This window comes from Xyrauchen texanus, chromosome 6 (genome assembly GCF_025860055.1).
Source record: "Xyrauchen texanus isolate HMW12.3.18 chromosome 6, RBS_HiC_50CHRs, whole genome shotgun sequence".
Taxonomy (NCBI): Eukaryota; Metazoa; Chordata; class Actinopteri; order Cypriniformes; family Catostomidae; genus Xyrauchen; species Xyrauchen texanus.
This window is the reverse complement of record NC_068281.1, coordinates 29,224,579-29,368,757: the sequence shown is the minus strand read 5'-3', so window position 1 is coordinate 29,368,757 and position 144,179 is coordinate 29,224,579. Positions and strand designations below refer to the sequence as shown.

Below are 144,179 nucleotides of genomic sequence, written 5' to 3'. Positions count from 1 at the left end.
GGCTGTTGTCTTCAGTAAGCGTATCTGCAGTTTTGAAGCGTAATGGGGTTGTAAAAATCAGACACCTCTTGGACGATGATGGGTGGAAGCTGGTTGGAATTCTTAAAGAAGTGACAGGATTGAAATCTGTATGTCTTGTCTCAAAACTGACAGAGGAGATTTGGAATGTATTACCAAGTGGGCATAGAGAGTACATTGAAAGAGGTCGCTCAATGGACTTAAGAGATATAGAAGAAGAATTTCCAAAAATCAGAGTGTCTCCAGCCATACTTGAGGAAACAGTGGAGGTAAATATGTACTCAATTTTGTCTTTTGATACACCACAGCTGGACTGTTTTAAATCTACGTCAATGAAAGCAATCTACTATTCTTCAGTAAAAGTCACACATCAAGTTTTTCTCAAGAGAATAAAAGCTTCAATGTGGCCAAGTTTGTTAGGACCAGACTTCCTCGTGAGGGACAGGTGGAGAGCCCTGTATAAGCCTCCTATAGAGAAGCGTACTGCGGATCTACAGTGGAGGCTTATTCACGGGGCGATAGCTACTGAAAGATATGTGGCACACTTCAATCCAGGAGTGGGTGGGGAATGTAGATTTTGTGGAAACCAAGAAGATTTAGAGCATTTATTTTTAAAATGTGGAAGATTACAAGAGCTTTTTAATTTTCTTAAAGACTTGTTTAAAGATTTTGATGAAGAATTTTCAGATCAAATATTTATTGGAGGTGTTAAGTACAGGTATTCTATGAGAAGGATGACATGTTTATTAAATTATTTGTTGGGAACAGCAAAATTAGCAATCTGGAAAACAAGAAAAAATAAAGGAACACAACTTGGGACTACTGATGTGGAAATTATGTTTAGAAAACTAGTGGGTGGAAGAATCAAGATTGAATTTGCGTACTACAAACTGGTGAAAAATGAAGAGGTTTTTTGTGATATTTGGTGTTTTAAAGATAACTTATGTGTGGTTTTTGAGGGTCAGTTGGTTTTGAATATTTAATGTTTTATGTTTTTTGTATTTTTTTTATTTATTGGATTTATTATTATTGTGAATGTGTATGAGTTCTAAATGATAACTTAATAAACGTTGTTTAATCCTCTCTCTATCACACACACACACACACACACAAAGACACATAGACATGCACAATCAATCTATCCTTGTTTATTCAATTACTTGTTAGAAACAGCACAAGCCATGATACTATTTCTGAAGTGAACTTTTTGAATTACTAATGAAGGCTTGGACACATCATTTGTTTTGAAGCAGCAATGGCAGGTTCTGATCCGTTGCATAAGTAGTACTTGTTCATTGAACAGTTGTATATAAGCAATATCACACTCGCAATCAAGCTATATGGCCCTACATCAGCACTGCTGTAATTACCTGCGGCCGAATCACAGCAGTGCTGATGTAGGGCCATATCGCACTCTTGCACGTGTGATATTACTTAAAATATATACACACACACACACACACACACATATATATATATATATATATATATATATATATATATATATATATATATATATATATATTGCATAAGAAGCTCGGCCAAGCTTACTGGCATCTCATTGGTTCAGTGGAGGACTGTCAATCATGCCTTCAGCACCTGCCCGTGCAGTAACTGTTAGCATGAAGGCTGCATGAGTAAACTTACTGTAAGCACTCCTGAATATCAGTTCCTTTTCAGCAACCCGGTAAGTGTTTTATTTTATTATTGAGGATGCACAATGTAGTGTAAACGTCAGTTAAATGACCACATAACCTGCTGAAGCGTTAAGTTCTGTAAAGTTTTATCATTAATTTGTCTCGCGGAGGGAATTCCCCTCTTCAGCTCCACATACTTAGCGTCCTGTTGATTGAGTGACATTTAGTATAGCAAAAGTGAGTTTAAACTCTCATACATTATTTTAAACAATCAGATATTCACACTGGGAGCAGACTTGTCTGTGCATATGCACCGAACAGCAGTTCAGAGTATTCGGCCTTCTTGGAGACCCTGAATGGAGTCCTGAATAGGGCCCCAGTAGGGGACTCCATAGTGATGCTGGGTGACTTCAACGCACACGTGGGAAATGACAGGGACACCTGGAAAGGCGTGATTGGGAGGAACGGCCTCCCTGATCTGAACTCAAGTGGATGTTTGTTATTGGATTTCTGTGCTAGTCATGGATTATCTATAACAAACACAATGTTCGAACATAAGGATGCTCATAAGTGTACGTGGTACCAGAGCACCCTAGGCCGAAGGTCGATGATCGATTTTGTAATCGTGTCGTCGGATCTGAGGCCATATGTTTTGGACACTCGGGTAAAGAGAGGGGCAGAGCTGTCAACCGATCATCATCTGGTGGTGAGTTGGGTCAGGGGGTGGGGAAAGACTCTAGACAGACCTGGGAAGCCCAAGCGAGTAGTGCGGGTGAACTGGGAACGTTTGGAGGAGGTCCCTGTCCGCGAGATCTTCAACTCACACCTCCGGCGGAGCTTTTCAGGCATCCCTGCGGAGGTTGGGGACATTGAACCGGAGTGGGCAATGTTCAAAGCTTCCATTGCCGAAGCTGCAGTGGAGAGCTGCGGCCTCAAGGTTTTAGGTGCCGCAAGGGGTGGTAACCCTCGAACACCATGGTGGCACTGGTGGTCAGGGAAGCCGTCCGACTGAAGAAAGAGGCCTTCCGGGATTTGTTGTCCCGGAGGTCTCCGGAGGCAGTTGCAAGGTACCGACAGGCCCGAAGGGCTGCGGCCTCGGCCGTGAGGGAGGCAAAGCAGTGGGTGTGGGAAAAGTTCGGAGAAGTCATGGAGAAGGACTTTCGGTCCGCACCAAAGTGCTTCTGGAAAACCGTCCACCACCTTAGGAGGGGGAAACGGGGAACCATTCAAGCTGTATACAGCAAAGATGGGACGCTGTTGACCTCAACCGAGGAGGTTATTGGGCGGTGGAAGGAACACTTTGAAGAACTCCTAAATCCCAACACGCCCTCTATGGTAGAGGCAGAGCCGGAGGATGATGGGGGATCAGATTCTATTTCCCTGGGGAGGTCACTGAGGTAGTCAAACAACTCCGCGAGTGGCAAAGCCCCGGGATTGATGAGATCCGACCAGAAATGCTGAAAGCTCTGGATGTGGAGGGGTGTCATGGATGACACGCCTCTTCAATATTAGCGTGGAAATCTGGGACAGTGTCTAAGGATTGGCAGAACGGGGTGGTGGTTCCCTCTTCAAAAGGGGGATCAGAGAGTGTGTGCCAACTACAGGGGTATCACACTTCTCAGCCTCCCTGGTAAAGTTTACTCCAAGGTGCTGGAGAGGAGGGTTCGGCCGATTGTCGAACCTCAGATTGAAGAGGAACAATGCGGTTTTCGTCCTGGCCGTGGAACGACGGACCAGATCTTTACTCACGCAAGGATCCTGGAGGGGGCCTGGGAGTATGCCCATCCGGTATACATGTGTTTTGTGGATCTGGAGAAGGCGTATGACCGGGTCCCCCGGGAGAGACTGTGGGAGGTGCTGCGGGAGTACGGGGTGGGGGGGTCCCTTCTTAGGGCGATCCAATCCCTGTACGTCCAAAGCGAGGGCTGTGTCCGGGTCCTCGGCACAAAGTCGAGTTCATTCCATGTGGGGGTTGGTCTCCGCCAAGGCTGCGCTTTGTCACCAATCCTGTTTGTGATATTCATGGACAGGATATCGAGGCATAGTCGGGGTGGGGATGGTGTGCAGTTCGGTGGGCTGGGGATCTCATCGCTGCTTTTTGCAGATGATGTTGTCTTCATGTCATCATCGGTCCGTGACCTTCAGGTCTCACTGGATCGCTTGGCAGTCGAGTGTGAAGCAGCTGGGATGAGGATTAGCACCTCTAAATCTGAGGCCATGGTTCTCAGCAGGAAACCGATGGAGTGTGTACTCCAGGTAGGGAATGAGGTTTTGCCCCAAGTGAAGGAGTTCAAGTACCTCGGGGTCTTGTTCACGAGTGAGGGGACAATGGAGCGGGAGGTTGGCCGGAGAGTCGGGGCAGCAGGGGCGTATTGCACTCGCTCTATCGCACCGTTGTCACGTAAAAGAGAGCTGAGCCGAAGGCAAAGCTCTCGATCTACCGGTCAATTTTTGTTCCTACCCTCACCTATGGTCATGAAGGTTGGGTCATGACCGAAAGAACTAGGTCAGCGAGTACAAGCGGCCAAATGTGCTTCCTCAGAAGGGTGGCGGGCTTCTCCCTTAGAGATAGGGTGAGGAGCTCAGTCATCCGTGAGGAGCTCGGAGTAGAGCTGCTGCTCCTTTGCGTTGAAAGGAGTCAGTTGAGGTGGTTTGGGCATCTGGTAAGGATGCCCCTGGCCAGCCTCCCTAGGGAGATGTTTCAGGCACGTCCAGCTGGGAGGAGGCCTCGGGAAGACCCAGGACTAGGTGGAGAGATTACATCTCCACACTGGCCTGGGAACGCCTCGGGGTCGCCCAGTCAGAGCTGGTTAATGTGGCTCGGGATAGGGAAGTTTGGGGCCCCCTGCTGGAGCAGCTGCCCCCGCGACCCGAATTCGGATAAGCGGTTGAAGATGGATGGATGGATGGATGGGAGCAGACGCCACAAGAGATTTACATTTTATCTCACTGGTGATCAGATTAGTGGAGATTAGAGAAAAAAATCCTCTTAGAAAGAACTGACAGAGAACCTGGCTGTGTTTGAGCAGCCATCAAAGAAGATGCAGATTTACTGTATTATATTCGTAAGACTGTGTGTGCCTACAAGCTTGCTCTGTTCAATTTTGATCTGAGCTATATTACTGAGTTGATATTGAGTTGTCTGAAGGAATTGTGCTCACTAACATCTAGGTTACGTATGTAACCTCCGTTCCCCGATGGAGGGAACGAGACGTTGTGTTAGAGAAGCGACACTAGGGGTCTCTCTTAAGCGCCGATATCCACCTCTGATCTATGAAAAAAGGCCAATGAGAAGTTGGCAGCCGGTATTTGCATGTCCCGCCCCCGGACATACGGGTATTTAAGTGGCACAAATACGGGAGTTCATTCAGGAAATGGTCTGGCCACAACAGTGGCTCGGCTCAGTGACGTGGCGGGGAAGACACAACGTCTCGTTCCCTCCATCGGGGAACGGAGGTTACATACGTAACCTAGACGTTCCCCTTCTGTCGCTCTCTCCACTTATAAAAGTGCCATGCGCTGAGCCGTGTACGTGAACTGCTGATACAGTGAGCAGGTATTCTTACGTGCAGGACGACCAACTGTATCAGACTGCACGTACCCTTCCCCAATGCCCCATTCAAGCCATCAGAATCCTTTTCGATACCCTGGAGGGGGGAACAAGGTGAACGGGCCAGCCTGGCTGGGCCTCTTTTCTCTCTATGTTTCTCGCATAGAGCAACTACGGCCGGGGCCCTTACACGCTTTGAGGGAAGGGGTTCTTAGCCCTTCTTTCAGGGGGAGAAGACCCTGCGGAGGCCACACCTACCCCACATGGGAGGCAAAGAGTGGCAGATACCTCACATGGCCTGTTAGGACCTATGTGGAAAAGCTGGTGCGGTGGTAGATCCAACCTCGTAGAGGGAGATAGCGTACAGCACGTGACCGAGGCAGCTGTAACTGCTTAAGGGAGACACGGGAGTCTGCTCGTGAGGGGACAGTACCGCGGAATTACACACAGGGGGAGTCCGAACAGGAGGCCTTACCTGTGGAGCACCTATTCCAGTACAGGGTAGATTGGGTACCGGTAGTGGCTTGGGTTGGCGAGTTCCTCCGCTGAACTGCAGACCCACAAGGGCTAGGGAGGAGTCAACCAGCAACCCGAGGATGGGATCTCCAGGGAACGGAAGCCAGGGAGGGGCTGTCGTGAGGAGCGTGAGGTCCGATAACCAAGTCCGGGTGGACCAGTAGGGGGCCACCAGAATGACCTGCTCTTTGTCCTCCCTGACCTTGCATAGCACCTGTGCAAGAAGGCTCACTGGGGAAATGCGTACTTGCGCAGCCCCGCGGGCCAGCTGTGTGCCAAAGCATCTGCCCTGAGGAGAGCCTCTGACCGGGCATACCAGAGCGGGCAGTGGGAGGTTTCTTGGGAGGCAAACAGCTCTACCTGGGCCTTGCCGAACCAGTCCCAAATCAGCTGGACCGACTGGGGCTGGAGCCTCCACTCTCCGCCGGGCAAGCTTTGTCTTGACAGCATGTCCGCTATCACATTGAGGTTGCCGGGGATGTGAGTGGCGCACAGTGACTTGAGTCGCTGCTGACTCCAAAGGAGGAGACGACGGGCGAGCTGTGACATGTGGAGGGAGCGTACTCTGCCTTGGCGATTTATGTAGGCTACGACCGTGGTGCTGTCTGTCCTGACTAGGACGTGTTTGCCCCAAATTAATGGGAGAAACTTCCTCAGGGCAAGGAAAACAGCCAGCAGCTCTAGGCAGTTGATGTGCCAATGCAGCGGGCCTCGGTTCCACCGGCCTGTGCCTGCGTGCCCGTTGCACATGGCGCCCCAACCCAATTTGGAGGCATCGGTTGTAACCAGAACGCGTCGGGACACCTGCTGCAAGGGTACTCCTGCCCGTAGAAAGCAGAGGTCTGTCCAGGGTTTGAAGGTTTGGCGGCAGGCAGTAGTAACTTTCACGTTGTGCGTGCCGCGGCACCATGCTCGTCTCGGGACTCGAGTCTGGAGCCAGTGCTGAAGTGGTCTCATATGCATCAACCCCAGCAGCGTGGCCGCTGCGGAGGATGCCATATGCCCCAGGAGCTGTTGGAATCGTTTTAGAGGGACCACGGCACCTGGCTTGAAGGAAGCAAGGCATTTCAGCACTGACTGAGCATGCTCATTGGAAAGACGTGCTATCATTGAGACTGAGTCTAACTCCAAACCGAGAAAAGAGATGCTCTGGACCGGGGTGAGCTTGCTCTTTTCCCAGTTGACCTGAAGCCCCAAACGGCTGAGGTGCCTGAGCACCTGGTCTCTGTGCGCGCATAGTAACTATCGCGAGGGGGCCAGGATGAGTCAGTCATCGAGGTAATTGAGTATGCGTATGCCGGCTTCTCGGAGCGGGGCAAGAGCTGCCTCTGCGACTTTCGTGAAGACACGAGGGGACAGAGACAGGCCGAAGGGGAGGACTTTTTACTGATACGTCTGGCCGTCGAACGCGAACCGTAGGAAGGGGCGATGTCGAGGGTGAATCGAGACGTGGAAGTACGTGTCCTTCAGGGCTACCGCTGCGAACCAATCTAGATGCCGGACGCCAGATAGAATTTGTTTCTGGGTGAGCATTTTGAACGGGAGTTTGGACAAGGTCCGATTGAAAACTCGCAGGTCCAAGATCTGTCGTAAGCCGCCGCCTTTCTTGGGTACAACGAAGTAAGGGCTGTAGAAACCCTTCTTCGTTTCGGTTGGAAGGACAGGCTCTATCGCGTCCTTGGCTAAAAGGGAGGCGATTTCTTCGTGCAGGGACTGGGCATGTTCGTCGTGCACTGCGGAAGAATGAACGCCCACGAAGGAGGGCGGAGGCCTGGCAAACTGAATTGCGTAACCGAGTCGAATGGTCCGGTGCAGCCAGCGTGATGGGCTGGGCAGTGAAAGCCACGCCTCTAAGCTCCGTGCTAGGGGCACCAAGGGGGACGAGTATTTCTGACGTACCCGGCGGGGCTTTGCAGCGGTGCGGAACAGGTAACGCGGCGTCGGGAGGCAACGTAGCATCCCGAGGCTCTGGTGCTGAGAATAAACTCAAAGCACTTACCTTGCGCCGCGCACCCGGCAGGGGGTGGGTTCGTGACTGAGGAGGAGGTCTGCTGGCATCCTCTGGACTTGTCTGAACCGGCCGGCCGGGGAACAGTCGTGGGGCTGAGGGCGGGGACACCACGTCCGGGAAGCCGGGACTGTTGAGGCCTGAAAGCAGAGTGCCGTGAGAACCATGTGACCCAGAGACAAAGGAAATAGCTCTTTTATTGAGAATTTGGGTACCATAAAGATTGTCCTCCCGGCCCTCCACCGGGGGACGGAGCAGTCTTACCATGGGCAGTGGTGGCTCAGTGGTTGAGGCTCAGGGTTACTGACCAGAAGGTCAGGGGTTCAAGCCCCAGCACCACCAAGATGCCACTGTTGGGCCCTTGAGCAAGATCCTTAACTCCAGATTGCTCCGGGGGGATTGTCCCTGTAATAAGTGCACTGTAAGTCGCTTTGGATAAAAGCGTCTGCCAAATGCATAAATGTAAATGTAAATGTTACCACCTCTGGAGCTAACGTCTTGGACTCTGGGTGCGTTGTCTCAGGAGCGCCTGGGAGCCTTCCGGGTCCTCGAGGTCCTCTGGCCGCGGGAGGACACCCTCGGTGAGCAGACGGGGCACGGGCTTTGGTGGCAGGCTTGCGGCGAGGCATGATGTGAGAAATGGCCTCCGTCTGCTTCTTCACCGTGGAGAACTGCTGGGCAAAGTCCCAGTCTTGTCAGCTTCACACATCTCGACCATGTTCAGCCATTGCTGAACATGGACCACCAGCTTGGCCTGCCCGAGCGCCTGCGCTGTGACCTTCGTCGTTCTCAGGGCGAGGTCGGTCGCTGAGCACAGTTCCTGTGCATGTTTCGCAGTGCCTTGGCTTGGTGGACCTGCAGGGGAGCCATGGCATGCAGGGTGGAAGCGGCGCGTCTGGTGGTGTTGTAGGCCTTCGCGGTCAGCGAGGATGTTGCTCTACAGGTCCGGGAAGGGAGTACAGGGCGGCCCCGCCAGGTGGTAGGGCTTCAGGGGCATAGATGGAGCGCAACTGCCCTATCCACCTGGGGAATCGCTGTGTACCCGTGGCGCGCTCCGCCGTCGAGGGTGGCGAGGGCGGATGAGCAGGTGGCGGTGTGACGAGTGGAGAAGGGTGCTCTCCACGAAGACGTCAGCTCATCATGCACCTCCGGAAAAAAGGGACCGTGGGGGGGGCGAGGCTGTGAGCGGCGCCCAGACCCCAGGAACCAGTCATCCAGCCGTGATGGCTGTGGGGAGGATGGAGGGTTCCAATCCAAGCCCACGCTGTTGGCTGCCCGGGAAAGCATGTCGGCCATCTGTGCATCGGCCTCAGCCTGAGCATGCAGGCCCAAAGCGGCAGCCCAGGGGAGTCCTCAGCATCATGCCGCGGCGAGCTCATCTGCTTCGATCGCAGGAGGGTAGGTGGACTGGCTGTAAGGCGAGTCGCCGTTGCCTCAAGCACGGATGGGAGTCAACGAGCGTGCTGGGGTGCGGGTGGTCCGAGGGGGAGTTGCACACGCTGCCATCCCCAAATCGCTTCCATCGCCAACCGCATCGTCCTCAATCCCGTGGGAAGAAGGAGCAATGCGGGGGGCAACTGGAGTGGCTTGCTTACAGTTGTAAGCAAGCCGCGACCACAACGTTGTCATGGTCATGTTCTCGCAGTGAGAACATGAACCATCCACAAACGCAGCCTCGGAGTGATCGCTACCCAGACACACGAGACAATGTCTGTGGCCGTCTGAAGCGGAGAGCACTCTACCGCATCCCGAAACAACACAGGGACGGAAAGGCATCTTTATAAAGACGCGTCCTTAAAAGGACGTTCAACGCCGCTGTGTTTTGCTCTTTAAGAGGAAATTACTCTTTTAAATAAAATCACTCTTTTATGAAAAAAACTTGTGAGAGTTTTTTAATCTGCACTGTCGAAGCGCCCAGGGGCAGGAATGCACAGCCGTGCAAACAGGAGAAAGCCGCTGTTGTGCGGCGTAGAATCCAACAGCATGCAGCAGAGGAATGTCAGGAACTCGGTGTTGTGTAACACGCAGCAACTGCAGACACGACCATCGGCTCCGAAGAAATTTTCTGAATGAACTCCCGTACTTGCGGCGCTTAAATACCCGAATGTCCGTGGGCGGGACATGCAAATACCAGCTGCCAACTTCTCATTGGCCTTTTTTCATAGATCAGAAGTGGATATCGGCGCTCAAGAGAGACCCCTAGTGTCGCTTCTCTGACACAACGTGGAGAGAGCGACAGAAGGGGAACATGACAATTCTGTCATCATTTACCTCATTTTGTTCTAAACCCATAGGAGAAAAACAAACAGAACACATATGGAACACAAAAGGTGTAGCCTCAGTGTCACGAACACCGACGAGGGCGTCTCCCTCCCTGGCCTGCGGCGATCGCACTCGCCCGAGTACTAACTGCCTTGATTGTTCCCAGCTGCCTCTCATTACCCGTCTACTTAAACCGTGCCTGTGAATTCCTTCCTCGAAAAGTCTTGTTAGCCCCGGCCACATTACTGAGCGTTCTACCCCTTAGTCTTGTTTATCTCGTGTACCAACCTAGCCTATTCTCCCGACCTCGATAGTTTGCCGCCTGCCTAGTTTATTCCGCCTGTTTACTGTTTGACGATCGTTCGCTGCCTGCCCTGACCCACTGCCTGTTCAAGTTACGAGCCTGCCTGTCCTCCTCTCTCTCTGTCTGACTGTTTGCTGACCCTGCCTGTACGACCTGAGTTGACACTTTCCCAATAAACCGCATATGGATCCTAACAGCCTGAGTCTTCGTCACACTCAGTCACATTCACTTGCATTGTGTAGAAAAAAGATGCCTTTTGTGTTCAAAAAAGACAGTCATATGGGTTTGGAACAATATGAAGGTGAGTTTTAATTTTTGGGTGAACCATGCCTTTATGTAATTTTAATGAAGCAACAACTGTAATCCACATGGCAATCTGTCATACCTTTTTATATCATTGTTTTACTGTAAACACACAGTTAGGAAAGTGCATGAACATATTGCTAACTTTGCATGAGTTTTTCTGTTGGGATTCAGACGTTGATCTTACTCAAGGGTGTTGTTCATTTGAAAGCCTTCAAATGGTTTTGAGTTTGTTTATATGGCCAAATTAATTTCTTAGATTATTCTTTAACATCATAATTTTCTGCATGTTATCACTTGGTCTTAATATCCAGTCATACCAGAATGGTTGGTGGGCTCTTGTGGCAGAGACAGTGGTTTGGTGTGCCACCACTTGGCCTTGCTATTATTAGCCCGTGCCTGAATCAAGTGGAATTCTGGGGTTACCTAACTCATCTCCTGGTCTGTAGGGCTACCGGCTACATTAGTTTCACTAAAATAATACAAATACAAATACACATTTTGAATTTGAAGTTATATGCTGACAGCTTAAGTTGGATTTGGTCAAAACTTTTGGAACCTTTGCGGTACACTGAAAAAAAAAAGCTTTGTGCTTCATGTTAATATCTACATTAACTGGTTTGATTTAAGACAAAACTATGATTTAACATGCCTGAATTAACTTGACTATATTAGGTTACACTAACAAAACAAATTTTAAGAGTTATGTCAAGTAATGTAGAAATACCTCTCATGACCCTTCAAAGGAATATTCCTGCATTTGACAGCATTTGTTGCATAATGTTACTGGTCAAGCATTCTTTTGTCGTACGAATTCACGATCCAGAGATCACCAAGCTTGAACTTTGGTCACGATGGATGAAAAGTGCCATCTGTCGTTCCTGTCGTTTATGATTAGTGTAGGGTGGGGTATGGGGCTAGGGTATCTTCTACCTGCCAGGAACAAACATGGCTCTATGTATAATGTGCATCTTTGGTAGGTAGCTTAGAACAACATTTCTTTGCATGAGCTTGCATTTCCGCTCTTCTGCATTCGGATGAGTTTGAATGGGAGTGAATGTATCGCAAAGTGTAGTGTGACTGCCCCTTAACACTCCCTGTCATTCATTGATCAACAAACAGATAGTCCAGCCAAAAACTCATTCCATTTATCCAGAAGTTTACATGTCAGGCTGGTCTGGATACTCAAACAAACTTTGAAATCCTCACAAATTCACAGTGTTTACCCTTTTCAGGGAAATCAGTCTACCAATGTCTTATTTCTAATTGTCTCTGCATATTAAGTTGGGATAGGAGTGAAGGGTGAGGGTCGAAATCCCTTGTCTCTTCAGATATATCAATACATATATATATCCTTTTATATCAATATCTATCTATATTCTGTTGCTTAACTTCTTTAATAAAATGATGAATTAACTATATGCATGATCACATAATCAATTTTATTTTTCTTATGCATAACTGAAATATACGCTGAATCATGTGTGTTAAGAGTTAATTTTTGATTTCATGCACATTCCTTGAAGCCTCTCTCTCTGTTCTGCACGGAGGCTGACTTCAAGGTCGTCTTGGGAATAAGCTTGAGATGAGACACCAGGGAGAATGTTAAACATATGTTCCAGATGTATTCTGTGGTTGATTTTTACCTGTCCATGACTAATTATATGATTTAAAATCCTATGTGATAGCACTTGAATAAGTAGAAGTGTAAATTTTCTCTTATTATTTCTTTCCTCTCCTTTGCCTGAGGGGTGAATATTTCTTATCTCACTGTTTTGGTTAAAATGACCTGATAAATGTGTGCTCTGGTTCCCTTGTGCACAGAGAAACACTGTCATTCGTCAGTGTTTCGTGTGTGCGTATTGACCTTCTACCCAGGTTTTGAACCCAGGGAGACACAGCAGGCAGACTCGAAGACGCCTGAGACCATCTGCGAGGTCACTTCAGATGTAAATCTCGGGCCAGGACGACAATTGCGCTGATTAATGTTGATGTGCTATAGCTATCTATATGTTGTGACTTTATGCTCTGTTAGCCAATCAGGAGTGAAATAATAGAATGTACTCCTTGCAAATGGTATAATTGATGTAAGATTTTGTGTAATGTATGAGTTAGCTTTCGATCTCCTCGTGAGACTTTGCCACTGGCTGTACCAATTTCACTGCAAACTATTCTTCAGTAAATTTTGGATTCTTTAATTGAACTTCTTGACTCCTGGTTTTCTTTCTCCATATCTGGTCTGGGTCATAACTGCTATACCCCTAACAGTTTGGTGGAGGATTTAGCGGGCAATCACTCCGTGGTGACATCTCTGGCAAATCAGCAAACAAGGTAGGAAGCTTTTTATTAATTGTTAGGGCTGTCTGACTGGAAGAGATTTTGAAGGGGAGCGGGAGAGCTTCACTCCGACGAGGCGTGTGAAGAGTAATTTAATTATACTATTGAGAGTATAAGAAGACACTGAGAGAGCTGTTTAAGGGGCAACAGCAAACAGCGCAAGTGAAACGTGCTCTGTGAGGGGGCCCAGGTGGGCATGGGTGTAGCACCACCCCGGCAGAGTGCGTCCCTGGACGAGAGGTCCAGTGGCACCGTAAACCTGCTCAGTCTCTTCCAACTCAGATAGGGGTACCCCGAGCTTAGTGAATCAGGCAGTTAGGGATTCAGATATTAGTTATAAAATAAAATAAAATACAATAGGGATTGTTTTACCAGGGATGCATCAGGAGCGGTCCCAAGTAAGTAAATAAATTGTGACCCTAATTGGTATGGATCAGTATATGTGACCAGGATGTTTGTGAAGAATACTTTGTGGTGAAATTGGTAGAAATCCAGTATTGTTGCTGCTATAGTTAATTTATCCACGTAAAATATTTGCTGCTAAAATCTTTTCGGTAGTGATTTTCAACTGTGACCAAGAAAAATGTCTGATAAAGGGAATTTTCTGAGTAGTTCTGACCAAAACGAGCAGGGCACACGCTGTAAACAGCTCTGCTCTGACGAGCTCAAATCAAAGAAATGTGCACAACTCATTAAGAAAATGGTCAGTCAGGGGTTTGATTCTGATTGGAACGTCATGCAGCAGATTGACTGGCTGCAGAACGAAAAAGACACTGATAGGGCCAAATATCTATCCGTGTTTGCCTATTCATGGATTTGTAAACTGGGTGGTATACCCTTAAACCATGAAAAGGCAATTCCAAATATGATGGACGGATGGTCTAGGTTGATTGCCCAGCGTGATAGAGTGGCAAAAATTATTGGGCAGGAAGTCGGCTGTGATTTGTGTAGTTTGAGTAAGGGTTTTGAGGCTGTTTGTGAAAAAGCAGAAAGTGCTGTGAAAGATGAGACAGTTCTCCGTCCTCCCTTGGCCCCCACCTTCCCTTCTCAGACTGCTCAGGCAGCGGCTGCTTTCAGCGCTGTTGATCATACTGATAATCAGAACGATGGGCCATATGCTGAGGCGCGCAGATTGTTGAATGTGGCTGTTTCACCTTATAACATTTCAGAGATTCCTGCCGTGCAAGCAAAGCAGATTAAGCAAAAACCGGGGGCCAGAAATCTTAACTTGTCCCCCAGAGAAATGTCTAAACCCATTGAGACGGCATTCGCCGCCCCAATCCGACATCAGGATAGGGGAGGATTGAATGCTGAGATGGGGGCTGGCTGTGAGGATGGTCAATGGGTCAGACTCACGGCTGCTGAGAAAAACAGTTTGCTTGCAGGGTTGGAACCGTTTAAGTTGTATAACCCAAACAAAATTCTATGGGACAGGCTAGAGGCCGTTGCTAGGCAACAGAATCTGGGGATGGCAGATATACAGTCTTTGGCTGAGGGTTTGGTTCCCCCCAGCAAATTAAGGGCGGTTCAGATTGCTCCTTTCCACCCCAGAGTCCCCACAGATTGGCCTGAGTTATGTGAAGCTTACTCAGATTACAAGATACGCGTGAAAGATATTTTGGGTCGGGGGTCTTTTCCCTGGACCAGTGTAACACAGATTAAACAGAGGGCTGGCGAAAACCCCTTAGAATACATTGAGCTCTTTCGCATAGCCTATGAAACGTACTGTTCTGCAAACAACAACATAAAAGATCTTGATTCTGCCATAGAGATAGAATCCCCTACAGGCGGATTGAATAAACAATACCGAGACATGTTGTTGAACAGTGCCATTGACATTAGATATTGGGAGGATTTGCTTCGTTGGTGCTCTGTAAGCTGGAGCCGTTTGCAAACACGTGAGGATGATGTTAATGTGGGTAAAGTATCTGCTGTGTCAGTTGAAGTGGAAATGAGCCCCCGCCATAACATAACCTGCTATAATTGTGACGAGAAAGGTCATACCTCTAGAGATTGTACCAAGCCTGTTGACAGATGCAGGAATTGTAACAGAGAGGGCCACATTGCTAGACACTGTTGAAGTGGTAAACAAAAAAAAAATCACAGAAAATGAGAGTGTGAAATTTTAGAAGATTTTCTGGGCCGAAAATGTGTGTGCTCAGCTTGCCTGACAGAAAAACAAATGCAGTTCTATTTTGATAGCAGGGAACACTGAGACACTTTATCAGTGATCAAGGCCAAAGAGCGTTCAGCCTCAGTCACCATTCACTTTCATTGAAAAAAAAAAAAACACAATGAAACTGAATGTGGTCTGCTGTGAGCAGATGTGGGCCCCTGTGTGAGAGAATGCATTAAAGCAACAGATTGGGCTAAATAAATGCAGGCTTGAAACACAGCAAAAGTATAGGAGCATTTATGAAGATGAATGTGGTCTGAGGTGTTCAGTCTCTAGCAAGCTTCTTAACATTTCACTTTGTATTCCAGCTAGCCGATGATGAGTGTGAAGGATGCCTTATTTTGATTGACACAGGCGCGACTGTATCAATTACAGATCTCGATCTTGAGATCACTTCTAACACTGTGTAAAAAGCCACTGTATTGCATACTTTGCAGATGATAAGTGCAGATTTAACAATTTGGCTCATTGTTTCTTTAATTATGAATATTGACTGGAGGCATTTTGAGTTTATTTCTCTTTATTATTCTCTGTGGGTGCTTGGCTGCAATGAAACAATTCAGCTTATCTCAGAGTGGCCCCCACCATGAGCGAAAATGTGCAGTGGCAGGATCTGTTAGTCTAACTGAGACTCGCTCTGAGTGGAAGTTTATAATTTCCAAATTCCCTGATGTATGGGCCAAAGATAAATATGATTGTGGTTTAGCACAGATTCAGCCACTGAGCATCCCGGGCCCTTTGCATGAGGCTAAAAGACAATATCCTTTGAAAAATGAGGCTCGGGAGGGTGCTGAAACTGTTGTTGATGAGTTATGCAAACGGGGAATTGTGATCCCCTGTGCTTCCCCCACTAACTCTCCTATGTGGCCTGTCAAAAAGCCAGATGGGAGCTGGCGTTTGACCATTGATTACACTTCTCTGAATGCAGTGTCTGAGAAAATGCACCCTCTGGTGGCCAACCCCGCAACTATCCTACACGAGATAGGATATGAACATTGTCTTTTTACTGCTTTAGACATTTCTAATGGTTTTTGGACTTGTCCCCTAGCCAAGGAGGATCAAGGCAGATTTGCTTTCACCAGCAGGGGTCGCCAATGGACATGGAGTCGTTTGCCACAAGGTTTCTGCAACTCACCCACACTGTTTCACCAGGTACAGCCACAGGTTTCATCCTTCATCGATCCGGTAAGAAAACAAATTGAGTGTGACGGATCTGTTGTCCTACAATATGTGGATGACATTTTAATTGCTAGTCCAACCAAGTTCAAACATTTGACTGCTGTACAGACTGTTTTGAATGCCCTCCAAAACGGGGGATTCAAGGTTAACTTGAAGAAGGCACAGCTAGCACTGCCTGAAGTGACTTATTTGGGGCAAATTGTGGGTGTGCACGGCAGACGCATCACTCCTGAACGAGTTAAAGCTCTCATTGAACTTCCAAAACCAAACACGGTTACTGGTCTAAGGCAAGTAATGGGTCTTTTGAATTATTGCCGCCAGTATGTTTCTGAATACACTGAACTTTCTAAACCACTCACAGAGGCGCTGAAAGGAGGAAAACCTGGATCGGAGCTGATCGACTGGACTGAGGAGATGGAGGAGGCGTTTGTGAGTATCAAAGAAACTCTTGCTTCCTCCCCAGCATTACGTCATGCCGATGCCAGCAGGCCGTTCCATCTATGGACATGGGTGGGAACTCGATCCTATTCAGCGGCCCTGGGTCAAAGGGTTCCAGGAAGAAACTCCTATGGGATGGTAGGATATTATTCGGCTCCTATTCCTGTTTCAATGGCAGGACAGCATCCGTGCCTGTTGATATGCGACTGTGCAGAGTGGGCTGTAAAGATTACAGAGGACATTGTGACTCATCAGAAGGTGATACTGCACACTAGACACCAGATTCTGAAACTGTTAACAAACACTCGTTTAGGCTCTATCTCTAATCAAAGACGAGCTAAATGGGAGGCCACTCTCTTGAGTAAAAATGTGGATATAAATATTGACATTGAATCTGCTATCAACCCTGCCTCATTACTTCCAGAAGAAGGAACTGCACACAACTGTGCCCGACTGATCGAGACAGACAGCCAAAGCCCTCTTCAATCTGAACCACTTTCTGATGCCATGACGTTGTTCGTGGATGGTTCCAGCTTTCATGAACAGGGAAAACACTTCACTGGCTGGGCTGTTGTAAATGAACATGGTGAAACTGTTGACTGTGGTTCTCTTTCAGGAGGAGGAGCTCAAGTGGCCGAGCTGGTCGCATTGACGCGAGCATTGCAGTATGGCCAGGGGAAACGAGTCAATGTTTACACTGACAGCTGTTATGCATATGGTGCTGTTCATGACTTCGGCCCTGTGTGGAGACGCAGAGGATTTCTAACCACTGCCGGTCTGCCGATCTCTCATCAACAGCAGGTAAAAGAACTTATGAATGCCTGTGATCTTCCTGCAACAGGAGCAGTTATCAAAGTCACTGGACATGCAACGGACAATTCTCCTGAGGCCACAGGAAACCGAGCTGCTGACACAGCTGCCAGAGAGGCTGCAACACGGACTGAGACTTGCGTGAGTGTTATGGCTCTTGCCCCTCAGGAGAGTGAGACCCCCAGAGACATTTTTAAACTCTATGATAAAGACGACTCGGAAGAGATAGAACAATGGACGAAATTAGGAGCTCAGAAGAATGCAGAAGGACTGTGGAAATTTAATAAGCGTTTTGTTTGTCCTGTTTCTGCTAGAACTGAACTAATGTCTTTGTATCATGGTTTGGCACATGCAGGTCCTGAAAAACTACATGCAATGATTTCCAAAACCTGGTGGTGGCCACGACTGAGGGCTTCTTGCAATGATTTTTGTAAGAGATGTCTAGTATGCCTTAAGGTTAATTCTTCTTCTAAGCTGAAAATTCCCTTAGGACATGCCCTTCGACCTCAAGGGCCGTGGACACACCTCCAAATTGATTTCATAGGTCCACTGCCCCCTAGTGGAGGTTTTACATACATTCTAATGATTGTTGATCTGTTTTCCAGATGGGTTGAGGCATTTCCACTGAGAAACTGCACCGCAGATGCAACCGCCAAGATTATGTTGAATGAAGTTTTCCCAAGATGGGGTTTGCCCTTACAAATTGATTCAGATCAGGGTACACATTTTACTGGTAAGGTGATGAAAAATGTCATGAAGTTGATGGGGGTGAGGCAACACTTTCACATTCCATTTAGGCCCCAATCTAGCGGATCTATTGAATGCACTAATCGTACGCTTAAAACTTCATTGAGAAAGAGATTGTTGGAGTGGGGGAAAGGGTGGCATGCGGCTGTCCCAGCGATTTTGTTAAGCATGAGAGCCAGCCCTAACAAGACTACACAGCTCAGCCCTTTTGAGGTAATGACAGGTCGCTACATGCGGCTGCCCTGGGATGCCCCCTTGCAACATGAGGGACCATCCAGGCCTTTGAAAGACGCTTTACAAAATTATCTGAAAGCTTTGGATGACAGTCTGCGAGACACACGGGTTAGTGTTAGCACACGACAAGCAGATCGAGATAATTTTGAGCAAAAAGACATGCCTGCTTTGCCTGAAATAGGTGACAATGTAATGCTATGGCGGGAGATAGTTTCTCCCTTAGGTCCGAAATTTGATGGGCCTTATCAGGTGGTATTGACCACTAACACCTCTGTTCTACTGGACAGGGGTGTTTTGGGTACAGTATGGAGACATTGGTCACAGGTGAATCCACTTGAAAAGTGTAACAACTTACTACCACGGGATCATTAAATGTCTGTCGTGTATGTTAAAATTCTAGAATTCTAGAACAAATGTTTTATCATTACAGATGGCTGAATCCGACTGACATACTGAAGCTGCTAATTCTTCAAGAAGAAGTGCGTAGTGAGAGACGACTGAAAGTGAAACGAGCTTTCATCCGATTGGTACTTCCGCTCTCGTTGGTATTTTTAATTCTGATCGCTTTATCATTTTTGATGTGGATTCAAATTTCAATTTGGACAGGGAGATTCCATGCATTTTCAACTCATTGGGATTGCGAGGAGATCGATAACCGTCCATAATGGGTACAATACCCATGTCTAAATTAAACTGAGGGTCTAAATTTAATTCCGACTATGTACCAAAAGGTAAATGATCGTTGTTATCGTTTGGACGGAAATGAGACAGTGACCTATTGGCTTGGTCACTCCCCAAATTATCCCGATACTACCCTCATTATGCAGAAAGGTCGGTGGATGAGGAGTGGAGGCGTTGACCTGTTTGAAGGAGATTTCAGTTCAATGAGCTGGATCCCTGACCACATAGCTCGTGAAAACATGAGTGCATGCTCTATACGAATGGATATGGTTAATCGATACTTGTTAAAATCTAGAAAAGGTGAGAGTAGAGCAGAACGAAGGAGGTGTCAGGTAGCAGATGTGAATGACTCCCACATGATTTTAGGTGGAAAAGCAGTGAAACTTCCGTTCTGCCCGAGTGCTCCTGATCCTCGCCACATCATGTCATACTATCTTCCCAAAGCTAAGAATGAACTTGGTTACAACAAAGTAGTTAAAGATGTAGCCCTAAGCTATATATATAGCAATATTGTGATTAGAGAAGAACCTGGGTCTGATGAGTATCAAACCGCAATAAATGATATGGATTTGATGAGATGGGGAGTGTTAGTCCCAACTAAATGCCATATGATCCGATGGGACACTAATAGGGCTTACGGTGCAGTCTGTGATAGGTTAGGACAGATAGATAAAACTGACAAGGACAAGTTCGATCTGAATGGCAGTAAAAATGGTTTGCCTGCTATTAATGCTTTGTCCCTCTCTTGGCCCAGGTACACTAGATTCGATGACCCTTGGAAGGAGACTGCACATGTTGAGCGTTGTTTAGGTAAAGAAATTCAAAAGTGGTTTATTAAGATGTTTCCTCCTGGAGATGTTGATAAATGTAGAGAAATTTCTGAGAAGCTCACCGGTGTGAAGATGATGGAGATACCCTGGGAGGTGTGTAATGCTTCTTTTGTTAAGTCAGGTTACACTTGGGCTAGTTTTTCTGATGTGTTACACCAGTATGAGTTTGCTAGGAACCTTGCTAACAAAACTGTTTTCAACATGGATCACTTGCATGATTACCTTGAAGATAAATGTTATAGTCCTACATCGATGGCTTATAATGTGACAGCCTGGATGCATTTGCAAGTGTTTAAACTGAATATTGAAACGATGTACACTCGAGCAAAGACTAGTCTGGTACCTTTAAAGTATGAGGAGCTGTTGTGGGACAATTATAAATCATTTCAGGTGAGGATGTGGCCTCAGTTGTCCGATGTAGCTATTGGAGATGAGTGGTTTGACAGGGCAAAACAATTTAGACAATTTCTGAGTCCAATTCCTTCAGTACAGGAAATCAGAGATCTAGAGTCTAAGACTCCATCAAAGGACTGTGCTAAACACAGGTTGACACACCCGGTCCTGCATGGCGTCCAGTTGATAAGAGTAAGAAAGCTAACGAAGCAGAGCTGTCTCTTTGTGTTGCAGAGTTGAAGCAGAAGACTGAATATTTTCCTCGGTTGAAGGCGCAAACAGCTCAGCAGAAATTTATCACTGCATTTCTGGAACAGATAAAAACTAATGATCCATTTGCAGGTTATGAGTATTTGAATTCTGTATGGCTTAAATCTAAGGGCACTCCATGGTATACTGATTCGGGACCTCCGTCTGCTATAGCAGTAGCATTGGTTTTGGCTTTTTCGGTAGGAGCAATATTTACTGACATGACGGAAACAGTGGAGGAATATGTGGAGGAAGCCTGGGAGGAGTTTGTGGCTGCGTCAGAGGATTTGGTCATGGGAGCTGTTAAATATGTGTTATATGTTTCGTGGGTGTCCTCTGCCTGTGTGTGTGGATGTGTGTTCGTTTCTGTTTTTCTTATGTATGCAGGTCTGCTTGCAGTAACTTGAACCCTTCCGAGGAGGAAAACCGACTGAGAAAACTGACGACACGCTTGGAAGAGAAACTTAAGAAGGATAACATCAATGCCCTGTTGTGAGTGGAAGGGGGGAGACCTTTGCGTGGGGACTGGGAATTTTTAGTATCCAGCATGTCCGCAATGAGGCGAAGAGACAAGTGTGACCCATCAGGGAAGCATGCGTTACCACTCCACCTTCCTTAGTGACCTCACTTGGTAGACCAGACGTGGCGGTATTGGACCCCACATTGGTCTAAAACGGGGGACTGAAGGGTGAGGGTCGAAATCCCTTGTCTCTTCAGATATATCAATACATATATATATCCTTTTATATCAATATCTATCTATATTCTGTTGCTTAACTTCTTTAATAAAATGATGAATTAACTATATGCATGATCACATAATCAATTTTATTTTTCTTATGCATAACTGAAATATACGCTGAATCATACGTGTGTTAAGAGTTAATTTTTGATTTCATGCACATTCCTTGAAGCCTCTCTCTCTGTTCTGCACGGAGGCTGACTTGAAGGTCGTCTTGGGAATAAGCTTGAGATGAGACACCAGGGAGAATGTTAAACATATGTTCCAGATGTATTCTGTGGTTGATTTTTACCTGTCCATGACTAATTATATGATTTAAAATCCTATGTGATAACACTTGAATAAGTAGAAGTGTAAATTTTCTCTTATTATTTCTTTCCTCTCCTTTGCCTTTGGGGTGAATATTTCTTATCTCACTGTTTTGGTTAAAATGACCTGATAAATGTGTGCTCTGGTTCCCTTAGTGCGAGAGAAACACTGTCGTTCGGTCAGTGTTTCGTGTATGCGTATTGACCTTCTACCCAGGTTTTGAACCCAGGGAGACACAGCAGGCAGACTTCGAAGACGCCCGAGACCATCTGCGAGGTCACTTCAGATGTAAATCTCGGGCCAGGACGACAATTGCGCTGATTAATGTTGATGTGCTATAGCTATCTATATGTTGTGACTTTATGCTCTGTTAGCCAATCAGGAGTGAAATAATAGAATGTACTCCTTGCAAATGGTATAATTGATGTAAGATTTTGTTTAATGTATGAGTTAGCTTTCGATCTCCTCGTGAGACTTTGCCGCTGGCTGTACCAATTTCACTGCAAACTATTCTTCAGTAAATTTTGGATTCTTTAATTGAACTTCTTGACTCCTGGTTTTCTTTCTCCATATCTGGTCTGGGTCATAACTGTTATACCCCTAACAGGAGAAATTAGTTTAACATCTAAAAAATTATATACATCACCTTTTTACTTTGTAATTCCAGACATTGTAATACTACTTTTGCTTGCCTATGTGTTACACTGATTTAACAGTCTCATGAAGTCACAGCTGGAATTTTGTAATAGATCTTTGACTGGAAATTGGGTGAATGAAGGATGATGCCACTTCAAGGGACAAGTTTTTTCCTCAGGCCTTACTTGGACGTCTATGAAAGCCGGCAGTGTCTACAAGAGGTCACTCACACAGACACTGGCAATGAAATCCTGTCAGGAAGATTATTTCTGGTGCATCGCAGTTTTACCCTTGCTGAAATTCATGGGACTTCCATGATCTTTAGAAAGCAAGCATGGTGATGATGAATGGGCATTAATTCATTAGCTACTGTAAATATCAGTGTCACTCTATAGAGTTTGACCTACATATCGGCCAACACATTTTTGAGAAGTCCTAAATAAAGACATTAAAGGTTCTCATGATTAAAATCTCATGGTAAATCTCATGATTTACTCACCCTCCTGTCATTCCAGATGTGTATGACATTATTTCTTCTGCAGAACACAAATTAAGATTTTTAGAAGTATATTTCAGCTCTGTAGGTCCTCACGGGTGCCAACATTTTTAAGCTCGAAAATCCAAGTAAAGAGAGCATAAAAGTAATCCATGTGATTCCAGTGGTTACATCCATGTATTCAGAGGTGTGGGCTCCTTGACCAGTAGGGGGCAATATGCATGAAGAATGTGAATCACCAAAAACAGAAGTGAAAGTGAAGGAAAAGTATATAAATATTGATCTGCTTCTCACCCACACCGATCAGATCACTTCAGAAGATATGGATTTAACCACCAGAGTGGCCTGGAGTACTTTTGCCTTTATGTGGGCAGAATTTTGCCACCTATTCACTTGCACTGTATGAACCTACAGAACTTAAATATTCTTCTAAAAATCTTTATTTGGGTTCAGGAGATGAAAGAAAGTCATACACATCTTGGATGGCATCAGGGTGAGTAAATGATGAGAGAATTTTCATTTTTGGGTGAACTATCCCATTAAGGACTTAAAAATATCAGGGGTAAATATTTAGCTGATTATTTCCTCATCAGTGTGGCAGGTAGAAGCTAGTTCCCCGTCTGTCGCTCTCTTCGACATTGTGTCGGAGAAGCGACACTAGGGGTCTCTCTTGAGCACCGAATATACCTCTGATCTATGAAAAAATGCCAATGAGAAGTTGGCAGATAGTATTTGCATACCCCGCCCCCAGACATACGGTATAAAGGCGAGGAAATGCTAGAGTTCATTCAGAAATTTTCTTCGGAGCCGATGGTTGTGCCATCGAGCTTGCTATGAGTCACACCTGTTCCTGTATTCCTCACCTCCACCTGCCGCCAAACCTTAAAACCCTGGACAGACCTCTGCTTTCTGCGGACAGGAGTACAATTGCAGCATGTGTCCCGACGCGTCCTGGTCACAACCGACGCCTCCAGACTGGGTTGGGGCGCCATGTGCAACGGGAACGCAACTGCGGGCCATTGGAGAGGGGCCCCACTGCACTGGCATATCGATTGCCTAGAGTTGTTCTTTGCCCTGCGGAAGTTCCTCCCGTTAGATCGGGACAAACATGTCCTAGTCAGACAGCACTACTGTGGTAGCGTACATAAATTGCCAAGGTAACGTACGCTCCCGCCATATGTCGCGACTCGCCTGTCGTCTCCTCCTTTGAAGCCAGCAGTGACTCAGGTCGCTGTGTGCCACTCACATCCCCGGCAAACTCAATGTGATAGCGGACGCGCTGTCAAGACAATGCTTGCCCAGCGGAGAGTGGACTTTTTTAGGGCATTGGGGAAGGGTACGTGCAGTCTGACACAGCTGGTCGTCTTGGCATGTAAGTCACCTGCCCGCTCCTGTGTCAGCAGAACACGTACACGGCTCAGCGCATGGCGTGATTTAAATTGGACCCCTAGTGTCGCTTCTCCGACACAATGTCGAAGAGAGCGACAGACGGGGAACATCTAGGATACGGATGTAACCTCCGTTCTCTGATGGTGGGAACGAGACGTTGTGTATTCCCGGCTACGTCGCTGAGCCGAGCCGCTGTAGTGGCCGGACCATTTCCGGCTCCTCAGAAAAATCCTGAATGTACTCTAGTATTTCCTCGCCTTTATACCCATATATCCGGGGGCGGGGTATGCAAATACTAGCTGCCAACTTCTCATTGGCCTTTTTTCATAGATCAGAGGTATATTCGGTGCTCAAGAGAGACCCCTAGTGTCGCTTCTCCGACACAACGTCTCGTTCCCTCCATCAGGGAACGGAGGTTACATCGTAACCTAGACATTTAAATTGCAATGTTTTTAGTGTCATATTAAGGTAAATGTTTCTTTTTTATTCTCTAGAGGCAAGATGGAGGAAGCAGAACTGTTAAAGGAGCGCCTTGAAGCCATTATGGTAATAATCTATCTATTACACAACTCACCGAACATGAAAAGGAACAGGCTATTTGCACTAAGTGTAAATAGCAACAAAAAGCATCTTCTTTGCAGTATGTGCAAATAGTGGCTGATATAATTTGCACTCTAAATTAAATACTAACATACTGTATAGGGACATCACTGCAGCGTGTTTATTGTGTTTATTTAAAGTCACACACTACACCTACCCCTAAACCTAACTCTAACCTTCCCTTTAAAAAATGAACCATGATTTTACTAGAGTACCATAGTATTACCATGGTATTTTATAATAAAATCATAGTAACCACAAAATTAAACAGTTACTATATTAATACCATATTACTGTAGTAACACCATGGATAATTGCATTTTAAATATGGCTTCTGCCAAAAACTATAGTTACTACAATATTGCTATTGTAATTTATATTAATTTTACCCGCATGCATCTAATCTTTCTCTCAACTCACAGACCATCCCAGTAACCTAATCTGGCAGCTTTGTAACTGCATAGCATTGTAGTAACAAAGTCAGAGAAGGCTTCTAAATAAAGCAAATCACTTGTCCTTGAGAGGCTGATCCATGATTGCTGACTGTTTCATTAATCACAAATATGAAATACTGATGATATAATTCAAGTCTTCTTTGTAGGACCACGATCAGTCATATGAGAGTAAAATATGTTCAAAGGCCTATTTATTTATATTTCTTGATAACCTCCATTGCGACTGTTGGCAATTAAGTGTAGCTAGTCTGTTGGGAGTGGTAGGTTTTGTTTGTGTGTGTGTGTGTGTATGTGTGTGTGTGTGTGTGTGTGTGTGTGTGTGTGTGTGTGTGTGTGTGTGTGTGTGTGTGTCTAGGAAATTCTGGAGGAAATAGTGGATGCATTACACACAACAAAAGATTTAGAGAGTCAGTATTGAAATTTTCTTTTTTATGTTCTTTGTATCTGTGTTCTCTAGAATAGAGAAAAAAATCTAAGCGTTGTGGAGAGAAGAAATGAATATATAAGGGCTTGATTCTAAAGAGGCTCAAAGCCATTGAAAAGTCTCCAGAGGAAATTATAAAGGTACAGTGCTTTTGTTATTCCTAACAAAGAATGTAATAAGAAACTGTAATTATTTTATAAATGTGAATAAGTAAATATTATATATATAGTATACACTCACTGGCCACTTTATGAGGTACACCTGTACCTCTACTTATTCATGCGATTTTCTAATCAGCCAATCATGTGGCAGCAGTGTAATGTATAAAATTATGCAGATATTGGGCAGGAGCTTTAGTTAATGTTCACTGAATGTTCAGTGAATTCTAACATCAACAACCTCAGACCAATCTCACCAACTCAGAGGACTCCAAACTCAACGTCCTGAACACCATGCCATCAGACGAGACACTCATCATGAGAATGCAGAGGAGGACAACGAAAGCAACGAGTGCTCTGTTCGGGCAGAACTGGTGATCATTGGAGCCGGTGAGGATGACACCAGGAGAAGCTTCCACCCTCATCTGAACTCCGATGCCAACAATGCCAAAGGCCAGGGGGCAAGCGAGATGGCATGGAGAACCAGTCAGCTAAAGGTACACGAAAGATCAGAAAGGTCAAAGGGAAGCACAAGCACTGCTGTGTACTAATGTTATGCACGTCATTTGTTTCACTAACACTCTTCTATCAGCTCTTCAGTGATGCAGCGTCTCACCAGACTGGCTTCCATCACTCTGCATGCTGGACATTGCTGTCTTATGCACAGCTTTCAGATTCTCTGTGTCTTAAACTACTTACCGTCCTTCCATATTTTCATCTCATTCTGATTGATACTGTGTCATAGAAACACATCAGTGTTAGCAGTTCTTTCTAGAAAAAAGCAAGCTGGTCTGACTATATAAGCCCAAAGGAAGCCTAAGGGGGTTGAGGACGTTGATTTCATATTTTAATTGATTTACCTTATCTAAATCAATCTTCCTCACTCGCACACAAGAAAGGAAAAAATGGCGGAGAATGACTAAAACACTGGAGGAAATGGGAAACAAACCATAGACATAATAAATACATTGGCCGCTGGAGCGTACGTCAACGGGCCGCCATATTGCGGAGGGCAACATTCCCATTTCTCTCATAACGGGTGTTGAGGAAAAATGCCTGCCTCATGTGCTGCTTGGGGCTGTACAAATTGCCACACTATTGAAAACAGGTCTCGGGGAATTACTTTTCACAAGTAAGACTGAACATTTGTTTTTGGTTGTATTTGGTCATTATATAATTAGTAATAGTAGGCCTAACGTTAGTTGGCCACCGGAGTTAGTCAGACTAAAATAGCTTGCTTGCGAGCTGTGAAAGTTGAGACATGAGTTGACATGATTTATAGTAGCCTATCGTTTTATCTTATATTTTATATAAAGTAAATTTCCTGAAAATCTAAATATTTTCTTAAAACCGACTTTTATGACAAGTACTGGTTACACCATGTACGAACCACTGAAATCGGTTGATAAATGTAAACGTTATTTTTGTTTTTATCCAGAAAAACCGCAAGTCACCCGTTTACTTGCATTTGATTACAGCGCAGTCTTGCCCTCCGCAAAATGGCGGACGCGTTGACGTATCGCAGCAACGTTCCAAAGCGGCCAATTATGTCTACGAAACAAACTACTGCGAGGCGATAAATAAGGAAATCACAGTGCTTTACAGCTTTACCTCCCTCTAGTGGTGCAATGGTAGAAATTCACAGCTCTTGCAAGAAAATGCATGCAAACGTTCTCCTTTATATTATCACATGCCAAAACATGATTATTATTATTATGCATATATTTTCACATTTTTAATGTTTTGTTTCCATATAGTTCTTTTGCCACTTATTTTGCAGTAATTGGCATGACAGCATGCCATCAGCTGTGACAAAATGAACCATAATACTTGCTATCATGTATTGTGCTTTTCTTTACTTTTGTGTCATGCACCTCTTTCTAATATGACACTATTTGTGTGAGTGTTTCTTGGCAGTAAAGTGGATGAGAGATGACCATTTGTAATAAACCTGACTGAATGAGTCTTGATTTCTTTCCTGTATGCTCTATTGAAACAGGAAATATCAAAGGATTCGTCCTCATTTTATATCCTAAAATGCTTTATACATCACAGCCTATGATTTGTTACTTAATTGATTTCAAGTGTTATTAAGGGGAGGAACAATTTCTAGAGTGAATTTGATTGGACAAACCCACCATATTGCAGGATGAGTCATCAATATTTTTCTCATGTTTTCACAGAAGAGAGAATCTGCATATATTTGGTAAATGCGAATTTTGTAAGTATTTAGGGGAAGACTAAATGGCTGGATGGATGGATGGAAAGACAGATAGACGGATGAATGGATAGATAGACGGTTGGATAGATGGATGGAAAGACAGATAGACGGATAGATGGATAGACGGTTGGATGGATGGATGGATGGATGGATAGACAGATGAATGGATGGAAAGACAGATAGACGGATGAATGGATAGATAGACGGTTGGATGGATGGATGGAAAGACAGATAGACGGATGAATGGATAGACGGTTGGATGGATGGATGGATAGACAGATGAATGGATGGAAAGACAGATAGACGGATGAATGGATAGATAGACGGTTGGATGGATGGATGGAAAGACAGATAGACGGATGGATGGATAGATAGATAGACAGTTGGATGGATGGATGGATGGATAGACAGATGAATGGATGGAAAGACAGATAGACAGATGGATGGATAGTGTTCAGTGCATTTTTACGACATCACCACCCCCAACAAGTGTTGCATAAACAGATAATGACTGAATGACAACTTCTGAGACCACCTTAACTTAAAGTTATTAAGACACAACATGTTACTGCTAGAATGAATGTTGTAGTTCAACAGTGTAATTTATCTAGAGAATAGGGCACAGAGTTTTACACATGACCACCCTATTTCAATTCTGTCATCTCTATCGCAGAATACGCAATTCAGCCCAGTCAATCTCCCTCAATCTCAGCCTTAGAAACGCACACACCAACACACTAGGAGAGAGAGAACTCCTGATAGTGGGTAGATAATTTGCCACGTATATCTTCCAACATTAAGAGGCTTTTAAGAAGGCACAGTGGTGTGCTTGAAGCACTCTTATATCATCAGTGTTGAGGATTATATAAATGGGGATAGATTGTTTCTGAGGACATATTACTTTACCTTATGATTACCCTTTTTCTTATCCTGCTCAGGCATAAACAGATTATCAGTGAGGCGGTAGAGCAGTACAGAGATGTATTGGGCGAAAGGGTACTGGCCATTAGCACGCCTGTTGTATTGCTCATTAACTTCTGTTTGGTTCAGAGAATAGATGTGAGCTGCTAAATCGATTTCTTTTCTCTCATGCTTCCTACAGCATTACAGATACAGATGGAGAAATTGGGTCAAACTGCATAGTGCCCAATGCACACAACATTCTGGGACAAACTCGCACTATTGTCCAAGCGGGCTGTTAGATGGAGAACTTAAATCAGCATACTGGCAGTCTTCTGAAAGTAAAATGAGAACGCACAAACACACTTGCACATGTAAACGTAAGCGTAGAATGAAAGATACATATTAGCTGTTTTACGGTGGCTCAATTCAGTATCAATTACTATTTTAATAAATAAGATATTCAATAAAAAGGCTTTGTCATGTAAACTTAGTGCACACCAGATGCCTGTGAAATATACAGTAGTCGCTTTATATATTATTTGGAAACTCTTGACACACTTACTTAAAAATGTATGAATGTAATTTCATTAGATAACAAAATATCAAACCAAGTAGCATTTGATACAATGAAAGTTAGCACATGCACTTTTTTCAAGCACATTTCACAAAAAGAGATTTAAGTTTTAAATGATTAAAATATCAAATATAACATTAGAAATACTGTTCAAATTAACACTTTCTGGTTGTCAAACTTTCATACATCCACTAAAAACCAATTCATATAAAAAAATAATTTGCTCATATAAAAGTAATTGCAGAAATGGCTAAGAAAATAGAAGATCTTGCATCAGTTGTGTGCACATCATTCACTTGGCTTGATCTCATCTAACATGCAGTTCACTCATAATTATGTATTCAAATACTTTTGAGGTCCTATAACATTTCATGGTGCTGTCAATTTCAATAGTGCTTGAAATAAATGACACACACACACACACACACACCTTCTGTTTATGTTATAAGACTCATGTTTGAAATTACATTAAAAGCAGAGATTAATGAAGACAAAAAAGGAAGATATTACTGTGTCACAATCACAAATAGACAAAGACACCACCTGAAGCTTGCTGTGGTCCTCTAACAAGTCTAACAGTCTAACCACATGACACTTGTGTGTATATGGCTTTGACAGCTGTTTTAGACACCGCTATTATCTATACTAATAGAGAATGTATCTGTCTTTCTTGTAGTGTTATTTCCATGTCCTTTTTTATATCAGATTTCCATCTCAATGAGAGCCCTTATTCGCCATATATGTATGCTTTTTCTCTGCATATTTAGGGAATGATTGTTTCCTTTATTAAAACAATTGACAAAATGTCAGAATTGTTTTTTTGTTTTTGGTCAATCTGCGGGTTTGGGAAAGAGATGGAAGAGCGATATGGACAGTACATATCAAAATACTAAATCAAAATTAAATCAAACCTATTAATTTTTTCTGTGCACCAGTCTCAAAAAACAGACCTCTCTCAAAACAGACCTCTAGCGTGGGATTTTATGTGTATATGTATTTTTAGGTATTTCCATATTTCCTATGTGCTTGTGTGAGTGAGAGAATAAGCGTGACATGTCTGTCAGTGGAGTTACTGTGCAGCCATTGGTGGATTCCCACGCATTCAATCAGAGATTTGGCTTCTGTCACACATTCACACACACTAACACACACATGCACTCAGAAAAAGAAAGGAGACCTCCATCGCTGAGCCAGCTAAACTCAAAGATTCCTCGTGAAAGTAAGTATTTCCATTCAAAACTTCCCTGTTGATGCTCTTGTTTTGTGACACATCTGGCAGTTTCCGTATTAGTCCTTGTGCACCTCTAGTAAGAGCAGTTTAACATTTATAGACATCTTTAATAGTTTAAAATGGGCTAGATGTCCATTTGTACATGTATTATTGTTGGGAAGGTCTTGAGAAGAAAAGATAAGAGGAAGAGAGAGTGACTTGACTTGTTTTCATTAATGTTCAATGTTCAGTTTCTTGGTGTGTGTTCAAGTGTGTGGGATGGGAGCTAGAAGAGGAAATAGAACTGCAGCGCTTGAGCTAGTAGCACAGGCAAAAGAAAGACAGAATACCCTCCAAACAAACTGTCATTATTTTAATCATGTTTTGCTGCAAGCTTTATAGTGCATATTTGGGTTTTATATATATATATATTACAAAAAAAAATACATATGAATGTGTTTCGTGCAGTTACAAAACATACAGATATTGCATCACTGTAATGGAACAGATGTGGCAGGTGAGTGTTACCGAATGACCTCAGAGGTCCCTAGTTTCTGGGTTATTCCTGTAAAAACATATCAGTTAAAAGGTCACAGCGTGATTCATATAGAATTATTTTGACTTAGAAGGGAGGATGTGTTATGTCCACAGAAACCAGTATTTTAAAAGTAATAATACTATTATTATATTTAATTATACTGACATCTGCAACATCCCTACAATCTCCCCCTTCAATGCCAGTGGTTTGTCTGTGCCAGCACTAAGGATTCAGAGTTGAAAATAAAAACCCTCACAGGATTTCTAAGCGGATTTCCTCAGTGAGATTGTCCTTATATTTTGCCTGAATAGAGCACCAATAAATATTAAGGGTCACTTAATGATACCCAACAAACTATGGGGTTTTGCTTCCTTTCAGTACTAAATAAATAAATAAAAAGTTCCATCAACCCCCTTGTCAAATGGTCCATATCATAAAAGGCATGTGAGAATAACGTCCCACAGTGAGATTGACCTTGCTCGGAATATGGGCTGCATGTTTAAAATTGCGTGGGCAAAGGCAAATGTTCAATAGTTGGTTCAGAAAGTGTGGGCGCCCAGAGGGAATGAGAGGCTCTGCATCTCAGTACAACCAGTACTGGCGGGGCTGAAACACGAGTCGCTGTCGTTTCTGTCGATATCTGTTCTTTCTGCTCTATTTCTCCTTCGACAATTGCAGACGGATCGATTGGTCTGCGCAGGGATTTGTCGCGATTTTCCTCCTTCGCGTTCAACCATATGAATTACTCGCGACGTGTCGCCTATTGGTTACTCGCGTTATCTGTACAAATTATTCAGGCATGTGCGTTTTGCGGTAGATTGGAGATGATATCCGTTTGGCTGCTGTTTTTGAGGTTGCTGGTAGGTATACCGAAGCTTTATGCATCTGTTGCATCCTTTTCTGCTTTGGCGAGCATCTGCATGTGCAAGCACGAAGACGGAATGATGCAGATTCACTGTGCGGCATTTGTGAAGAAGTCGTGTTTGGCAAATTGTCCAGTGTACAGTATTTACAAGCGTTATGCTGCATTGTCTCCATTCGACATTTGCATCCTGAACACTGCAATGATCACTCAGACAAGATTAAATCATGAACTAGCATCAGACACATTTTTTCCACATTAAATTAATGTAGGAATTTTTCGAGTTCAAAAGTTATGCTCAGTCGACATAATCTGTGACATTATGTTGATTACTACAACAACAACATACAAAAATGGTTCATCCCTCATTTATTTATTGTAGGCTAAAACAAAAAATATTAATTTTTTAAAAAGTATAGCCACAAGTTGTAGCCTAAACATTATGTTAACATGATTTTAGTGTGATAAAACAGCTTACTATTTTTATCTGTGTTAAGTTATATCCAATATTAGGCTGACAACTTTGTTGTCATTACTACGTAATGCCAGTAAACATAATCGGGTAAATGCCATAATGCTGGCAAATCTGTAATTACACAAACAAATAGCTCCACTTTCTTCCATTGTACAATAAGTACCTAAATGTAACCACAATTCTTGATTTTGAATTCAAATAAAAAAGTTTTAGCTGCTTTGTTCAGTTTAGAATCCAGAGTGAAAAGATCAGCAATTTTGCAATTCAAGGAAGATGCCATGACCATTGAAAGTATTAAATATTTCCAGTTTCCAGAGGGAAGTTTGACTTAATCCAGTGGTCCCTTTCATTGGATAATGGCTCATGACATCGATTTAGTCTCTGCAGAATTCCACCTCTGGCAAAGTGGATGTGCTGTTCAGACATCAGAAACATATATTCCAAAACAAACAGGGTGGATTTAGGGTGACTGGTGGAAACGGCACCAGCAAGCATGCATTTCAGGACATCACTCAATATGAACAATAGATTTGTTTGTATCTCTTACTTAACAAACTCACTGGGCTTGTAGCCCTAATAAACCTACTACACGGCACTTTGATGTAGATTTCTCTGCAAAGTAAATCAAATAAATCTTTACACACATACTTACTACACAGCTCTTAGTGTACCAAAAGCAAGACATTCTCTTCAGGCAGAGCATGTTGCCAGGCAACCACTACTTTTCAAAAAACATAAAATACAAAGCATCTGAAATCATATCTTGCCAATAAATTATGACTGCTATGACAGTGTCATAGAACATGTAATTGGGTCATCTTAAACAAAAGCTATAAAATAAATCAATAAGGCTGTGAGGATCTGTGCTAAGTTGTGATGTAAAGCTACTTAAGCTAAGATTTGCAGATTTGCTCATGCAGTTTTCTAAAAGTACTTTCAAAAGCAAACTGAATGACTGAAGAACCAACTGCATAATTTTATCCTCCTCTAAATTTTCCTTTGCATGCACTTTAATATCTAGGCTGATTAAATTCCTGTCTCCTTATTTATCACTTAGTAGTTCGTCATTCCCTTCTCTCTGTGCTCTTTCAGTGCAGAGGCTTTCTCCCACCTCTGAAACATAATAAACTCAGAGGAGTTTATACTATATGTGGGTAAGCATTATGTCTGTTAGGGGTAAAAAGTATTGCCTAAATTGCCATTACACTCATTCACATATAAGCTCCTCTAAAGTTTATTATATTTTAGAGTAGGAGCAAGATAGTCTTTGCACTGAAAAAGGAATTCTGTGTTCTCTTGAAGTCACATATTTTGTAGCATCCTATAATGTAGATTTTCATCCCACTTTGAGAGATGCTCCACATCTCATGGTGATTTGTTACCAAAGACATCCACCCACGTTCTATGTCTCACAGCCTGAATACTAGAATAGCTTGATAAAACGAAAGTGTTTGTGATGTTTTCAGTGTTTCTCAAATTGGTGCTCCTTTAATTCTAAACAAGTCTTTTTCAATCTAACTTTCGTAGAGAGCTACAGCTGGTGTGAGAAGGTCAAATGGCTGTGAACTAAATGAAGGCAAAAGCACCTCAGTAAATCAGCAACAAAAAGAGCAGGAATACCACTCTGAGGCAGTCACCATGGAGACCAGCCTGCTTTCAGAAATGGCTGATCTAACAGAATGTAAAATGGATCCTGGGTATACAGAGGACCAGAAATGCCAGTTCAGGGAGGAGGAGAAAGAATCTTTTGCCACATATTTCTCAGAGTGCCTAGATACCACAGAGAGCAACCCACAGGAAGACAAGGATGGGCAAGATAGCAAAGACGCAATCAATGAATGTGAGAGCTCAGGTGAATCTAATGGCAGCACAGACTCTCAAGAGAGCATTTTTGTCAAGGTCAAAGAACAAGAGGATTTAAATCCCAGAGAATATTTTACCTCTGAGCTTCTAGAAGACTCTCACATGAAAGAGCAACTACAAGAGGAAGAGGAAATCAACATTTCTAATGATGCCAAGGTGGAAGAACACATTGAGCCCCAGGTGGCTGAACAAGAAAAATCTGAGCTAGTGCAGCAAATCCTGGAGTTAGACATTTCTGAATTCCCAACTGAATCAAAGGATATGGATAAAGATGACTTAAGTGATTGTCTACATGTGGAGATGGCCATTATTTCATCAGACAGCGATGCTGATGACCAATGGAGGTCCATAGTATCATCAACTGTTGAAGAAAATGCTGATCACTTGTGTATGGATGCACCAGAGGACAACTCTGAAGACCAAGCAAAGCATGAAGAGCATACAGTGATTGAGAGCAATGCTGAAGATGAAGATGGAACCCTGGTGATGAACATCAGTGAAAGTGATATTCTAGAACAACCAGAATGTCCCACAGAGTGTGAGCTGCAGGATATTGCTTCAGATTCCTCTGTCCATTACTGTAACAAGATTCCAGAGGATGAGGATGAGGAAGAGATTGTACAAAGCTCAAAGCACAACCTGCAGCGCCTGTCCTGCTCAACGTCTGAGCTCAACAAGAAAGTGCCCCAAGACTTCTGTGTAGTTCAGGACATAAAGAGCGAGAATGTCAGTACAGAGCACTTGGATTTCAGTGTGACTCGCAAGCAATGGCAGAAGATGGAAGAGCAAACTAAGGGTCAGGTGCACCGGCCCGTGGTGAGACTGGGGTCTTGCCAGGTTGGTCACAGCTTCATGTATACACCTGTGCGCAACATTGATCGTCCCAGGAAAGACCCTGACATAGACAGTCTTGGTCTAGGAGATTACCAGTACACAGAGTTCAGTCCCTGTTCAGAGGATTCTGGTCTAGAAGACACAAGCTACAGGTCCCCTTATGATGAGCCAGAGACTCCCGTGGAGAGGGAGATACGTGAAGCTCTGGAGCGAGAGGAGAATTTCAGGCGTGAGAGGGCAATGGCAAATTCCTTTCCTAGTGAGGCTACGCAAGTAAAGCCCAAGCCTGGTACTCTTCAACACAGCAGATCGGAGCCTGGTGAGCGAGGAAGGATGTTTGACACACCAGAAGACAGATGCAGGTCTCAAAGATCTACTATTGCAAGAAATCCAGCTTTCTCCATCACTGCTTCATCTGGAAGAGGTCCCACATACCACGAAATGACAGCCAATAACGTCATTATACTCGAGCCGGATTCGTACCCCACCAGCCCACGGAATCGAGGGAAAGGAGGCCTGCTCTCTCCAGGGACGAGCAATTGCCAAGAATGGCCATCAGACATGAACAATGTCATTATCCTAGAGACTTCCAATCTCATCATCCGAAGTGCATCGGAATTCTGCCTGAGCACAGCATGCCAAGACACCCAAGAGAGCACGTTTCCCAACAATCCCTTTTTCAAACTGCGCTCCCATAGCACCCAGTCTCTGGTGGACCTGGAGATCAAGATGGTGAGGCAAAGAGAAGAGGAGCTCAGGAGGCAGAGAGCACAACTATATGTAAAGGAGAGATATGACACGGTGCTAGTGTCCCCCAGCCAACTGCAGAATTTCCCTTATGAGAGACCAGGTATCATTTTTTCAAAGTCATTCAATGTTGTTTATTAAATTTTTCCAAAACTGTCATGACATAATGATGTTTTTAAAGGTATAGACCTACTCCTATAAGTAGATGACGTTACTTTTATTTGGATCCAGGAGAAATACCAACGAAATCAAAGTCATCCCCCTCGTCTCCTTCGAAGACACGCAAAATTAATCGCTTCACTTTGTCCTGTGATCACAAGGTACTCTAAATTTAGGGATGTATGCTATGTTCAAAAAGTTTTTAAACTGCATATGTTTCTGTTTGTTTGTGCTTTCATTCTGTACATCATATATAAATGTCTGGAATTCCATTTCAATGCATTGTTCTCTTTTTCATTTACATGTCTTTGACATCTCATTGTTCTGTTCTCATTTCACCTTGAAACTGGAAACTGCATGCAGTTTTACAGGTGAAACTTTCTCCTTTAGTTCCCTGTGGCACCTTACCCTCGAATCAGACGGAAAAGTGCCCTGGCCCAGAGGTGGGAGGCAGGTATATTTGCCAATCATCAGCAGCAAGACTGAATTATTTGACTAAGTAAAGAAGCACAAATCAAGTCTATTAGAGTGTAAGCATGTACAACTAGTTTTAGAGAGTAATACATTCAGTACTATGACAAACATGGAACTTATAAGATAAGTAATAAATATATAATTGCGGCACAGTAAACTGACATTTTTAACATTTTTGATGTGAATAGTATTTTCATTCTGAATTTTATCCTGGATAAACTTTTATATAATTGCAGAAGAAGTACAGTTTATAATATATAAATATTGCACTATGTATAAAATGTCAAACACTGAGAACTTTATTATTCTAATTTCAAAATACATGCATGATTTAAAAAGAGTAACACTAATTTTGAGTCTTAGATTAAAAATACATTTTGTTACAAAGACATTTTGTCACTTTAAGCATAAAACCATGATACAGTGGAGAAAATAGATTGACATAAATACTTATCTTTGATTTAATGAGCTCAAAAGTGCAATTTTAGACCATCGCTTGGACTGTCTAGAGAATGGTGTCTGATGATCAATAGTTACAGTATTTTAATATTTTTTGGGATGTAGCTCAGAGAGGTGTTTACAAGATAAGTGACTGAATTCTGCACCATAATTAGATTGTGATTATTTTAACCATTTTCAGCTTTGATTGCTTGCTAATACTGCAAACATTTGTATTTGTGTGTAAATATTTGTGTGAAATAAATATTTAAAACCGTGTACTCCATAATATTCATGTTGCATCTCAATAGATATGTTTCTTCCTTGCAGTTTTCAGTGTAAATATGTTTAAAGTAAACCTAGAAATAAAATGGAAATTAACTTTGATGATGGTCTCTCATGTGATATAAATAATTCTAGGCATTTCTCCCACTTTATGTCCTGAAAAATTTCTGCACGATTCATATGCTGGTTATATGTCACCTATGGAGCTGAGAAGAGAGATACAGAATGCTGAGTTTCCAAGCACAAAAAGAGCAAGGACAGCCACTCTAAACTTTGTATCCTGTGGAAGCAGGAAGAAAAGAACTTGATAGGCACAGTACATTAGTTTAACTCAGATAAATATAGCTTTATATATCTTTTGGGGATTATAAATTTGACAAAATTAGATATTCGGTAGAATGTAAGCCTCAATCACCATTCACTTTCATGGGATCTGTTTTTCATAAAATGTCATACAATTAAAGTAAATTGGTGTCCTTTAGTCATATGCCTTTTGAACAACATTCAAGTAAATTATAGCAGAATTTTCAATTGAACTATCAATTTAATCATTTCATTGAGTCCATTGTGATGCACGCTGCTTTCTTTTATAATTAATATGAGTGTTTGCTTTCATCCCCACCTTTATGGATGAACTTTAGGGCAAAATTAGTTTGAGTAAAGTTTGGCCTTACCCAGTTTTCCTTCCCAGAAAAGTTTGAAAGAACTGGAAACTCATCTTCATTGTCACTCCCTGCTGAGACACAAAAAAAATACTAAAAACAGACTGATACATCATTATGGAAAACATATTTTTGCATCATTTCAGTCTCAGCTGGAAATATTTTTCAAACAATTTCTGTCTGAACCACATGCAGAATGATTGAATAGACACTGTGTACTTCCAAAAGAATCAGTTGTGTACTTGTCATCTATGGAACAATAACTTTGAAATTTTAAATGAGTGGAAGTCCATTTAGAAGTTTAATACAAGACTTCACTTTAGTAATGAGGTTAATTATTTTCACAGCATTTTCCTGAGGCCTTCTATGTCTGAAAATGAGTTATACAAACCTTTTCTAATAAGACCTTGCTTATGAAGTCGTAAAACTAGCTTTATAGCAATGGTCCAAACCACAAACCCAGAAAGCACCCCTGTGGTCCATGAGAAAGGGAGCAAAAGAGACTGTTGCTGTATTCCAACAAACATGGAAGCCACTGGAATAATAAAAAAAAAATTATAAAGTAATTTGGCATTTGTTGATGTTTTCCCAGTTATATTGTTTTACTAAAAGGAAGAGATTTATATGAGACACACTTTCAAATCACTACAATTCCAAAGAGCAAAATTCACCAGCAATAAATTCAGCAGCATTTCCTACACCCCAGTGCAACCAATTGAATATCCACCTCCTGAAACAATGAAATGATTATGCAGGGAGCAATTCTTTAGCTGACATTTTGCTACAGGCAACAGAGCTAATAAATGTTAAAAATGATTTATATCTTAATATAAAATTTAGTACTCCCAAGCAGTAAAATCAAGCTAATTTGTTTGAAACTAAAAATGTGTTAAAGAATACCTTGCGGAGTCCGGGGCTGGTCTGAAAGCAGCGATTATAGGCTGACAGAAAGTGAGAATCATAACAGTGCAGCCTAGGTATGGATGAGCACCTGCTTTCTACAGAGAATCAATAGACACTTTATAGAGACTATAACCTATTACAGCATACCACACAACATAAAAAAAACTCTGATTCTGACATGGTTCTGAAATGAAATAGTGTCTCCTACTGGCAAGGAGTGAAACTGTGGCATTGAATAAATAGAATAGATACAATTTTGTCACTTTGATTAAGATTTAAGCATTTTTATTGCAAATCAATGTGTTACCGACAGAGAGCACAGACTCTACTTACTGTGCTCCATTTTTGTCTGTAAATGAAGGGAAAGATGAAGCCAACAGCTGTGAGCAACAATGTAATTGACATCAATCCGCGATGCACCTACAACCAGAAAGGAATTTATGCGATTGTGGAGAATTAATAACAAGTGAAATTTGCAGAAATTTATGAATACTTGTAAAAAACATGCAGAACATGCAGTAACCATAAGAAAAATGCATGGTATCAGAGATTTTATGGCAATAGAAGCATTGGTGTATAGTATAAAAATATGTTTGAGTTAAATCCTCATACCTGAAACCATATCTTTTGTCCAAACAGTGTTTGTTCCGGCCAATCAGGTTTAAAATAACTGGCCATTAATGTTCCAGTGCTTCCTGCTAGCATCCAGGCAATCAGCATAAGCACTCCTACATTTACAGAGGCAGTTTTTGATGAGGGTCATTATATTTGGAAATCTGAAGTCCTTTGCATGTTACACCCCTAATTGCACACATACATCACCAAGATGTCTATTTTATGCATGTGTTTATATCTGGAAGATGTATTTTTTTAGTTTGTTTGCTCATCTGCAATAACGTCTAAAAGACGTTTCTTCTCAGATGTCAATAAGACATTCAGAAGATGTCTTTGATATTTGTATGATTTAGAATGTTTGTAAATCTGATCTTTTTATGATGTTTAGCAGATATGAATTAGAATGTGATGCATTCCAGATGAAACACTCTTAAACAGGTATCTCAGAGACGTATGTGTGCTGTCTGGGACCTCTACTAATGGTGATAGTTTATTCATAATGTATGTCTTAAAATATCAATTAATCTAATCTAATTGCCAATTTAACAAATTATGCTTTCATCCAAAGTGAATTACAGTACACTTGTAACATATGCATTATCCCTCTTGAGTAACCAGGGGTTACGTTTATTGCTAAATGGCAAAATGGTGATATTTTGTAAACCCCTTGCAATGATGGTACCTACAATATTTCAGTAACCCATCTTGATCTTTACATATCAGTGCTAATTACAGTGGCATTTTTAGTAAGGTTTATTACAATAAAACACCTACCATGGCATTTCATGAGCTGTGGGGAACGTGAGCCTGTCAGTTTTTCTGGAGGGCCGGTAATGACCTGAGAGTGGGTTGATATCAGTGGCTGCCTATTATGTCTATGGATCATACCTACAGCACAACACAACAATAAAACTGATGCGATAACAAGAATAAATCATAATGTAACCATAATTTTTATGATTATACCATAAAGATAGGATATGAAAAACTCTAGCCCTAGTATTCCACTCAAGTGCATGACAATTGCTGTAAACCTGTACTATCTTGCGGAACATCACCAGTTGTTACTGGTCAAAGTTTTTTAGGAAATGAACTTGTCCTTGTTTCCTTGTAAAATTTTACCTCCTGTGCACCCATTGACCCTTCACTGCTATCGTAGCATAAGTAACAGGAAACGAATACAGATTGTAAAAGCCATCACAGACACTAAATTAATCAGTAAGGTCAGAATTCCGGATCTGTGGAGTAACACGGGCTGCAAGACAATCTGCTGCACAGAGGTCATAGAACAAAGCTACGTGTGGCACTGAACCACATGAGTCCAATAATCATTTGTCAATCAAAAACAGTTTCCAAGAATAAGAGAAACAGTCCTTGTGGAAAACACAGAAGGACATGATATGCTTACAACCGGAAAGACAATTGCTAATTCATCACGCTGTAAATTTTGCAGTTAAAAAAATAGCTGGAACTCATTTTAACTCATATTTTTTTTAATGTTAAAATACTGTTCTTTCTCAAAGTGTCAGCATAATATGCAGAGAATGTGCTACAAGTAAGCCATTCAAAGGTTGAATCCTCTCAAAAGTGTCAACACTGATCTGTCTATTTGAGCATTCTGACCAACCAGACTACTTTTGATCAACCAATAGTGTGTGTTTTGGGGCTGTACGATCTGTGTGTTCAACCAATGGCAGACTGGGTAGAGTTCTGAAACCATTTTGAAAATAGTCTATATTTTCACAATTTCATATGGTGGCGCAACTGCTGCAGAAATCACACACTTCAACTATAATCTATGCTTGAATCTATATGATCAATACTGTCAGATGTCATTGAAGCAGTTGAAAAGCTTACCATATTCAGAAGATCCATGTGCGATGAACAAATAATAACTGTGATTGAGGCTGAACCGGACCGGGTCCTGAGGGGTGTGAATGGCCCTAGAGAACCTGCACTGAATCACCCCATCTGAAACTCTCCAGCCTACATCAGTCAGCACAGACTGAGGGGAAGTTAAAAAAAAACAAACGCCACACTTTTTGGATGTTTTTATGTTTTTAAATTGATGTTGTTACATTTTGACATTTATGATGTTAGTTGGTTTTGTGACCAAATACTGAAAAGTGACACAAAATCAGCATTACATCCCTAAAGCGGTCTCTTACCTTGGATGCCACTTGTGGATACTTTCTCCCTGTTGTGTATGCTGCATCCACACTAACAAGACCACCGTCATTTATGCACAAGTATGTATCGTCATCTCCCTAGTACACATCATTACAAGTTCATTAGGTTGACATGAATTTGACACATATAATGTCAATTTATTATAATGCACAGTGAACAAATGTAAGCCTTAAATGTGCTGTAGGTTTGCTCCAATACCAAAATGTTGGCTTTGGTACCATACCAGCCCTGGTACCTCGATATTGATATTAAGTCTATACATATGCAACAAATAAAAAAAACTGCATAAAGTCTTATAAATATAATTTTTAGTTTTAATTGTTCTGGATTCCATGTTAAATGTTTAAATGTTATAATTAAATAGATTTTAATAAAATACATACTGTACAGCTTTGATCAAATGAAAATATAATAATTTTTAAATAATCACAATCACCTGAGGCAAAAGGCTACCATGGCTGAATCACAACATGCTGATATTTAGTACAATTGCTTATGTGATATTGCTTACAGATAATGATATTGATAATATAACCATTTAATATTAGATTATTTTTTCTATGAGTATTATTGCTACAAATTTGAATATTACACTTTTATGCAGTAGTAATATTTTCCTGTCGTAATATCTTCAATTTCACACATCAAGCCCTCATTTAAGCAGGACTTTAATTTTGAAAGACCTTTGAAGTTCTGTTTCTGAAGTATTTGTTATATCAAATTGAAATCTTCATTGAAAAAGGTCATTTGAGAGTTCACAGCAGTTTATGCACTAAACACACTACTCTGCTACTCTGCTGATGGATACTATTGGACACTGCATGAAAATCAAGCAGTAGTAGTGTGTGTTGCATGTGCGTGTGTCTGTGTGAAGGAGACAACAGAGCAGAGCGGAGCCTCTCATTCATTCTGTGGCATGCAGCGCATGTGATTGTATATTATTTAATTAAATGACATCCTTCTTCTGTTTAATTATCACACCTGGCCATATCGAGACTTGTTTTTATTATTTCAAATAGTATTTGATTTCACCTCAAAAATCTCACATTACATGACATTTTGATAATGGCAGCATACTTTAGTATGGTACCGAAATTAACAAGAGGATATCATACCAATTAAAATGTTGATATTTCGTTAGTACCGGTGTACCGCACAACCCTAAGGTGCTGTAAGCTGTATTAGCCATTATGGAAACTTTTGCTAGTTGTAGCCACTGAATAAGTCCACCCCCATCCCTGCAACCCCACACTCTCTCTCCAAAAACCCCAAAAAACCAAACACCTCTCAGCCAACCCGAGTGCAGCCAACCAGAATATGTAAAAGTAAAAAAGGCAGAGAGCATTTTCTGATTAGCTCAAAAGGTGTGGGCTCTGCATCCTGTCATAGAGACACAAGGTAGTATGAGTTAGGATTATTTCACCTACATGTTTTCAACTAACTATATCTTTTAAGTACAAGGGACATGCATTTTATTCGTAATATACCTTACAGCACTTTAAATGTGAAATAGCTTTATCATCAGCAAAGTCAAACTTTTGTCATGCTTACCATCCATTTATCCTTGGACAGAGCAAAGGATATGTATCCCTGTGCTGGGCCGCTGAGCTCAAACTGAACTGACTGGCCTACACTGGAATAGGAAAGGAAGAAGCAGTTTGTGTCCACAGAAGGGTTGCAGCCAGCAGGATCAATGAGACAAGATTTCCACCTGCCACAACCCTCTGAGGTGAACTGTAAGAGAGACAAGGACACCATTACAAAAATGTCTCTGACATAGGCAAGCATAGCCTAGGACTCCCAGACATGGTTTAAATGGATAATTGCCCCAGAATAAAAATTATTTCTGAATTTAGTCATGCTCATGTTGTTCAAAACCTATACACAGTGAAAGTAGATGGGAACCAGGGTCTGTCAAAATGACAAAATATTATCATAAAAGTAGTCCATATAACTCCTGCCCTATATTTCAAGTCTTCTTATCATAGTCCCCATGATAGCTTTGTGTGAGGGACTGACTGAAATTTAAACCGTTATTTACTGAAAACCTTGCTTGAGAGCCGTGGTTACATTTAAGTTCATGTTTGGAGATTTGGAGAAGAACAGATTGGACACTGCTACAAATTATTCCTTTTGTGCTTGATGGAAGAAGGAAATTCATACAGGTTTCTGAAGATATAATGGTGAGTGATTACATAATTTTCCTCTTTTGTGTGAACTATTCTTGTAAGCTATGTCCAGAAATCATGATCCTTTATGATTATGAGCAAGTAAGATTATCTCCAGTGTTTTGGCACCTACGGGCTGAGGCAGTATACAGGTGGTTCCAGAGATTGTAGACATGTCAGTGGTGGTAGATTGAGATGGAGCCGAAGTCACACCACTTTGAGATATGATTGGACCAGGAAGTTTGACCCAGAAAATCTTGTAGTGGGCAACCACTGAAGCACTTAATTTGGAAAAGAGCAAATATTAAAATCACGAACAATGGGTAATAAGAACCAATATGTCTCCAATGATGCTGTTCATGAGAATTTCTAATATTGAAAGAGAACACACTCACAGAAACTGTACAGTGGGAGGAGCGTTGGACGGGGCAATCCAGATCACCTGAATTTCTGTCTGTTTGGCATTGCTGGTGTGACTAACAGCAGAGCCCTTTCAAACACAGAAACTTTCATATTTCATCATACTCTTTAAAGGGATAGTTCAACCAAAAATGGAAATTCTGTCATAATTTACTCATGTTGATGACAGAATTTTCATTTGTGGGTGAACTATCCCTTTTACATCAAAAGCAAATTATAAGACATTCTAATATCTGCAAATGTTTTCCATGCAAGATATGTTGTAATGCAGAGCAATCCACTGGTAATTCTGTTTTAAATAATGCTGGGTCAAACAAAAAGTATACTCCTCAATTGTCCTCCACTGTACCTCTATGCTGTTGCACATTAAAAGCTGAGAAATCTTGGGGTTGACCAATGTGAAGGAGCCAACAGCAGGTCCAGTAGAGTTTGTGGCATCTCGGGCCTGAAGCAGAAAGCCCTCAAAGTGCTTTTCTCCAGAGAGAGTGACTACAGCCAATAAAAGAAACCAGCAAAAGAAAGCAACATCATTGACTGTTAAGACATGTAAATTATAAAAAATTACAAAAATGAGTCGTATGGGTTTTGCATCCAACGTACCTTTGATGTGATCTCCTAAAGTGAATTTACTGACATTCACAGTCAGTGTGTATGGACTGACAGTAGTGTTGGGATGGCCATGATGCTCCGGCATCATGCTCTCACAAGCTTTCTCCACTTTTCCATTTTTGTATCCACTGATGGCAGTCAAGCACAACGTTCCAAGGATTGCCAGAGCAGTTTGTAGTTTGCTCATTTTCAGTGGCGATGATGTGATCATCTGTGAATGTAACTTGAGAGGAATAAAGCATATGCCATAAAATTATGGGCATTGGTCCTGATATTACAGATTACAGAGTACTGGAAAATGATTTATTCAATGTTGTCAGGTACCAAACCTTGGAATTAATGGATTTAAATGATTTTAGTGCACAAATGAATCCAATATGACCAAAAATGTCTAGAGATTAGAATGTAGGCCAATCAGCTTTCTGGACATGCACAGTCCATTTGTTTCTTTAAAGAAAAAGATGTAAGATAGCAATATTTTCTGCCCAAAACTAGAACATGATTTAGCCTCTTATCAATAGTGGTTATCAAACCAAAAGGGCCACAAGAGGACTTAAAATGATTTAATAATTTATAGAGAAAAATAATCTAATTTATCTAAAATGGAAACAAACAAAGAAAATATAAAAATCAGACCTATAACATATAAACTGACATTTCCTGAAACGTTTGGAATCTCAAAATTCATTAAGAATTATTTTCATCTATTAACACTCTCGTTTCTGGTGCAAGGGGGGGCTTGGAGTCAAAAAAGTTGAGAACCACAACTCTATAGAATCTTCGAACTTTATATTGAATAATTTCCATAACTTTTCAGGAATGGAGAAAAACATTCACTGTTACTCCAGGTTTTCCGAGTTCCAAAGCTGTGGCTATCCACAATACATTCAAATTATAAAGAAGCATTTCTTTGCTTTTGTATTTGTTTTAGCCAGCCTTTTTTTAAATAAATAATCGTACGTTCCTTAGTCCAACAAAACTGTAATGTCATAATAGCACTATAATTATTAAAATATTTGTTAATACGTGATAGATTTTCATAAATTGTTGCACTATGATTATACACTTCAAATGATGATAACAGAAAAAGTTTATTTCAAAGTCTGTTGAAAAAGAGCGTCAACAGTAAATGCTGCACTTACCTCGTCAGCAGCCTGTCTGCTCAGGTAATGTTAGCAGGTAATATTTTTTTATGGTTTTATCATGAATATTGAGGAAACAAATGGGCGGGTCATGTTACATTTCAAGATTCTTTCCCGCCACAAGATGGAGACAAAATCTGCTAGGCAGGTTGTTTAATTGTTTATTGATGTATACATACATTTATTCGTGAATGTGATGCAAATACATAACTATTACATTAGTAAATTTTTTTATTTGCCTATCCTAGATATAATAATTTTTCATTTTTAAACATACAAAATAAAATTCAGCTCGTGGTGATACATCAGTTAATTTGTTTCTTATATTAGTAGTGATACGGTAATAGTTCGAATACGTCAATGGCTGTGTCTCATTTAGAAGGCTGCGTGCTAGGTAGGACACGTCTTTTGAAGGCTGCACTATACCGAGTGCCCTCCTTAAACAAACCTCGTTTAAACGAGACGGCCTTCGTAGGACAAACGAAAACAGAATGTAACATGGTTGCTATGACAGCACGCCACTTTTTGAAAAGCGCGAGCGCTTTGAGTGAGAAGGGAACAAAGTCCCTTTGGAAGGGAAATGCATGAGGTACATTTTAGGAGAGTTATAATGATGTAAAGAGAAAATAAAATAGATTTTACATGTGTAATTTATTCAAATTTTGTTTTATTATATATTAATATAATTATACATATTATATACTCAGCACCCATCTACTGAGGTACTTCAACTTGGGAATGAACATTCCTTGCGTTTGAACATCATATTTACGGGCAAATTGGCGTCATTTTTAAATTTTTTTAGACAAATCTGTCGTTGTGAGTGACACACCTCATGCATCCTCCGAATTTCTGTAAAAGAAGGTCGCATTCGAAGTGTCCTACTCACTTTTCTGAAACGAGACAGCCTTGATTACGTATGCGGCCGACAAATGCGACCTCCAGAGGACGCAGCCTGCCAAACGAGACCTTTTTTTATTTTATTTTTTTGTCTACATAGTTTTTATTCATTCATTCTATTATGCAACAAGTGAATTTATGACTAGTGCAGTAGTGCAATGTTAATTGTACTCTTCTCCATCTATTAACTCCATCTTTAACAGGCAATGTGTGCTCAAAACATGTAAATTGAACGGTCAGAGTATTTTATATTAGTGTCGTTACGGTAGCGGGCAGCAGAGAATAACTGACTACTGTACACGCCTCCCTCTACTACTGCAACTGGAACGTCCTTAAACCGAATCCAGGAATTACACTGGTGTGTCTTTTAATCCTACTTCTCATTAACACTGCATCAATGTCGTGAAAATACGATCGCAACTTTTGTGTCAGATTTGATGATGCCAGGCTGTCGTCGTGCATTATGTGATTTGAACTGTTGACCGTGTCAAGAAGGACAGTACTTCTGATGCATAGTGTGTGCGTACTGTCTTGGCAAATGTCACTGTTGCTCTGATAACACATTTAAAATAGACTTGCTTGGCCTTTGTCAGCTAGATTCTTAACCTCGACCATGAGATGTTTAGTCAGTGACTTTAAATACCGGTGATGTTAAGCTACCAGAGGTGGTGATGATGATGGTGCATTGAACGTGCAGTAGATAATCCTACGTGCGGATATAAAACATTACATTTCGAGCATGCATTTCTTGCGGAGTTATTTGGACATTTTATCATTATAATTTTGATAGTGTTTACCTTGTGTCATGTTAGGTAACGCTTACAGTAAGTCACATGGTTTTTAAAATGTTGCAATAATTTGTGTTTATAAAGGAAACAGTTGCAATTTTGTGGCAGACGCTGTGTGAGTACATGGAAATAATCTACCTGTTTTGTTAGAAATTAAGTGTACTGTAGTTTCTAAGCAAATCTTACATTAATAAATGTAATAAAAGTTGTCTTCTATGTGGATAGTAACATAAATTAAACACTATTTTAATATTATTTAATATTATGTCTTTCTGTTAATAGAAAAGCATTAAGCACAATTACAAGTTACACTGCTTTTAAATTCTTTACCCAAGTTTATGCTTAAACTTCTATATTTGTTCTTTTTCTTTCTGTATTTCAAGGTTTCTTTTTTACTTTTAATGATATTCAGTGTCACTCATCTGGTATCTGTTGTTTCTTTAATTATTCTTTCTATCCATATGCAGTGTGAGCATTTCGTTGTTTTATGCTGAATGTTATTGTACTGTTTTTCTTTTAATGTATACAGTTACTGGACTTCTGTTAAGTCCAATTAAATGTCAACTACTGGAACATCTCATGATTTGCATGTCTTTTGATTCCCTCTTCAGTGAAGCAGATCCTGTTGCATCATCTCCTGTATATTAAGGACGCTGTAAATAAGGAGTTCAAGCATGACTCATAGTAAACAAATACGAGTGATGGTCCTCAATGACATGGAGAAACTACACAGGACTGTCTTCCGTCTGGACCAAGGCAAGTTTTAACTAATGATTATTAATGCTTTACATCGTCCTGCTGATGCATGACTGTGTATTGTAGTGTGATAATGGTAATGTCTAATAAGATATGTGAGAGCACTTGCCGTTGTTTATTGAAGGTCTACTGTTAAAAGGAGCCAACTTTATGGGATTTTTATCTTGGTCAATTGCTGGCAAGACAGTGGGACAGCAAGTTTTTTTTATTTATTTTTCTCCACAATTTGGCATGCCCAATTCCCACTACTTACTAGGTCCTTGTGGTGGTGCGGTTACTCGCCTCGATCTGGGTAGCGGAGGCAGGGCCGGCGCTACCTATAGGCGAACTAGGCAGTTGCCTAGGGCCTCGGCCTTGAAGGCAGGGCCTCCAAAACATACACATGCTTATCCACCAATCAAGAGCAGCAAAATACTATGCTGTTTGTCCATTGGATATAACAATTGTCATTCACCTGTAGTTAAACCAAGTAATATCACCGTTTACATGCGAGTCACTCCCAACCTCTGAATTTATGAATGAAGAGATTGTAGATGAATAAAATCCAACTTTTCTGCAAATTTATCTGATGGCGCGAGCGAACTCATCCTTCAGGGGCTGTTAAGCGTAAGCCTGAGCAGGCACGCAAAGAAAGTGCAGCTCGTGATTCAGGTATCATCTATTTTTGAGTGATTGTAATGTATTGTAAAAAATAAACTGATTCTAACGATCAGCGTCATTTTGAGAGATCATTTGACGGTTATTTCCAGTTCAAAAAAGCGCAAGCACCGATGATGGACTGAATTCGCTTCTGACACTTTGAATCCGAGCGTATGTAGCTACAATCGATTTCCAGCCCTAGTCAGGAGCTGACTCGCAAAATACTACAGAAAAAGTCAAGTTTGTCAGTCAAAGAGCAAACGCACCATACTAAAGCATTGTTTATTATGTTTTAAAACAGTCTGTATATCTTCTAAAACGCAAATGTTTAGCCTACATTAACTGCTCTAGTCTATCATAATAGACTATAGACCATAATAGACTTAATTTTTTTCGTTTTCCAATCATAATACTTTTGCAATATTTATTGAAAATAAGTATGCAATCTTAAGCATATGAATAAGCACACAATTACAGTTGACGAAATTAACTTGTCTTTTCACTTCCACTAGCAGCTGATTTGTGTATCATAAGGTATTTCTCTAATATGACTATATTTAGTCTATCAAAAACAAAACTGTTCATTATCCCAAATAGTGGGTTAGTGTGTTACCATAAATAAATTACTGAACAAATTACTGCAAAAAACTTCCTGACTGCTAAAAAAAAAAGATGACTTTTCAGATGATTTGTTTTTTGTTTACCTTAATTAAAGTTACATTAATATGCACATTTAAGTAAAAATATAAAAATACTGATAACAGGTTTTGTATAAATAAAATGGTTAGGAATCATATTTGTTTTCAAGTCTTTTTATTAAATTATGTTTTATTAACAAAGTTCGGAGGAGCACATTCAGATAATCAACGAGATAAGAGGTATATATACTGCAGACTTACCTCTGTTCATTGACAGTTTATCAGCATCCCTCCACCGTCCCCATCTCCTCACTTTGATTTTTAATAATCTCTTATTGGATGTAAACAACACAATCCAAAATACAATGCAATACTGTGTAAATCTGGCCAAAATTCAGAGCCTGGAGCCCTCCCCTGGACAGCATGCCAAATACGCATAATCTTTACTCTATTTAATTTGATGTAAGTGTGAACTCATGAATTCTGAAAGGTGGAGGGGAGGAGGGCATGACGGGGGGCCTCGAACATACATTTTGCCTAGGGCCTCCAAATGTCTAGAACCGGCCCTGAGCGGAGGATAAGTCTCAGTTGCCTCCTCTTCTGAGACAGTCAATCCACACATCTTATCACATGGCTTGCTGTGAATGACACTGCAGAGACTCACAGTATGTGGAGGCTCATGATATTCTCTGCGATCCACGCACAAATTACCATGCGCCCCATTGAGAGTGAGAACCACTAATCGTGACCACGAGGAGGTTACCCCATGTACTCCACCCTCCCTAGCAACCAGGCTAATTTGGTTGCTTAGGAGACCTGGCTGGAGTCACTCAACACACCCTGGATTCAAACTCATGACTCCAGGAGTGGATAGTCAGCGTCAGTACTCGCTGAGCTACCCATGCAAGGCTACAATATCGAGAATATTGTAAAATTATTTAGAAATTAAATTTAGAAACCCAAGACAATAAAAAATATTACATATATCAACAAAGTTCAACGGTTGCAATATCATTAAATGCATCCTCATTGTCAGTTAATGTTAATAAATTCTATCAAAATTGATGAAAATAATTTTTTAACTAAAGATTCCAGATAGTCTCAGAGAGGGTTTTCATTATATGAAAGCTTAATGTGAACCAATATTAAGAAGGTCAAGGAAGAACTCCTCTGTCTATGTAGAAACACTTATATTATCATCTTTACAGATCAAGAAAGATAAACCTTGTTTATTGTGACATGTGAACAGCAAAATGTAACTGAATGAATTTTTGTGGCATGTGCCTGTGTTCTGTATCTTCTTAGGGTTTGAGCTCCAGTTTCGTTTGGGTCCCACTCTTCAAGGGAAACACGTGCGTGTTCACACTAACTACCCTGCGGATGGGGAACGCTTCGAGCGCCACAAATTCCGCGCCTTAGAGTTCATAAACCCCACTGCAAGAGAAGATGATTCTGACAAGTTCTGCACCCTTGACCTCCAGGTTTCAGGCTCATACCAGTATTATTTTGGCTATGGGTGAGTTAGGCTGCAAAGATGATTTTAAAGGATTGCATACTACAAGTTAGCATTATTATGAAAAAAATCGAAATGGTTGATTATTTCCTCTTGATATTGTAATTGCAATTATTAATTTTGATTAATAGAATTTACAGTGGTGTGACATCTAGAAAATCCAAAATAATTAGCTTTGGTTCAAAAGATTCTTGTCAGGTGATGTCTAAACTGCAAGCAGAAGTTAAACATTAAAAATGAATCTGTGGATCAGACTGTTTAAAAAGCACTTATTAGGACTGGTTGTCATTAATGATAGACCTATAGACTAGTTTAAACACCTCTGATTTGCCTCTGCTTTCATGCATACAACAAACATGTCTGTGATTGTTTTCAATGCTCAAGTGCTACATAAAAACATGTTGTCATTTGAAAACATTGACGTAATGGGAGTAGCTTTAAATTAAATGCTGCTGACATTGTTAATTACAGCAGCTGTAATTGAAATTTCAAATGTGTTTTTTATTAATTGTCTATTGTCAGTCTCTTTAGATTGGTGAGTTTGTTTATTATTAAAAAAAATGTATGCTATTGCCCAAATGTTCTTCAATTATTGTTGCCCATTAGAGATGAGGAACAGTCTGGTGGTGGATATGTTGTGGTGGACCCTGTGCTCAGGGTAGGAGCAGATAACCATGTATTGTCCCTAGACTGCATTAGCATCCAGACATACCTGTCCAAATGCCTTGGACCCCTGGATGAGTGGCTGGACAGACTTGGAGTTGCCAAAGAAGCAGGCAAGAAAACATCTGATGCTTTTTTTTAAGTCGAGGAACAGCTTACATGGACTTTTAAAGGGATAGTTCATCCAAAAAATGAAAATTCTCTCATTATTTACTCACCCTCATGATATCCCAGGTGTGTATGACTTTCTTTCTTCAGCAGAACACATTTGAAGGAAAATACATAAATATCTGTCCTTAAAATGCAAGTGAATGGCGATTTCTATTTTGAAGCTCCAAAAATCACAGATAGACTTCTAAAGCTATACGATGGCTTTTGTTGTGAAAAATATAAATATTGAAGTCCTTTTTTAACTCTAAATGATGCTTCCAATCAGCAGCGGTATGCACAACGTAATCACATTAGCACTTGAAACATGCAAGAACTGAGGCACGTGCATCACAGCCAGAAGAGCACCGCTGTTTACAAGTGAGGAGGAGAAATGCTGTACAGTAGCTTGGTTGGTTTTGGATTAGATCTGTATTTATTTGTTTCTTTACTCACAATGGTGCGTTTGTGTGATTATCCTGCATGTCTCAGCCGAGAGGAGAATGTGAGATTACGTATGCGCAAATGCATCACATGAGAGACCACTTGGACTCCACCCTCTTGTGAAGCCTAACGGTAGCATTGGATTATAGTTAAAAAGTACTTGAATATTGATCTTTTTTCACACCAAAGTGATTATATCGCTTTAGAAGACCGCTGGAGTCATATCAATAACGTTTATGCTGACTGTCTGTGATTTTTGGAGCTTCAAAAGAGAAATTGCCATTCAATTGAATTTTTAGGACCTACCTAGAATTTGAGGATCTTCTACGAATGTGTTCTTGTGAAGAAAGTCAAACACACCTGGGATATCACGAAGGTGAGTTAATAATGAGAGAATTTTCATTTTTGGGAGAACTGAAAACAACAGTACTGCAATTGAATGTTTGTTTAAATTGAATGTTTGTTTAAAAAACCTAAATTAACATTACTTACACTTACATTTTACCCAATTCAGCATCAACTGCATTTGGACTTCTCTTATCTCCTTCTCTACAGTCTGTTTGATTACATGCCATAATCAATAACTACCCCAAATGCATGAGTAAATTCACCAAATAGAATTAACAAGGTTAAACCATTTCACAGCCGTCAAAATGGCTATCATTTCAGATAGAAACATTTCCATCTACAGTAGTTTACTAGTTCAGAATAATGCCAGATTGAATACAACAAAATGTACGTTTACAACAATGAGGCCTATGCTTGGAATTTATAGACTCATAATTCTCATATGTCTGTAACATTGGCTAGTAACTGATTTTAGTCCAATTTTACATGCATCTTTTTAGGATACAATATGATTCACTTCACGCCATTGCAGACGCTGGGTGAGTCTCGCTCCTGTTACTCTCTGGCCGATCAGCTGGAGCTCAACCCAGACTTCTCCCCACCTGGACAAACTTACAGCTGGATGGACGTCGGTAACCTGGTGGAGAAGATGAAGAACGAGTGGAATATGTTGTGCATCACTGATGTGGTTTACAATCATACAGGTCTGTTTTTTTCTATGTGTACAACTCCGTGTTGTTGCTGTATTTGCCACATTGCAGCTGTTGTTTTGTGCATTCACTCTTAAAATGTGGTACTTAATATCTGGTGTTATTTTGTGGGTTACTGTGGTTGTATCATTGCTTAAAAGGAACTACAATAGTAGTTTTTTCAGAAACACAGCCATTAACCACATCTATTTCCATTGATTTGCTAAGTTGCATTTATTTTTAGTTGTTCAAAACATATTACATATAAAATTTTGCACTACTAGTCAACAGTTTGTAATATAAGTTCCCCTTCTGTCATTCACTCGAAGTTGTGTCGGTTGTAGTGACACAAGGGGCTTCTTTCGGGAGCCTCAGATACCTCTGAATATGAAAAAGGCCAATGCCAATTGGCGAACAGAATTTGCATGTCCTGCCCCCAGACATACGGGTATATAAGGCAGGGATCGTGCATCTGTTCAGTCAGATTCTTTCTTTGGAGCCGAGCAGTGTGTTCAGCGAGCTGAAGATCTCACCACTGTTCCACTCACCTCTAAAGTGAGCTTTGCTGTTGGATCTACAGCACAATGCCAACGGCTTTCTCCCTCCTCTGCACGCCAGTGCAGTCCACGCCCCTGGGCGCTTCGACAACTTCTAAAAAGAGCAACAACTCCTCTAAAAGAGTTTATTTTCTGAACTAAAAGAGTTAACGCATTGGCGTCAAATGTCTTTTTAAAGACACGTCTTTGCCAATATGCCGTTCCGCATTTGCGTTGTTCCTGGATGCGGCAGATATCTCTCTTCTTCTGACGGTCATAGGTGCTGCCTTGTGTGTTTCGGTTACGATCACACCGAGGCAGCATTTGTGGATGGCTCTTATACTCAAGAACTTGACCATGGCATCGTTGTGGTCACGGCTTTCCTTTCTCAAGGGAAACGCCACTCCAGCTGCCCCCGCATTGCTCCTTCCCACTAGATTGAGGACGACCCGGCTGGCGATGGAGGCGATTTAAGGGGTTCAGCGGGCGCGGTTTCGCTGGTTAAAATCCCCACAAACCACCCGCCCCAGCACGCTCGATTGCTTCCGTTCAGGCTCGACGTGAGACCGGCTTGCCTCATGGCCTGTCTGATGTCTCCGTTGCCACATTGGAGCAGGATGATGATGTCGCTGCTGCATCGGAGAACGTTGCAGCGTCTGACGTGGAAGACTCAGCTGGGCTGCCGCCTTCGGGTTTGCCTGCCCAGTTCAATGCTGATCCATTGAAGCCATCCAACACATCCTACCTCGGCTTCGGTCTACATCCAGCTTATTCCTGTCTGCTTGCCGAGGGCGTCCACCTGTGGCAGAAAGAAACCTGCAGATAGCTCCGCCTCAACCAGGGCCCAGCTCTCAGCCCCGGCGTAGAGCTACCCGCAGGATACGGACGCCCCCCATCTCACGAACCTCCCCAAGGACCTGGAAGGCTCCCATGCGTTCCTGAGACAGGGGATGAGACGTTCACACAGGAGCTGGTAGCTAGACCACTCCTTATCCCAGTGGAGGGCAGTTCCACCTTCCCCCGACCAGCCAGTTCTGATGAGTCCAGAGGACGCCTCACTAGGACCTCCTCCTAAGTCATTAACCCGCCCCCTACCGGGTACGTGGAGCAAGGTAAGTGCCTTGAGTTTTTTCTCAGCACACATGCCTCAGGATGCAACTGTGCCTCCCGACACAACACTACCTGCTCCCCAATGCTGCGAAGCCCCACTGGGTATGTCAAAACGATCATCCCTTTAGCCCCAGAGTATGGACACGTGGCTTACGCTTTCCAAACAGTCGCGTTGGCTGGCTAGGACCATCTGACTCAGCTACGAGATTCAGTTCGCCAGGCGTCTGCCCCGTTTCAGCGGCATACGCCCCACTTCGGTGCACGGCAAAAAAGACAGCACCCTGCGCACGGAAATCATTACCCATTTGCAAAAGGATGCGATAGAGCCGGTCCCTCCAGCCAATATGGAGAAGGGTTTCTACAGCCCTTACTTCATCGTACCCAAAAGAGGAGGTGCGTTGACACCAATCTTGGAGCTGTGAGTTCTCAACCGGGCTCTGCACAAACTCCCGTTCAAGATGCTCAGCCGTCTAGGGCTTCAGGTCAACTGGGAAAGAGCAATCTCTCCCCGGTTCAGAGCATCTCTTTTCTCGGCATGGAGTTAGACTCAGTCTCATTGAAAGTGCACCTCACAAACGAGCACGCTAAGTCAGTGCTGAATTGCCTCTCGTTCAAAATGGGCAGTCCCTCTAAAACAGTTCCAGAGACTCCTGGGGCATATGGCATCCTCAGCCGCAGTCTCGCTGCTGGGGTTGATGCATATGAGATCGCTCCAGCACTGGCTTGTGGCACGTATCGTGTGATCTTCACATCCCTCTGTCATCAGTTATTCTACCCCTGGACAGATCTCTGTTTTTTGCAGGCAGGAGTCCCCCTGCAGCAGGTGTCCAGATGCAACATGGTCACCACAGATGCCTCCAAACAGGGTTGGGGTCCCGCGTGCAAAGGGCACGCTGCCGCCAGTTCCTAGTCGGGCCCGTGGCTACGTTGGCACATCAACTGCCTAGAGATACTGGCTGTATTTCTAGCCCTGTGGAGGTTTCTCAAGCTGATCCAAGGCAAGCACTTCATGATCCATTCAGACAGCATCGCGATGGTAGCGTACATATATCGCCAAGGCGGCGTCCGCTCTCGTCATATGTCACAACTCGCCCGCCATCTCCTTCTCTGGAGTCAGCACCGACTAAGGTCGCTGCACAACACTCATATCCCTGGCAGCCTCAACATGACTGCGGATGCCCATGCTCAATGGCATGCTAGAGCTTACTGCACCAGCATCAGCAAATCACATAACATGGTTCAGTGTAGGTGGTGCTGTTGAATAGGGAACCCTTGTGTCACTACAATCAACACAACACAAGTGAGTGACAGAAGGGGCACGTCTAGGTTACTAGTGTAACCCCAGTTCCCTGATGGAGGGAACTAGACATTGTGTCCCCCTTGCCACAACACTGTACCAAGCCGCTGTTATGGCCGAACCTCATTCTCGGCTCCTCGATGCAGAACCTGACTGAACAGATGCACAATCCCCGCCTTTTATACCCGTATGTCCGGGGGTGGGACATGCAAATTCTGTTCACCAATTTGGCATTGGCCTTTTTCATATTCGGATGTTTCCAGGGCTCCTGAACATTGTGTCACTAAAATCGACACAACGTCTCGTTCCCTCCATCAGGGAACGGGGGTTACACTAGTAACCTAGACGATTTTCTAGACATTTTAACCATATACTGTTTCATGCGTTTATGAATCCAGCAAAAGAGCTCTCTCATTCCAGTGGAGAAGGCTGCAGTGCCAGTGTGATTGACCGTAATCTTCCATAAGCCCCCTTTTAAAGCCCTTGCATTGATTTCATCTCTAAAAATAGTTTATATACAGAGGATAGGAGCTGTTGGTGAAACATTTACCCTCTCTGATATAGTCCTGTGCTGCAATTCAGCTGTTGTTTGCTGGTACTGGTGTGATCACCTATGTGAGCAGAATATTAAAGAGAAACATTTAAAGCTTTCATTCAGACACACTTACTGACTGTGGGGTTTAGATAACTACTTGCATGTAGTCTGATAAATGCTTTGCTTCATGTTGTTACAGTCTTGAGTTTCTTGAGTCTCTTGTTTGACATTAATGCTGTGATGATAAGACCATGTTTCTTTATTTCTTTAGTTTTTTAAGTTTGGATCATTCTCTCTGCATGAATGTGGTAGTAGTCAGGTTTCGTAGTAAGCAAAGTTCATAGTTCATCATTCCTGCCAGAGCTCAGCACAGCTAAATGTCAGGGAGTGTATGATACTTTATCTGGAGCTGTGTGTAAATGCCACACTTAAACAGGTGAAAATCCTGTGCTGTGTTTTGTATTTGCATTTGTATAGGTTAGGTACAGTGGGGTCCAAAAGTCTGAGACATATCTGGGATTCAAGATCTCAAATAAACCTGCAAATACATTTTTAGATTTTAGAAAATTCAAAACAAAGAAATGTTGTAATGTAAAAAGAATGAGATTTTGCGCTATTTTTAGGTCTCTAATGAAATATAAGCAGGTTTATGACATTGACCATATTAACAAAAGTTCATATTTCTCTTCTTCCATTGAACATAAGACACATTTCTCAAATCATGTTGAAATAATGGATTATCAGGTTATGCACAAACTTTGGAGTCCATGCCAGGATTAAAGCAAAAGGTGGACATAATACATATTAAATACATTTTTAATTGTTAATTGTTTGATTAAACTTTTTACTCAAACTGTTAATTTGAGGTAATTTGTAATTGGGGGGGGGGGGATAACCAGACAAAAATCTAAATCAGATATGTTTTCACAAGTGGTCTCAGACTTTTGCACCCCATTTTAGACCGTTTATATAATATACACTCTTTATCCATAGTGTCCCTTGCAGGTGCAGCCATTGTAAAAATGAATCAAGCCTTTATCATAGTACAAATCCAAAAATTCCAAAGAAAGATCTGTCAATAATTTATCCACATTCCTGATGTTCATTCACTTTATACATCCAAAATGTTGTAAATGTGTAACAGTTCTATTGCACGGTTATAATTGGCACTGTGTGTTTTCCTGCTTTGCTCAGCTGCTAACAGCAAGTGGATTAAGAAACATCCAGAATGTGGTTATAACCTGGTGAACTCCCCTCATCTGAAGCCTGCCTGGGTGCTGGACAGAGCCCTTTGGAACGTCACGTGTGATTTAGCTGATGGCAAGTATGCAGACAAAGGCCTGCCAGCTCTCATCCAGAATGACAAGCACCTCAATGTGAGTGAACATATATCTGTTGATGCATTAGAATTTAATTGAATTGAATTGGTGAATAACATGTCCTTATTTCCTTTGCTGTGTTGTTTCTATTAGGCCATTCGTGGGATTCTCTGGCAAGATGTTTATCCCAAGATTAAACTGTGGGAGTTCTTCCAAGTCAAAGTGGAATCGGTGGTGGAGCAATTCAGAATTTTACTCCAAAATGGTGAATTCCTTGAAGGCTCTCTTGCATTAAGAGAAATTAAAATGTCAATGTGTCTTGATTTTGTTCTAAATTGTCTGCACAGGAGCCAAACCTGATAGGAGTAAGACTGATGGTAAACCGCAACTGATGATCATTCAGGACCCTCAGTACAGACGCTTCGGGAACACAGTGGACATGAACTCTGCACTGGAGATCTTTATGCCCCAGGGGTTAGTATGTTGTTGCACATTTTAAATGCTTGTTCTGTAGGGCTGGGAAATAAAGCTAAAAAACAATTATGAGTTCTATTCTTGCACTACAGACTTATCCAATTTTCTTGAGTAGCAATTCTAAGTGCAATTTTTGTTTCAGCGCAATGTTGTATGTTAATTAAGTGGCGCAAATTGCAATTTGCAAGGATATTCTCGGCGCAAAGTCTTGCATTTGCAGTTTGGAGATACAACCTGCAGATAATATCAGATGGTTATTGATCACTTTTAATACTAGCCATGATTTGTCAGTAGATCAATATTATTAATTACACATAATTCTTTATAGCTCAATGCAGCTTACATCCAGTTAGTCCTAATGAGCACCACATTTTCTATGTATATAAAGAGCATGTTACTGTCATAGAAGAATGCCTGACATTCAGTAAGGACATACTTAATGCGCAAAAGAACATAAGACACAAATGGCCATATATCTATCATTTACAGCACATTTCAACTACCACATTCTTATGAAAGACTACTTATTTTTCTTTTATGTGTATTTTAGACCTGCAATATGAATGCCACTTATTCTTGTACTTTATGCCAAGACACTTAATATCTGCCGACCCTGAACCACATTTAACTGTTTAAGTTAACGCCCTTCACATTAAAAACTGTGTATTGTGTTATTTTAGGAACAGTCCTGGTGCCATTGACGAATGCTGTAACTGGCTGAAGAAGAGACTGGAGGAACTGAATGGTGAACAGTACAGAGAAATTCAACACCATCAGGAGCAGGTGAGTCCATTTGCACCTTTACCTCTAATATAATTGTAGACCAGTGCAGTAATCTAAGTTCTATATCATCAGGCTACTAACTGCATTAATGGAACTGTGACATATGAGCGACTGGCTGACCATGGACCCAAGCTGGGCCCCATCACCAGAAAACGTCCTCTAGTCACAAGGTAGCACAGTTCATACAGTCAGCCTCTATCTGTCTATCTGTCTGTCTGTCTATATATCTGTCTGTCTGTCTCTCTGTCCATTTTATTTTAATTATTATTTTTGGTTTTTTTTGCTCGTTACTGTTTATATTATAGTAATTTTAAACACCTTTATAGAATAATAGTTATGTTTCTAAAATTATTTGTCTGTGTAGATATTTCACTTTCCCATTTGAGGAGTCAACCCTGGAGCAGGATCTGGAGCTGTTGAGTAAGCCAGAAAAGGCCTGTCATTTCTTGGCCCACAACGGCTGGGTCATGGGGGATGATCCCTTGAGGAACTTTGCTGAGCCAGGTCCACCATTCTGTCTTTTTGATACAGTTCACTAATTGACTTCTATTATAGTTTATATATATATATATAACAGAAGTTATAGTTTATATATAGTTATAGTTTATAATATATATATATATATATATATATATATATATATATATATATATATATATATATATATATATATATATATATATATATATATATATATATATATATATATACGTACAAATTTATATATGTACAAATTTGTTAATGCAAGTATTCTTGAAACAAAGCATTTTTTAATAAAGCTAGGAATACGTTTAGGGATGCATCATTGAAGACATTTTGGCTAATACCAAAGAGGTCTAAAACACCTGAAGAAAGCTTAATTGCGTGTGCTTGGCTAGTGCAAAATGCCCCAAAAAGATGTGATTTGAAATCGGTCAAAAATGTTGGTCACTGGCAAACTATCTGCTATAATATCTACAGTATATGAATATATATAAATATATATGTATATATATATATATACAGTGCATCCAGAAAGTATTCACGCTTCACTTTTTCCACATTTTGTTATGTTACAGCCTTATTCCAAAATTGATTAAATTCATTATTTTCCTCAAAATTCTACAAACAATACCCCATAATGACAATAAGAAAGAAGTATGTTTGAAATCTTTGCAAATTTATTACAAATAAAAAACAAAAAAGTCACATGTATATAAGTATTCACTGCCTTTGCCATGACACTCAAAATTAAGCTCAGGTCCACTGATCCTTGAGATGTTTCTACAACTTGATTGGAGTCCACCTGTGGTAAATTCAGTTGATTGGACATGATTTGGAAAGGCACACATCTGTCTATATAAGGTCCCACAGTTAATGGTGCATGTCAGAGCACAAACAAGCCATGAAGTCCAAGGAATTGTCTGTATTAGACCTCTGAGACAGGATTGTATCGAGGCACAGATCTGGGGAAGGGTACGGACACATTTCTGCAGCATTGAAGGTCCCAATGAGCATAGTGGCAACCCATCCATCCATCTTCAACCGCTTATCCGAAGTCGGGTCGCGGGGGCAGCTGCTCCAGCAGGGGGCCCCAAACTTCCCTATCCCGAGCCACATTAACCAGCTCTGACTGGGCGACCCCGAGGCGTTCCCAGGCCAGTGTGGAGATGTAATCTCTCCACCTAGTCCTGGGTCTTCCCCGAGGCCTCCTCCCAGCTGGACGTGCCTGAAACACCTCCCTAGGGAGGCGGCCAGGGGGCATCCTTACCAGATGCCCAAACCACCTCAACTGACTCCTTTCAACGCAAAGGAGCAGCGGCTCTACTCCGAGCTCCTCACGGATGACTGAGCTCCTCACCCTATCTCTAAGGGAGAAGCCCACCACCCTTCTGAGGAAGCCCATTTCGGCCGCTTGTACTCGCGACCTAGTTCTTTCGGTCATGACCCAACCTTCATGACCATAGGTGAGGGTAGAAACAAAAATTGACCGGTAGATCGAGAGCTTTGCCTTTCGGCTCAGCTCTCTTTTCGTGACAACGGTGCGATAGCGCGAGTGCAATACCGCTCCTGCTGCCCTGACTCTCCGGCCAACCTCCCGCTCCATTGTCCCCTCACTCGTGAACAAGACCCCGAGGTACTTGAACTCCTTCACTTGGGGCAAAACCTCATTCCCTACCTGGAGTACGCACTCCATCGGTTTCCTGCTGAGAACCATGGCCTCAGATTTAGAGGTGCTAATCCTCATCCCAGCTGCTTCACACTCGACTGCCAAGCGATCCAGTGAGAGCTGAAGGTCACGGACCGATGATGACATGAAGACAACATCATCTGCAAAAAGCAGCGATGAGATCCCCAGCCCACCGAACCGCACACCTTCCCCACCCCGACTACGCCTCGATATCCTGACCATGAATAACACAAACAGGATTGGTGACAAAGCGCAGCCTTGGCGGAGACCAACCCCCACATGGAATGAACTCGACTTTGTGCCGAGGACCCGGACACAGCCCTCGCTTTGGACGTACAGGGATTGGATCGCCCTAAGAAGGGACCCACCCCCCACCCCATACTCCCGCAGCACCTCCCACAGTCTCTCCCGGGGGACCCGGTCATACGCCTTCTCCAGATCCACAAAACACATGTAGACCGGATGGGCATACTCCCAGGCCCCCTCCAGGATCCTTGCGAGAGTAAAGATCTGGTCCGTCGTTCCACGGCCAGGACGAAAACCGCATTGTTCCTCTTCAATCTAAGGTTCGACAATCAGCCGAACCCTCCTCTCCAGCACCTTGGAGTAAACTTTACCAGGGAGGCTGAGAAGTGTGATACCCCTGTAGTTGGCACACACTCTCTGATCCCCCTTTTGAAGAGGGAACCACCACCCCATTCTGCCACTCCTTAGGCACTGTCCCAGATTTCCACGCAATGTTGAAGAGGCGTGTCATCCATGACACCCCCTCCACATCCAGAGCTTTCAGCATTTCTGGTCGGATCTCATCAATCCCGGGGCTTTGCAACTGCGGAGTTGTTTGACTACCTCAGTGACCTCCCCAGGGAAATAGAATCTGATCCCCATCATCCTCCGGCTCTGCCTCTACCATAGAGGGCGTGTTGGGATTTAGGAGTTCTTCAAAGTGTTCCTTCCACCGCCCAATAACCTCCTCGGTTGAGGTCAACAGCGTCCCATCTTTGCTGTATACAGCTTGAATGGTTCCCGTTTCCCCTCCTAAGGTGGCGGACGGTTTTCCAGAAGCACTTTGGTGTGGACCGAAAGTCCTTCTCCATAGCTTCTCCGAACTTTTCCCACACCCACTGCTTTGCCTCCCTCACGGCCGAGGCCGCAGCCCTTCGGGCCTGTCGGTACCTTGCAACTGCCTCCGGAGACCTCCGGGACAACAAATCCCGGAAGGCCTCTTTCTTCAGTCGGACGGCTTCCTGACCACCAGTGTCCACCACGGTGTTCGAGGGTTACCACCCCTTGCGGCACCTAAAACCTTGAGGCCGCAGCTCTCCACCGCGGCTCGGCAATGGAAGCTTTGAACATTGCCCACTCGGTTCAATGTCCCCAACCTCCACAGGGATGCCTGAAAAAGCTCCGCCGGAGGTGTAAGTTGAAGATCTCGCGGACAGGGACCTCCTCCAAACGTTCCCAGTTCACCCGCACTACTCGCTTGGGCTTCCCAGGTCTGTCCAGAGTCTTTCCCCACCCCTGACCCAACTCACCACCAGATGGTGATCGGTTGACAGCTCTGCCCCTCTCTTTACCCGAGTGTCCAAAACATATGGCCTCAGATCCGACGACACGATTACAAAATCGATCATCGACCTTCGGCCTAGGGTGCTCTGGTACCACGTACACTTATGAGCATCCTTATGTTCGAACATGGTGTTTGTTATAGATAATCCATGACTAGCACAGAAATCCAATAACAAACATCCACTTGAGTTCAGATCAGGAGGCCGTTCCTCCCAATCACGCCTTTCCAGGTGTCCCTGTCATTTCCCACGTGTGCGTTGAAGTCACCCAGCATCACTATGGAGTCCCCTACTGGGGCCCTATTCAGGACTCCATTCAGGGTCTCCAAGAAGGCCGAATACTCTGAACTGCTGTTCGGTGCATATGCACAGACAACAGTCAGAGTTTTCCCCCCCACAACCCGTAGGCGTAGGGAGGCGACCCTCTCGTCCACCGGGGTAAACTCCAACGTAGTGGCGCTCAGCCGGGGACTCGTGAGTATCCCCACACCCGCCCGTCGCCTCACACCCTGGGAAACTCCAGAGAAGAATAGAGTCCATCCCCTATCCAGGAGTACGGATCCAGAGCCAAAACTGTGCGTCGATGTAAGCCCCACCAGATCCAACATAGTGGCAACCATCATCCATAAATGGAAGAAGTTTGGAACCACCAGGACTCTTCCTAGAGCTGACCACCCAGCCAAACTGAGCGATCGGGGGAGAAGGGCCTTAGTCAGGGAGGTGACCAAGAACCCGATGGTCACTCTGACAGAGCTCCAGCGTTTCTCTGTGGAGAGAGGAGAACCTTCCAGAAGAACAACCATCTCTGCAGCACTCCACCAATCAGGCCTGTATGGTTGAGAGGCCAGACTGAAGCCACTCCTCAGTAAAAGGCACATGACAGCCTGCCTAGAGTTTGCCAAAAGGCACCTGAAGGACTCTCAGATCATGAGAAACAAAATTCTCTGGTCTGATGAAACAAAGGTTGAACACTTTGGCCTGAATGGCAATTGTCATGTCTGGAGGAAACCAGGCACCGCTCATCACCTGGACAATACCATCCCTACCGTGAAGCATGGTGGTGGCAGCATCATGCTGTGGGAATGTTTTTCAGCGGCAGGAACTGGGAGACTAGTCAGGATCGAGGGAAAGATGAATGCAGCAATGTACAGAGACATCCTTGATGAAAACCTGTTCCAGAGCACTCTGGACCTCAGACTGGGGCAAAGGTTCATCTTCCAACAGGACAACGACCCTAAGCACACAGCCAAGATAACAAAGGAGTGGCTATGGGACAACTCTGTGAATGTCCTTGAGTGGCCCAGCCAGAGCCCAGACTTGAACCCGATTGGACATCTCTGGAGAGATCTGAAAATGGCTGTGCACCAACGCTCCCCATCCAACCTGATGGAGCTTGAGAGGTCTTGCAAAGAAGAATGGGAAAAACTGCCCACAAAAGGTGTGCCAAGCTTGTAGCATCATACACAAAAAGACTTGAGGCTAGAATTGGTGCCAAAGGTGCTTCAACAAAATATTGAGCAAAGGCGGTGAATACTTATGTACGTGTGATTTTCTTTCTTTATTTATCCATCCATCCATCCATCCATCTTCAACCGCTTATCCGAAGTCGGGTCGCGGGGGCAGCTGCTCCAGCAGGGGGCCCCAAACGTCCCTATCCCGAGCCACATTAACCAGCTCTGACTGGGCGACCCGAGCGTTCCCAGGCCAGTGTGGAGATGTAATCTCTCCACCTAGTCCTGGGTCTTCCCGAGGCCTCCTCCCAGCTGGACGTGCCTGAAACACCTCCCTAGGGAGGCGGCCAGGGGCATCCTTACCAGATGCCCAAACCACCTCAACTGACTCCTTTCAACGCAAAGGAGCAGCGGCTCTACTCCGAGCTCCTCACGGATGACTGAGCTCCTCACCCTATCTCTAAGGGAGAAGCCCGCCACCCTTCTGAGGAAGCCCATTTCGGCCGCTTGTACTCGCGACCTAGTTCTTTCGGTCATGACCCAACCTTCATGACCATAGGTGAGGGTAGGAACGAAAATTGACCGGTAGATCGAGAGCTTTGCCTTTCGGCTCAGCTCTCTTTTCGTGACAACGGTGCGATAGAGCGAGTGCAATACCGCCCCTGCTGCCCCGATTCTCCGGCCAACCTCCCGCTCCATTGTCCCCTCACTCGTGAACAAGACCCCGAGGTACTTGAACTCCTTCACTTGGGGCAAAACCTCATTCCCTACCTGGAGTACGCACTCCATCGGTTTCTTTATTTATTTATTTATTTATTTATTTTACACATTTGCAAAGATTTCAAACAAACTTCTTCCACTTTGTCATAATAGGGTTTTGTTTGTAGAAAAATAATGAATTTAATCCATTTTGGAATAAGGCTGTAACCTAACAAAATGTGGAAAAAGTGAAGCGCTGTGAATACTTTCCGGATGCACTGTGTATATAGCACACTATCAGTCAAAAGATTTGAAACACTTATTCTTTATTATATTTTTATTTATTTTTTTTTCACATTTTAGAATAATAGTAACATTATCAAAACTATGGAATAACATAAATATAACTATGGGAATTAAATTCAAAATAAAATAAAACATAAATAAAAACTATGTTAAATTTGAGCATCTTCATCATCTTTGCTTAGAATTTGTACTCTTGACATTTTGTCAAATATCTTCTTGAGTTATCACCCTGGGATGCTTTTTAAAACATATTGAAGGAGTTTCCATCTATTTTGGGCACTTATTGGCTGCTTTTCTTTGTTATTTGTTCCAAGTCATCAATATATAATAAAATGTAAGTTGAAGCCTGAAGTTTACATACACCTCAGCCAAATACATTTAAACACAGTTTTTCACAATTCCTGACATAATTTTTGCCTAAGTTTTTAAAATCTGCCATAGAAAAATTATATATTGTTTGAATTACAAAATAAAATCTTAATTGGTATGTGTTATTTGCTTCCAGTCATCCTAATCACACCAATATTTAAATACATTAAAATTCACAGAGACTGATATAGCCACTGATATATTGTGCATCTCTAAATAATAATATTAATAATGTTTAGTAGTGTATATGTTAATGAAGTCATGTCACTTAGTAGAGATAACTGATGTCATCCTCGTTTGAACCAAAAGGTGGCAATATTAGCACAGTTTCAAAACCTAAGCATTGGCAGCACTTGCCAAGTCTTTTTGGCAGCAAATTGAACCAAAGTTTCTTTTTCTTCTTATTCTGGTCAGGCTCCAACGTTTACATCAGGAGGGAGCTGATCTGCTGGGGCGACAGTGTTAAACTCCGGTATGGCAACGGTCCCGAGGACTGCCCCTACCTGTGGGCCCACATGCAGAAATATACCGAGATCACAGCCAAGCACTTTGTGGGAGTGCGTCTGGACAACTGCCACTCAACTCCACTGCATGTGGCCGAGGTACCGCGCTAATGTCAAAAGAAAGATTATTACTATTGGCTATATCAAGGATAAATAATGTGTTTAAGATTAACTATGTGTAAAAGATTAATATTAGACATGGGGGGCAGGATTGATACTTCTCCCTACACATTTTTATATTATGAGCTCATAAGTTACTCTCATGGTTAGTACATTTTGGCTGGTGGTTTTTCCCCAGCCACCGATTGCTCCATCATTTATTGTAGTTCAAGTTAAGAAATATTACATGTGGCTTATTTTCTGTCTCATGCTTATTGACAACAAGGTGTTGGGATATTAAAGTCAACATAAAATCAGACTTGACCCTGTTTGCTTTCTAAATACAAGTTCCTGGTTTTATTCTGACTTATTCAGAATATATATTCCAAGTATTATTATTTTTTATTAATCTTTAATGAAAATCTAATAACCTGTTCTTCCTCTGAAATTACTTTCCTTTTTTGTTGACAGTTATCCAGTTATTTTGCAAATGGCTATTTAAGCATTGGTTTGGCTCTTTTCCTGTTATTAGTGAATTAGAGGGGATTTTTTTTATTCATCACATTGAATAAAACTCTTTGAATCTGTTCGCCAAAAAGATTTGTTCAGATATGTTCACCGATTTGTTCAGTGACCTTTTTAGTTTTTTTATTTTTATTATTGACTCAATAATATTGATTTCAACACACCGAGCTGTTAACTGCAAAAACTGTGGAAGTGAATGAGAGCGATGAATCTTTCACTTAAAATATTCAAAAACAGTAAAACACCACTTTTTGGTATGGAAAGCCCACTTTTCATGATTCAATCAACTCCCAGTGGATTAAATCAAGTCCTTCATTTTTCACACTGAGTATGCTTTTTCACTCAGAAATGTGTAACATTCAAATCTAGCATTAACAGACAGTTTTCTATTCAGCAAACCCTTTCGCTGTTAACACCTGTTGTGCCCTGCAGGCCATGCTGGCAGCAGCCAGAGCAGTCAGACCCAATCTCTATGTGATTGCCGAGCTCTTTACAGGCAGCGAGCTCATTGACAATGTGTTTGTAAACCGGCTGGGAATAACCAGTCTCATCAGAGGTACTGGTGACACAGTATTTAAGCATGACACTAATCAAGTCTTATCTGTGTGTCTCTCTCCTCCTGCTTTCCATCCCTATCTGTTTCTGTCAATTCCCATTCATTACCCCTCTAAACTATCTCTTCTGAATCTCATTTATATAATACCATCCCAAATCTCTCTATTGGCCTTTGAAAATCTTGTTTTCTACTTTTTGGCTCGTATTGGTTTGATTTGAGGCATGACTCTTCCCTCTCTGAACCCATTTTTCGCACCCCTCAAACACACTAATGTTTGGTGGTTTCACACTTGGGTGTGTGTCTCGCTCTAACCCTGCTTGATGCAGTTCATGCTGGATGCTGCCCGCACTCTCAGGCCTGACCTGTATGTGGTGGCTGAGCTCTTCACAGGCAGCGAGGAGTTGGATAATGTCTTTGTGACTAGATTAGGAATCTCGTCGCTTATCAGAGGTATGACATTCTAATTGCGCTGTTCATTAACACCAAATATTAAATGACATTAATGTTGAATTGTATGGTAATACTTTACAGTAAGGTTGTATTTGTTAACAATAGGGGATTGTTCACCCAAAAATTAAAATTCTCTCATCATTTACTCACCCTCATGCCATCACATATGTGTATGACTTTGTTTCTTCTGCTGGAAACAAATGATGATTTTTAGAAGAATATTACAGCTCTGTAGGTCCATACAATGCAAGTGAATGCGTGCCAAAATAGGTGTGGGTTAGTAACAGATCAATATTTAAGTAATTGTTTGCTAGAAATTCTTCTCCCTGCCCAGTAGGGGGTGATATGCTTCAAGAATGTAAACACCCAAAACACAAGAGGAAGAATATGAAAGTGATCTGTTTCTCACCCACACCTATCATATCACTTCTGAAGACATTGATTTAAACACTGTATTCATATGGATTAATTTTATGCCTCAAAATTGTTGTATGGACCACAAGAGCTGATAAATTCTTCTAAAAATCTTCATTTGAGTTCAGCAGATGAAAGAAAGTCATACACATCTAGGATGGCATAAGGGGGAGTAAATGATAAAATAATTTGTCAGAAGAGCAAGACAGAGGGTCCCAAAAGCACAGGAACATTTCAAAGGATTAATTTACAATAAATTATAATGTTAACTGTGCTGGCTGAAAGTTGGCATGATCAGCGTTCCCATGTAAACAATCAAGGTACCTATGAAAACGCTGATTCCGCGTGCCAGCGGCACCTGAGACACATGAGGGACAACCTCAACACATTTAGACCAAAACAAATAGAACATGGAGCATGAGTGTCTGGATCCCAACACAGTCCGAAATCGAATCAGACAGGAAGTCAGGATCCAGGCACCACGCTTCGGACACGAACAAGACCAACTGAAGCGCGCACGGCGGTAACTCACAACTGGACCCATGCGCTCACACAAAGAATGTACACAAAACACAAGACAGGCAGGGAATGATGATGTTATGGTCCCGTCAGAAAAAACCCAACCTGATGGAGTGACAGGACCGTGACATTACTGAAGAGCACACGGCAGTAACTCACACCCGGACCAGTGCGCACAACACAAAAACAGGACACTAAACAAAAGACAGAACATGATCGATGATGCCACTGTGACAGAATTACAACCTATTCCTTTAAGTGCTTTGGTTAACATGTCATACATGTTCATAAAATTATGAAAAACACTTGTTAATTACAAAATACTATATACATTTTTGTCAATTAAAAGTTGTATATGTGAACACTAATGCATTATGAACTAACAATAAACAATTGTATCTTTATAAATGAACATTAACCAAGATAAATAAATGCTGTAAAAGTATATTGTTCACAGTTCATAATACCTAATGCATTTACTAATGTTAACAAACTGTTTACTGTTATCATTGAATTTGATCTGGCTTGCATTGTGGTTTGTGATTGAAAGAGTGATGCCGATCTTAAATAATAATAAAAAGGTAATTAGAAGAATAATTGCCACTGTCACAGTTGGATTTAAAAATCCCCCAAAATATATGGTACACACATATAAATGAGGACTACAGAGTTTAGGGTACTTAGTACAAAGTACTTTTGAAATCTGCAGTTGGATTGAATTTAATTTGAATTGACAGACATTTGTGCATGTAAATATAGTCATTGTCAAATTGTTAACTTGGCAAATATATCATTGATTATATACATCATTGCATATTAACAGCAAAGTGATATCAATGATCAGATTAGTTTGTGATGTTAATAAGTAACTCACTAAAATGTAGCATTCATACTTTGCATTTGGTATGTTATTGTAGAGGCGATGAGTGCAGGAGATAGTCACGAGGAGGGCAGGCTGGTGTACCGGTATGGAGGGGAGCCGGTGGGGGCTTTTCTGCAGCCCAGTCTTAGGCCTCTGGTGCCCAGCATCGCTCATGCCATGTTCCTGGATGTCACACATGATAATGAGTGCCCTATTCAAGTATGCCATTTCAAACACTGCATGATAAATAACCTTGATTATAATGGTGGTCTCTTTTGAATGAGCTTTTATTTGGATGTTCTGTGTTGTAGGTCCGCTCTGTATATGATTCGTTGCCCAGCTCTGCTATTGTATCTATGGCGTGCTGTGCCACTGGAAGCACTCGAGGCTACGATGAATTAGTACCCCACCAGGCAAGAAATCATCTTCATAGACACTCATAAAACATTATGTTGCTTAAAGGTAGGGTTCACAAAAAACTGTCATCATTTAGCCACTACCATGTTATTCTAAAGTCATTTGACTTTATCTCTTCTGTGGAACACAAAAGGAGATGTTATGTAGAATGTTGTTCTCGGTCACCATTCACTTTCATTGCATCTTTTTTTACATACAATGAAAGTGAATGGTGACTGAGGCTGTCATTCTGCCGAACATTTCTTTTTATTTTCCACAGAAGAAAGTCATACGGGGATGACATGATTTTAATTTTGGGGGGAATGATCCATTTAATATATGAGGCACTTTTAGGGATATTCCAGATCCAATAAAGTTAATACCAAACGAGAGCATTTGTGGCATAATATTGACTACCACAAATATTGACTTTGACTCATCCCTCCTTTTCTTTAAAAAAAGCAAAAATCTTGTTATTCTAGTGAGGCACTTTTAGTGTGATAAAATCCCTTACTAACCTTTTCTGTGTAAAGTCATTGCAAATTTGACAAAATAAGTTATCATGATGATGTAATGTCAACAAACCCAAAAACCTTGTAAAAAAATTTATTTATAATTTAAACAACTTTACATCTCAAATAATACACAAGTTTTAACAGAACAATGAATGTAAGTGCTTTTATAAAATTATAAGCTTCACATATCTGTTTAAACCCTCCAAAAATTGGCCACATTCGCTTTCGTTGTCCCCATTCAATTCCATTTTAAGTGCATCACTGTAACCTCGATTTTTGCTTTTTTAAAGAAAATGAGGGACGAATCAAAATGTATTTTTGTGGTAATCAACATTATGCCACAAATGCTGTCAATTGAGCTAAACATGTATTGAGCCCAGAACATTCCTTTAAGTAAATTTTTGGGTTCTTCTTTACGGCTATCAGATCTCAGTTGTGTCCGAAGAGCGCTTCTATACCAAATGGAATCCAAAGGCTGAACCCTCTTCTCCTGATGACGTCAACCTACAGTCAGGAATCATCGCTGGAAAGCTTGCCCTCAATCGGCTACACCAGGAACTGGCATCAAAAGGCTTCAACCAGGTTTTCACAGCTTATTGAAATAAAGCCCTGTCCCAAATGATGTCCTCAACCCTTTCGGTCCTCTTCCGGGTCCACAGTGACGTAATACACTGTTACACTGTTGGGTAGTATTCCACTATGAAGTCTGCACCAGTACAGGCTTCATAAAAGTGTCGTTGCGTCCGCAAAAGGCACACTCGTGAGTAGTGGTAGACTGAAATGGGTTGTTCAGTGACCGATGTTTAATATAATGCAAATCTCAAAATGTCTAAATAGCAGCCAATGAATTGACCTGGCGAAATAATCACTAGTCATGAGACCCTTTCTGAATGAAATGACAAATGGGACAACCTACGTTCTTGTGGATTTTACAGACCCATGAAATTGAAGGCCACAAGACCAAAAGTCCACATTTAATGATCCATTTGGGACAGGGCACTAACGGTATTAGTGTTTCATGCTTTTGTGTGAATCTACATCTGTTCCTCAAGTCTAATCATTCTGTGTTTTGAATGTTTTCTCAGGTGTTTGTGGACCAAGTGGATGAGGACATTGTAGCGGTCACCCGTCATAGTCCCAGCATGCATCAGTCTGTGGTTGCTGTGTGTCGCACTGCTTTCAAGAACCCCAAACACCATCGCTACACAGACGAGGTTCCACCAATGTGCATTCCAGGTGCATCATTGGTTCTCTACTTCTCAACAGATATACTGAAGCTTCTTTTAGTGGATCATAAATGCTCTCTAGCTCTCTCTAATTTAGATTTTTAGAGTCAATGCGAATCTCCTTTTACAACCTGTAGTGTGAGGTTTTTCAGAATGAAACAGAATATTCAACGAGAAAATTTAAGTTGGAACCTGGAATTGATTGGATCTTGAAAAGTAGGTGTTTCATTCCAGAATGGAGCCACACCTGAATGCAGGTTTGCTAAACAATGCCTAAATAGCTATTTGGCTATTGGTCAAAGGGATAATATACCAAAAAATGAAAATTATCTCATCGTTTACTCACCCTTATGCCATCCCAGATGATGTGTATGACTTTCTTTCTTCTGCTGATCACAAAGATGTTTAGAAGTATATCTCAGCTCTATTGGTCCATTCAATGCAGTGAATGATGTCCACAACTTTGAAGGTCCAAAAAGCATATAAAGGCAGCACAGAAGTAATCCATACAATTTCAGTGGTATAATTAATGTCTTTAGAAGCGATATGATAGTTATGGGTGGAAAACAGATCAATATTTAAGTCTTTTTTTTTTACTATCTCCACTTTTACTTTCACATTCTTTTTTGTTTTTGTCCATTTGAATTATTTGTGCAGATCACCACCTACTGGGCAGGGAGGAGAATTTATAGGAAAAAAAGTTCTTAAATATGAATCTATTTCTCCAGATCTGAAGATATTAATTAAACCAATAGAGTCATATGGATTACTTTTATGCTTCCTATATATCCTTTTTGGAGCTTCAAAGTTCTGGCCACCATTCACTTGCATTGAATGGAGCAACAGATGAGATATATATATTTTTATCTTAATTTGTGTTCTGCAGAAGAAAGAAAGTCATACACGTGGGATGGCATGATGGTGAGTAAACGATGAGAGAATTTTTACTTTTGGGTGAACTAAACTTTTAACTTTATTCAGTATTTTTTTTTTAAATAATGTGTACCAATGAATCATTCACAATAAGACCAGAACCATGAGAAAAAAGTAAATAGGGTCAATTTTGAATTCCTGGTTACATAGTTTTGCATATATTGTTTAATATTCTGTCTCTATTATAAGTTGGACCCAAACCCAAACCCAAAACAAATTCTCTTTTTCCTTTTCTCACAGGTAAGATCGATGAGGTAGTGCTGGAGGTGCGCACAACAGAGAGGCAGGCGGGGTCCTACAGAAAAGATGAGAGGAGCATTAATGGAATGCCTGAGTACACAGTGGAGATTAAAGAGCACATCCAGGTAACACAAGTGCTGTGAGACTGATCTAATTATAGTCTTCATCGGACACAATGGCCTCAATTGAGTACACTCATTTACACTAGAGCAATAATCTCAAACCCTATTCTGCAGTTTAAGCACCAACACTCAGAAAGCTCTAGTTTCATCTATTCCACCCAACCACCTCCCTTTTCCTGCCTGGTTGTAAAATTTAGCTGCCTGGACTTGCTTAGCATTTTGATTGACTGTACTGTCAACACTCCACGAATCAGTCTTATCTCTTTGTCTCAGATGTTTCTTTGTCTCTGCTCAGCTGAAGGACAGTACAGTCGTGAGGCAGGCTGGGGTGACGTCTCGAGGGTGCAGTGAATATGTGCAGGAGATCGTGTTTGAGAAGCTCACACCTGGAAGTGTCATTGTTTTCAGGTTAGACTTCAAAAGCATTACTGTCCCCAAATTGACACAGAATTAATTGATGGCATTTTTGTCCCCTATGGCAGTGATTCTCAACTTGTTTTGCCTCAGGACTCAGATTAAAGTAGCGATCCAACACAGTACCAAAATTGTTTATTATGCAAAAGTAACAAATATATCCTTATATTCAAACATGAATTGTATTAATATTACAATGAACTGCATAGGCCTCACAACATGCAAAATTATGACCGTGACAGGCTGAATAGGAACATTTTGTGAATGCTTAAATAACAGCAGAAGTGTGAACACTGAACAAACACTGGACTATTGGATGTGTTGTACTAGGATTAGCAATACTAACAAGTGACAGATAAACTTTGTCAAAAAATACCATTAAAGGAATAGTTCACCAAAAATATGCTAATTCTCTCATCATTTACTCACCCTTATGCTGTCTCAAACTCGTATGACTTGCTTTTATCTGTGGAGCTCAAACAAAGATATTTTCAGGGATATATGATGTGTTGTATATATGTGTTGTATATATGAAGTTTCTCTCATGAATGCACCAAGAAGACTACTGATGTTAAAGTGGTCATAACATGGCTTTTTTATATTTCATTATGTTCCTGGAAGTGTACTATTACTATTTTTGTAAAACATGATAATTTTTCACCCTCATTCTGACCCTCTGTCAGAAACGCTTGGTTTTGTTGCTGCTTCTCCTTTAAGACTTGATAGTAAACATCCACTTTTATGATTGGCTCTCTGCTCTTGATTGACTTGCTCTCTCCATACCATCTCACAGGTAAATTAGGCTTTGATGTATTGTTGTGGACTCTGTCAGATGCAAATCTTTACCCCAGCATGAAAACAATGTGGAGCAAGTGGAGAATGAGTCATTTTGGCAGCTTGGTTTCAAGAAATGCTCTTTTTGCAGTGAGGAAGTTTTGAGTTCTGAAACTTGCCGTATGTATTTAAAGTACAATGACCTCTCGTGTCAAAAGATCAAGAAAATGTTTATTCCTGGGGCCTGGGTAGCTTAGCGAGTATTGACGCTGACTACCACCCCTGAAGTCGCGAGTTTGAATCCAGGGTGTGCTGAGTGACTCCAGCCAGGTCTCCAAAGCAAACAAATTGGCCCGGTTGCTAGGGAGGGTAGAGTCACATGGGGTAACCTCCTTGTGGTTGCGATTTAATGGTTCTTACTCTCAATGGGGCATGTGGTAAGTTGTGCGTGGATCGCGGAGAGTAGCATGAGCCTCTACACACTGTGAGTGTCCGTGGGTCATGCACAACGAGCCACGTGATAAGATGCGCGGATTCACTATCACAGAATATGAGGCAACTGAGACTTATCCTCGCCACCCGAATTGAGGTGAGTAACCGTGACACCATGAGGACCTACTAAGTAGTGGGAATTGGGCAATCCAAATTGGGGAGAAAATGGGATGGAAAAAAAAATGGGATTCCTTATGTCATGGCCCTTTAAGATTTATAGTGAATAATTTAAATGTTGGTTTATTTTTCACCCAGAACCGATCGTATTGCTTCAGAAGACATGGATCAAGTTATATGAATTATCTTTATATCCTTTTTGGAGCTTGAAAAGGATTATATGGAAATAAACATATAAATGAAAATATCTTTGTTTGTGTTGCATAGAAGTTATAAACTTGTATGAGATAATTTTTGGGAGAACAATTCCTTTAAATTTGATTGAACGTTTTATTTTTAATTTTTTTGCACCGACCCATCAGTTGAGAACCACTGCCCTATGGTAACCTTTTGACTTTTCATAAAGTTAAATTATTATAAGATATGACCTGTTTAAGATTAGAGTGGGGTTTTTTTTCAGGGTGAGTCTTGACCCCAAATCCCAGGAGCAGGTGGGTGTGTTGAGGAATCATCTCATTCAATTCAGCCCCCTCTATAAAGCTGGCAGTCTCACTGATCAAAACATGCCTGCCATACTGAAGAACCCACTTACACAGTGAGTTGACATTAGCATTTTGTAACCTTTGAGAAGTCTTTATTGTGTCATATAACTACATTTAAATACATTCAAAAAACTTCCTCATTTCTCAATTTTCCATGGACATGGAACTTGTCCTGGTGCTGAAGACCAATATAGAACTGTTCCGCTCATTTACAACAAAGGCCAGAAATATGGGTGCCACACCATCCCACAAATATATGTGTGAACTGATTATTAATAATTTCATTATCCATTTAAATTGTTATGCCTAAGCCAGCTCATGATGGCATAGAGATGCTCAGTTAAATTACTTTTGATATTAAAATAAGTTCCCAACTAGGAGTAAGTCTTGTAATTAAAGACTACAACGTGATATATTTATTTGTGGCCAGATTATGTAATAATATAGTTGACTTGATTTCAGTCATAGTCATCGAGTCTCAGCTTTCCCAGCTGAGCACCAGCACCATTTGGGTGGACAAAGAGTAACTGAGTAGCCCTCACACTCACAGATTGCAAAACAAGGAGAGCAAAGCTCATAGTGCTCTCCAATGTGGTATTGCTGTCTGTGTACTGTAAGCTGAATACAGTGTGTACAGTATGTCTTCATTGTTGAGCAGTTCTGAAGAAGCCTTTTCTTGTTTCTTTGCAACAATAGGATAATGTCTAAGCTGACTCTGGCTGATATGAATATCCTGCTGTTTCGCTGTGATGCTGAGGAGAAGGAGGACGGAGGAGGCTGTTACAACATCCCTGGCTGGACGTCACTCAAATATGGTGGTCTGCAAGGTACAGTTTTGTAATTTAGAGTAAATATAGAGTAAATATAACATATATTTATCATTGATTGATTGTTTTGTTTTGTTAAATTTGTATTCACTAGATGACTTAAAATAATTCTAAAACCCTTCAGCAGGAAATTGAGAAAAAAATACATTTGAACTGACTTTTATTTTAGGTTAATCAAAGTAATGCTGCTGTGTTTTATAAATGCTCCACTCATTTTTGCTTTTTTTCGTCCTGTTGTCATTTCACCCACACAGGTCTTTTGTCAGTGATGGCAGATATTCGACCCAAAAATGATCTGGGCCACCCATTTTGTGACAACCTGAGGCAAGGGGATTGGATGATTGACTACGTGAGCAATAGGCTGATGTCACGCGGGGGCACGCTGGCAGAGGTGAAAAAGAGATCAAAACTCCAAATATACACTGTGTAGCAGCTAATCTCATGGGTTTATTTGAGTTTAAGAGCTTTGAGAATATCCAGAGTTAACAACATGAGTACCTACATAAAGTCAAAACAAACCACGTCATTTCTGCAGAGACTGCTATCCTTATCCATTACTGACTCTTTAATCCATTAGATATGTGTGTAGCTATGCAAGGGTGTAGGATTAGTTCACTCAAAAATTAGGAGTCTGTCTTCATGCATTTCAAACACATATTACTTTTTGTCTTCTGTGGAACACAAAAGGAGATGTTTGGCAGAATGTTAAGGACTGACTGTCTCAGTCACCATTTAATTTCAATGTATTTTCCAGTGAATGGTGACTGTGACTGTTTTTTGTGTTTTTGTTCTCATTTTGGGTTCCATGGAATAAAGAGTGTCATATGAGTTTGAAACAACATGAGGGTGAGTAAATGATGCCAGACTTTTCCGTTTTGGGTGAATTACCCATTTGAGGTTGAAAGTTTTGGGTTTCTGTTGTCCCTAGGTGGGTCAGTGGTTCCAGGCTATGTTTGCTTACTTGAAACACATCCCCCGCTACCTCATCCCTTGTTACTTTGATGCCATCCTGGTTGGGGCTTACACAACTGCCCTTGACGTGACCTTCAAACAGATGTCATGGTCAGTGTCTAAAGAACAGACAAATTATCCATCAACCTCTGGATTATGTCTGTCCTAACATAAATGTACTTTAATCTTAAGGATGCAATTCAAGTCAACATTATACAACACGGTAAATCAATTCTAAAAAATCAATTTTGATTTTAATATGTGGCATGGAGTGGTGGTGGCGTAGTGGGCTAAAGCACATAACTGGTAATCAGAAGGTCACTGGTTCGATCCACACAGCCACCACCATTGTGTCCTTAAGCAAGGCACTTAACTCCAGGTTGCTCCGGGGGGATTGTCCCTGTAATAAGTGATCTTAAGTCGCTTTGGTTAAAAGCGTCTGCCAAATGCATAAATGTAAATGTAATATACATTTACAGTGCATTGCTCTAAATATTTTCTTTAAAAAGTAAGCATTTTACATTTTCATTGATTAAACAAACAAATCAAGAAAATTCAAGCTCAGGTTTTTCATAATTCAAAAGGTGTTTCACTCTTTGGGCTCTTAAAAGATTAGCCTTATTGTGTACATTTGTCTGTGTGTTAGCTTTGTGCAGAATGGCTCATCTTTCGTGAAGCTGCTTGCTCTGGGATCGGTTCAAATGTGTGGTGTTGGACGATTACCAGCTCTTCCACCTCTCTCACCAGCCTTGCCCGATGTGCCTTACCGCATCAATGAGATCACTAAGCAGAAGGAGCAGTGCTGTGTCTCCATGGCTGCAGGTGATCCCACAAATACCCTTCATTTTTTGTTATCATAAAGAAGTTGCTGTTATCACCTGAGTACATTATTTAACTAGTGCTGGCAGCCCAGTGGTTACAGGGATATTTCACCCAAATATGAAAATTCTGTCTTTATTTACTTACCCTCATATTGTTCCGAATCTGGATGAGTTTCTTTCTTCCATGAAATACAAAAGGATATGAACGGCAGAATGACTCAGTCACCATTCACTTTCATTTAATCTTTTTTCCATTCAACAAAAGTGAATGTTGACTGGTGCGGTCATACTGCCGAACATCTCCTTTTGTGTTCCAAAGAATAAAGAAAGTCATACAGCTTTGGAACAACATGAGGGTGAGTAAATTATGACAGAATTACATTTTGGGGTGAACTATTCCTTTAAGGATCCAGGCTACTAACATTGGGTTGGAGGTTCAAAACCTAATTGTGTGCCAGCATGTTAGTGTCACAAGTTCTTGCTCTTCTAACTTTTTTAAATTGTAAGATGGTATTGTTCTTGATGAATTCTTCATTCTATAGGCTTACCTCATTTCTCTGCTGGAATCTTCCGCTGCTGGGGCAGAGACACATTCATCGCCCTGCGTGGACTCATGCTGGTCACCGGTCGTCACCTGGAGGCCAGGTATTAATCCAACAAGCATCCTATGAGTGAACTCATTCATTATTCCAAGAATCTACAGAGAAGCATATGGATGAGCTCCTACTGATTTGAAAACTTACTCTTGTGAATCTGTCAGTTAGTAGAGATGAGTTTTCTCCTTAATGAGTTTTCTCTTTCTTAATGCTTCCTCACACAGGAACATTATCCTGGCCTTTGCTGGCACACTGAGACATGGCCTGATCCCAAACCTGCTGGGAGAGGGTGTGGGAGCACGCTTTAACTGTCGTGATGCGGTGTGGTGGTGGCTGCAGTGCATTCAGGACTACTGCACTATGGTGCCCAATGGCACTGACATCCTCCAATGCCCCGTGTCCAGGATGTACCCCACAGATGACTCTAAGCCCCTGGCACCTGGCACTGTGGCAAGCCACTGACATACATATTTCACTAGAACTCATAATAGACCATTGTTTATTACATTTTGTCTCTGCAGCAGGGAATACTGACCCCCCATCCCCATATAGCATATAGATTAATTAATTAATAACGATTAATCTCAATATAATTCTTTTATGTAACTGCTAAGAAAACCTCCCCCCAATATAACAATAGTTCAATATTATAATTGTATAATATATGATAAAATAATGACATTTTAATAAATATAAATTATATTTATTATAAATATAATTCACATAATTTAAATGCATTGCATTATTGTAAGAAAATCCAAAAAGCGTCTTTAGAAGACTGTATATTGTTTATTTCCATATTGTTGAACATTAGCCAATCATTGGCCTACGGTCCACAGCAATCCATTTTAAAATTAAATTAATCTATCTGTCCGAAATACATTTAATATAAGGGCTTTTCTAAGGTGAATTAGTGAGTGAGCCTTCTGAGCCAATTAATTTGTGTCTGATATACAGTATCTATATACTGTGTATATATACAGTATATATATATATATATATACAGTATATATATATATATATATATATATATATATATATATATATATATATAGTAATATTGTGACAGGGCAGAGAGCTGGCCTGGTCATGATTTTATACACATATATTATTTTATAAAACATTTTAGCTTGATTTCTTTTATTCAATAGCATGCATTTTTATAAAGATCAGTTGCTCCACTTTTACTCAGATGTAATCCATTAAATGTGTTGTTTTGGTTTTGTCACAGGAGCAGCTGTTGTATGAGGTAATACATGAGGCCATGGAGCGCCACATGCAGGGTATGGAGTTCAGAGAGAGGAACGCTGGACCACAGATTGACCGCAACATGAGAGATGAAGGTAAGGCCATTGACACAAGTATTTTTTCCTTTCTTTTGAAACACACACTCTAATGTTCCTTTGAGAATAACCTGTTGTGTTCTAAAATCTCTCAGGCTTCAATATTTTGGCCAAGGTGAACCCTGACACTGGCTTTGTTTATGGTGGAAATCAGTTCAACTGTGGGACCTGGATGGACAAAATGGGAGAGAGTGAGAAAGCCGGCAACAAAGGCATGCCGGCTACACCCAGGTATGCCCTAAAACCTCTTAAAGCCAAATATACTCCATTTTTGAGACAATATATAAATTAATAATTTCTCTCTCTTGCACGCTTACTCTTTCTCTCTCTGTTGTGATCGTTCCATATGATTCTTTTGTTGCTAATGCAGAGATGGCTCAGCAGTGGAAATAGTGGGTCTTTGCAAGTCTACATTACGCTGGCTGGTGGAGTTAAACAAACAAGGGCTCTTTCCTTACAATACCATAACCATTCAGAGAGACGGTGAGCTCAGATTGCCCTCATATCCTCACAAACACCCATAGCTCTGTTCCAATACCTACTGAGCTGCCTTCCTAGACTGCATAGTAAGGCCAGATACATACTTCATGCTAGTACACTCCTGCTGAGGTGAGCACTTGACCAACGCATTTCCAACACATGGTCCTTACGTTACTGTGGCGGTATCAAACCTCAGTACACTAGGGGGCAACAGACTTGCCTTCAAATCTCTGTGCCAGTAAAGTGGATGTGTTATAATTCAGGTAAGCAGCTATTCATATTTTTTTATTTTTACTGTAACTTACTTGCTCAGAATAATTCACTTCAAACGGTCATTCCGCCATTACAGTAGTTGACTAAAACAGAAAATTCACCGTATAAGTGGACAGTTTACACTAATGTCGACTGTAGCGCCCCTTGTGGCAACTTGAGAATGCATTGTATTATGAATTGTGGTCACATTTTGCAATGCAACAATGCATGATTTTGAGCTTGATTAGCTGGAAGCCTCTGAGTTCACATACTTGCATTGAGTTTGTTCGGGCTTAAGACATTAAGTGCTTTTCCACCCATAGCCACGGGAAGTGGGGGGTGCTGTCAAATCATCTTATTCTGTGATAATCTCGTTAACCAAAGTAATGACGAAAATGTTAAAGGGTATTTTTGTTATTTCCGCAGCAACGGCCAACCTTAAACCCCCCCAGCACCAACCCTTTTGCAGAGGAGACTTTCAATTAAAAATGATTAGCGTTTTTGTGTGCCATGTATTGTTTGTGCTTATCGGCAGGCTTGGGGAGTAATGGAATACATGTAATGGTGTTACATAATCAGAATACAAATATGTGTAACTGTAATCTGTTACAGTTACATGAAAACTCAACGTTTTCAGATTACATTTATATTTGGTAAAAACTGGGATCACTAGCAGGATTAGAATTTTCAATATATATATATATATATATATATATATATATATATATATATATATATATATATAAATATAAATTAACTAAAGATTGCTTTATTGTGGTACAGATATGATAGATGCGCTCGAGATCTCTTCTGGTTCTCTCTTGTGACTCACGTGAATATGGCGCCACTTACTGTCGCTTGCACAAATAACATCTGGCTCACATCAACACTGTGCTCTCCAGGCAAATGTGGTCAAACCTTTAAAAGTGCTGTTTTATCGCAATAGCCACTGGAGGACTATTATAATTTTTGTGGAAATTTCTACATTCTTGTCTCTTCACTGGAAAAAAGGGAAACAATATTACAGTTCAGTGCAATTTACCTTCCAGCTGTGAAGATGCTGTGATTTTTCAAGGACCTGACATATAATTTGAAGAAGCATTTAAAGGTAAGGACCACGTGAAAATCACGTTAGCAAGGTAGCTAAAATATAGTCATATGTGTTCCCTAATTTGGCCATCCGACCGTCTTTCGATCGTTTTTCCTGGAGCAGGAATAGAAGCAGAGAAACGACCACTCCCCCAGGAGAACAGCCATATGGGATGCCTGCTGTCGAAACTTTAGTGTGACTTCACATTTCCATCTTAATTTGAAACTATATCAACTCTAACTCTAAAAATGTTCTCTGAAATGCTTTCATTTTGTAATGACAACGGTAATTGGAACAGCATTTCTTTTTTTCTTTGTTAAAAAAATCCAGATTGTACACATGAATACCAAATGAATTGAACATCTTATTACGTTCATAGGGGAAAATGTGCAATGGATAATTTATCTGATTTTGATACTTATTATAAATGTATTGTTAAGAACTGTTAAAAAAACTGGCTTGATAAGTAAATCAAGACACATTAAAAAGTTGACATCTATGTTGATCTATTCTTTAAAACAAGATGACCGGCACTGGTTAATAATTAAAAATAATAATAATGATGATGATGATGATGAAGATGAATGAATGGTCAGCGCCAATTAGTCTACATGTTAACTGCAATACATGGCAGAATTCAACTTTGTAGTGTTTTTGAATCTGATATATCCTTTCAGATTTTTTCATGTCAGCCATGACATAATTCAGTGCATCTGTTCTATCTGTATTTGCTTGATGAGAAAATAAACTATTTTCTATTTTCACCTGATTTGGTAAAAAATGCAGAGTTGTTTTACATTTGAACATATTCTGTTTTCCTATTAAGGAGGCAGTGTCCTGGTTTTTCATGCTTTTTTCTTTTATATAATAATAGCATTATTCAAACATGGTTATTGCGTTTCTCTTGGTTTTATTCACAAATGTGATCTTGAGGTAATCAAAAAGTAATCTGATTACATTGTTTTCATATCAAGGTAACATTACTGATTACATTTCACTAAGTAATCAGTATTTGTAATGGGTTATATTTAAATAGTATCCCTCCCAACCCTGTTTATCGGTTTACCTATTGGAATCAGTTGTGTGTGTCGAGCCACACAAGATATGCTGTACCCATATTTCAAAGCATTTCAAATCTGTCACTGAGATTCCATTTCGGTTAGGATGCTGCTTAATAAGACAGCAGCCTATGTAGGAAGTAGACAGCGAGGCAGCTCATTCAGTATTGGGCCACAGCTAATATATATGACCCCTTGCATTCTCTCCATAGTGTTCCACCACTACAGAGTTACTAACTTCCTGTTTTAATCATACCTGCAGGCCAGCCGCTCTCTGTGTCCTATGAAGATTGGGACAGAAACATCCAGAGGAACTTTGAGAAGATGTTCTATGTGTCCAGTGACCCAAATGAACCCAGTGAGAAGCATCCTGAGCTTGTCCATAAGCGGGGCATTTATAAAGACAGCTATGGAGCCTCCAGTCCATGGTGTGACTACCAGCTCAGACCCAACTTTACTATTACCATGGTGGTGGTAAGGACTCTTTCTAAGGCAATGTCTACCCTATTTTGTTTTTTGCTTGAAAACATACTTTTGCAACATCTTAAGTGTTATTAAGTTGCTTTGGATAAAAGTGTCAGCTACTGTAAATGACAAATTAGCAGCTAGTGAATGTCCAGTGGTTTCCCTTCTTTAGGCTCCAGAGTTGTTTACTGTAGAGAAAGCATGGGAAGCTCTGAACATTGTGGAAGAGAAACTGCTTGGACCTCTTGGCATGAAGACATTGGACCCAGAGTGAGAATCCTTAAATTAATATTAATGGAATGTCTGTGGTATTGTTTATGATCTTCTGTACAGTAGAGTATGTGACTCCCTGATCATCTGATTATTTGAACAGTGACATGATATACTGTGGAGATTACGACAATTCCCTCGACAATGACAACTATAACCTCGCTAGAGGCTTCAACTACCACCAAGGCCCTGTAAGATCCATATTCAGTGCTTCATCAGCTCAATGTAATTTTACAGTCTTAAAGATTTCTTAACTTTTTCTTTGTTTACTGTCTTCAGGAGTGGCTCTGGCCTATCGGTTACTTCCTCCGTGCCAAGATCTATTTTGCAAAGAAGCTTGGCAAAGATACTTACGAGAGAACAGTGTATTTGGTTAAGAATGTTCTCTCTCGCCATTATGTCCACATGGAAAGGTAAACTATGCTTGAGGATTTATTGGCCTCATAAACGTGATCATCGGCAGATGCCACGGCCGATATAATGTCAGTATAATTGTGTTATATAAATATATTTATGTAATACAGTTATTAATGTTAACAAATGAGACACAAATAAAAAATGTAAATAAAAAAAAAAGACAAAAAAAAACATATTTTACCCAGTATTTACACTGCATTTACTAAAAGTATTTCAAAATGATGACTATTTAAATATATTTCTGTTTACCTCAGATAACTTCATGTCTGTTGGACAAACAGGAATGGTTATCGACTTATACAGATCGTCTGAAAATGTAAATAGTCTGTATATTTATTTTTTAAGGAACCTTGAAAGTACCCACCTGCGGTAGATAGAGCTATGTCATTAATCAATTTGATCAAATGTTTCCCTACCAAGTTATATACCACAGAGCTGCTTCGTATTAATAGCAGTATTGTACTCTCATACAATATCAATTATAATCTCACGATAGCATTTCATCCATAGTGACCACTTTTTCTTTCAAATATAAGTTTAAAATCTTACCCTAAATCTCATAAAAATATCTCATTAGAAATTACTCATTTTAATCTATGTATTGAATGATTCAGCATTTTTGGTGTGATACCATTGGGAAACGTGCTGAGCTAGTGCATGCATCTGAGGAAATAACTCAGTCCGAACGGAGCGTCAACCCAAGCTTTCACGTGCAGCTGCTTTTTTCTCTCTCTTTTTTTTTTTTTGCAGCCGGGGTACATGTTTCCCCCCTCATAGAGAAATCGTCATTTCTACCCTGCATTATGGGAGTAAACAGCAGCCAAGTGCCGATTCCAATGCAGTGACAAATATATAATACATTTTATTTTTAGTAGAAAGTAGTCGAAAGAATTGTGCTGAGAAAGAGCACGAAGCAACAGTGAAACCATTTCATGCATTGGGCATTTCCAGGATGAAATTTCTGCTAAATCAACCAAACTATGTCTGTGATGTCAGGTAAACATGAGGTGACCTGTTACTTTGTTAGAGAAAATTTTTTTTGTTCTGGGGCCTATACACTCACCTAAAGGATTATTAGGAACACCATACTAATACTGTGTTTGACCCCCTTTCGCCTTCAGAACTGCCTTAATTCTACGTGGCATTGATTCAACAAGGTGCTGAAAGCATTCTTTAGAAATGTTGGCCCATATTGATAGGATAGCATCTTGCAGTTGATGGAGATTTGTGGGATGCACATCCAGGGCACTGTTCCACCACATCCCAAAGATGCTCTATTGGGTTGAGATCTGGTGACTGTGGGGGCCATTTTAGTACAGTGAACTCATTGTCATGTTCAAGAAACCAATTTGAAATGATTCGAGCTTTGTGACATGGTGCATTATCCTGCTGGAAGTAGCCATCAGAGGATGGATCAATGTTCTCATTCTGTTTACGCCAAATTCTGACTCTACCATCTGAATGTCTCAACAGAAATCGAGACTCATCAGACCAGGCAACATATTTCCAGTCTTCAACTGTCCAATTTTGGTGAGCTCTTGCAAATTGTAGCCTCTTTTTTCTATTTGTAGTGGAGATGAGTGGTACCCGGTGGGGTTTTCTACGGTTGTAGCCCATCCGCCTCAAGGTTGTGCGTGTTGTGGCTTCACAAATGCTTTGCTGCATACCTCGGTTGTAACGAGTGGTTATTTCAGGCAAAGTTGCTCTTCTATCAGCTTGAATCAGTCGGCCCATTCTCCTCTGACCTCTAGCATCAACAAGGCATTTTCAGCCCACAGGACTGCCGCGATACTGGATGTTTTTCCTTTTCACACCATTCTTTGTAAACCCTAGAAATGGTTGTGTGTGAAAATCCCAGTAACTGAGCAGATTGTGAAATACTCAGACCGGCCCGTCTGGCACCAACAACCATGCCACGCTCCAAATTGCTTAAATCACCTTTCTTTCCCATTCTGACATTCAGTTTGGAGTTCAGGAGATTGTCTTGACCAGGACCACACCCCTAAATGCATTGAAGCAACTGCCATGTGATTGGTTGATTAGATAATTGCATTAATGAGAAATTGAACAGGTGTTCCTAATAATCCTTTAGGTGAGTGGATGTTTCTAGTTACGCCAATGACCGTTCTAACTGTGTTTCCTGCACTACCACTGCAACACCGCTACTGCTGTAAATCTAGCCTGATCTCATGAAATATACTTGAACATGACAACATTTTTGCAATTCAAAATATACGTGCTGTATAGCACGCAAATGTCCAGCCAAGGGTGCCAAAAGCGAGTAAAATGGTGTTGTATTCAGATGAGGTTTTAAGGTGAATTTTATATGGATGTTTTTAAAACATTCCTCTCTAACCTTAAACTTTGGCCTGATCCTAACCAATAGTGTTTTAAAATATAAATGAGACATTAAAAAATATATTCTTACATTATCAATGCCTAAACCTCACCACTAGTGTTTGAAAATACAGAAGCAATATGAAAAATCACATTTTCTGAATCAACCACATCATTTTATGCCACTTCTATGACTCTGTAATGTCACATGTCAGCTTGAGTTCATAGCTGGACTTGTACCGTGGTCCTCTGACTCAATATTAAAGAAGCAACACAACTTTTCATTCACCCAACTGAAGATAGCTGTGTAAATACAAAAACTAACTTTTCCAGATTTTTCTCAACACGATCATTTCACTTTTAATGTACATACATGACTGCATTATTTAGTTTCCACTAAATTGACGTGCTTTGGGCAAACAGCAGCCCCGTTTCATTATTCGTTTTTTGAGTGTTGAATCAGGATGACTCTTACAGTTTGAGTTGGTTCTTTTGAATCTACACTACAAAGCAAACAGCACAACCTCCCGAAAGAATGACTCCTATCATTCGGTTCTTTTTAGTGAATCAAAATTCTTTATAGTTCCCATCTCCACTGCAGTAACATGTCATAAGAATCCGGAATATCAAAGATCTTTCGTGTTTTTTTTCCTCAGGTCATCCTGGAAGGGTCTGCCAGAGCTTACTAATGAGAATGGCCAGTATTGCCCCTTCAGCTGTGAAACTCAGGCCTGGTCCATTGCCACTGTGCTTGAGGTTCTTCATGATCTGTGAGCAGAGACAAAGACTCCCTCGTCTTCCACATTTGTCACTGTGTGATCTTGCTTGTGTGCTCCTTACCTAAACAGCTTAAAGGGCGTGTTACCACTTAGAGCTAACAGAGGTAGTTTACTCTCTGTCCAGTGTAGATTACAAGATATATCAGCACAGCATCCTGTGCTTCTAGTATTTGTAAGACATTTCCTTGTTCCTCATATCCCTTTGCCTTTGCCATTCAAAGCTAGAGCACTGTAGCAACTTCTGTTGACTACTAGATACTGTGAGTTGCCCTTAAGGTAACTAAATTGTTTAAGATGTGTAGTATAAATGACGCATCATCAATGTTAATGTAATGGCTTTGTCCTAATGCTTTGCACACAACTGCCCCTTTCACACTGTTGTACGGTTAGGATGAACCTTTTGATGTTTAAAACTCACAAAGTTATTTTTGTTTGCATGTATTATACCTGAATAGTTAGGAAAACTGATAACAGGAATAAATGTGAAATAAAAAAAAGAGTGTTTAAAGAAAAATAATTGGTTTCACTTTTGTTAAAACGTAAGTTTTGTTATTAATTAAGAAAGCGTGCATATAAATTTTTTTGCATTTCCCAGATTTATTGGGCGGCAATAAATGCCTGGCAATAAATACCTTTTTTATTGTCAGGAAGTTTTATTACCTTTGATCTATAAACATCAGAAAGCATTTTTCAATAGAACTATTTATACTTTTAACATGTATCAACAAAAAAACATCTCTGTCCAATTAAATTCAGTTGGAGACAAAAGCAAATCACTTCATTATGGTAATTGTATTAGAGAAATATTTCGGCTTCAATGCAAGTTAAGGTCAATCAACATGTGGCATAATGTTGATTACCACAATATATAATTTTGACTTAAAAAAAAAAAAAAAAAAAGGTTACGGTGTTGCACTTACAATGGAAGTGAATGGGGCCAATATTTGGAGTGTTTAGAGGCAGAAATAAGAAGCTTATAATCTTGTTGGCCCCATTCACGTCCATTGTAAATTCCTCACTGTAACCCAGATTTTTTTAAAGAAAAGAAGGAACAGTCAAAATTATTTTTTGTTGTAATCAACATTATGCCACAAATGCTCAATTGAGCTTAACTTGTATTGAACCAGGAATATTGATGCTTTAGCGTGAAGAGAGTCAGGTTAGGTTTTTATAGACTTCAATGTGTTCGGATGATGCAAATAAATGCTGATGTGAACCATTTGAAAGCCCTTTTAAAGAAATTGAGTTGCATGTCTATCAGAATACTCACTGGTAAAGGACTGACTAGTCAAAAGAAAAGAGACCCACTCAGAAAAGTCCCACTGCAAGAGCATAAAACCCATAATTGGGATTCAAAGAATGATGTTTCGTTTAATCTACGAGGTTGGAGATTTATAACTTGACACTTCAACCAAACGTAAAAGAAATACCAGAACTGAATATCACCAAAGGAGAAGTTTGCTGGTGCTTCCTATGTAGCCTCAAACTGGGATTTCTTTTGTGCAGATGCTTGGCTGAGAGTGGAGTTCTGAGGGCCAAGCTCACTTTCCATGACTCATGCCTCATTTTAGCATTAAAGCAAATGTTACAGCTAATATTTAAATGTCTACAGTGAATACAAATGAGAAATGTGATGTATTAACTCCATCTTAAAATAACAATAAAGCAGTTGCTGAAGCGGTTCAAGGGCCGGGACTGGACTGTATATATTGATGTGAAATGTCCCACCTTCCGAGACTGTAACATGAAGCCCTGGAATTCAGAGGCATTCTCCACCGCCTGCAGGATTACTGAGAGTTAAACACAGAGATGTGTGTTGACCTCCCCCGGCCTGCCATTGTAACTCAGTTTGACCTCTGCTTCTTACATAATCATGAGCTTTTCATCGAGGAAACAACAATGGTAATGATATGGAGAAATGTGAGACTAATTACTTTATATAATAATACGCAGTCATTCCTGCTGGGGGAACAAAAAACAGCCTAAACCAGCTTAAGCTGATTGCTGATTGAAGCTGGTCTAGTTTTGCTGGTTGGACAGTTGATGTCCCAGCCTGACTAGCAGACAAGTGCCCAACCCCCCTCGAAAACTTGCAAATCAGACCAGCTAAGTCCACCGAAACAGCTAAGGCTGGTTTAACCTGTTTTTCTTTTCAGCAGGGATTTCAATGTGTTAAGGTAGAATGACATTTGCGTAACAGTAAATATCACATATATTAGTTATTTTAAAATGGTTGGTCGTCAATTAAACATCAATAAAATCCGACCACAAGACAAGATCTTGTTCTCTGCTACGCTTAACAGGATTGCTTTTGCAAAGTGGAGGATGAAGGTTTAAGATTTTAGGGCCATTGCAATGAATACTCAACATATGGGGACTTGTTCTTTCAATTTGTTAACCTCCCATTTAAATGTTTAATGTTACTTGAACTAGTGCTTTTCAGTGTTTATATTGTGAAATGATTTGTTTGGAAATATTAATAAGACATAATTGTTACATACTGTTTCTTTTTTCTAAGAAGAAACATTACCAACAATACAATACAATCATCACGTAATTAAACATTTCCGCACTACAACTAAATTAAAAACTTTGTCAAATGAATATCTCTGAAGTATTAGCTGCAGTTCCCTCAGTCGATAATGCTTTGTCCTGATCTGATCATGGTGTTGTTTAAAGAAACTCTGTAAGGAGAGCTTTGACAAGAATCCTCCACAGTACCATTAAGGTTGGCCATGACCCTTCTCATCTATTCAATGTGCATTCACTCATTTTAAACTGACTTGCAACTTTTAGTGGCATTTTAGAAATGTTTTAGTCATTTTTACTGCGTATAATGTGCTTTTAGTGTTTACATTTTGTTTCTTTCTTTTTTTTCACTTATTTTTATCTACTGTACTCTTGATGTTGACCTGCTGTGTTTTGGAACATGGTAGCTTGCCAGACCCTATCCCGTAGACCATATATTGGACCAGCAAAAAAACAGCTACCAGGTGGTCATACCAGCCAAAAGCTGATGTATTTTTTTAATGTTATAATTCCTTCTCATATCCCAGGCTAATGTGCAGTAAGCCATTTGTAGACCGTTTTAACCTAAAAGTGTCCAATAATTGCTTTTGCTAAAATAATTCACCAAAATTCTGTTGGTGATACTAGTGGTGCAGAAATTATACACTTTAGCTTTCAAGCTGGTTTTTGGAACATAGTGATAGGTCAAGCATGATCAAATTATGAGTATAGTGTTTTTGTGGGAATTTGAGAGTCTGTATGTTGTATTAAAATATCAACACTATCCAACCCTGATGTCAAAAACACTTGTTTTATTTCACTATTGTATTTATTTCTATACCAAAGGTGGACACCAATGCAATTAATTCAAACAAGACAACATAAAAACAGAACAAACTTTGAACATATAAGGTTTGTGTGGGTGTGTTTGTGTGTGTATTCATTTATAGTTTCATGTGTAAGAGCAGAATCAAGGCTTTTACAGTACAGAGGAGGAGCCTGCACAGTTGTTTGATCAGAGGACTTCGTGTTGAACTGATGGCTACTGTATGCAGTCTTGATCACCAGTAGATCCAGTGCTCCTCTGCAGTCCAGTTACAGGAGCTGCCTTTAGCGGGTCCCTGCAGGAGGGAACCACGTTGGGGCCAATGCCCTTATTATTATAGCACCTTTCTTTATGGAGGAGGAATTGACAGTGTTGGATTGAAGATATTGCTCTGGGGTCAAGCAAAGGTACAGTTCTGGGTTCAGTGCATCCAGTATGTTGAGGAGTGCCCCAGTGAGGAGCCAGTGAAAGCCTTTACTGGCTCTTGATCCTGCAGGACAGACAGCAGGCATTCCTGTAGTACCAGTGAGTGCACAATTTCACCCGAAGGACAAGAGCACAGTTAACTGTTGCTTTATCTTGACAAGCATCCTCAGCTAGTGGGAACAAAAAAAGACACTTTTAACAGACATAAAGATGTGGAAAATGGCAGACAAGGGTGGGCTGAAGTGAAGGTTGGAGAGTATAGGAAATCTGTTTGGAAACCATTATTATTTTTTAATTTCCGCTCAGTACTGCTACTATGCGCAAAAATGACACTTTATTTAAGGCAGTTCTTTGCAGAGATGTTGGGAAAAGTGCTGTAAGCTCAACTCCTGGAACATTAATGACTGCAGCTCTGTACCATGTTCCCCACACTAAATCATCAACTAAGAACAAGGAATGTCATTGCTGTCCAAAACACAAAAGTGGCTGCCAAATTGACGAAATGCATGATGCACTTGCCCTGTGAAGTATAGAAACAACAAAACATTAGTCTGGTCTAAATTTCACAGGGATTAGCTTGTGTTGTGCCAAGATAGATGCACATGTGCTTTTAATTGAGCCAGCATGCACTCGTTGCTGTGTTTCATTAGGTACAGCATAAACTACTTACAACTGGCATGATCAAATAACACCCATGCAAGGGTGCGTCCTTCGGCATCGTTCCAAATATAAGATAGAATGGATTTCTTTTCAATTCACTTAAAGCCTACAGTATGTTGTTGAAAATCTGCTAGGCATATCCGCTTTACACAGTCTCAAGCCAATCTGGTGAGCTAAATGTGGTTCCATTGTCTGTATCCATCTTTAAAGGTCTGTAGTGCTGTGGTTTACTAGAATAGTGGTGTATGGAAGTGTACCTGGTGCCTCAGTGGTGCAAGGTTGCACCTCACAGCTCTGCCTGGCCTCAGGTCTCAGTGTGGAGTCACAGCTATGGCCCAGCTCCACTCCTTGATAACACTTCACTTCTCGCACCCGTACTCCAATCCCACATGTCTTACTGCACTGCAGGGCACACAAACACACATGCACATGTGTGAGTGCCAAGCATCACAAATGCTAAAGAATGCAAGTATATTTTTAATGAACCATTATGTAGAAAAGAAAAAACATCAGAGACTTTGGAATCGCACCCTATTTGCACTGATGACTTAGAAAGCGGTCTTCATGGATGCTTTTCATAGACTGTGATGTAGGGCTGAAACGATTAGTCAATGTTATCTATAACGTAAACAATAATAAATTGTCAACAAAAATGTTAATTGTCGAATAGTCGTTTGATCTCATTTAACGTAACGTGAGATCACATTAAACTCTAATGATGATGCGTGAGAGCAGCACTGCAGTTCATGACTGACTGAGGAGGAAGAATTCCACAGATCAGTCCATTTGCACTCTAAACTATCCAAACTGCTTCAGGTGATGTAGATCGCAAAGTATGAGGGAATGTTTATGCAAAAATATAAAAGTAAATACAGAAGCACACTAATTGTGGAGAGGAGTCGGAGCTCTTTAAAGGAAATATCACGGTGTTACATCTTAAATGCCGTTTTAATGCATTACAGCTTTATTAAAGTTAAAATAATAAGGAAGCAGGTCATGTAAATAACTACAAACTCTGAAAATGGCATTTCTCTCTGCGGTCAGCGCCTCTTCTATGAGTCCCAATCTAAGGGGGAGAGACTGAAACTGCATGCGGCTGATACACACTCTGTCGCGGGGACGCTTGTCCCTTGCTGCAGCTAGATTATAACTGTCACGATTCACTGTTGTCTGCCCTGTGTTTTGCCTCTGTCATCTGTTCCCCATGGACTACACTTCCCATAATTCCCTGCACTCATCACTGCCAGCTGTCTTTCATTGTCCTCACCTGTGTTTCATTAAGTCATTACCCACTGTGTATATAATGCTCTGTTTGCTTGTCCTGGGTCAGTTGTTGTATGAATTTAAATGTGTATGTATCAAGATCTACCATGTTTTGCCTGTGCCCTTCGTGGATGTTTTTTCTGTTTATGTTCTTGTTTCCCATCGTGGATGTTTTCTTTGTTCCTGTGCTTACCAGTCATTTGTTTTTGTTAATTTTCATTAAAATCCTTCGCTGCACCTAGATCCAGCTTTCTTGACTTCTTCCCTGCGTTACAATAACGCGATGGCTTGCGACTTATTGAATCATAATATATTTCACAGTGCATTTCTTATTGTAAAGACAAATGGCAAAAGAGAGTTTTTGTTTTTTTGTGAGTTAAAGATGGATTGAAGTGAACAGAAAGGTGAGAGAGGGATGTCTTCGCCCCATTATACACTGCAAAAAAATACGTTTAGATGTAATTTTGTTTTGGCTTGTTTTCCAATATAAATATCTAAAACTCCTTTAAAACAACATGCATTTACTTTAGCAGCTATACTGCAGAAGAAAATTATTTTTATCTGAGAAAGCTGAATATAATATTTAAAATAAAAATATTTTAAAATAGTTAAAAAATAGTTGTTGACAAAAGATGCATTCACATGAGTCGCAGCATATAATATATTTATACTTGTTTTTATTAGTGTATTTTGTCTTTACTGCACTCGCAGAAGTATAACCAAGTGAAAAAATACACTTATATACAAAATACATTATATTTAATATATATCCTCTTGAAGCAAGTCTAAATTTCTTATATGTTATTCTCAATTAAATGTATCTTGTTTTAATGATTTTTAGACCATTTTAAAATGGAAAACAAGACAAAAGCACTTGATAACAATCATTTTTGCAGTGAATTTCTTTACTGAATTAAACTTCTAAAAAGTTTTTTTCCCTGTAATTCAGTGAATGTCTTTTAGAAATATTTTTAAAAGATGATTTTTTTCCCTCTTTATTGTTAGTAAGCACATTTAATACAACCTTTTAAGTCGGGCACAAGCTGAATAATCGGGTAAGAGCTAATGATTAATCGTTGCATTAATCGCAGAATAGTCGAATAATCGTTCTAATAATCGTTAGATTCATCGATTATCAAAATAATCGTTAGTTGCAGCCCTACTGTGATGACGCATTTCCGTCTTTATTAGGCAGCATAAATCTAGTATTTTTTTTTTATATTTAAAATGTTGTACTATTTAAATTCAGAACTGTGTAATTGTTTTCTTATATTACCCTGGCATTATTAAAAAAAGATATTAATCTGCAATGCTGAAGGAGTGACAGTAAATTGTGCATCTTTCTCTTCTGAAGTAATCCATCTCTGTATCTTTTTTTCTTCTTTTGGAAAGTCGTTAAAATGTAATTTTCTTGTGCCTATAGAAATGTGCAAAGGATCTATGAGGTTTGTGCAAAATGTCATATTTTCAAAATCAACAATTTGGTCTTAAATGAATATTACAGTTAAAGTTTAGTGCAATTGACAGCATTTGTGGAATAATGTTGATTACCACAAAAATGTATTTTGAATAATCTCTCCTTTTCTTTAAAAATGCAAAAATCAAGGTTACAGTGAGACACTTAGAATGGAAGTGAATGTGGCCAATTTTTGGAGGGTTTAAACAGAAATGTGAACAGTGGAGGATTTAAGCACGGGCGACATGGGCAGTCGCCCAGGGTCAACAACTTTGGGGACGTTCTCATTTAGAATCCACCCCTCCCCCCACACACACAAACGGTCAACTTTGGGGGCATGTTGAAGTGGGTTTCGCCCAGGGTGCCAAACAAGCTAGAACCACGACTTTAAGGGTTTGTGGTCATGGCAACGAAGTTGTAAAAACTTTACACAGAAAGGTTTAGTAAGTGACTTTATCAAACTAAAATCATGTTAACATACATGTTTTTGATGTCTTGTGGCTAAATGGCCCCATTATGTCCTTGGATGTATTTTAAGTGCATTTTTATTTGTGATCATTTGTTTATATCTTTTCGTTGGGGAGATGTTATGTCGTAAGGCGTATTCAATGTGGTAACATTGTATCTGTTTTGGTTGTGTATTTTGGGGTGGGAATGTTTAGTTTTGCATGTCTGTTTTTCCCCTGGCTTTTCTCCTCTCTCTCTCTCTCTCTCTCATTCTAATCACTACCAGTTGAGAGCACTAATGAGGAATTCTCCTGATTGGTCTGGCTGTGAGCTGGAGGATAAAAGCTGCTGGAAAGCTTCATTCCCTGTCTTCCCTATCCTGGCTCAGATGTGTTGGCTCCCTAGTGAATTTGTTGTATATTGCTTGAGATTGCATTTGTGCCTATTGAGTGAACTGATGTTAAAAGGTATTTTCCTATGTCAAGTGTGCCTTGGACTGATTACTCTGGGAGCATTTGTATGGAGGTGGGTGCCGTTTTGTTTAATATCAGTTTTCTCTTGTTTTGGGGGGAGTTAGAGTATGTTTATGTTTCAATTTTCCTTTCTAGGAAAGTTAGTTGACTCCCCTTTAGGAATTAGTTTATTTTGTTTGTTATTTTGGCCTTCATCCCTTCCTTTCTCATTTATTATCAAATGCTTTAGTTTGCTTTCCAAAAACATGACTATTTTGGAGTGCTGGGACGGAAGAGGGGTACTAAAACCTTGTTATGGTTTTCCAAACCTAGACTGGGACGAATCATAAGGGCCCCCATTCACTTCCATTGTCACCTCGATTTGTGCTTTTTTATATATATATATATGAAAAGGAAGCACAAGTCAATAAATTTTTTTGTGGTAATCAATATTATGCCACACATGCTGTCGATTGAGTTTAACTTGTATTGAACCTGGAATATTCCTTTATGGAAGACCAACAGTAGGCTTGATTAAGGGTTATGTCCATCAGGCATGTTTCTTATGGGGTGTTCACATAGAATGCATTCTTGCATTCAAAAACAGTTGGATTGAGCGCAATGGATTGAACAGTATGCGGAGACAAAAATGAAAAAACATCTGACACGTCTTAAAGGTGCACTCAGTAACTTTTTGTTCGAGTCATCTTGGACTTACGGTGACACCTAGTGGTGTGGATGCAGCATCATTCAGAATCAATAGTTTTGAGTTACAGATGCCCCAGATGTAGAAATTCACTATTCACAGTCAGCCATCATTAATTAAATCCAAGAGTGAAAATGTCCAAAAACAAGATGGTAGTAGTATTCAGATGGTCATGTGATTTTAAAATGGCAGTCCCCATATGGGCACCCCTGCCCCAAGAAGAATAAAACGTTTTTTAAAAGGTTATAAACTGATGACTACAGTCCTCATCTCATGTGAGTGCTCATGATTATATTCAAGTTTCAAAATTACAAATAATTTGTTTAGGAGTAAAATAAAAATGTTATGGGAAAAAAATTACTGAGTGCACCTTTAAAAAAACAGAGCGTTCATGGTGCAAGACACTGAATAAACAGCAAGATTTGATGCAACGGCCGAATATATCCATATTAATGATGACAGCATACTCTTTAATATAACTGACAGATATTCAACAAAAATAGACTACAAACGGTAACTATATGTTTTACCTATAACTGTGTCATAATTTAATATTGTACTTTGCACTGTACTGTAAGTCACCGCATGAACCTAATGTAAACATTCCAAAGAACAAACCACATAAAACCAATAAAACTGTGAATTTAAAAAGTTTAAGGAGAATAATTGTGTATCCATCTTTGTGTGAGTCAAACCAGTTAAACTATAATAACCACTCCTAACCTGAGACCAGGATGTGGTAAACCACTTGGAGCAGGGTCTCGCAAAACAGGCCGTGCTGTCTGAAGGTTTGAGGGATTTGTCACATATCCAGTCGGGGAACTCCTTAAACACGCCCCCCTCCAGCCCTGCACAAACCACCTGTCGTGTCTTCACCCCACGACCACATGCGGCATTACACTAATAAAACAATAATATAAGACTCATTAAACACGTAGGAGATGGAGAGTTAAACCTGAAATTAGCACAGTGAAGTTCCCACCTGTTCCCACTCTTGCTCCACCCAGTGGGCAGGACAGTTTTTGTCTCCGCATGGATGCACTGCCAGCGGTTTCAGCTCTGAATCACACTGTCCATCAGAGATCACCTTTCCATTACTGTTCTTACACACCACATAGCGCCTCATTCTGCCCTCCCCACATGGCCCTGAGCACTTAGAGAGAGACAAAAATAAGATAATACTTAATGGACAGTTTCAAGGTTTTATGTGATATTTTAAAGGATGGTGCCATAATTTGATCTATAATCCTGAAACCCACTGGCCCCCAGTCAGAGACGGTCCACCTGCGGTCACAGGGCGGGCCTTCACACTCTCTCTGGCTGACTGGCCTATTAGACTCATTACAGAGCCTGGACTCCATGGAGCAGCGCACCTCACGACTCTTCACCCCACCACCACCACACCGTGCAGAACACTATCAGAAGATAATACACAACCTAAGACTGTGAGACTTAAAATGAAAGACCTCATATTTAATCAAAACAAATAATCAGGGTATTCTACTGCATTAATGTCTCTTGTGTTCTTATGAGATTAGTACAGTGTCAAAATTAAGATTTTATTTAATCCATTAATAGAATATACTGTATATGTTGTTTGTAAGATTGCAAGCTGTGTGGTGTTGCAATTATGGATACACTGGACAATAGGAAATAATTTTATGGTGTCTTCCACACACTGACCTCAGACCAGTCAGAGATCTCCCACTGAGGACCGCAGCTTTTACTCTTGCAGGCTTTGCGTGTCATGGGCTTCTGCAGCTCTGTGGCTTGGCACAACTCATCATACACAGAGCTGTCAAATCCCGGTGCCATCATCTTCCAACAGCGCACCGTCCGGAATTGAAACCCTTCCCCACACGTCCGGGAACACTCGCTCCAGCGACTGGTTTCCCATCTGCCTCAGAATACAAGTTGAAGGAATATTCATGGTTAAACACTACTTAAGATCAATCGATAGCATCAGCATGGCATGTTGACGATTACCAGAGCAAATCATTTCTAAATAATCTCGAATATGAATATGTTTTATAGAATATGAGTTACAGTAACACTTTTAAACCAGTGTGACAGTTGCATATTTTCACTGATTCTTGAGATAATGGACATATTTGTAGACAAAGGTCTCAGCTAACAAACTGTGTAAGGGAACAGGTTTTTATAAAAACCTGAAATTGACATTTATTCACTTTATAACTTACATCTTACTGTGATTGTGCCAACTCTGTCAGACACTTCAAAGCATGCTAATTTAATTTGATCCATCCAACAAGAGTCTTAAGTCTTTAATTATCTAATAATAGTGTTCAGTAAAGGAGTTAAGTGATAAAGTTCAGAGTTGATAAAACAATAATATTTTAACATTTTAACCATGTGCTGTTAACTGGAGCCATTTTGTTTTCCCTCAGTTGAAGCTGCCTCTATTTCCTAAACAAAAATGCCAAATTCATTCCACAATTCCTATAAGATAATCTTTTTTTAATGAAAAATGAGAGACTTAAACATTGTTTAAAAAAAAAATAAAATAAAAAAAAAAAGATATATATATATCTGCAAAATCTGAACATTATTCCAAACTTTTGGCAACTTTTTTGTGTGTGTGTGTGTGTGTGTGTGTGTGTGTGTGTGTGTGTGTGTGTGTGTATATATATATAGATGCCAGATTTTGCTCTTATGGAAAGAAACTGGTTCTTTTATTCACCAAAGTGGCATTCAACTGATCACAATGTATATTCAAGACATTAATAAAATTACTATTTTACCCAAAATCCTCTATGTGCAGCAATGACAGCTGTGACAGTAGTGTGCACCTTTGTATGAAATCTTCAGTTTTTTGTCAATTTCTAGCATTGCATAGCCTTTATTCCTCAAAACAATGATTGACTGATGAGTTTCTAGAGAAAGCGGTTTCTTTTTTCCCATATTTGACCTAATATTGATCTTAAGACATGCCAGTCTATTGCATATTGTAGCAACTCAAAACAAACACAAAGACAATGTTAAGCTTCATTTCACAAACCAAATAGCTTTCAGCAGTGTTTGATATAATGGCAGGGGATTTTTAGTACCGAATTAGCAATTTAGCATGATTACTCAAGGATAAGGAGTTGGAGTGATGGCTGCTGGAAATGTGGCCTGTCTAGATTTGATCAAAATGTAATAACATTTTTCAAATAGTGATGGTGCTATTTTTTACATCAGTATTGTCCTGACTATACTTTGTAATCAGTTGAATGCCACTTTGGTGAATTGAAGAACCAATTTCTATTCCAAAACAGCAAAATAGCTACATTATTGCAAACGTTTGGCTGCCAGTGTGTAAATATATATATATATATATATATAAATTATTATTTAAATTACATTGTCTGATTTATTCAGGATTAATGAAAAATCTGACAGAGTTGATGTAAAGTTAGGACACAACTTTGATATGCAGTTTACTGTTTGCGTTGTTTGATATCTTACAGATCCCTACCTTTCATTTGATATTTTCTATTTATGAATTTGTGCATTTTTAAACACTTAATTTGGCAGTTTAACATTGTTGCTTCTTGCTGAGGACATGTAACGTTACTTGTGCTTTCCAGTATTTATATTATTGTGAATTTCTTGATTTTTAACATTAAAGATGACTTTTTTATGTAGGAAATGGTTTGTCCCTTATATCAAGAAATAGTGTTTTAAATGTGTTTTGACAATATAGTATACGTACCCGATACAGTACGATCAACCGCATGTCACAATTTAAGCTTTATTGATGTTGTCAATAAAGCTTAAATTGTATTTTACCTGAATATTCCTTTGAGCTCAGTGGACTACAAGTAGATTTATCTCTATTTCAATTATTGTAAAGCTTTAATAATCACTTAATGTGGCCTGTATCTAACCTGGGCAGACACTCTTTCCCTGTGCAGAACTCATGTGTGGGCTCTGGCCTGGTCAAAGCATCACAGTAGCTCTCATCCACCTCTGACCCATCAAACTTCACACATAAAGCATAAGATGTGCTTATACCTACAGAGATAGAATATAATGTCAAGCTTGTATGTGTGCAGCTGTATTACACTGGAACATGTGTGAGTGTTTTCTGTCTTTGTGTATATTGTGCTCGTAATTGCACCTGTGGTACATGTTGAGCTGCAGGGTGCATACACAGATAACTTCCATCTGTACATGTCGGGCAGGCTGATGTCAGGATCCAGAGATTCCACCTCAAACTCATTACTGTTGGAGTACGATAAGAGAGAGAGAGCGAGAGAGAGAGAGAGGAAGGTGAGCAGCGTTAATGCAAGTTTCCAATGTCTGTTTCATTTTTCACAACTTTTGAATTACCTCACCCAATTTAAGGTATTGTTCACCAAAAAAGGCAAAATCTGACATTATTTACTCAACCTAACATCAATCCAACCCCGACTTTCTCTCTTCCATGGAGCACAAAAGGTCTACACACAAAATTTAAGACAATATTCACTGTCAAATCAAATCATTAATAAAGTGCAGAAATCTAAGGTGAAGGCAACATTAATAAGATCAAACCTTATGAGACGCAATAAGAACCAAGAGGTTTGATGTTATTGAAGTAGCCGCCAAATTTAATTTCAATGCTTTATGAATAAATTAATTGAACAGTGAATAGACTTAAATTTAATTCTGTTACATTTAAATGTATTAATTTGGCAGACTTTCACCCAAAGCGACTAATAAATGAGGAGTACAACAGACGTGATTTATCATAAAGAGGCAGTAATAAGAGAAGTGTAGTAATACAAAGTTTCAAGTTGCTTTGAGAAGCACAAGTAGAGAGGAAGGTGAGAGACAGTGGCAAAAGAATAGACTGAGAATTTTTTGAAGCGGAAGAAAGAAGACAGTTATTAGTAAGATTGGGTCGAGTGGTCAGGAAAGAGATGCCATTCATCACTCAAATTGATTGACTGGCTTCAGAGGACATGAAATATGGAGCATGACTCGATATTGTTATTTATACTGTGTTTTTCTTTTCAGATCAGAGTCACTATTCATGTTAATTTTATGGCTTTGGAGTGACATTAGGGTGAGTAAATGATGATGGAATTTTCATTTTTTAATGAACTATCCCTTTCAAATGTTTAGTTTATATAATTAAAAAAAGTAAATCTAAATTCAACTAATCATTTACATTGAAAAACAATATAATTTTATTTCTAACAAGACAATAGACACATATACTGTATGAAATTCTGTAGATAAAATCAGCAGATTTTTTATATGTGTGCACCAACGAATGGTATTCACTTCCTGTGTATCTTGGAGGATCATGGAAAATTTACCGGAATTAGCCATTTAATCATGGTAAAGGCAATGTAATTGTTGGTCAGAAAATGCAGACCTATGAATTTCCACAGTAGTTTATAGACGTTTTAATTGAATAAGGTAAAACATCTCGGGTTACTTGACTGTAACCCTTGTTCCCTGAGAAAGTGGAACGAGATGCTGTGCTTTATTCAGCGCTTTGGGAATGTCTTTAGGAGTGACCAAGTGTGGATATGTGTGCAACACGTCAATGAAATTGACTAGAAACTTTATAGCCTCTGTTGGTTACATCATCAGAATGCGACAGTACCAGGGGCTATAAATAGATGTGCCACAGGTGCATCGTCAGGTATATTTGTCTGAAGAGCAGTCCTGGGACATCCTCAGTGCGGAAATGAAGCGCAGCATCTCGTTCTGCTTTTTCAGGGAACAAGAGTTACAGTCAAGTAATCCAAGATGTTCCCTGTCAAAAGCTACACTTAATGCTGCGCTTGATGCACTGTGATTGCCTGGACAACCCGGTTGTGTAGTTTGTGCTCACAAGAACATGAAAGGTCTCAGACATGAGCTTCTGATGTTGACTCAATGACGTGAGAGCCCGGAGTGGCATGAACATCCAAACTGTCAAAATCTTATGAATATGTGCGGAGAGGACAAGCCTACCACATTACAAACATACTGCAGAGGGGCACTCCCGGCCAAAACTTTTAGAGGAAGCGACCCCCCTGGTAGAATGAGTCCTGATGCCTACTGGTGAAGCGCATACCTCATAGGCAAGGGCAATAGCATCCCTCACCCAGTGTGACATTGTCTGTTTTGTTGCGGCCGCCTCCATGTTACGGCCCCCATGACAAACGAATAGTTGACTTAAGCCACCGGCAAGTACAGTGGACGTAGGCCTGAAGAGCACGGACCGGACACAGTCTGTGAAGTTTCTCCTGATAAGGCATAGTGAACGGCAGAGGACAGAAGGCCTCAAGAGTGACTGGATGCACGGTTGAGAAAGCAACCTTAGGCAGCTAGTCAGGATGAGGATGCAATATCGTGTTCGCCATTCCTGGGGCAAAGTCTAGGCAGGATGTCAAGACAGAAAGAGCCTGCAAATCCCCAATTCTTTTAAAATAGTAATAGCTATAAGAAAAAAAAACATCTTTAGAGTCAGAAGCTTGTCAGATACCGACTCTAGAGGTTCAAGGGGTCTCAACCAGACCCTCAGGGACTATATCTAAGTCCCATGAAGGGATCCTGGTTCTAACGGGAGACCTCAGTCGCATGTCCCCACGAATGAAGCGAGCAAGCAAATTATGTTTTCCCAGTGGCATCCCGTCAATCAAGGCATGGCAAGCCAACAGAGCGGCCATATAAACCCTTAGAGTGGCGGGGCATGTGCCTGCTTATAATTTATCCTGCAGGAAGTCCAGAATTGAAGCATTCTGGCAGTTAACTGGATCTGCATTACATGCAGTGCAGCATCTTTCAAAGACACCCCATTTTACTTCTTCTAGTAGAAACCCAGTGTCCCTCAGTTGTTACCCTTCAGGGGCCAAACATGAAGGTTCCACAGCTAGGGCCGGGGATGAAATATTGTCCCCTGCACTTGTGACAGAAGGTCCCTCCTTTCCGCTATTGCCCAAGGCGAGCTGTCGAGGAGAGACATTATCTCCGAGAACTATACTCTTTTCGGCCAACTCGCCGCTATCAGTAAGAGGCAAGATCCTTGTTGGCGAACTCTGGCTAGAACTCCCGGGAGCAGAGAAACAGGAGGAAACGAATACAGGCGCATTTTGGGCCATGTATGCGCAATCGCGTCCAGACCCATGGGGGCTGGGTGACTCAGAGAGAAGTAGAAAGGACATTGCGCTGTCTGTTGGGAGGCGAAGAGGTCCACCTCTGCTTCGTAAAATCTTAGCCAGATTTGTTTCACTACCTCGGGTGGAGTTTCCATTCTCCCGTCGGTATTTTCTGTCTGGAAAGTAAATCCGCTCCCACATTCAGGCATCCAGGGATATATACTGCTTTGAGTGACAGGAGCTTGCCCTGGGTCCAAAGGAAATCTGTCGCGCTAGTCTGTTTAGCTGGCTTGACCGCAGATCTCCTTGGTGATTTATGTAAGAGACTGCCGCTGTGTTATCCACCCGCACCAGGACATGGCAGCCTCTCAATACAGGCCAGAAATACAGCCATCAACTCGAGACAGTTGATATGCCAATCAAGCTGATGACCCTCCCATTCCCCTTGAACTGGATGACCACTTAAGACAACTCCCCAGCCCGTCAGGGAGGCGTCTTTTGTTAACAATCTGCGACGGCAAGACGCACATAGATTGGAACCCAAGGTGAGGAACCGGGGTCTGAGCCACATAGAGAGGGTACGTAGCCCGTGGCATGTAACCCTTATCTGCCTTTGGGGATTGGCCCTTGGATGAAATCCCCTGGCTTTGAGCCACAACCAGAATGGTCTCATATGCAAAAGGCCCATAGGGATCACCGAGGACGCAGATGCCTTGAGAACTAACATCCGTTGAAACTGAAGAACAGTACAATCTTGGCCTAGCCTGACTTTGCTCAAGGTATTCTGAATGGTATCGATTCGAGCGGGAGACAGCTGTGCCCACATTGTGATCGAATTCCATACGATCCCTAAATATGTTGTTCTCTGGGCAGGAGAGAGAATGCTTTTCTTGTCCTTGAGCCTCAACCCCAGAGAAACCATATGACCTAAGACAATATTTCTGTGCTGTAATGCCAGTTCTTGCGATTGTGCTAGTATCAGCCAGTTGTCTATATCATTCAAAATGCCGATGCCCCGGAGGCGCAATGGAGCCAGTGATGCATCCATGCACTTTATGTATGTGCAAGGTGATAAGGCTAGTCCAAATGGAAGAAACAGATATTGGTAAGCTTCGCCCCCGAAAGCAAACCTCAGGAACTTCCTGTGTTATGGCAGTATTTCTATATGAAAGTATGCGTCCATTAGATCGATCGTGACTAACCAATCGCAATGTTAAATTTGTGACACGAATTTGAGCACCTTGACTGAGTGGTTCAAGCCTCGAAGATCTAAAATCGAACGCAATCCCCCATCCTTCTTGGGAACCAGGAAGTATCTGCTGTAGTAACCTGACTCTCTCTCTGGAAGGGGAATATGTTCTATGGCCCCTTTGACCAGAAGACTGTGCTCGTTCCAGTTTCACGGTAGCGGTTTCTGTGGCCCTTTTCTACTGTCTTTAGGACCCACATAGAAATACCCGGCAGTAACTTCCAAGCTGCCAGGTTCTCTGAAATGGGTACCAATTTAGATACTTCCCATTGAGGGGATGTTGGATATTCCTTGTCCTGTGCGACAACAGGAAGCAACGGAACACCTTTTCGAACACCTTTTGGAACATTTAGCTTGAAACTGCTGCCCCCGAAACACCAGAGGCGGTGGGAATGGAGAGGTTTCGTGGGGGTGTCGGGAAGCAGGTAGATGCTTTGCGCACCCCGTCCCGAGGGGGGGCTACCCCCACAAGGCTGGGCGCAAAACCATCAGGACTTCTTCTTTTTGGAAATAATGGTTCTGAGGTCTTGCTTTGGAGGCTGCTGAGGGCGACAAAGCGATCCCTAATCTTTACAAGGGGGAGCATGACTCGCAAAAAAAAGTGTTTTTGAGCCTCCGTTCTAGAGGGACTGAGGTGCCTCCCCCTGAGTGCGGCGAGGAAGGAATTGCACAAAGGCTTCCTCATGTTTTTTCACCTCCCGAAACCTGGTGATGACTGTTATCACCGAATCGCCAAACAGGCCGGAAGGTGAGACTGGGGCATCAAGTAGGTATACTCTGTCCTTATCCTTGATGCCCGTGAGGTTTAGCCACAGATGCCTCTCCGTGCTGACCAAAGCAGCCATTGAACGGCCGATAGCACGAACCGTCTGCTTGGTTGCACGGAGAGCTAAATCTGTGGCTCGACAAAGCTCTGAGAATGCCTTCTCGTCGATTGTATCACCCGTATTCAGGTCCTTCAACAGATCAGCCTGGTATGCCTGTAACACCGCCATGGTGTGTAGCGCGGCACCAGCCTGACCTGCTACTTGATAAGCTTTCCCCACAAGAGTTGAGGTGGTTCTTCACGGCTTTGTGGGGAGAGTTGGTCTTTTCAATGATGATGCTGAACCTAGGCGAGAGATAGCCCGCGAGTGTCTCTTCTACCTGTGGCATCATCATATACCCCCGTGCCTTAGCACCCGCGATAGTCGAATATGTCTACGTCGAATGCACAAAGATATAGGGTTTCCCCCATGAACAAGAAAACTCGTCAAGGAGTTCAACAAAAAAGGGAGAGACTGATTTTGTGTTCCCTTCCCCTGGCCATCAGACAGAAATCAGTCTTCTAGTTTTGATTGTTTGGGGGTCTCTTGTTTGCGTGGCCAGTCTATCTGTAATCTGGCCACCACACAAGTAACCACCTCCAGTAATTCCTCAACCGCTTTGTCATCTTGTAAGGAACGCTCAGAAGTAGGCAACTCAAAGTCTGCAGACCCAAGAGATTCATCGTCCCCCTCGTGAACCGAAGAGACGCCGGAGCGTGCTTTGAGAACACGCGAGGGACCAGCTGGATCTGGAAAGAGAGCGAGTGATAGGGACGGACCTGACTCTCGCTCCTCAGCCGGATCCATACGCGAGCTGCACGATGGAATGGTGGGTGCTGGCTCTTGGAAGTAAGCGAGATGAGCGTGCAGCATCTTCACTGTGAACAGCTCACAATGCTCACACTATATCTGCATCTACTGTATAAATGCCATTAAAACACTTCCTGTATAGCTTGGAGTATTGTAGGAAATTGTAATACAATTATCAGGAATTAGCTAATTAATATATATAGTTATTTGTCAGAATATATAGAAAACCCTAATGTAGCCCTTTCTGAGCTAAAATACTTTTGTTTTGAGCATAGCTAGTAATAACTTGTTGAGCTACAAGTCATAACTAGCTTTGCCCAAAACAAAAGCTGACTCTCACTCCTCAGCCGGATCCATACGCGAGCCGCACGATGGAATGGTGGGTGCTGGCTCTTGGAAGTAAGCGAGATGAGCGTGCAGCATCTTCACTGTGAACAGCTCACATTGCTCACACTCGCCTCGCTCTAACGCAAGAGCTAAAAATAAATGCATTTACAGTAATACTCATCAGCCATGACCTTTAATTCACCCATGAAAGTTCTGAAACTTTCATACTTATATGTTTACTTGAGTCTAAACCTGAATTCAAATAACTGAACCACAATACCATCAGTACAGTTACCACAGCAGTAACTTTAAATCCCCTAAATTTTTTAATATCCATATTTTTAAGAAAAGTTTCATAATTTAAGTATTTTTCATAATTTCATTCATTTAGCTGAAGGCCAGGGAAGAAAAAGTTGCAAATCTTTGTCTACTCTCACTAGCACATCAGCGGAATGTATGAAGTGAAATTATGAAAGATAAGTGCACGTTTACATTCATAACAAACCAGGCTAGACTACGGCAATAAATATGCCATAGCATTCATCGTCTTGTGCCCTCCCTCTGACCTCTCGCTGTGGGGGACCTGCACTGACTCCACCTGGTGGAGCTGAAGAAGTTTGGGCTGGTGGTTTGTTGAGTCATTAGTCCTAGGCTCAGTATTAGGCCCAAATACAGGTTCCCCATCCGGACTGTGCATGTCCAGATTGCCCGGGAAGATCTCCAGTGTCAGGCTGTTATCCAGAGAGGAGTTGGAGTTAAGCTTGAGTATGGCACAGCCCGAGAGTGCTGAATCTTCTTTACAGGGCTGTCTGGAGCCTGAGGGCCATGGAGCCCCATCATAGAAGAGACTCTTTAGAACAGGTGTAGATGTGTGATTGGAGTCACTTGAAATAGACGAGTCACCATCGATCAAATTGGTCGCATGGCCTGGACAACAGAAAAGAACATTAAGGTTTACTCAATCGAGACCTAATCGATGGTGACGTTGATTGATGACATTGAAGATAAGATTAGTGTTTTCTCAAATAATACTGGAAACAGATATTAGATTAGCTTTTCTGTAAAATACGAACATTCATTTAATGTTAAATGTGTAAAAATTTGTCAAAGTTAAATTTGATAATAGTGATTAACCACAAGATTCATGGTAATTATTCTATTAAAACATTTTAAACATACCAAGCAACTAATTGTAACAAACAAATACCAGTTTAGTTTGATCAAAACAATAGACCCTTATATGCAAGCTTACAGTATAGCCAAAAGTAGCTGATACTTTCTATATCTGCATCTACTATTAAAACGCCATTAAAACATTTCCTGTATAGCTTAGAGTATTGTAGGAAATTGTAATACAATTATCAGGAATTAGCTAATTAATATATATAGTTATTTGTCAGAATATATAGAAAACCCTAATGTAGCCCTTTCTGAGCTAAAAGACTTTAGTTTTGAGCATAGCTAGTAATAACTTGTTGAGCTACAAGTCATAACTAGCTTTGCCCAAAACAAAAGCCTTTTTTTTCACAGTGTATAGGGTAAAAACGTATGCACTTATTATTGACCTGAAATTCGAATAAGCACGTTTTGAAACTGATTTCATTTTCACACTTGGTACAATAGCTTTAATTTTAATCTGAATTCAATAGTTGTTGTTGTTGTTGTTTTTTTTTACAGAAATCAACAAATCAGACTTCCTGGTGAATCATCCATGGCAATAGGTCTAGTCTGAAAGCGACATGAAAGGTCAGTTCTCCACTGAACTAAAAAGTTCTCCCCCCAAAGATTACAGTACTTACCAAAACTGCCTTGTGTCTCAAGATGGTGCATTTCACCATCTAGCTCATTCTGAAGGACCTCACTCGCGGGTCTAAATAATACCAGTCCAGGTAGATCGCTGAGGTTAACAGAGGCCTGAAGTTCCCAGAGCAGCTCCTCATGGCCCACACGCATCTCCACATTTTCTTGAGGAACCAATGAAGCACTCTGATTGCCTTTCTTTCCAAACTCCTTACGAGCTTCAATTTCATTATGAGTGGAAAAGAGCTCTGTAGAGGAGATGTTCAACTGCTGGTCTGACAGTGATGGGTCTTTGGAAGTCTTTGACATTAGGTTGCTGATTTTAGGCTGCTCAGGGGTAGAGGGCATGGGTGGTGCCATTCTCGGCTCTGGAGCTTGAGGAACTGTGTACTCATATGTGATGTGAGGCATCTTTCCATTGAAGTTGTAATACTTTGAATAAAGAAAACAGCCTATGATGTACATGAAACAGGCATAACTTGTAGTAATTAGTACTGATTGAGCTACTACTGTACACTACATGGCCAAAAGTATGTGGACAGCCATGTGGCTTTGCTATTTCATTAGAAGGTACATTCAGCCTTGCAGTCTTCTTAGACAAATATTTTAGTAGAATGGGGTGAACTTTGCAGAAAGTTAGGACCATAAACAAATGGTTTACTGAGTCTGGTGTGGACGAACTTAGACCTGAATCTCACTGAAGACATGTGGGATAAATTAGAACACAAACTGCTAGCAAGTCCCTATTGCCATCCCCACTGAGCTAGTACCAGCCCTCACTGATGCTCTTGCATCTCTATGGGAGGAAATTACCACAGCCTTGTTTCAACATCTAGTAGAAAGCTTTCCCAAAAGTGATAGCTATTTTAACAGATTTTGTGGGTGTCCACATACTTTTGGCCATTTAATGTGTAGCCAAGTACTGCTGGCAGAGTTTTGAATTATCAGACAATCACATATGAGAACACATAGAAATGTGGTTGTGATGCATGTAGTACATACCTATATACCTACCATGACATTCAGGGCCTGCTGGGTGGGACCCTGAGCCATGATGTACTCAAAGCCATCAGAGAAGAGGTTAGCTGGCCTCCTATACTTGAACACTGTCCCAGCAACATGGAAGTTTCGTGGATTGTCGATCGCACTGTTTCCATTGAAGAAGAAGTGACCAGCTTCATCAGACAGAGCTAGATAGAACAATGAAATTAAGATAGGACTCTCTCTCTCTCTCTCTTTCCACACCAAAACAATGATTGATCCACCAATTAAACTCTTACCCAAGATATTTTCAGTTTTCCGCCGCTCAACGATTTGGATATCTGTGGCACCAACTGGTATATTGGTTATAAAGGCATAACCTAAAGACACAAATACAAATTAATATTTCAATAAAAAGTATTTCTATAAATAAAACTTGTCATATTAAATATGTTGTAAGCGACACAAATGTGTCGTTTCGCTAAATTCCATTTTGCTAACTTCACCACAAAATTAACAACAGATCTTTCTCCAACACCCCACAAGACATGTCAACAAAAGATGTGTCTCGCTTCTCAACTCATTATTGGTGCCCCTGCATGGATATTTCAACTGGAAAAAGGAGCTCACAAATACACTTAAGCCCAACAACTGGGGACTGTGTTTCAAATGTTGGTAATCACAGACCGATTTTGTCTGAATATAACTCAGCCTACTCTCTCCAATTTCACTGTGAGATCAGTACGGATATAATGGCACTGACCTCAATGAGCCACTTTCAGAGCTTTATGACAGTAAATCACTGTTTGTGCATATTATAAAAATGTATGTAAAATTCATCAAATGTATCCAAACTCTCGCAAAATGATCTCTGAATTTCAATCGTAGTACATTCGTAATGGCTATTTTTTTAATTGGCTAAAAATAAAGTGGCTTTTTGGCTGTTTTCAGGATGATATTAACCTGGCAAGAGACCCCCTTCTGAAACTATAAAGGTAGATTTAAGGTAGCTTTATATTTTCATGTAAAAATCTTAATTTTATTGTGTAAGAAAAAAAGAGTGCCCATATAAGTAATAAAATAAAAACTAATATCAAATTTGACAAAATTATGATCTGCTGGTGGTCTAAGCAACCCTTAATGCTAACATAAGGTATACCTAACTGTGTGATCCCTTTCCGGTAAGATCCTGACACACGATAACAAGAACCTCCATTTCCACCACAGACTCCACATTTGTCTATGGTTTTACTGGAATACAATTTCCCATCACACCCTACCACCTGCAATCAAGACAACAGAAGATTTAGCGCTAAGCATGATCTCACAAACACAATTGTATATAAATGGGGAAAAAAAAGCTAAGAGGGCAAAATATTCAGTCCAGTCAATAGGTAGTACAATCATAAAATAAAAAACAAAACTCTTGTCATCTTTTACTCACCATCATGTTTTTTACAAACTGTATGACTTTCTTTCTTATGTGGAACACACAAAAATAAATGTTAGAGAAAATTTTAGCCTCAGTGACCATTCATTGCATTGAAAAAAGATGCAATGGAAGTGAATGCTGACTGAGGCTAACATTCTGTCTAAAATCTCCTTTTGTGTTCTGTGGAAAAACGAAAGCTATACTTGTTTTTTCTGACACACCTGACACTGGCCCTCAATGCAAACCCCCTGATAGATGCCGTCCCTGCAGAATGTCCCATCATGGGCGGGCACCAACAGCTGCCTTTCTCCTGTGGTTGTGGTGCACTGGAGGTCACATGGTTTGTTGGAGATGCTGATGTAATCATCTGAACAGGAGGTGACATCAGCAAAAACATCATTACATTCTAGGCTTTAGCGAATTCCTCTAGAGATAATACGTCTTTATGGCATGGAGAGGCCTCTTTTGTACATGGGGGACTATGGACTGTAGAAATAATCCTAAAGGGGCATCTGTGAGCTATAATAGAGCTGGCCAGAGGCCAAGACAAGAAATTCAGTAGAGCTCTAAGCCTAAAACACTGAAAGGCCAGGAAGGAGAGCAAATTAACTAAGGCAATCAGAGAAAGGTGGAAAAGGAGAACACTGAAGGATTTTTTACCCGGATAAAGTGGAACCCACTCATAGTGCTTCCTGCCGAAGGCTTTGGCATTGAATTGAGAGCACTGGTGCTGTTTGAAGCTGATTCTGCTGTTTGGGCATGGCTAGGCAAACATCCAGACAACAATAAAGACAGAGCTTGTAAGCCAGGCAGCAGGTCAATAAGCCTGCAGATATTGGAGCTGAAAGCCAACATGTGTAAGAATGCATATTTATGCCAGTTTGCTTGGGTGGAATATTCCACCCAGTAACACAAACGTGTTATTGCAGTCACATTACAATGGGTTATCCCTTAATTATACACAACAATATTTATAAACGTTAGGACATACCTGATTTGTACACAGCTGATATTGCTTGGATGGTCCAAAGCAGAAGGAACTGTTGATGTTTTGGGTAGACGTCAGTCTGAAAATGTAAGCTATGTATAAGTCCATTTAAATTGGCCTTGATTTGACTTTTTAACATTATTTAGTTGTTTGTGAGAGGATCAGTGGAACGTCATTGCAAAACAGCTACATGTAATAATACACTCTTGCGAATCTGACTAAGGTCTACCTTTTCTGCATATGTTGGAAATTCCCATGCTTTTTCACAGCTTTTGGTACCATCCCTCTAAACTCCTCAATACATGACTCTGCTCATCTTTCTAGCTCTCCCTGTACCCTCCCCCCATGCACACACCTTTCAATGCCTCCACCATACTGAGAAGTGCTAATGGAAGCCAGCTGGACTAGCTCAGCACAGACTCTTATCTCCAGTGGAATCTCCTCTGTTGTTTGACCATTTGCACTAAAATCCATTTTATAAATATGTTTGTCATTTTGAGCAGGATTCCCTGTGTCGTGTGGGCCAGTGGAATGATGCTCATCCCATATGACATTCCTTAGTCTATCTGTGTTCTCTGGAGGACATTAGTCAAGGGGGAATTCTCTCCCCTACCCCCCTTTTCTCAAGCGAGGGTTCACTTGGGTTAGTCCATGCTTTAGCAGAGTCTGATGGGGAAATTTTGATTTATCCACAGCTTATCTTTAATGAAAGCAAGAACAACGTTGACATCCATTTTCATAAGGTCCTCCATGGAATGATTACTTCAGGGTTACTACATCCTTTTACCAATAAGTTTCCATGACTTTCCCATAACTTTGCCAATTATTTATGTTTACTGGATACATTTTAATATATATATATAATTTTATAGAGATTGTGCACAAAAAGAGCCATTTTTGATGAATAAATATTTTAGAGCAGAGCATAATTTTAAAAATAATTATATTCACTTTAGACATTTTTATGACTTTACTAGACCTGTAAGTCACAATTAAAAAATTACTAGGGCTGTCAATCTATTAATTTATTTAAATAAAATTAATTACTTGAGATCCTGGTTAATTAATCTTATTAATCATGTTTAATCACAATTATCAACATTTGCTGAAAAAGGCCCCCAAATAAAGATAATTCAAGTCTATTTTCAAATTGTAATTTTCTCTATATTCTGCACAAATACTTGGAGAAAATAAAGCTTTCAGAACAAAACAGTTATGTAAAAAACTAAAATGTGAAAGAGAGACACTCAACAGGATTGAGCATTCAGGGTCACATTAAATGGATTTTTAATCTACAAGTTGATCGTGAGTGACATTACCCGGTGTGAAATGTGAGTTCAGACCAGGGTCAAACTGACAGCTCTCAACCCATGGAGGAGAACCTCGCTCAAAGTATCAGGCCTGTCACTTCTAATTACCGTAGTACAAAATAGGGAGTCCTTTTCCTTGGTTGACCTGGATATGAGTAAGTTTGTATGAGCCCTCAAGCTGTTGTGGTAGTTGAGAGTGGTTTACCTCTGATGCAGACAGTGACGCTCTTGAGAGCGTACTCCTCCTCCGCAGGTACGGGAACAGGTGGACCAACTGCTCCATTCACCCCACCAATGAGCTACCTCGTCTGGCTTCCTCTGGAAATCCTCCCTCCCCTCACTGCTGTCCTGGCAAAGATAGAGACAGAGTGCTTCACTGCTGCACACTTAGTACATGATAACATGGAAAAATCTGTAAACAATGGCAATTATTGTGAGCCACAAGCACTTCTCTGTCTAACTTGTGGGCAAAAGCTGTAATGACCTTCAAGGCACAAATTTTAGTTAAATATTGATGATGTGAAAATAGGAGAGTAGAATAAAAAGAATAGAAATAGAAAACTAGAGACAACCAAAGACACTTTAGCTAAAATTAAATACAGAGCCCATGGCCAGCTATGAATTGCTCCTATAGGCAGACTCCTGTTGTCTAGACGGCAGGTTAATCGCTCCTCTTCGAGCCTTGCATCAGTGAACTTTAACACAACACAGGCACGGCTCCATGGAAAGTCTTGTGAACCTCTCAAAGAGAAGCACTGCCCAGCATGACTGATCTCAAACCAGCTTTAATAGGCAATGTTTGGATTTAGGTAAAAGGAGGTGGATTTACACAAAGGCCATTTTTTTCCTGGAGCTCTATGCACCCATTGACCCTTCCTGTATAGTGCTCTGTTCAGTCCTTAAATGACATTTGGAAAGTTATGGTATATTCAAGCATGAAATCCACTTTCTCTGCAAGGGACATTTTCATATAAGTGTGTACTGGTGTCTTTTTCAGAGCCCTTCTAGAAATTTGAGCCTAGAAGGTTAGCAACAACATACACAACACAGAGGTCCCATAGACGTTCTATGGGAGTTACACTGGCAAGGACACCAAATGCTGTTTTTTTTTTTTTATGAAAGTATATGGAGAAGATGTGTCAGTACACTGAATAAACTGCTTTTGTGAGGAAACAACCCTTTTGGAATTAACTATGTGTGGATTTTACTATGATAAAATGACTGTTATATAGGGAAGACACTGACAATTTTACGACAGGTACTGGTGTCAGTTTACGGCTCTCCCCAATAATTTGTATATTATCCATAAACGGTGACTTATTTTCATAACATGCTAGTTCACCGTTACGTTCTCTCCTATGGTAAGAACGCAGAGGTTGTTATCTCGGAATAGAACATCTCTATGTTTTCCCACCATAAATTCCCATTAAAGGCACAAGTAGGACTACAGTCGAATGTATGCCTACAGTGGAAGCAAAAACAATGACAATTACTGCAGGCTTACAGAAATGGATAATGGAATGCATAGTAGTATGGGGGATTGGCAGCCCCTTCTACAAATCCAAACAGCTTTGCAAGAGCCACTCGTGTCTCCCGCCCCAAACGCAGGGATCTTATGATTTTCCAAACAAGAGTCTACATCCCCATATGTTTTTTTTTTTTTATCTGAATGCCCTTTGGCTGTTTAGATTCTAAATAGACAATATACTTTTCACCAATTTTTAATGCAGTACTAAAGGGGAGACCCCCTTAGAAGACCACATGTGCCCTGTTTCGAAATGTCACTTCAGTTGAGTTTAGTCTGCCAATGCTTGACCGTGAACCGGTCATTAACACGCCAAATCAAACATTAAAACATCTTCTGCAGAACAACAGTGGCGATATTGCTCTCAAACAGCATGCATTATGAGACTAAAACACCCAAAGCTTTATTCCGAACACCCCCTCTGTTTTTCAATCATGTTTCTATGAAAACATGTGCTAGGCAGACGTCTTTGACAATTCGGCGTCCCGCTTTTTTTCAGCGTCTCGCGCAGGAACGCCACGTTTGTTTACACCGCGTCGGGTTAAAAAGAACGGTACATTTTCAAAACGCGTTTAGAGACGCCCGCGTTCTGTTCTATTCGTCTATCTGCGTCTATCTTTTAGCGCAAGAACACGTTTTTGTACGTTTCGGTTTGAACTGCCCCCAAACCAGCTGATGCACCTCGACTCAAATCACTCCACTGTAGCCTACTCGAACAAGCAAAGTCGAGTGCAAAAAGAGCTTTTAAAAGTCGTTCGTGAATATAAAAACAGGCTTCAAAATCTTTCAAAATATAAAATTGTGTTCGCGGTCGCAGATAGCGGTCAAAAATCGTAAAAATAAAATTCCACAGACATCAAAACCCAAACGGAGCTTTGATCTCAGAGCCGAAATCAGCATACAAAGCGGTGTTAAAAAACAATGCGGTGCCCGTGGAGCTGGTCGAAACCTTATTTTAACGTGAAAGTTTGATGTTCCTCCTGCCACAGAGCCCCCTCTCGTTTCCCGCTTTGTAACCGGCATTTGTAACTGAGCGCTTATTTAAACCGGTGTTAGGGTTCGTTCAGACCGCACGCGTCCTTGCGCTGAAAAAAATAAAGCTAGACTCAACAAAAAGAACAGAACGCATTGGTCTCGAGACACTGTTCACGTAAAAACGGACGTTCTTTTTCTGTGGGAGACGCTAAAATCAAGGCTACAACTTTTACCTAAGCCAAATGTATACCAAAAGTCTGTTTCATTGCAAACTATACAAAAATGAATGCGATTTACCTTCAAATTTGCACCTGTTGGTGTATTAATAATCCATAAGTGTAAGACAATGTAGTGAAGAAGAATATGTCCGAATCTTGTAGTCCAGAGACAGTACATGGTTCATTTGAGAACAAGGAGACCTCGCCCCCCTGATCTTAACCAAAGACTAAAGAGAGAAAGAGACAGAGAGAGAGAGAGAGAGAGAGAGAGAGAGAGAGAGAGAGAGAGAGAGAGAGAGAGAGAGAGAGAGAGAGAGAGAGGGGCATGCACTTTGAGGTCTAACAGAGAAGGAAACCCTTGATGCATTAATGGTTTTACAACCTGCTGGAAGAGTAGAAAAGGGGGGCTGGTCAGCCTGACGGTGATTGACCTTGTAGATTTCAAACGACTCAACAGCATCCATCTCTGTGAGGATAAATGAATGGGATGTCCAGAAACAGAGAGTCTGAGTGTTCTACACATATAATAACAGAGGACAACGTTTTACACAAAAATATGCTCCTTGCTCTGAAGTAGGCCTACCTGGCATTTTGTGAGTGCCATACCTGGTTTTCAAGATGATCATAGCATTTCTGTTTTATTGTATTACTATATATATATTTGAGCCGCAAACATATTTTATGTTTGTATAAATGTAAACATAAAATAAGCTTATGTCCATTTTATTCAAATAAATTCAGCCTACAGCTTTATGGTTCTTGGGTCTTTTGCATGTTTTTTCTTCTACTTTAACATCAACTCTACAATACTGAACATACAAATTATTTTTGTAAAAACATAACATTTGTCCTCAAAAAACGACATTTTCTTGTGTTATTTAATGTATTTGTTAAACTCAAGGCATAGCATATTGGTTTCTGCCACTCTACACTTTATGCTGAAACGTTGTGGATATAGCTACCTTTCTTTTGAAGTCAGAAAAGCTACATTCTAAGGTGGAGCAGCAAACAGACGCAAAAAGTTAGAGGAAAAGTGTCAATTTTTGCAACTCGAAAAGTGTATTTCAATCATTAAATAGGCTATATTACTTTAAACAATGCAACTGTTCTTGTGCCACAATACATTTAGACATGATCAGACACCCCACCAAAGAGCTCTGTGTCCTACCACTGTTCCTCTGACAACTTGAAAAATGACAACTGAATAACCATACCCACCACTTTATGTTGTCATTTCTTTCTATATAAATGTATTCTTTTTTATACTGTATAAGAGAATATCAAAGCAATCGTTTATAGCATAATAATGACTAATTTGTGGTCAAAATATGATGACATTAAAACAACTATTTGAGTATTTTTATATTATATATATATATATATATATATATATATATATATATATATATATATATATTATCTCCATCATTGACATGCACTGTACATAGAATGAAAATTCCACACTGGAAAATGCCAGGCTGTTGCAGATACTTGATCTATGAAACAATAGACACCTGTGAGGAAAAGCATGGGTTTTGATTAAAGACCTGTGACAGCATACTTGTAGTTGTGAGTCAATGACAAGAACAGCTTCAGTGCTAGTTCATACTGCTGAAGGGCACTGTACCTACACAATAGACTTTTGTGTACATGGAGCTGACAAACTAAAGGGAACTTTCTCTGACACTGACAAACAGTATGGATATTCCCACAATTTATTTTTTGTTTTTAAAGTATTGACTAAAGACAAAGAGCTATCTGTTGGCATATTTACGACATCCCTAATATCCATGACACTTTCATTATACTGATTTAATGTTTGACAGTTACAGTATATATGAATTGGACTAGCATTTATACATGCATTCCTTTGCAGTAGTATGGGCACAATAAAAAATAATCATGATGCAATCATATTTAGCCTGGCGTTGGAATATGTGGCATGCTTTTAAATAAAAACAGCATCAAAGATGATATATAAAGCCTGCCATATCAGTTAAGAAGGAAATGTGTTTCTTTACAAATCCAACCATTTAGTGTAAAATAAATGCAAAAGTGTTTTTAACTTTCCACCATTATTCCTCAGGAAAAATATATACTTTTCAGTAAACACAGGTTGACCTTTTGTGACAACATGCCCCAATAGTGGGACATGTTGTCACACTATGAGGTGAGGTAAAACAGTCCTCTATAAGCTAAATGTAAACAGTTAAACAATTATAAAGCAAAACAATTCATTAAACAGCAAAAATATAACAGGAGACCAATAAAAATATCGAACCATTGTTTTGGCCAACAAAACTAGTAATTAATAAAGTGTATAAAATACATGAGGTAACTTGTCTCAAGCTGACATTTATGAAAAATACACTTTCTCTGAGATCACAGTTCATCTTTCCATTAAAATCTACCTTTATGAATACTCACTGTGCACTTTATTATGAACACCTGCACACCTACATAGTCATGTGATTATCTAATCAGCCAATCATGTGGCAGCAGTAAAATGCATAAAATCATACAGATATGGGCCAGGAGCTTCAGTTAATGTTCACATCAACCATCAGAATGGGGAAAAACGTGATCTCAGTCATTTAGACCGTAGCATGATTGTTGGTGCCAGACAGGCTGGTTTAAATATTTCGGTAACTGCTGATCTCCTGGGATTTTCATGCACAACAGTCTCTTGTGTTTAATCAGAATGTTGCCAAAAAAAACAAAACAAAACAAAACAAAAAACCTCCAGTAAGCGGAAGATCTGTGGACAATGGCCAGACTGGTTAAGCTAACAGAAAGACTACGGTAAGTCAGATAACCACTCTGTACAATTGTAGTGAGCAGAATATCATCCCAGAATGCACAGCAGGAGTAGAGCAAATTTTGAGGCTGATAGGTTACGAAAGCATAAAATCACAGGCACTTTATTCGGACCAGAGTGTTCCTAATCAAGTGCTCAGTGAGAGTATATTTGACCCTTGAATGTGGTATCACAGTTTTGTTTTTATTGTGTTCACTTGTGGACTTTTGGCTCATATACCTTAAAGCTACTGAGCTATAGCCCTTGTGACTACTAGCCCTGGTCTCCCATATGAAATTCTCATGAAATGTTGATTTCATAAATAATCGTTTATGAAATCGTTAAACCAATTTAGCAGCTGTTTTAGGCCCTACACCACTACAGTGGTGTCATCTCAGCACTTAACTCGTGTTAGTTGTTTTTGCACTGCCAATACAGTATATTGACATTGCCTTCTTACTGACAGTTCCTAGGTTTTGTATCCTAATCTGCCTGCTCAGGTTGTCATTTCAAACAAATAGTATGCATTTAGCCACTTAGGGAAGAACGGTTCGAATTACTATGTGACAAAAGTTTGTATTTATTTATTTGGACTTTTTCAATTTTCCGAGATGTCGCTCACTATTTCAGACCAACAATTTTCTCTCTTCAATTTTTAAAATGTTTTCTTGCCTTTTACTGTAAAAAGAGATAACCTGCCCACCATATACAGTATATAAACACATCGTTTGTGCCAACGTTTTCGTAATTCGGAACAGTTCACTATGAAAGTCAGGACACTAATTTAGAGAAGTGTTATGTAATAGTCTCACAGGTAGATGTCGCACATAGCCTTCACAGTTCACTTTTCCCGCTTGCTTGGGGGGAAATTGCCATTACCTCTTAGTCGCTGTAGATGGCGTAAATGTCCTACATCCGCTTCAGCTTCATTGGCGTAGGAGCGTTTAATTCAGCAATCAGGTCTTGCAACAGTAAATGTGTTTTTGCTAATAATAATAATAATAATTATGGCTATGTATGGTTATGTGTGTGTGTTTCTTTTTTAAATCGTTTTATTATTATTTCAACTTATTTGTGAACATTTATTGTTGTGAAGTAGAAGACGTGGGTTTTAGTCATTTATCTAACTGCAGAACTCCTCCCTGTCTTCAAACAGTGGTTTAGGCTTCTCCCCATTTGCTCTTATATCGAACCTTTCAAATATCCATTCATCAGCAGCTATCCCAAAAACTGCAGAGTAGACCCTCTTTCTGTCTGTAGAAACCATAACCAACTGCTTTCATTCAGGGCTTTTACGTCATCAAGGACATCTTTTAAATATCAAGAATTAATGGACTATTGATTGACATAGGGGAGTACAAATTGCTAAAGTCATATAAAGAATAATTGCTAAAGTTTTTGTTGTGCCTTAGCATCTTACAAAAAATTGTTGTCTGAAGAATTTGCATAATTGAATATTTTTTTTTAGCTGTCACCTTGTGTTTGGCAAGGGAAATCAGACTTCTGACAATTTAGACAACCTTACAAGCCTAGAAGATGAAATGGACAATAAAGGAAATATCTTAACACAGGTAACAACTTTTATCTATATTTAAAAACAAAGAAAAAAAAATGAATTATTATTATTCATTATTAATATATATATATATATATATATATATATATATATATATATATATATATATATATATATATACATACAATAATAATACGTGTTCAATTTTTAAATTAAGTATTATGTAAATATTAAATATATATTTAAATATTGTACTATATGCATAGAAAAATTACTACTGCTAATGATACTTCTACTAACAATTAACATTCAATTATTGAATACATTAATATGAATATATATCCTATATATATTTAAATATTGTAGTACAGTATATGTTCATAAACAATTATTAATGCTGCTTATTTGGGGCAATGATCAGATTAATCATATACACTCCTGGGCAAAACAAATTATAAAAAATGGGCCAAGCTCAAAAAGTCAAAACAAATCATTGGACAGAAAATTAACATTCAGTAGTTCACAAGTTAATGCAATCCTGCTTAGAAGATAGTGTAAACGTTTGTGGCTTGCTGTCCTGGGTGAAGGGCTTGAGGCTCGAGGCTTGACCCCTTGATGGAGGGATGCCGGAAGACTTGATGCCATATAGAGGTAATATATGTTTATATATATATATATATACACACAATTCTAATCTTTTTGGCTCTATACACCACCACAATGGATTTGAAATTAATCGAACAAGATGTGCTTTAACTGCAGACTTTCAGCTTTAATTTGAGGGTATTTACAACAGGTTTTACAAATTTAGGAATTACAACAGTTTATATATGTGCCTCCCACTTTTTAAGGGACCAAAAGTAATGGAACAGATTAACAATCATAAATCAAACTTTCAATTTTTAATACTTGGTTGCAAATCCTTTGCAGTCAATTACAGCCTGAAGTCTGGAATGCATAGACATCACCAGATGCTGGGTTTCATCCCTGGTGATGCTTTGCCAGGCCTCTACTGCAACTGTCTTCAGTTCCATACTTGCTTTCGCAGTATGCTTCGGGTCATTGTCCATCTGTACTGGAAGCACCGTCCAATGAGTTCTGAAGCATTTTGCTGAATATGAGCAGATAATATTGCCCGAAACACTTCAGAATTCATCCTGCTGCTTTTGTCAGCAGTCACATCATCAATAAATACAAGAGAACCAGTTCCATTGGCAGCCATACATGCCCACGCCATGACACTACCACCACCATGCTTCACTGATGAGGTGGTATGCTTTGGATCATGAGCAGTTCCTTTCCTTCTCCATACTCTTCTCTTCCCATCACTCTGGTACAAGTTGATCTTTGTCTCATCTGTCCATAGGATGTTGTTCCAGAACTGTGAAGGCTTTTTTAGATGTTGTTTGGCAAACTGTAATCTGGCCTTCCTGTTTTTGAGGCTCACCAATGGTTTACATCTTGTGGTGAACCCTCTGTATTCACTCTGGTGAAGTCTTCTCTTGATTGTTGACTTTGACACACATACACCTACCTCCTGGAGAGTGTTCTTGATCTGGCCAACTGTTGTGAAATGTGTTTTCCTCACCAGGGAAATAATTCTTCGGTCATCCACCACAGTTGTTTTCCGTGGTCTTCCGGATCTTTTGGTGTTGCTGAGCTCACCGGTCCGTTCTTTCTTTTTAAGAATGTTCCAAACAGTTGATTTGGCCACACCTAATGTTTTTGCTATCTCTCTGATGGGTTTGTTTTTATTTTTCAGCCTAATGATGGCTTGCTTCACTGATAGTGACAGCTCTTTGGATCTCATATTGAGAGTTGACAGCAACAGATTCCAAATGCAAATAGCACACTTGAAATGAACTCTGGACCTTTTATCTGCTCCTTGTAAATGGGATAATGAGGGATTAACACACACCTGGCCATGGAACAACTGAGCAGCCAATTGTCCCATTACTTTTGGTCCCTTAAAAAGTGGGAGGCACATATACAAACTGTTGTAATTCCTACACCGTTCACCTGATTTGGATGTAAATACCCTCAAATTAAAGCTGAAAGTCTGCAGTTAAAGCACATCTTGTTCGTTTAATTTCAAATCCATTGTGGTGGTGTATAGAGCCAAAAAGATTAGAATTGTGTCGATGTCCCAATATTTATGGACCTGACTGTATATATATATATACGTGATTGGTCAAATTAAATTACCATGCTCCTCCTGAACCTTGTTTACAAAACTCCATATAAATAAAAAAAATGCACTCATGGTGCACTTCTGTGCCACCATTTGCTCATTCACTTTTGCTGAATAGAACTGTTTGGGGGAAAGCTGGAAACAGGGAAATTCACTTAAATGTAAACTTTTATGCAAATGTCAAATCATGATAATGATTCAAATGTTTGATTTAAAATTGAAACGAACACATGTCTGGATGTACAAACTTTTCCCAAAATGTCTTCTTATATGTTTTTTTTTTAAAGCCCATTGAAGGTCTGATGACAATCTCATAAAAGGAACCAGGAGTGATAGAACAGAGAGAGATCTACAATATGCAGTGTTGTGAGCCCAAGGTAATGGAGTGAGAAAATCTGCTACAAAAAAAGCACTCCCCTCTCCCTCTCCCTCCCCCTCGTCCTACTCAGATTCCCAGAAGGCGGGGAAGACCAGCCAGCTGAAGGACGGCCAAAAGGGAAACACCTCCCCTCCAGGAAGGGAGGGGGGATTAAGTCAGACTGGAGGTTTCCCCCAACCTGAATCGAGGTTTGGGGGTATGTGACGTGGAGGAGGGCATGGCCGGGCCGTAACGATGGATGCCGGCGCTGTATCAGCCCAATCAGCTGGGAGAGGGATGAAGAGGAGCAGGGGATGGCAGTTTGTGAGAGAGAGAGAGAGAGAGAGAGAGAGAGAGAGAGAGAGATGCACGTGGCCGCTCTGTGTGTTTTGTTACGTTTATGTTCCTTTATATCAGTGGTTCTCAACCGGTGGGGCGCGCCCCGGACACTCTCCCGGGGGGGTGCGAGTAGGCTACAATGGAATTGGGAAAAAACTGGGAAAAAAATTTTTTGGGCACATTTTTTTTATCACTAAACTTCTGTCATAAAAAGTTACAGTTTTGTATATACATAACTCCTGAATAAAAATTTAAATGTGTTTGGACTGATTTAAAAAAAAAGTTTTGAACAAATTTGATTGGTTTGTCGATAGTGAGCGCAAATGCAGGTGATAAGCGGTTTCATTAAGCGAGTCATTGAGTCGTTCATTCAAACGATTCATTCAAACAGATGTTTGTGAATGGGTCATTGAATCTTTGACTCAACCGATTCGTTTACAACACTGAATCATTCAAAACACGATTGAATATTGCTGTGAGATGCGCTATGGCTATGCTGTGATCTTTGTTTGGATTCATCGGATCTATTTTCGCTGCTAAAATAGACCAAAACAGTCATTATTTCGTCTAAAATGTAAGTGACTTAATATTATTAACTTTGTTGAACTGTATGAAGTCAGTGTCACATTTTCAATCGTGAGGGGATGGTAAATTAAGTGATGGTCAATTGTCAGCTCTCTTGGTCGTCAGGTTGTGTGATGTATTTTGCTGAACGGTATTCAAATGTTATAAATATAAAAACACCACATTTTGAAATTTAACTGCAGTATGTCAATTTAGTTTATTTGTGTGTGCTGCGCTCATAGACTTTAGAAAACGGCGCTCATTTGTTTGATTTCAACCTGTCTTTGCAAAGCCGCGAAACTCATATTTTGCTCCTTGCAGACAAAGTGCAAAAACTAGACCTCTGGCATGGCCGCATCAGTCGAGGGAACTGCGCCATGTTCCCCAGCCTTGCAGACTTTATCACTGATGCAGGCACGTCACACGATTTCTCCTCCCTATTTCAATCAGCCTCTGAGCACCTGTCAGCAATGAGAAAACAATTTGCGACATACTTTAAAGAGGATTATCGCTCTTTTGCGTGGGTTCGAGATCCGTTTGTGTGCACAGCAAACGAGCTATCAATTGATATGCAGGAACAGCTTATTGAGCTGAAGAGTGACAGTAGACTGAAGGAACTCTTTAGCTCCTGCCCTCTTTCGTCATTCTGGGCAGCATTGATGCAGGAATACCCTGAACTCTGTGACGTCGCCTTGAAGATTCTCCTTCCTTTCGCGTCGACATATTTGTGTGAGGCAGGATTCTCAAAAATGACTGCACTCAAAACGAAATACGCTAATCGTGCACAAATCGAGGATGATTTGAGGCTATGTTTATCAAACATTGAGCCAAGAATTGAGGATCTTTGCAAGGCAAAGCAGGCTCAGGTCTCACATTAACATCACCTACCAGCAAGCTTCTGTAAAAATGCAGATGATGCCTACTATTAGGCCTAGTAATAATAACAATAATAAAGCATAAATTAATATCAGAGGTCTGGTGCCAATTCCCAATTATAGCAATAGCCTAGTAATGATAATAGGCCTACTGATGATGATGATAATAATAATAATAATAATAACAACAACAATAAAGCATGTAACCTCATATAATTATATAGCAATAGCCTAGTAATGATGATAGGCCTACTACTACTCATAATACTAATAATAATGTCTGCAAGCTCACATTAGAAGTCTGGTGCTACTGCCAATTATAATAATAATAATGATAATAATAACAACAATAAAGCGCGGGGCGGGGCGGGGGGCACTGGGGCCCCAACTGCAATGAACCAGCTTAGGGGGGGCCCAGCTTGCAAAAGGTTGAGAACCCCTGCTTTATATGATTAAAGTTTACATTGACTGCTCAGCCGGGATGTGATGTTGCCGTAAAGAAAGGATCAGGAAGGCCCAAAGCCTCTTCATGAAGGGATGACCGTGCACCTGCTGAAATTTACAGATCTCAAACACAGGAAAAAAAGCCTTCAAAAACTGTCAGCAGAATTCAAGACTTCAGAAAACAAGACTCTTTCGAGAAAAACAATACCCTGAAGGTTATCTAATGCAGGTTTTGTGTTTAGAAGATGTGTTAAAAGCCAATGCTGCCTCAGAAAATCATCAAAGACAGAATTACGTTTTTGGCAGAATATGGAACGTGTAATTCAGAGTGGTTCAGCTGAGTTGTGTGGAGTGATGAATCACGATTTGAGTTGGATGGTGATGCTCCAGAGAGGTGTCTTTGAAGATTTGGTGAGAAATACAGTAGTGAATGCAGCTCTACCACAGTGAAGCATGAGGAAGAGGTGTCATGGTGTGGGGAGCATTTGCAGCTGCTGGTACAGGTGAGCTGCTTCACTGTGAAAAGACAATTAATGCTTTGGAGTACAGGAGAATATTGCAGAAAGGCTTGCTTCCCAAATTGAAAAGTTGTTTTCTAAAGAGGAATGATCAGTTCTCTTACGAGAGGTTCTCTCGTATTGCGTAAGCTAGCTTACGCTACGGGAAAGATTCATCTTTTCTGAGATATTGAAGCCAAAAAAGTATCCTTAATTTTTGTATCCATTGTCAACGCAGTGCGGCAGCTGCAGACCTTGAGCGGGCTAGCTAGCGAGCTCATAGGTTGCTCTGCGGCAACTGCTGCAGCCTATAGACGAGCTTGGGCGAACTCGCATCCAATGAGAGGTGTCCGCGCGCTCACTGCATCAAAGCCCGCCAAAATGGGCGTGACTTGAGTGCATATAAGCGTAGTTCGTAGGCTGGAACCCTGATTTTCATCTCTTCAGCGAAGCTCTTCGCATCGCTGACCTGGAAGTCGCGTCGCCGTTCGAGGGGCATCAAGCAAGCGTGGACAGCGCTAGAAGAAGCCAGCCGTCTCAGCCACCTTCAGCCATCCTGCGAGCTACGCCATCCGATGACGTATCCTTTTATTCAGCAAGCTAGTTCTCATGAATTATTCACAAAAGAGTCGAACAGCGAGGAGTGGTCAGGCTCCCAAGCCTCCTCCTCGGCCCAGGAATCCATCAGGACCCGCGCCGGAGTCGAAGGGGAGTTAACACGCCTCCTCACACAGGCCGTCGACCGCCTCGGGCTCGAGTGGTCACCGCCCCCTGAGCAGGCACCCAACAGACTCGACGGCTGCTTTCTTCAAAGCCATCGCCGCTCTACACCCGCGGCCCGGGCCGCTCCCTTCCTGCCGGAATTACACACGGAGCTTGCAAAGTCGTGGAACGCTCCTTTTTCAGCCAGGTCCCGTTCCCACGTCTCCACCTCTCTCGCGTCGGTGGACGGCGCCACTGAGAGAGGCTACTCCTCCATCCCCCCCGGTCGAGGACTCGGTAGCAGCACACCTTTGTCCGCCCTCCGCGAGATGGTGTTCCAAGCCTGTGCTCCCGTCTAAGGCCTGCAGAGCGACTTCCGCCTATGTTGGCCGCGCCTATTCCGCCGCCGGCCAAGCCGCATCTGCTCTGCACTCAATGGCCGTTTTACAGATCCTACAAGCAGACCTTCTTCGGGAGTGGGATGAGAAAGGCTGGCACCCAGGAGCTGTTACTGATCTACGAAGCGCGACAGACCTCGCCCTTCGCACTACCAAAGCTGCAGCCCAAGCTCTAGGGAAGTGCATGGCCTCGCTGACTGTGACCGAGAGACACTTGTGGCTAACACTAGCCGACATGGGAGAAGCAGAGCGCTCCACGTTCCTCAACGCACCGCTCTCTCCGACCGGTCTCTTCGGCTCCGCGGTGAGTGGCATTGTTGACCGCTTCTCAGAAGTCCAGAAAGCCACCCAAGCCATGAACCTCTTCCTGCCGCGTCGCGCTAGCTCCTCTGCAGGCCGCTCACGTGATCAGCCTCCTGCACGAGCCTCTTCACAGCGCCCAGTTCAACAAACTCAGACTTCTCAGTGTCGACAGGGTGGCCGCCCTCGATCGCGCGCAGACAGCCGCCGCAGACCGCCGCCCCCCGCGGGCCTCGATCTAAGGTAACGCTGAAACCCGAGCAGCCGAAGTCTTCCTAACTGTGTTGAACAAACGACGGCTCAGTCCCGCCGCGGCGGACCACCGTCAAAGCTTAGCCCCTGTCAGTCCCCTTCTCTCAGGCTACTGCAGTGGTGAATTTAGCAGCCAACAAGCCGGTGACACTGCCCGCTTGCCTGCACTCAAACGCCGTTTTCACGGCGACCCAAATAAATCTTGTAAAGAGCAAACATGTCTTATGTGTAGAAAATGTGCCCACAACCCAGTGTTCACCCCTACACACAAGCATAACACATCCCGTGCCCCTATCAGAGCATGCTCTCATAAAGCGATTACTGAACCGCTCGAGCGTCAGAGTCAATGAAGGCGCCACAAATGCGTCTGCGCGCCCATTCTCTGGCCGCTCTGTCACACGACCAGCCCTATGTGTAGAAAATGTGCCCACAATCCAGTGTTCACCTCTACACACAAGCACTGCATGTCTCGTGTCCCCACCAGAGCACGCTCACATAAAGCGGTTACTGAACCGCTCGAGCGCTAGAGTCAATAAATGCGCCCACGAATACGTCGTGCGCCCATTCTCTGCCCGCTCTGTTACACGGCCAGCAAACATTCCTCTGTGTGTAAGTCCCGTGCCCATGACTATGCTTGCGCATCACGTAACAGATGTGACTCTTTCCCCATTCATTCCAATCGGGAAGTCACTCACAAAACAGCCTGTTCATGCTGTCTGCGAGCAATCAGGCATAAACACACTAAACGCGCTCACACATTTTGTTCAGCGCTCTGTGTGCGGCAATCAGAGCGAATTGGCCATTCACCCTCTAGCGTTATGCTTCAAAGCGTGGGAAGCTATTCCAGGGATATCCAAGTGGGTGTTAAGCACAATACAACAGGGCTATTTGCTACAGTTCGATCGCCGCCCTCCTCGTTTCAGAGCGCGACTCGAAACCACTGTGAACACGGAAGCAGCGTGCATGCTTCGTTCAGAAATAGCAAGCCTTCTGTGCAAAAGGGCCATAGAGAAAGTGCCACCCTCTCTGAGCGAGTCGGGGCTTTACAGCCGTTATTTTCTTGTTCCCAAGAAAGACGGCGGCCTCAGACCCATATTAGATCTCAGGGTTTTGAACAAGGTGCTTGCAAAAAGACCGTTCAAAATGCTTACGATCAGGAAACTCCTCGCGCATGTGCGCCAGGGGGACTGGTTTATTTCTCTCGATCTGAAAGATGCATACTTTCAGATTCAGATAAATCCCGTCACAGGCCATTCTTGAGATTCGCCTCGACGGCCAGGTTTATCAATACACCGTCCTTCCGTTCGGCCTGTCCTTAGCACCCCGTACTTTCACGAAGTGCATGGATGCGGCGCTCGCACCCCTCGTGAGTCAGGGTTTGCGAATTTTGAACTATTTGGACGACTGGCTGATTATGGCACAGTCACATATGGAGCTTCTGTCTCACAGAGCTGTTCTCCTCAGCCATCTGAACAGTTTGGGTCTTGCAGTCAATTGGACCAAGAGCTCACTACAGCCCAGTCAGACAATTTCCTTCCTTGGAATAGAACTAGACTCCGTGGCAATGACGGCTCGCTTATCTACACAGCGCGCGCGCCATGTTCAGCGATTAGCCGCATCTTTTCAGATGAACAGCCTCACGCCTCTGAAGAAATTCCAGCTGGGTTTACTGCACATGCGCCCGCTTCAGCATTGGCTAAACACCCGCGCGTCTCGCCTGGCTTGGGCCACAGGCCGCCAGCCCATCAAGGTGACTCAGACCTGTATTTCAGCTCTGCAGCCCTGGACAGTGGCCGAATGGTATCAGCGGGGAGTGACAATGGGAGCTGTATCTCGCCGAAAAGTCATCTCGACAGACGTGTCCAACATGGGTTGGGGCGCGGTCTGCGAGGGCTCTCCGGTTTTCGGCCTATGGTCAGTTCAGGAAAAGCTCCTTCACATAAATTGTCTGGAAATGATAGCGGTCGAGTACGCGCTCGTGCGCTTTCTCCCGGTCATTCAGGGTCACCACGTCCTGGTCCGTTCGGACAACAGATCTGTGGTATCCTACCTAAACCGTCAGGGCGGTGTCAGATCCAGGAACCTATTCCATCTGACGAAACGCATACTGAGTTGGTCCCAGTGCCACCTGCGCTCGCTGAGGGCGACGCACGTGCCAGGCCACCTGAACGAAGGCCCGGACTGACTGTCCAGAGAAAATATTCCCCCAGGGGAATGGTCCCTGCACGCTCAAACAGTCCAGGCGTTATGGCACCTATTCGGCAGAGCAGAGATAGACCTCTTTGCGTCCAAAGAGAACTCTCACTGCCCAATATTTTTCTCGAAAAGCGAGGACGCGCTGGCCCAGGACTGGCCCAGACACCCGCTTTACGCCTTCCCTCCCCTCTCGCAATTTCTCGCTATTTCCACAAGTAATGCAGAGGATCAGGGAAACGCGTCACTCGGTGCTCCTCATAGCCCTGCGTTGGGAGAATCAGACATGGTTCCCGGAGCTTACGCAGCTGTCACTGACAGTGCCGTGGCCATCCCAGTGAGAGCAGATCACCTCTCTCAAGCTCGCGGCACAATCTGGCATCCCCACCCAGAGCGCTGGGCGCTGCATGCGTGGGTGATCAACGACTACCCGTCGCTCTGCCAGAAGGAGTAATAAACACCATCATACACGCTAGAGCCCCTTCCACGAGAAGACTCTATGCGTCAAAATGGTCTGTGTTCTCAAAATGGTGCACCGACAGAGACCTGGACCCGCGGACATGTGGGGTGTTGTCGCTGCTCGTATTTCTACAAGAGCTGCTGGATAAGGGCAGATCCCCATCCACGCTCAAAGTGTATGTGGCGGCCGTTGCGGCGTTCGCTGAACCCCTGCACGGCCAGTCATGGGGTAAAAGCGAGCTGGTCATCCGCTTCCTCAGGGAGCTAGAAGGATGAACCCCGCGCCCCCATCGGTTCCTATCTGGGATCTTTCTATAGTTCTCGAAACTATGAAAGCCCCCCCTTTCGAACCACTTCAATCCGTGGATTTGAAATACCTTTCACTCAAAACCGTTTTTCTGACTGCCCTGTCATCAGTCAAACGTGTGGGAGACCTTCACGCGCTGTCTGTCAGCGCTGTGTGTCTTGAGTTTGGACCAAGTGACTCCAAGGTCATTTTAAAGCCTAGACAAGGCTATGTTCCCAAGGTGAACGGTACTCCATTCAGAGCACAAGTCATTTCCCTATCGGCGCTGCCAGCACCCGATAGCGAACGCGACGGCAATCTCCTTTGCCCGGTCAGAGCACTGAGATTGTATACTGCGCGCTCCGCCGCTTTCAGACACTCTGAGCAGCTTTTTGTTTCGTTCGGAGGGCGCACCAAAGGTCTCGCCGCCTCGAAACAGACACTATCTAGATGGATAGTGGACGCTATTGCTGCTGCATACGCGTCAAAAGACCTGCCATGCCCGTTGGGCATTAGGGCTCACTCCACTAGAGGCATGGCATCCTCGTGGACATGGTCCAGCGGAATTTCCATTCACGACATATGTGTTTCAGCGGGATGGACTTCCCCCTCCACCTTTGTCAGATTTTACAATATGGAAGTGCCCGCTCTGCAGGCAAAACTACTAGCGGTTTAATACGCTACAGCTCCCCTGGTGAGCTGCACTGATGGGACACATTCCACACAGACCGGCACCGCCGCTCTGTCGTTCCCTTCCCACTATGTGCTTATGTATTACACAATCAGTGACCCGGGAAGTCCATCCTGCCGGCCAAATATTATTTCCCCACTCATAAGGGCTCCCCCGGGTCCCCCCTTAATTCCCTGGGGCTCATACAGTGGATGCTTGGCGCGCACGGCGTTGACAATGGGTTCCCGTAGCGTAAGCTAGCTTACGCAATACGAGAGAACCTCTCGTAAGAGAACGTATCGGTTACCTAACGTAACCTCGGTTCGAGCAACTTTTCGCTTCAGTCAATGAAAACCAGGGTTCCAGCCTACGAACTACGCTTATATGCACTCAAGTCACGCCCATTTTGGCGGGCTTTGATGCAGTGAGCGCGCGGACACCTCTCATTGGATGCGAGTTCGCCCAAGCTCGTCTATAGGCTGCAGCAGTTGCCGCAGAGCAACCTATGAGCTCGCTAGCTAGCCCGCTCAAGGTCTGCAGCTGCCGCACTGCGTTGACAATGGATACAAAAATTAAGGATACTTTTTTGGCTTCAATATCTCAGAAAAGATGAATCTTTCCCGTAGCGTAAGCTAGCTTACGCAATACTCGTTCCCTCATCTAGAGAGAACCGAGGTTACGTTAGGTAACCGATACGATTCTTTTTCAACAAGTCAATGCTCCTGCCCACACTGCAAAGACCACCAAGATGTGGCTTGAGAACAAGTCCAATAAGCTCATGTTTTGGCCTGGTCAGTGTCCGGATTTGAACCCTATGGAGAATATTTGGTCTCATCCAGGGCCAGATCTATCATTTTGGGCGCCCCAAGCAGATTCACAAAATTGGGCCCCCTTACCTTCAAGTACACCTATAACAAATAAACAAGTCTATTTATTTAAAAGTGTAATGCTTAAACATGCCAAAATATCAACTGTAGTTTTTCAGAACAGGTATACCTACTTCAGAAGTACAAAAAAGTAAAGAATGTAATTTTTTTAAACTAAACAAACACAAATCATATGCACAAATTAATAAATATATTTCATGAAATTCTGTGCAAATGAATGAGAAATAATTAAATTACCAAATTAATGTATGATACATTTGCTGTAAATAGTGGCATATGGTATTTGCACCCTGTAATAAAACAGTATATAATCTAATAAGTAGGCTATTGTGGCATAACTAGCAGCGGGAAGAAACGCACCTGATGTGTCACATAATGGTAGCGGCTTTAAAAAAAACTTCAGCACCTTACAAAAGTGAGTTAAAAACGTAATTTATGTTACAGACTACTACTATGGGAACAATGTTCTGGAACAATGTTCTGGATATGGACACCTTTAAGCAGGGTACATCTAACTTTATACAAGAAACTGCTGCATTTGGTTGGTGTAGTGTCATTCCAAGCACACCAGACATGTGTTTCTCTTCTTTATCTCTCAGGGCAATTTAGCAACAATTACAAACTCCCTTACAATTGGATTGGCACTGACCATGTTGTCTACAGTGGCTCTTTCTTTTACAATCGAGCCTTTTCTCGTGATATAATCAGATTTGATCTTCGGCTCCAATATGTAGCTGCTTGGACCACCCTTCATGATGCATAACTGGAGGAGGAGCAGACCACAAAGAAATGATCTTCCTGAGCAAGTTAAGTATTTCCACAAAAAACAGTCATAAATTTGTAAAACATGATGATTTTCCACCCTCACTCTGTCAGAAATGCTCTAATTTGCTGCTTCTCCTATAAAAGACTTGTCAGTAATCTCCCACTGTTATGATTGGCTCTTTGTTCTTGACTGACATGATCTCTCCATCCCATCTCACTGATCACCACTGTGGGGCAAAGGAAGTAATAAGGAAAAGTAGGTGTTGATGTGTTGTTGTGGAGGTGGTCAGATGTCTACTATAGTATGATGTCACAATGTTGTGGAAGTAGAGAACAAGTTGTTTTGGCAGCATTTTTTAACAAATGCTCTATTTTCACTGATCAATGAAAATTGGACTCCTCATGTCATGACTCCATTAAAGCTAATGAGTCATTTTTCAGTGTATAAATATTTTCTCCTTTCCCAGCTTAAAATGCAGAGACAGCTTAGCAAGACATTTGTATGTTGATTCCTATGAAATGGTAAATAATGTGGCTCTATCGAAACATTGTTGACACAGCAACATTTGCACAAGCAATGGAGTGAATTTGGGGTTGGACTAAATTTTTGTCTGACCAATATAAGATGAGGGAGTGTTTGGTAAAACCTGTTTGAAAAAAGTTAGTATTTTTTGCAAATCTGTTTGGTGGAGCAGAAATTACACACTTTATGAAATATATCTTGAAAATAATCATGGAGTGTTGTAATGCTGAATGAGATAATTTAGTTAATTTAGAACTATGAATGCAAAACTACAATCAAACAGAAAACATTAAGATTTAGTGTAATACTTAAATTCAGCCTTAGGTCCAAACCTTTACCAACAACTGAGCATAAAAGTATAAAACGTAGTATGCACACATGTATATATACAGCTCATTTAGAAAGTGCCTGCTTTGGAGACTTACAAAGTCATGAGATTAAAATCAGACATCAGGCTTTTCTCCTCAAGATTCCCATGAGCCCTATTCTGGCATATCATCAGACAGAAACACATTCGTCTGCTCATCTAGTCATCATTGGGTTAAAATAACGCTGAAAATAACCATTCGACATAAATGGGAGATTTGAAATCAGTCTATAATTAGCCAATTCTCCAGGATCAAGCTGTGTCTTCTTAATAAGTGCTTTGATAACTGCCATTTTAAAGTTTCTTGGGACATGTCCTAAGAATTATAGAGTTTCAGTTACCCAGTTTTCTGGGCAGGTTTAATGGTAAATTCAGGTTTATTAAACACTATTATAAGCTAAACATTTTACAGGTATCAGGTATTGATTATATTCATCTTCTCACCCTGATGTAACTTAAAACATGTATAACTTCTGCGGAGCACAAAAGAGCTTTTGCAGAATAGTCACACTACCCTTTTCCACACGACGAATATGACTATAAAAGCATTACAATGAATCCTGAGAAAAATGTCAGTTCTTAAAGGGATATTGTAGGTTCAAAACAAGTTAATCACAGTCAACAGCATTTGTGGCAAAATGTTTAATTTAAAAATCTTTATTTTTATATATATATATATATATATATATATATATATATATATATATATATATATATATATATATATATATATATATATATATATGCTTCTTCTGGGTTACACTGAGGCACTTACATTGGAACTGAACCTGGCCAATCCATAAACATTAAAATACTCACTTTTTCAAATGTATAGCCACAAGACAAACAATATATGTGTAAACATGATTTTAGTGTGATAAAATCACTTACCAACCTTTTCTGTTTAAAGTTACATACAGTTTTACAACTTTGTTGACATGACACTGACATTGTTAGCTTGACAAAAAACTCAAAGGTTCAAGGGTTTGAATGTGTGAAATTATTTTGGACCCTGCAACAAATATCAGCAACAGAATATAATGTCACACTCTAGGGCTTCTGTTTCGAATTAATATTGAATCATAAATAACCAATAATAATATATACTAATAAAATATTAAAGGTTTCAGTGTTGCAGAAAAGTGGAATAAATTGTAGGTGTATATATTTAAAGGTGTAGTTCACCCCATTGCCATTGTCCTAATTTACTCTCCCTCATGTCATTCCAAACCCAAAGTATACTTTGGTCAAACGCGAATGCTGAGTGTCTTCGTATTGATGCATATTTTGTCATCAACAGGGTACTCAAGCCCCCCACTTTTTGTCAGGTTTTTTTTTTTTTTACCAAAAACCTTACAGGCTTTAGGTATATTTTGAATATGATGCATGATTTGCACAGACTGCTTTTTTTTTTAATACTTTTGGGTGCTTTGATAAGCTTTGATGTGTGTCACTGTCACCTTCTGTTGTAATGAAAAGATAGACCTAACATTTTTCCTCTTTTGTTTCACTTGAGAAAGCAATACAGGGAACAGTATCAGTAAATTATCACAGATGAGGATGAGTACATTTTCATTTTGGCTAAACTATTTCTAACTACATTAAAATGTTGTATTTATAATTTGTTTGCAATTTATTACTTATTAAAACACAAGCCCTAGAGCCTGACATATCCTGTTGCTGATATTCACTGTAGGTTCTAATTTTGTACGTTCAAAGCATAGAGTGACTCTGCTTTCAGTGCCTTGTTCTTTGGCAAAATGTTCTTTGGCTCTGTGGTGCTTATATTGTGCTGGTAGCAGAGTTTGAAGATTATCAGTGAATAACAACTTAAATTTGGATCTGTTTTTCATACAGAGCTATTTTTAGGTTTGAGAAGACTACAAATATTGCACATAAGTCAAGTGAACCACTTTACGGTGCTTGTCTTATTGCTTCTGGTGCTTGACAGTCTCTGGTCACTGTATAAGGCAAAAAATGAACAGAGACTGTCAAGCACCAGAAACAACTTGTTTGGAAGAGAGCACCCTGTTAGACTGGAGACATGACACTGACCTCTGCCTGCAATGTCTTACTACTCTCTGTTAAAATGGAGTACCTGCACTATAAATTGCTTTTCACCATCCAAACATCAAAGGATACTTTATTTATCTGCACTGCTGCGATTAATTAAAAATTGACTTATAAAACACTTAATCATCAGTCTTACAGTTCATACTAAAATCATTTCATTTAAACTTGAATTTAAACCACATTTGCTCGTATGATCCATGACTTTCAGAGACAGAAAACTAGCATCAGCATTATATCCATACTGTTCGTCAGTGGGCCTGTTTTCTCACAAGGCTCCATAAATCAGAAACCACAAATCAGAAGACGTAAACTGTAATCATCTTGTCCCCCTCAAAGTATATTGTGGTTACGGCCCTGGTTTCCTAGTGTGTCATATATACATAAAAGGGTCTCAAACACAGGCACAGTATGACAGGTTGCAGTGCAGGATACTTTTCAAAGGGTGCCCCTCAGGCCACTTTTGACAAAAATCCTTGAATGTCCAAGCTTAATACAAGCAGCACTCCAGTGGCAGCAAAGGGACAACACAGATGTCCTACAGGATTTTTATTGTACGTGCAGTATTCTCCAAAGAGTTTACCATTCCCTTGGTATTGTACAATGATGATTGTGAGACAGCCAGTCCTTTAGGATCCAAAATTGTAGTCCACTTACTTGGATTCCTTTACTTCACAATCAAGAGCCTCCAGAGTTGTTGTCCAATTTAAATTCTCATTTTTTGTTGGTGGTTTATAAGGTTGATGATGCCAAGACTTGGTGCAGTGCTAAAGCCCATCATTGATTAGTTAGTAAGTCCCTTGAGACAGATGGCATATATATAAACATGCCTCATTTCTAAGGCACAGTAAAGTTTGGAGTTACCAGTCACTTTGTGATGCAGAAAATTACAAAGCTGATCTCTGTGAATGTAATCCTTCAAGTACAGGAAAGTGCACTAAACTCCTTGCACTTCTTTCATGTCACTGATCATTTTACCCCTAACATCTTGCATGGCATCTTGGAAGGAGTAGGGCCACTTGATGTTAAGCTAGTTCTAAATTCTCTAATTGAGGACAAGCATCTCTCCCTTGATTCCTTGAACTACAGGATCAACTGCTTTGATTACGGCTTTTGCCTGAGCACAATCAACCTACCCCCATCAGCAAAAGTGAGCTCCATAACCCTGATGGGGGTATGCGCCAGTCGGTTTCTCAAATGTGGTGCTCGTTAATGTGACCGCGTCATCAGAGCGTGCGCGAACCAACTGGTTGGTGTTTTTACGGACATTTTCAACCTGTCCCTCTCCCTGTTTGTAGTCCCCACATGCTTCAAAACGTCCACCATTGTGCCTGTACCGAAGCAAGCCAAAATCACTTGCCTAAATGACTGGTGTCAATTTGCTCTGACCCCCATCATCAGCAAATGCTTTGAGAGGTTAATCAGAGATCATATCTGCTCTGTGCTGCCCACCTCTCTGGACCCATTGCAGTTTGCCTACCGCAACAACCGCTTCACTGATGATGCCATTGCATCTACAATACACACTGTTCTCTCCCACCTAGAAAAAAGGAACACATATGTGAGAATGCTGTTTGTAGACTACAGCTCAGCATTCAACACCATAGTGCCCTCCAAGCTTGATAAGAAACTCTGGGCTCTGGGCTTAAACAGCTCGCTGTGCAGCTGGATCCTGGACTTCCTGTCAGGCAGACATCAGGTGTTTAGAATGGGCAGTAACATCTCCTCATCACTGACCCTCAACACTGGAGCCCCGCAGGGCTGTGTTCTCAGCCCACTCCTGTATTCCCTGTACACACATGACTGTGTGGCAACACATAGCTCCAATGCCATCATTGAGTTTGCTGATGATACGACGGTGGTAGGTCTGATCACATACAATGATGAACTCAGCCTACAGAGAGGAGGTGCACACTCTGACACGCTGGTGACAGGAGCACAACCTCTCCCTCAATGTCAGTAAGACCAAGGAGCTTGTAGTGGACTTCAGGAGAAAAGACAGGAACACTGGTGGAGAGAGTCAGCAGTTTCAAGTTCCTCGGTGTCCACATTACTGAGGAACTCACATGGTCTGTCCACACTGAGGCCGTTGTGAAGAAGGCTCACCAGTGCCTCTTCTGCCTTAGACGGATGAGGAAGTTTGGAATGAACCACCACATCCTCACACGGTTCTACACCAGCACTGTAGAGAGCATCCTGACTGGCTGCATCACCGCCTGGTACGGCAATAGCAATCACAACCGGAGTCGCACGCCCCCCCGTCTCACAATCCCCTTCAAGGATCCGGAAGGCTCCCAAGCGTTCCTGAGACGGACGACCCAGGGACCAAGATGTTTGCTCTGGAGCTTGTAAGCAGACCACTCCGTCCCCCGGTGGAGGGCAGGGAGGAGAATTTTCAGTTAAGTTTATTTACTTTGCCGCACCCCCTTCGGGCTGCGGTACCCAAATTCTCAATAAAAGAGCAATTCCCTTTGTCTCTGGGTCACCTGGCCCGCAAATGCTGTTCTCACAGCACTCTGCCGCCACACCTCAACAGTCCCTGCACATTGGACACAGACCTCTCGCCTCCAGCCCCACTACTGTTGTCCCCCGAGCAAGGTAAGTGCTTCGAGTCTTCTCTCAGCACCAGAGCCTCGGGACGTGTTTTTGCCCCCCGATGCCGCATATGTCACCACATATGCCTCCAAATTGGGTTGGGGCGCTGTGTGCAACGGGCACGCAGCCGCGGGACGTTGGAAAGGGGCCCCGCTGCGCTGGCACATCAACTGCCTAGAGTTGTTGGCTGTACTTTTTGCCCTGCAGAGGTTTCTCCCGCTAATTCAGGGCAAACAAGTCTTGATCCGATCAGACAGCACCACCACGGTAGCATACATAAATCACCAAGGCGGCGTATGCTTCCGTCACATGTCACAACTCGCCCGTCGTCTCCTCCTTTGGAGCCAGCGGCAACTCAAGTCGCTGCGTGCCACTAACATCCCAGTAAACCTCAACATGGTAGCGGACACACTATAAAGACAACGCTTGCCCAGTGGAGAGTGGAGGCTTCACCCCGTGTCGGTCCAGCTGATTTGGAAACGGTTCAGCAAGGCCCAGGTAGACCTGTTCGCCTCCCGAGAGACCTCCCACTGCCCGCTCTGGTATGCCTGAACAGAGGCTCCCCTCGAGGCAGATGCACTGGCACACAGCTGGCCCGTGGGGTTGCGCAAGTACGCATTTCCCCCAGTGAGCCTGCTTGCACAGGTGCTGTGCAAGGTCAGGGAGGACGGGGAACAAATCATTCTAGTGGCTCCCTATTGGCCCACTCGGACTTGGTTCTCCCCCAGCAGTTAATGTAACTGAAACTGAAGAAATGAATATGCCAGCAGGAGACGTACAACAGTCGGCAACCACGCCAATGCAATTCATTCAAATAATACCTTTGTAATTTTGTCATTGTTCATGAAAATGATCAATGAGCTTTTAAAATGTAATATGGCTTATAAAAAAGTTTGTTAGTATTAGTATTTAAAGCAAACCTGTTTTTTCTATGCTTCACTGTTTCATGTTTTCAGAATATTAAAATCAATTCTCATGTCCTCCACTGAGGGAAAGGGATTGTGTCAAGTTTAGAGAAGGACAGATGAATTACAATGTTCAATGGTGCGAATCCTGGTGTCCTTTCTAAGGGGGCTTTCACACTTGGTTTGATTGCCTGTTCCGAACCCGAGTTCGATTGCTCCCCCCTCCACCCTCCCCCCGATGGACTGTGTTCACATTATATATTTGTATCCGAACCGCGGTACGCTTGCGTCATCAAGCTGCAGCTGGTGCGTAATCGTGTTGCTTGATAACCGCGAAATGAAAAGGCGTCAAAATTCAATGAATAGACTTGCTCGGTTCACATTTGTTCTTCTTTTTTAACCTTTGGTTTTGTTTTCAACATCAATATACAGAAACACACTTGCGTCTGTCTGCCGCAAAAATACTGAAATCGTTCAAAGACAGCGGGCTGTCCGCCGAAGACAATTTTTGCGAAGGCAAGCAGAAATCATCTCTCTGCTTGCAGTGCGTGTAGCGTCAATCCCGCTTTTTGTCAAGGTAAGTGTATACACACGCACGCACGCACGCACGAAAGTAAACCCTTTCCGCTCATTTTGAAAGTGACGCGTGTGAGACTGACGACCACATTATACGTCATCAATAGCGGTTCACTTCCGCGGTTTGGTTCGATTGCGTTCATATCAGCAGCGAACCGTACTGGAGTTCACATGAACCGTACCCCAGACCACCTTTTTAAGCGGACCCGAGTACGGTTCGCGGGTGCGCACCCGAGTTCGGAAGACAGCGTTCACATCATCCAAACGAACCGAACTCTGACGTCATTCGAACCGAGGTGTGCACCAAAAGTGCTAGTGTGAAAGCCCCCTAATTGAAAAGATTGGTGAAATGTGAGTGACAATTTTACTTTAACTACACCCAGAGGTAATTTGTTGTGTAGGACAACTTCTGACACAAAGAAAGCAATGGTGTTGCTTTAACTGAGGATTTTCCATGCCTCAAAGACACCAAAGGCAATGGCTATGTAAGAACCTAATAATATTTTTTATTTGGATCAATTTGGAATTAGTAAATTCATAAATTTTGTTGTATTTTTTAAGGAGGCATTTTACACACCTGGTCAGATCCACCAACTAGCCACAGGCTTCATTGAGGAAAATCTATGGACAGCCAAAAAGAATGAGGAACCTTAAGAAACCAAAGTCAAGAAGAAGATATAGCTGCAATGATGATTCCATTTAAGGCTTGAAAAAAAATTTAACTTTTCAGAACAATTGCATTCTATGATTATATAACAGTTAGTTTAGGCCCTCGAAGCTGCTAAACTGTTTTCCAAGAGTGCTGTTATTTAGTAATACAGCATTTAAAAGATTCATTTGTATGACTCTACTTGTCATTGCTGCTTTCCAAATAGTGATTTTGATTTCATTTACTGATCTGTTCAGTGAATATTTCTTCAGATTACATCTTTGTGCAACATGTGTAGTCAAGTCAAGTCAAGTCAAGTGGTTTTTATTGTCGTTTCAACCATATACAGTTAGTACAGTACACAGCAAAACGAGACAACGTTCCTCCAGGACCATGGTGCCAGTCCCGGCGCCATGGGCGGGCATTGGGGGGCCTGGCCCGCCCTGTGAGTCACTAGTGCCCGCCCTGGAGGATCCTGTCTCCCTTCATCAACTCTACGTCACGTCTCACATCTCATTTAATTGCGAACTCACAAAGCTCTTTTATTATGCAGCATGCAGAATTCAGCACTGAACAAAAACTCCAACGTTTTAAGCGGTGAGTGGATTTTATCTAAAATGCATCTAATTGGCCATTGCGTTTTAGAAATCAACACATATGACTGTGATTGGCTACATTGCACAACGCTGCAAAAACACGTTATAATGAGAACATCTACTTATGCTTGCGACTGTAAATCGTTATTTTGTTTAGATGTTCTTATTGCTTTTGTGCAATAGATGAATAACAATGTATTTGTTTTTGGATGTTTTATTTAGATAGGGAGTCCCACGAATCGTTTTATTCTCCCGCAACCCATTAGCGCCCGCACTCGACCATCAAATCTAGTCGTGAATTTTAGTAGTCCCGTGGGAGTCGACCAACCACCAGTCCTTGCTTGTTTGCACTTTTATTTATATTTTTTTATCAATAGGCTACTGTAACTTTCGTTACAAGTTGGTAAGTTGTCGTTTTGTATACATGATGAATAAACTCCTGAATAAAAATAAAAATGTGTTTGGTCTGATTTAAAAAATTATATTTTTAAATGGATTTGATTGGTTTGTCGATAGTGAGCGTGGGAATGTTTGTTTGTGTCCTAAGCATAGTAGCGCTTAATAACGATAGCTGTTATTTTTTTTTAAACAACTATGCTGAGCTATTTCGTGTGACAGTTACCATGGATATACGGCGTTTCTTTAATCAAAGACCACCAATGTTGGCAGAAGAGAGCAGCGAGGTAAGGGGAGAAGACCCAGGGTGTAGCAGTTCACAAGAGGTCGATCCAACTCCCAACACTGCAGAGGCTAGCCATTCCAGCAATACTAGTTGGTCTAACGTTACTTGCCAAAGCCATAGCCTCAAGCAAGGGACGTCACGGCCACAGGTGGGTAAGGGATAAGCGGCTGCGGTGTTAAGCGAGTCATTGAGTCATTTGTTCAAACGATTCGTTCAAACAGCTGATTCATCAAGAATAAAGTAGTCGTTCATGAATGGGTCATTGAATCTTTGACTCAACCGATTCGTTTAAAATACTGAATCATTTAGTAATGAAAACATGGTTGACTGTGAGATGCGTTCTGTTTCTGCTGGGATCTTTGTTTTAAAATAGAACAAAAAGTCAATATTGCATCTAAAATGTAAGTGACTTAATATGAATTACTTGTTTATTGAACTGTCGAAATCAGTGTTACATTTTCAATCGTGATGGTATTCAGCACTTGGTTGTATGGTGTTGCTTCATGTTATAAATATAAAAACTATCTTACACATTTTGATTTTTTTACCGCAGTATGCTAACTGAGTTTCTTTGTGTGAGCTGCAGTTAGGCCTATTTGTTTCATCGAGAGGCTGTGTGAGCCTAAACAGCACAAATCTTTAGCGTCAGTTATGAATTTGAATAGCATCAGTACATTATGTAACAGGCTACTATCGATCATTATCACTGTATCATACATATTCAGTTCATAATCGGTCATACAATTTAATGTTATTATGCAATTAGGGAATTAGGTTTATCTCAGTTGTGCCCCCCTGAAAACAATTTAATGCCCGTCCGTGAATTTGTGTCTGGCGCCGGGTCTGCATGGTGCTACATAAAAACAACACATGAGACAACACAACGAAATAAAATACCTATATAAAATACCTATATATACCTATATAAAGTGCATGTCCAAACATGTGCAAAGTACGGGACAGTACAACAAATTACTGACAATGAACAGGACAATAGACACAGTGCAGCGCTGACCAGTACTCAGTAGTGCAAAAAGATGACAGTTTCTAAAAACGTAAACATAACATACTATGAGATAGTGTTCTATGCACATAGCAGTTATTGAGGTAGCAGACAGTTATAAAGTGACAGTAATTAAAGTGCAACTCAGGACACGTGTGTGTCAAACCAGTCTCTGAGTATTGAGGAGTCTGATGGCTTGGGGGAAGAAGCTGTTACACAGTCTGGCCGTGAGGGCCCGAATGCTCGGTACCTCTTGCCAGACGGCAGGAGGGTAAAGAGTTTGTGTGAGGGGTGTGTGGGGTCAGTCCACAATGCTGGTTGCTTTGTGGATACAGTGTTTTTTGTAAATGTCTTTGATGGAGGGAAGAGAGACCCCAATGATCTTCTCAGCTGTCCTCACTATCCTCTGCAGGGCTTTGCGGTCCGAAACAGTGCAAGTCCCAAACCAGGCAGTGATGCAGCTGCTCAGGATGCTCTCAATAGTCCCTCTATAGAATGTAGTGAGGATGGGGGGTGGGAGATGTGCTTTCCTCAGCCTTTGAAGAAAGTAGAGACGCTGCTGGGCTTTCTTGGTGATAGAGCTGGTGTTGAGGGACCAGGTGAGGTTCTCCGCCAGGTGAACACCAAGGAATTTGGTGCTCTTGACGATCTCCACATGCAGCCGTCGATGTTCAGCGGAGTGTGTTCACCTTGTGCTCTCCTAAAGTCAACAACCATCTCTTTTGTTTTGTCGACATTCAGAGACAAGTTGTTGGCTCTACACCAGTTCGTCAGCCTGACTCGTCGTTCTTGCTGATGAGACCCACCACGGTCGTGTCATCGGCGAACTTGACGATGTGGTTCGAGCTGTGCATTGCTGCACAGTCGTGAGTCAGCAGAGTGAACAGCAGTGGACTGAGCACACAGCCCTGGGGGGCCCCAGTGCTCAGTGTGGTGGTGGTGGAGATGCTGTTCCCGATCCGGACTGACTGAGGTCTCCCAGTCAGGAAGTCCAGGATCCAGTTGCAGAGGGAGGTGTCCAGGCCCAGCAGGTTCAGCTTTCCAATCAGGTGCTGGGGAATGATTGTGTTGAATGCTGAGCTGAAATCTATGAACAGCATTCAAACGTATGAGTCCTTATTGTCTAGGTGGGTGAGGGCCAGATGGAGGGTTGTGGCGATGGCATCGTCCGTTGAACGGTTTGGACGATACCGCAAACTGTAGTGGTCTAGTGAGGGGGCAGCTGGGTCTTAATGTGCCTCATGACGAGCCTCTCGAAGCACTTCATGATGATGGGTGTAAGTGCGACGGGACGGTAGTCGTTGAGGCAGGACACTGAAGACTTCTTTGGCATGGGGATGATGGTGGTGGCCTTGAAGCACGTTGGCACAACGGCGCTGCTCAGAGAGATGTTGAAGATGTCAGTAAGAACATCTGCTAGCTGGTCTGCACATCCTCTGAGCACTCTGCCAGGAATGTTGTCTGGTCCAGCAGCCTTCCGTGGGTTGACTCTACGTAGAGTTTTCCTCACATCTGCTGTGGTAAGACAGAGCACCTGGTCGTTGGGAGGAGGGGTGGTCTTCCTCGCCACCACGTCGTTCTGCACTTCAAACCGAGCGTAGAAGTCGTTCAGTGCATCTGGAAGGGAGGCATCTTTGTCACAGGCAACTGATGTTGTCCTGTAGTTGGTGTAGTCATGTAAATGCCTTAAATAGCTTTCTTTTATCGAGATTATGGTTATAAACAGTTTAATGTAAACACATTGGTATATTTTTGCTCATTACACTGATTTCA

At 41.4% G+C, this 144,179-nt stretch overlaps 4 protein-coding genes across 9 annotated transcripts; 2 read left to right on the top strand and 2 right to left on the bottom strand.

Annotated features, from left to right (window-relative positions):
• The first annotated feature begins 30,740 nt into the window (after positions 1-30,740).
• si:ch211-153l6.6 (uncharacterized) lies at positions 30,741-37,480 on the top strand. 3 transcript variants are annotated; one of them, XM_052129183.1, is made up of 4 exons: positions 30,741-30,798; positions 34,192-36,211; positions 36,340-36,428; positions 36,658-37,480. In XM_052129183.1, exons 2-4 carry the CDS (start codon positions 34,303-34,305, stop codon positions 36,751-36,753), a joined length of 2,094 nt encoding a protein of 697 aa, XP_051985143.1. In that variant the 5' UTR covers positions 30,741-30,798; positions 34,192-34,302; the 3' UTR covers positions 36,754-37,480. The 3 variants fall into 3 exon arrangements, with proteins under 3 accessions (XP_051985143.1, XP_051985141.1, XP_051985142.1); XM_052129181.1 differs by lacking the exon at positions 30,741-30,798 and adding an exon at positions 31,935-32,187; XM_052129182.1 differs by lacking the exon at positions 30,741-30,798 and adding an exon at positions 31,935-32,187 and having other exon boundaries at positions 36,631-36,779.
• Positions 37,481-37,651: 171 nt separating this feature from the next.
• frrs1a (ferric-chelate reductase 1a) lies at positions 37,652-45,242 on the bottom strand. The gene is made up of 15 exons (XM_052129370.1): positions 45,023-45,242; positions 44,772-44,911; positions 44,398-44,492; positions 44,136-44,283; positions 43,386-43,568; positions 41,813-41,911; positions 41,502-41,649; positions 40,419-40,532; positions 39,642-39,757; positions 39,363-39,449; positions 39,027-39,124; positions 38,798-38,856; positions 38,518-38,661; positions 38,139-38,197; positions 37,652-37,744 (listed from the first exon to the last, which is right to left on the bottom strand). The coding sequence occupies exons 1-15, from the start codon at positions 45,240-45,242 to the stop codon at positions 37,652-37,654; spliced, it is 1,803 nt and encodes a 600-aa protein (XP_051985330.1).
• Positions 45,243-47,306: 2,064 nt separating this feature from the next.
• Positions 47,307-88,221, top strand: agla (amylo-alpha-1, 6-glucosidase, 4-alpha-glucanotransferase a). 4 transcript variants are annotated; one of them, XM_052128094.1, is made up of 34 exons: positions 47,307-47,431; positions 48,473-48,617; positions 51,200-51,410; positions 52,014-52,183; positions 53,510-53,713; positions 58,371-58,552; positions 58,649-58,760; positions 58,843-58,969; positions 59,650-59,752; positions 59,825-59,922; positions 60,117-60,256; positions 66,730-66,917; positions 67,875-67,998; positions 70,299-70,462; positions 70,555-70,656; positions 71,581-71,736; positions 72,240-72,390; positions 73,554-73,678; positions 73,971-74,083; positions 75,933-76,067; positions 76,711-76,841; positions 77,096-77,232; positions 77,770-77,903; positions 78,439-78,614; positions 79,156-79,258; positions 79,434-79,659; positions 80,441-80,552; positions 80,648-80,783; positions 80,923-81,035; positions 83,695-83,906; positions 84,070-84,167; positions 84,271-84,358; positions 84,447-84,580; positions 87,578-88,221. In XM_052128094.1, the coding sequence occupies exons 2-34, from the start codon at positions 48,536-48,538 to the stop codon at positions 87,693-87,695; spliced, it is 4,605 nt and encodes a 1,534-aa protein (XP_051984054.1). In that variant the 5' UTR covers positions 47,307-47,431; positions 48,473-48,535; the 3' UTR covers positions 87,696-88,221. The 4 variants fall into 4 exon arrangements, with proteins under 4 accessions (XP_051984054.1, XP_051984055.1, XP_051984053.1 ...); XM_052128095.1 differs by lacking the exon at positions 47,307-47,431 and adding an exon at positions 47,574-47,592; XM_052128093.1 differs by lacking the exons at positions 47,307-47,431; positions 67,875-67,998 and adding exons at positions 47,717-47,897; positions 68,325-68,448.
• A 2,900-nt stretch (positions 88,222-91,121) lies between these two features.
• Positions 91,122-116,125, bottom strand: LOC127644748 (ADAMTS-like protein 2). Its single transcript, XM_052128103.1, has 18 exons — positions 116,027-116,125; positions 113,435-113,577; positions 111,923-111,998; positions 111,592-111,694; positions 111,153-111,298; positions 110,659-110,782; positions 109,799-109,879; positions 109,533-109,708; positions 108,518-108,950; positions 107,285-107,645; positions 100,568-100,671; positions 100,335-100,461; positions 98,128-98,341; positions 97,704-97,859; positions 97,427-97,597; positions 97,168-97,344; positions 92,378-92,522; positions 91,122-91,630 (listed from the first exon to the last, which is right to left on the bottom strand). Exons 1-18 carry the CDS (start codon positions 116,123-116,125, stop codon positions 91,509-91,511), a joined length of 2,958 nt encoding a protein of 985 aa, XP_051984063.1. The 3' UTR covers positions 91,122-91,508.
• Between the last annotated feature and the right edge of the window lie 28,054 nt (positions 116,126-144,179).

Coding starts and splice junctions, on each gene's coding strand:
- LOC127644748 (XM_052128103.1), bottom strand. CDS start 116,125: ATGTACTGTCTCTGGACTACAAGATTCGGACATATTCTTCTTCACTAC. Junction 111,695..111,922: donor ATCAGCTGTGTACAAATCAG/GTATGTCCTAAC, acceptor ATGTTTGCCTAG/CCATGCCCAAACAGCAGAAT. Junction 110,783..111,152: donor GCATTGAGGGCCAGTGTCAG/GTGTGTCAGAAA, acceptor TCTTGATTGCAG/GTGGTAGGGTGTGATGGGAA.
- agla (XM_052128094.1), top strand. CDS start 48,536: ATGACTCATAGTAAACAAATACGAGTGATGGTCCTCAATGACATGGAG. Junction 76,842..77,095: donor CAAATATGGTGGTCTGCAAG/GTACAGTTTTGT, acceptor TCACCCACACAG/GTCTTTTGTCAGTGATGGCA. Junction 78,615..79,155: donor CTGTGTCTCCATGGCTGCAG/GTGATCCCACAA, acceptor TTCATTCTATAG/GCTTACCTCATTTCTCTGCT.
- si:ch211-153l6.6 (XM_052129181.1), top strand. CDS start 32,065: ATGAATTACTCGCGACGTGTCGCCTATTGGTTACTCGCGTTATCTGTA. Junction 32,188..34,191: donor TGCTGTTTTTGAGGTTGCTG/GTAGGTATACCG, acceptor TAACTTTCGTAG/AGAGCTACAGCTGGTGTGAG. Junction 36,429..36,657: donor CTTTGTCCTGTGATCACAAG/GTACTCTAAATT, acceptor TTTCTCCTTTAG/TTCCCTGTGGCACCTTACCC.
- frrs1a (XM_052129370.1), bottom strand. CDS start 45,242: ATGATCACATCATCGCCACTGAAAATGAGCAAACTACAAACTGCTCTG. Junction 44,912..45,022: donor TTTAGGAGATCACATCAAAG/GTACGTTGGATG, acceptor TATTGGCTGTAG/TCACTCTCTCTGGAGAAAAG. Junction 38,857..39,026: donor CCAGCCCCGGACTCCGCAAG/GTATTCTTTAAC, acceptor TCATTGTTTCAG/GAGGTGGATATTCAATTGGT.